This window comes from Ranitomeya imitator, chromosome 1 (assembly GCF_032444005.1).
Source record: "Ranitomeya imitator isolate aRanImi1 chromosome 1, aRanImi1.pri, whole genome shotgun sequence".
NCBI classification, from domain to species: domain Eukaryota; kingdom Metazoa; phylum Chordata; class Amphibia; order Anura; family Dendrobatidae; genus Ranitomeya; species Ranitomeya imitator.
The window spans coordinates 734,322,847-734,467,025 of NC_091282.1; the positions used below are offsets into that span (position 1 = coordinate 734,322,847).

A 144,179-nucleotide genomic window follows, 5' to 3' on the forward strand; every position below is an offset into this window, starting at 1 on the left:
GTCTTTCAGGGGGCAGATCCCGTACCCATAATCTATGGAGCTGCTCACATTCCCGTGTCTTTCAGGTCCAGACGTCGTACCCATGATCTATGGGGCTGTTCTCATTCCCGTGTCTTTCAGGTACAGACCTCGTACCCATAATCTATGGGGCTGTTCACATTCCCGTGTCTTTCAGGTCCAGACCTCGTACCCATAATCTATGGGGCTGTTCACATTCCCGTGTCTTTCAGGTACAGACCTCGTACCCATAATCTATGGGGCTGTTCACATTCCCGTGTCTTTCAGGTGCAGACCCCGTACCCATACTCTATGGGGCTGTTCACCCATCCGTGTATTTTTGCTGTCAGCCAAAATAAAAAGACATTGGATTTGTTTAAAATCCGATTTTAAAATTAAATTAAAATCACCGCTCCGCCTGAACATGTGCACATTACTTTGTCCGTGTTATTATCTGATGGCTTTTTATTCGCTGAATGACTGCACAGTTTATTGTAAGTCCGGCATTGCCTCATGCTGACAGGATTTGGTGTTTATTTCAGTGAAAGCTTTCCATTCCAGGATCTGATAATCTTGAGGTGAAACTACAACTCCTAGCAGTTTGTCTCTTCCTGTCAGACATGACAGGAGCTCTCTCATCTGAAGCATCTCAGCTCCATGACCCATTATTATAGCGACGCAATGACATCATCGGCCTCAGGCCGGCGCTCAGTGCTACATCCGGGCACCTAGACCAGGAATGGGCGGGAAAAGAAGTGGCCGATGACGTAGCCGGGAAGCGCTCGCGGCCGCAGATGCTCGCTCGCGTTGCGCGCGCACAGGACTGTGTGACAGAGGGAGAGCGAGAGGGGGGTGTTACGAGCTCAGTCCCAGGCTGACTCTCCCCGGCCGCCCGGCATTCTCCCCCCTCAGTGACATCTCATTCATAAACCCTTCTCCCTCTCCTTCATTCGCCGCCGCCGCTGCCTGTGCTCTGCTCCTTTCGTGTCCCCCGTGGGGGTTGGGGGGAAGGGGAATGACGAGACCGTCTGTTCGAGGCCGAAAGACGCTGCTGCTCATAACCACCACCACCGCCTGAGAGGCGGCCGCCTCTGCTCTCCGGTACCGCTGCTGCGGCTTCTTCTCCTCCGGCAGGTGAGTCTTATTTCCGACTGCGCAACAACAAGCGGGGGAGGGAAGGCGAGAGGGAGGCCGCACGGAGAGGCGCAGGCCGCGGCCTCCGCTCTGGGCGCTGAGCTGGGCCCGAGCCTCTCAGCAGTAGGCGGATAGCGAGCGAGTGCAAATCCCACTGCGCCACCGGCGGGAGCGGCGCTGTGATCCGAGCCGGGACATGTCAGGCGGATTAACCCCTCTCCGCCGCCCTCATCTCTACGCCCCCTCCTGTCACATTCCCCCTGTACTAGGGCATTGCCTAATGAGCCGCTCCGCTGTGACACCTGACAGCAGATACCCACCTGTAGTGACCTGTGTGCAGAGTACAGGCCAGCAGGGGTGACAGTACAGGCTGCCACCATGCCTGCACCTATGAGCACAACCACCAGCTGGGCATGTCAATATTGCCAAATAAAAAAATATATATATTTATATATTTTGTTCAGTTTTCTAGCAAAGTTGATGTGAATCAATTTGTTGGACTCAGTAATTTGTGGCCATCGGACGCTGGTCGTGATAGCATAATTAGCCTGCGTCACCCTGAACCTGCTAATAGAGAGCCACTGTAGCCGGTGGGTAAAAAATTCTCTGGGCTCCAGTCCAGTGGTCACAGGCTACCAAAGGGGCCGATGGACAAGGTACTGTGACCAACTCTAATTTATAAAGTTAACTAATATACCTGAAATGTAAACTAAAAAAAAAGCATATGGCGGCATATCCATAGATGTAGTCAGGGTTTTCGTTTAAATTATTTTTCAGGTTTGTTGTATTGTTGTTTTTTTTTTTTTTTTTGTTTTGTTTTTTTTTTCTGTAGGAAAAAAAGATTGTGACTACTTCTTTTGGCTGGGTGGGCTCCAAAAAAATATGTGCAGTCAACTATTTATTTCCCTACTAAAATGAAAGTTTACCATACTTTTTTTTTTTTTTGCCCTCTCCATACAAAAAATTCATTATCTTGCAGTGTTTTTTTTTCCAGGTAAAGAAAACAAAAAAATTTGATTTCCCCCCCCCCCCCCCCCCCTCAAGAAAATTCTCGTGTGTTTGTGCGTGGCCCACCCCTTCCCCCTCTCCCCCACTGTTACTTTAGCTGTAAGACTTATTGAGGCCAGTCTCAAATGTCCAGATTTTTCTGGTACGTGAAGAAATGGTCCCGGAGCTGTCCGTGTCCATACGTATGCTGTCCGTGTCCATACGTATGCTGTCCGTGTCCATACGTATGCTGTCCGTGTCCATACGTATGCTGTCCGTGTCCATTTTTTTTTTTAACATTTTTTTTTTCCATTTTAACCCTATGAATTAAAAAACGCACACGGATGGCATGTGTGCCGTACGTGTTTACACGCACCCATTGACTTTAATGGGTACTTGTGATCCGTGCGCTCCCACGAACACTGACATGTCTCTGTGTTTTGCACACAGACACACGGGCCGTGAAAACACACTGACATCTGCAGAGACACATTCATTGTAATCTGTCTACGTGTGTCAGTGTCTCCGGTACGTGAGGAAACTGTCACCACACGTACCGGAGCCACTGACGTGTGAAATCGGCCTGACACAAAGTCGTGGGTTACACTGTTCCCAAGGTCAGTAAATGCGGGTTGGACACTGCATACATCTGCAGTGTCCAACCTGCAGGGGCCATATGTTACAGCATAGTCGATGGGATTTCAAGAAAGCCCATGCCCACTATGCGTGCACCGATGCCCACCCGCAGAGACGCACAAGCAGCACTTCTTTCCAGACCACAGCATGTCAATTTATGTAGCGGAATATCCTCCGTACAATGTGTTGAGCGCTGTGATTCTGCATGGTTCAATGAACAGATGTGGAATCGCCTGCGTTTAAAAGCCAGCTGCGCTTCAGACGGAGCGGACATGTACTGCGTCCAAAGTGCTGCTGATTACTGACCGTGGGGACGTAGCCTACCAATTGTTTCACTATTAAAGGTGTTTTCCTGCTAACATAGTTCATTTTAAAATTTGATTTTAATCACTAGGTCTTGGAATAATAATACGTTATTGGGTGTTTAAAAAAAAAAAAAAGTTCCTCTGCTGAGAATCTGATACATGTGCCCATGCTGTGTACTGTGTAATGTCTGTTTAATCAAGCAGGAACGTGGTCTGATCATACCACAGCTCTTGGACAGTCGGGGATGCAAAAGAGGATACCGACAGGACATCATGGGATCTCATCTGGTTATTTTTGTGAGATAAAGCATTTCCCTGCATGTTTTTAAAATATATTTTACCTAAAACAAAAAAAATTATTTGTGATCCCGTGCTGTATTAATTGAATACTCTTTGCTTCCTCCCCTGCCGAGGAGCTGTGGTTTGATCAGACCACGTTTCTGCATGGTCAGACACAGACATTACACAGTACATAAAGTAGAAACTGGGAGCTAGAAAAAAAGCACAAATGGGGTCTTCTAAGAATAACAATTGTCAATCAAAATTCTGCTAACCTGATAAGGTGTGACACATAACCATGAATATGCATGAAAACAGCGGGCTGCAGATCCACTGGTCTTCCAACCGAGAGGGGGGAGGAGCCAAACGTGGTTTCAGCCCTGCTGGTAGGCAATGAAGATCCAAATGGAAGTATAATAAAGGATATTTTATTTCAGGTTTTTCTGTCAATGCATTTCAAAGTCATTCCAGTCTTCTTCCTCAGGGCACAAACCATATATATATTTGATAAACTGTTTGTGTCCTGAGGAAGAAGACTGGAATGACTTTGAAATGTGTTGACTGAAGAACCTGAAATAATAAATGATTTTTTTTATACTTCCATTTGGATCTTTATTGCCTACCAACAATTTGGCTCCTTTCATTTTTTTTTTCCATTTCGCTGTACATTACAGGGCGCACATGTATAAGATTATTTCAGCATAGGAACACTTTTTTTTATTTTTTTTAAGCACATCCAATTGTGGAAATCCTTCCAATATCTATTGACTAAAATGAACTTTGTTCCTGGGACAACCCCTTTAAGCGGCGGCTGCTGTCCGCCTAGTTTCATACAACTCGCTGTATGTGTCTGCGTATCAGTTGTGGCTAAATAGTCAGAATTGGTAGCACTACATAAAGTTGCAGTGTATCCCTAGCCTAAAATATAAAGAGGCCCGATTCACTATTTGTGATTTCTTTTTTTTTTTTTGCTATTCACTATTTGTGATTTCTTTTTTTTTTTTTTTGCATAACATTTTTCAAAATGGTGCACATGGTTAATTTTGTGCAAAATCAAAAATTTAGCTTTTGTTTAACCCCCCCCGTCCCCTTTTTTCCCCTTAGGCCATGTTCACACTATGCGGTTTTTACTGCGGAACAGCGGCGATTTTGCCGCTGCGGGTCCGCAGCTGTTTTCCATGCAGGGTACAGTACAATGTTACCCTATGGAAAACAGAAACCGCAGTGCACATGATGCGGAAAAACCCGAAAAAAACCGCGCTGAATTGCTGCGGAAAAAAAGGACCATGTCACTTCTTTGTGCAGAATCGCAGCGATTCTGCACCCATAGAAGTGCATTGATCCGCTTACTTCCCGCATGGGGCTGTGCACACCATGCGGGAAGTAATGCGGATAATGTGCGGGTTATACCCGGGGTGGAGGAGAGGAGACTCTCCTCCAGGCCCCGGGAACCATATTTGTATTAAAAAAAAAAAAAGAATTAAAATAAAAAATCATGGTATACTCACCCTCTGAAGTCTCAAGCCTGCACGCGGCCGTCCGGTCTCAGGTTTGCTATGCGACCAGGACCTTCGGTGACGTCGCGGTCACATGACCGTGACGTCACCGAAGGTCCTGGTTGCACAGCATCTTTGGAACCGGACCGCCGCCTGCAGCGCCGAGGAGATCGGGACGTCAGAGGGTGAGTATACCATGATTTTATTATTTTTAACATTACTATTGATGCTGCATATTGCTGCATATGTAGCATCAATAGTAGGGGTAAATCCCGCAGCGGAACCCGAAAGACAAACCGCGATAAATCTGCAGGGATAACCGCAGCGGGTTTGCCCTGCAGATTTATCAAATCCGCTGCGGGAGAACCCGCAGAATAAAAAGCAACGTGTGAATGTGGCCTAACATTTGTGCAAAAATCTGATGTGTATAAAACAAACAAAACACATTGGCTAGAGACTTGAATACATTTTCACAAAATTGTTTGCAACTTTGAAGTCGCAATTGATGAATCAGTCTCACGCATCTGGAAAACAAACTCACAATGGTGAATCATAAAAAACAAAACAAAAACAGGCGAATGCAAAGCAAACATCGCAAAAAAGGCAACTTTAAAAGTATTTGGCTCTTATCAAAAAGCAGGCTTAAATACAAAAGGTGGACCCTACCTCTTTTTATAGACACATTAGAAAAGTGTAGTGCAAAGATCTGCTCTTAATGGTGCATTTAATTGATAAGTGTATGAAATGCTTGGTGCCAAAATAATTGTGCAGTTAAAATTTTGCATATGTAATGCTGCATTTATTTAGCGGCTGGTTACCAGACTACATGTTACTGACCATGTCCTGGAGGTTCCAATGATGTAGTATTGGGCTGTGTTCATATTAATTTTTTGGAGCGATGTCATAAAAAAATTTCTTAAGTTACTTTGCAAACAGTTGGAATAACTAGTAATTTATTTCAGTGTTGATCCACTGTTAATTACATGTTCAGTTTGATTTTTTTTTTTTCTTCTTTTTTTCCACTAGGAATTTTTCAAAACCTGAAGTGGATATGACTCCTAGGGGGAGTGTTCACACTGAGGTCCCGATTTAACAAAGCTTTAACACCAGAAAACTGGTGTAAAGCTTTAATCATAGGCGTTTTGGCACAGCTCCGACAAAGTTGTTGGAGCTGGGGCATGGCTTGTCTTGAGACCAATGTCTCTCTGCTTATCGTTTGATTTATGAATCAGGTGCCTCACACTCCATTCCGCCCCCTGAAGATTGGCATGAAAAATGGGCTTTGCCAACAGTCTGTTTGGGAGGCCCTGAACAGCTAATTGTTAACGGAGATGTTCTCAGAGAACACAGGAGCACTCTGCTAAACGACTGTTTGGTCCACAGCCGTCTCAATCAGCCGAGGCCTCTTTTGACCGATAGTTATGACTTTTGCTATTACACGACCAACGATCACCATATGCTGCTGCTACATTTCAGAGTAATGCATGTGAATGGGGTCTCATTGTGAACCACAAGGTACCGCGACAAGCTAATCACAAAAAATCCATCTGGCGCTGACTCTTGGTGATTTGCTTCTCATGACGTTTATGACTCCATTCACTTGTATTATGCTGTCATGTAATATTGGTATACAGCAATCTTTGACCACATGCCCCATCTCCTTTTTCCGCATTGGTCAGTCATGTCTACAGGTATGCAATGAATTGGAACACAAAACTTTTCTCACTTTAACCAGCAGACAGGATGTTAAGAGCCCTGCTTGCCTCCCAGTGCGAAAGTGAATGGTGCCAGGTCATCCTTTTAAAAGTTACCACCTATTAGGGAAACTATGGGTCAGTCACCTGGGACTTTCACCATTAGCCTGAAAACTGGCCTTTGAAATGGCCTGTTGGGATGTAGCAGTGGTTACACATGTTTGACGTCACTATAAAAAAGTCTAGAGCACAACCTTTTCTGGCAGTTCGATAGAGAATGAACTGAGTAATTGAGAAACTTGTTCTATTGATCGCTGGATGTCCCACTAGTTGGACCTTTTTGCAATTTATTTACTTTTTGGGCTTGTGCAGACTACCTTATTTTCAGTTATTTTTACCTTATTTTACAATAATAATAATATTATTAGATTTTCTTCCCCTCACAGATCCAGTCTGAAGAAAAAAGTCATAAACAACCAGCTAAGATAAGGATATAATCAATTAAACAACTAAAAAAACACAATATCCTAAAAAAAATGTTTTATTAATAATATTTAAAAATCTCATTGATACTTAAATGTATGACTACCAACATCAAAAAAACACCTGAGTCCGAGTGGGGTAGGAAAAATTCAGCAGGCAATAGTAGCCAATGTATTCCTGACACAGTCCCTGTTAGTGGCCATATAGTAGCTCACGCCTACCTAACAGCGGAGGTTGGCACCCTAAAATTCGATGTGGCTCCACGTAGACTGTCCCTTCTTGCCCTACCGACTACCCACGCCCAGACCCCAACATCATATACACAAATTGACCTAGGTCACACTAACAAGTGAAAAAAAAGTGTAACAAAAACGACTAAAAACATAACCGTAAGATAGTGCTGCGTAAATGTCCACAAGAATGCATGTACCCCATGGGCTATATCAGAAATGATCTGAATATCAGTGGATAATTACTTGTATAGCCTATAGCGTAAATTGTAATTTTAGAAAAAACTATAAAGATAATGATCAAAAAATGACCCAAGGGTACAATAGAGCACAGATGTCCTATGCTCAAAAAAACTAAGAGGTCATAAAACAGATACCTCCAATATATATACTTGTCACTGTCTTCAGTTAATACGTAATGACCTGAAGGTCACCAAGGCAGGCCTATACACAGGACTTATAAAAAATAAACACAATGCTAGAAAAGAATGAAAAAAACTCAACAAAATGAAAAAAAGTTTGTCTCTGTTGGATACCTAGTGCAGTGTATCTCAAATCCAAAATAGCAGATGTAAGGACTCACTCAATAGGTGGTCATCTGTACACACCCTCACAGTCATATATGGAGAGCTTCAGATACACGAAGTAAAAAACTAACAATGATCAAAGAAAAAATAAAAAATGAAAAAAAATATATATATAGCAATGCTAGGTAGTGACCATTATATTTCACATAGTGCTGCACAAACCTTGATTATGGCCCTATAAGATGCTCCACAAATGTTATGGCCCCCCATATAGTGCTGCACAAATGTTATGCCCCCCCCCCCCCCCCATATAGTGCTGCACAAATGTTATGGCCCCCCCATATAGTGCTGCACAAATGTTATGGCCCCCCCCCATAGTGCTGCACAAATGTTATGGCCCCCCCATATAGTGCTGCACAAATGTTATGGCCCCCCCCATATAGTGCTGCACAAATGTTATGGCCCCCCCCCCATATAGTGCTGCACAAATGTTATGGCCCCCCCCATATAGTGCTGCACAAATGTTATGGCCCCCCCATATAGTGCTGCACAAATGTTATGGCCCCCCCATATAGTGCTGCACAAATGTTATGGCCCCCCCATATAGTGCTGTACAAATGTTATGGCCCCCCATATAGTGCTGGCCCCCCATATAGTGCTGCACAAACGTTATGGCTTCATAGATGCTCCATATAGACACTTGCCCCATTTGCTGCGATAAAAATAAATAAATCACATACTCACCTCTCCGTCGCTCAGGCCCCCGACACTTTCAATAGTTACCTGCTCCTTGTTCCGATGCGGCTCCGTCTTCTGCACTGATGTTCAGCAGAGTGCGCGTACTAACTACGCCACCGCGCCCTCTGACCTGAGCGTCACTGCAGAAGACAGAGCGACGCCCGGAACAAGGAAAGGTGACTATCGCGCAGCGCTCCCCCTCCCCGTATACTCACCTGGTCCTGGCGCCGTGCAGTCCCTGGCTTCCCTGACGCCGCAGCTTCATCCTGTACTGAGCGGTCACCGTTACAGCTCATTACAGTAATGAATATGCGGCTCCACCTCTATCGGAGGTGGAGCCGCATATTCATTACTGTAATGAGTGGTACCATGTGACCGCTCAGTACAGGAAGAATCTGCTGCTGCCGGGGAAGCCAGGGACCACGCCAGGAGTAGGTGAGTATAATTTCACAGCCCCCGCTCCCCCTCCCCTGCTGACCCCTGCGAATGACTCGAGTAAAAGCCGAGAGGGGGACTTTCAGCCAAAATAAGTGGGCTGAAAATCTCTGCTTATACTGGAGTACATACGGTATGTATATATTTTTTTCCCCTAACGAAGGGGGTGACAAAGAAGGATTTGAATTTACTTTTTTATTTTTTTTATTTTTTTTTTTATTTTGATCACTATGATGGGGTCTAGCACATTGGTCAAAAGGAACCAATAGAAAAGATTTCCTATTGTTGCCAGATATCATCCTGCAGATTTTGCTGGGCACCACCATTTTTGTTCCTGGAAGATGACGCAGATGTTCAGGTCACAGATCAGGAGGGCTCGGGATGGCGAAGGTACCATGTGGTTTGGGGGACCCAATTTCTCTCATCTCTGATATGCTAGATCATGTCAGAGGAGAGCAAAATTAATTTTAAATCTGACTTTTTTTTTTTTTTGAACACTTTATTTGGTGAATAACAGCGATCACATGATGGGACTGTAAAAATCAGCCCTGATCATGTTCTCGGTGTCGGCTACCCCTGAGATTTTCCGACTCTGGGGATGGGCACAATACCCTTATTTCTCAGCGCCGTTAAAAAGTGGCGCTGAGGAAAAAGTACCCTTAACTGCTTCTGTTAAAGGCGACAACTTTAATTACTTTTTAGGAAGATTCAGCTGTACTAGCTTCTTAATTAAACAGATTTAAGTGTCATTTTATACACTTTTAAAAAAGAAAATTGCATGAATTAATTGTGCCAAATTTATTAACCCCGACCTTTGACGCATACGCTGCGTCATGAAAGTCGGTGCCATTCCGACCCATGACGCAGCATATGCGTCATGGAAAGATCGCGTCCCTGCAGGCCGGGTGAAAGGGTTAACTCCCATTTCACCCGATCTGCAGGGACAGGGGGAGTGGTAGTTTAGCCCAGGGGGGGTGGCTTCACCCCCTCGTGGCTACGATCGCTCTGATTGGCAGTTTCACTTTCAACAGCCAATCAGAGCGATTTGTAATATTTCACCTAAAAAAATGGTGAAATATTACAATCCAGCCATGGCCGATGCTGCAATATCATTGGCCATGGCTGGACACACTAATGTGCACCCACCCCACCCCTCCGATCGCCCCCCCCAGCCTCGATCTGTGGTCCGCTCCCCTCGGTCCTGTGCTCCGCTCCCCCGTCCTCCTGCCCGCTCCCCCCGTGCTCCAATCAAACCCCCCCGCACTCCGATCCCACCCCCGCACAGCGATTTCCCCCCCCCCGTGCTCCGATCCACCCGCCCGCACAGCGATCCCCCACTCCATGCTCCAATCCACCCCCTCGTGTTCCGATCCACCCTCCGTGCTCCGACGCCCCCCCCCCCCCCCCCGTGCCCTGATCTCCCCCCCCCCCCCCTTATACTTACCTGGCCTCCCGGGGACCGTCCGTCTTCTTTCCTGGGCGCCGCCATCTTCCAAAATGGCGGGCGCATGTGCAGTGCGCCCGCCGAATCTGCCGGCCGGCAGATTCGTTCCAGAGTGAATTTTGATCACTGAGATAGGTTATATCTCAGTGATCAAAAAAAAAAAAAAAAGTTAATGACCCCCCCCCCCCCTTGTCACCCCCATAGGTAGGGACAATAAAAAAAATATATATATATTTTTTTAGGGGTAGGGTTAGGGGTTGGGTTAGGGGTTGGGTTAGGAATGTGCAAACATATTCTGGTCCTCTGCGGATTTTTCCGCTGCGGATTTGATAAATCCGCAGTGCTAAACCGCTGCGGATTTATGGCGGATTTACCATGTTTTTTTTCTGCGCATTTCAATGCGGTTTTACAACAGCGATTTTCTATTTGAGCAGTTGTAAAACCGCTGCGGAATCCGCAGAAAGAAGTGACATGCTGCGGAATGTAAACCGCTGCGTTTCCGTGCAGTTTTTCTGCAGCATGTGTACAGCGATTTTTGTTTTCCGTAGGTTTGCATTGAACTGTAAACTCATGGGAAACTGCTGCGGATCCGCAGCGTTTTCCGCAGCGTGTGCACATACCTTTAGAATTAGGCTATGTGCACGCGGTGCGGATTTGGCTGCGGATCCGCAGCAGAGTTCCATCAGGTTTACAGTACCACGTAAACATATGGAAAGCCAAATCCGCTGTGCCCATGGTGCGGAAAATACCGCGCGGGAACGCTGCGTTGTATTTTCCACAGCATGTCAATTCTTTGTGCGGATTCCGCAGCGTTTTACACCTGTTCCTCAATAGGAATCCGCAGGTGAAATCCGGACAAAAAACACTGGCAATCCGCGGTAAATCCGCAGGTAAAACGCAGTGCCTTTTACCCGCGGATTTTTCAAAAATGGTGCTGAAAAATCTCATACGAATCCGCAACGTTGGCACATAGCCTTAGGCCTAGGGTTGGGTTGGAATTAGGGTTGTGGTTAGGGGTGTGTTGGGGTTAGGGTTGTGGTTACGGGTGTGTTGGGGTTAGGGTTGTGATTAGGGTTACGGCTACAGTTGGGATAAGGGTTAGGGGTGTGTTGGAGTTAGAATTGAGGGGTTTCCACTGTTTAGGCACATCAGGGGGTCTCCAAACGCAACATGGCGCCACCATTGATTCCAGCCAATCTTGTATTCAAAAAGTCAAATGGTGCTCCCTCACTTCCGAGCCCCGACGTGCACCCAAACAGTGGTTTACCCCCACATATGGGGTACCAGCATACTCAGGACAAACTGCGCAACAATTACTGGGGTCCAATTTCTCCTGTTACCCTTGTGAAAATAAAGAAATGCTTGCTAAAACATCATTTTTGAGGAAAGAAAAATGATTTTTTATTTTCACGGCTCTGCGTTGTAAACGTCTGTGAAGCACTTGGGGGTTCAAAGTGCTCACCACATATCTAGATAAGTTCCTTGGGGGGTCTCGTTTTTAAAATGGGGTCACTTGTGGGGGGTTTCTACTGTTTAGGCACACCAGGGGCTCTGCAAACGCAATGTGACGCCCGCAGACCATTCCATCAAAGTCTGCATTTCAAAAGTCACTACTTCCCTTCTGAGCCCCGACGTGTGCCCAAACAGTGGTTTACCCCCACACATGGGGTATCAGCGTACTCAGGAGAAACTGGACAACAAGTATTGGGGTCAAATTTCTCCTGTTACCCTTGGGAAAATTAAAAAATTCTGGGCTAAATAATTATTTTTGAGGAAAGAAAACGTATTTATTATTTTCACGGCTCTGCATTATAAACTTCTATGAAGCACTTGGGGGTTCAAAGTGCTCACCACACATCTAGATAAGTTCCTTTCGGGGTCTAGTTTCCAAAATGGGGTCACTTGTGGGGGGTTTCTACTGTTAAGCCACATCAGGGGCTCTGCAAACGCAACGTGACGCCCACAAAGCATTCCATCAAAGTCTGCATTTCAAAATGTCACTACTTCACTTCCGAGCCCCGGCATGTGCCCAAACAGTGGTTTACCCCCAAATATGGGGTATCAGCGTACTCAGGAGAAACTGGACAACAACTTTTGGGGTCAAATTTCTCCTGTTACCCTTTGTAAAATAAAAAATTGCAGGCTAAAAGATCATTTTTGAGAAAATAATTTTTTTTTTTTATTTTCATGGCTCTGCGTTATAAACTTCTGTGAAGCACTTGGGGGTTCAAAGTCCTCACCACACATCTAGATTAGTTCCTTTGGGGGTCTAGGTTCCAAAATGGGGTCATTTCTGGGGGATCTCCAATGTTTAGGCACACAGGGGCTCTCCAAACGTGACATGGTGTCCGCTAATGATTGGAGCTAATTTTCCATTTAAAAAGCCAAATGGCGTGCCATCCCTTCCGAGCCCTGCCGTGCGCCCAAACAGTGGTTTACCCCCACATATGGGGTATCAGCGTACTCAGGACAAACTGGACAACAATATTTGGGGTCCAATTTCTCCTATTATCCTTGGCAAAATAGGAAATTCCAGGCTAAAAAATCATTTTTGAGGAAAGAAAAATTATTTTTTATTTTCATGGCTCTGCGTTATAAACTTCTGTGAAGCACCTGGGGGTTTAAAGTGCTCAATATGCATCTAGATAAGTTCCTTGGGGGGGGTCTAGTTTCCAAAATGGGGTCACTTGTGGGGGAGCTCCAATGCATAGGCACACAGGGGCTCTCCAAACGCGACATGGTGTCCGCTAACAATTGGAGCTAATTTTCCATTCAAAAAGTCAAATGGCGCGCCTTCCCTTCCGAGCCCTGCCGTGTGCCCAAACAGTGGTTTACCCCCACATGAGGTATCGGCGTACTCGGGAGAAATTGCCCAACAAATTTTATGATCCATTTTATCCTACTGCCCATGTGAAAATGAAAAAATTGAGGCGAAAAGAATTTTTTTGTGAAAAAAAAAGGTACTTTTTCATTTTTACGGATCAATTTGTGAAGCACCTGGGGGTTCAAAGTGCTCACTATGCAACTAGATAAGTTCCTTGGGGCGTCTAGTTTCCAAAATGGGGTCACTTGTGGGGGAGCTCCAATTTTTAGGCACACGGGGGCTCTCCAAACGTGACATGGTGTCCGCTAAAGAGTGCAGCCAATTTTTGATTCAAAAAGTCAAATGGCGCTCCTTCGCTTCCAAGCCCTGCCGTGCGCCCAAACAGTGGTTTACCCCCACATATGAGGTATCAGCGTACTCAGGACAAATTGGACAACAACTTTCGTGGTTCAGTTTCTCCTTTTACCATTGGGAAAATAAAAAAATTGTTGCTAAAAGATAATTTTTGTGACTAAAAAGTTAAATGTTCATTTTTTCCTTCCATGTTGCTTCTGCTGCTGTGAAGCACCTGAAGGGTTAATAAACTTCTTGAATGTGGTTTTGAGCAACTTGAGGGGTGCAGTTTTTAGAATGGTGTCACTTTGGGGTATTTTCAGCCATATAGACCCCTCAAACTGACTTCAAATGTGAGGTGGTCCCTAAAAAAAATGGTTTTGTAAATTTCGTTGTAAAAATGACAAATCGCTGGTCAAATTTTAACCCTTATAACTTCCTAACAAAAAAAAATTTTGTTTCCAAAATTGTGCTGATGTAAAGTAAACATGTGGGAAATGTTATTTATTAACTATTTTGTGTCACATATCTCTCTGGTTTAACAGAATAAAAATTCAAAATGTGAAAATTGCGAAATTTTCAAAATTTTCGCCAAATTTCCGTTTTTATCACAAATAAACGCAGAATTTATTGACCTAAATTGACCACTAACATGAAGCCCAATATGTCACAAAAAAACAATCTCAGAACCGCTAGGATCCGTTGAAGCGTTCCTGAGTTATTACCTCATAAAGGGACACTGGTCAGAATTGCAAAAAAACGGCAAGGTCTTTAAGGTCAAAATAGGCTGGGTCATGAAGGGGTTAAAGGGGAGCTGTCATCAAGTTTTTGCCACTCCATCTGAGAGCCACATGAGATAGAGGCAGCAAGTAACACTACAGTTAGCAGCCCAGTAAGTGACACATCGCTGCACTCGCATTCAGCCATACATCTCTTAAAGGGAACCTGTCACCCCCAAAATTGAAGTTGCGCTAAGCCCACCAGCATCAAGGGCCTATCTACAGCATTCTGTAATGCTGTAGATAAGCCCCCAATGTATCCTGAAAGATGAGAAAAAGAGGTTATATTATACTCACCCAGGGGCAGTCCCGCTGCGGTTCGGTCGAATGGGTAACGTGGTCCGGGGCCTCCCATCTTCATACGATGACGTCCTCTTGTCTTCCTGCTTTGGCGCAGGCGTACTTTGTCTGCCCTGTTGAGGGCAGAGCAAAGTACTGCAGTGCGCAGGCATCGGGCCATTCGCTCCTGTAATTTCTGAATAAGATTTATAGATAATCCTATTTGTGTCCTGCTGTGGACATCCCTCTGTTAAGGCCCCTTCACATTAAGCGACGCTGCAGCGATACCGACAACGATCCGGATCGCTGCAGCGTCGCTGTTTGGTCGCTGGAGAGCTGTCACACAGACCGCTCTCCAGCGACCAACGATGCCGGTAACCAGGGTAAACATCGGGTAACTAAGCGCAGGGCCGCGTTTAGTAACCCGATGTTTACCCTGGTTACCTTCCTAAAAGTAAAAAAAACAAACAGTACATACTTACCTAACGCTGTCTGTCCTCCAGCGCTGTGCTCTGCACTCCTCCTGTACTGTCTGTGTGAGCACAGCGGCCGGAAAGCAGAGCGGTGACGTCACAGCCAGTACAGGAGGAGTGCAGAGCACAGCGCCGGGGACAGACAGCGGTAGGTAAGTATGTACTGTTTGTTTTTTTTACTTTTAGGATGGTAACCAGGGTAAACATCGGGTTACTAAGCGCGGCCCTGCGCTTGGTTACCCCATGTTTACCCTGGTTACCAGTGAAGACATCGCTGGATCGGTGTCACACACGCCGATCCAGCGATGTCCACGGGAGATCCAGCGACCAAATAAAGTTTTGGACTTTCTTCAGCGACCAACGATCTCCCAGCAGGGGCCTGATCGTTGGTCGCTGTCACACATAACGATTTTATTAACGATATCGTTGCTACGTCACAAAAAACAACGATATCGTTAACAATATCGTTGTGTGAAGGTACCTTTAGCCAGAGGGTAGAACTGCTGCAGTGAGAGGCACAAGCTCATGTTATTACATGGTTGCCTATTCATTTGACTTTTTACTGCAAATACTACGTTAATATCCCAGGGGCAAACCCGGGACAATCAGTTGATCTGTACTTAGTGTTGTCAAAAGCATATTGAATTTGGTTACATTCCCCTCTGGGGAATTGCATAAGCAGTAACTCCCTGTTATAAAATATTGAAATTCCAGGCAGTGGAACAGTATGAATTCCTATTGTTTGGTAGGCTGGGAAGACTGACAATACAGGCTCCTTTTTAGATTAGTGTGCATTAATAATGTATTCCCTTGCAAACTTGCTATATCTATACAATAGTTTACGGTGCTGTTTTTTTCACCCATGCTATTGGCAAGGAGGACCGATTTTGAATCGGGAAGTCCTTAGAAACGTCAACGTGTGACAGATTATTTTCCCGATCTGGGAAAAATTTGCATGTATTATATGCATATTTGCTTGTGGATTTTCCATAAATGTCACCTTTTGCTCTAAGTGTTATCCACAATAAAAAATCTGCATTACAAAATAGACATGCTGCAAATGTGAAATCCACAACTCATTTCAGTTTTTCAGTTCATTTTGGAAGTGTGGAGATGAGATATAAAATCTCCTGTACTTTGCCACTATTCTAAACGTTTGTGGCATGACCACTTGTGTGGATTCCCTATCCAGATTTGCATCTGCTTTGTGTGAACATACACACAATGCTGAAACATTGTATTGAAACACATTAAAAAATATAACGTTGACTGTCGACTTGAGCCAGTGTGTTGGTTACCAAGGTTTATAATACATTTAGTCTCACGTTTCCAATTGTATTAAAAGTTGTTACGGTTTGTAAACCAAACTGCCTGTTTCCAATAAGTTGCGTGGGGTTCAAAGTAGCAATAGGAAAATTAACGCTTGTAATTTTATTTGGGGTTTAAGTTAAAATCTATCATATGAGGCAGACAAACTGCTGATACAGGCCCTGCATAATGGTGGTGTTTATGTATATAACAATAATCCCCTAATAGAATTAAAATTAACATTTATAAAATACAAATAAGTTTATGAAGTTGAATTCTCCAAAAGTATTTAATAGCAAACTTTCAGTGTGGGACGGAGGGGGGACTTTTCAGTAGTGTGCATGCTTGACCACCTCTCCATTCCTTATTATGCATGCCATTGAAAGGAATCCGTCAGTAGGATCGACCCTCCTAAAGGTACCGTCACACATAGCGACGCTGCAGCGATACCGACAACGATCCGGATCGCTGCAGCGTCGCTGTTTGGTCGCTGGAGAGCTGTCACACAGACAGCTCTCCAGCGACCAACGATCCCGAGGTCCCCGGTAACCAGGGTAAACATCGGGTAACTAAGCGCAGGGCCGCGCTTAGTAACCCGATGTTTACCCTGGTTACCATCCTAAAAAGTAAAAAAACAAACGCTACATACTTACCTATCGCTGTCTGTCCTCGGCGCTCTGCTTCTCTGGTCTGGCTGTGAGCGCCGGGCAGCCAGAAAGCAGAGCGGTGACGTCACCGCTCTGCTTTCCGGCTGACCGACGCTCACAGCCAGAGCAGGAGGAGAGCAGAGCACAGCGCTGGAGGACAGACGGCTGTAGGTAAGTATGTACTGTTTGTTTTTTTACTTTTTAGGATGGTAACCAGGGTAAACATCGGGTTACTAAGCGCGGCCCTGCGCTTAGTTACCCGATGTTTACCCTGGTTACCAGCGAAGACATCGCTGAATCGGTGTCACACACGCCGATTCAGCGATGTCTACGGGGAGTCCAGCGACGAAATAAAGTTCTGGACTTTCTTCCCCGACCAGCGATCTCCCAGCAGGGGCCTGATCGCTGCTGCCTGTCACACTGGACGATATCGCTAGCGAGGACGCTGCAACGTCACGGATCGCTAGCGATATCGTCTAGTGTGACAGTACCTTAAGTCATCTGTATGGTCATAGGAAACTGAATAAATGACACCTTGGTACCTGTGATCTAATGCCAAAAACATCCAAATTTTCGTAATATGTAACTGAACTCCTCGTGTTCTCTCCCTCTACTAACCTACCTTTGCCTGACATTGCCATCTCCGTGTGCGGTTCCACCATTACTCCAAAGCAACATGCCCGCTGCCTTGGGGTCATCCTTGATTCTGACCTTTCATTCACCCCCTACATCCGATCATTGGCTCGCTCTTCTTACCTGCATCTCAAAAACATTTCTAGAATTCGCCCTTTTCTTACTTTCGACTCTGCAAAAACTTTTACTGTTTCACTTATTCATTCTCGTCTGGACTATTGTAACTCTCTACTAATCAGCCTCCCTCTTGCAAAACTCTCCCCGCTCCAATCTGTCCTGAATGCTGCAGCCAGGATCATATTCCTCACCAACCGTTACACCGATGCCTCTACCCTGTGCCAGTCATTACACTGGCTACCCATCCACTCCAGAATCCAGTACAAAACTACTACCCTTATCCACAAAGCACTCCATGGCTCAGCACCACCCTACATCTCCTCCCTGGTATCGGTCTACCACCCTACCCGTGCCCTCCGCTCCGCTAATTACCTCAGGTTAGCATCCTCAATAATCAGAACCTCCCACTCCCGTCTCCAAGACTTTACACGTGCTGCGCCGATTCTTTGGAATTCACTACCTAGGTTAATACGATTAATCCCCAATCCCCACAGTTTTAAGCGTACCCTAAAAACTCATTTGTTCAGACTGGCCTACCGCCTCAATGCATTAACCTAACGATCCCTGTGTGGCCTATTTAAAAAAAAAATAAAAAAGGGTTCCTCGCATCATGTTCTCATACACTTTATGCAGTATTAGCCCTCTGTGTCTGTACTGCTACATACTCAGGCAGATAACTGGTTCATGCAGCTTTACATGAACACCTGAGCCTTACACTATGGCTGGTCCAAATAACTAAAGCAATTGTTACCATCCACCTCTCGTGTCTCCCCTTTTCCTCATAGTTTGTAAGCTTGCAGCAGGGCCCTCACGCCTCCTGGTATCTGTATTGAACTATATTTCTGTTATGCTGTAATGTCTATTGTCTGTACAATTCCCGTCTATAATTTGTAAAGCGCTGCGGAATATGTTGGCGCTATATAAATAAAAATTATTATTATTATTATAATACATGATGTTCCAAATTATTATGCAAATTGAATTTAAGTGTCATAAAGATTTAATTGTCTTGTTTTTCAAATAAACTCGTGGATGGTATTGTCTCAGGGCTCACTGGGTCACTGAAATCTATCTTAAACACATGTGATAATTAGTTTTCCAGGTGATCCTAATCAAAGGAAAACTACCGTACTTAAAAATGATGTTCCACATTATTAAGCAGGCCACAGGTTTCAAGCAATATGGGAAATAAAAAGGATCTCTGCTGCTAAAAAGCGTTAAAGTGCAATGCCTTGGACAAGGTATGAAAACATTAGACATTTCACGAAAACTTAAGAGTGATCATCGTATTGTGAAGAGATTTGTGACTGAAACAGAGCACAGACAGAGTTCATGCTGGTAAAGGCATAATGAGGAAGGTTTCTGCCAAATTCATTGGATTAAGAGAGCAGCTGCCAAAATGCCATTACAAAGCAGCAAACAGTCATTTGAAGCTGCTGGTGCCTCTGTAGTCCATCGAACCTCAAGGTGTAGGATCCTTCAAAGGCTTGCTGTGGTGCATAAACCTACTATTCGGCCACCCCTAAACAGTGTTCATGAGCAGAAACGGTTGCAGTGGGCCCAGACATACATGAAGACTAATTTTCAGTCTTGTTTACTGATGAGTGTCGAGCAATCCTGAATGGTGTAGTGGATGGGTGCTGGATGGCCACCATGTCCCAACAAGGCTGCGACGTCAGCAAGGAGGTGGAGTCATGTTTTGGGCCAGAATCATGGGGGAACAGCTGGTAGGGCCCTTTAAGGTTACTTTGCAAAGTATACTGAGTTTGACTGACACCTTTCTTCCATGGTATAAAAAGCAAAAAGGTGCCTTCAGGAGCAAAATCATCTTCATGCATGACAATGCACCATCTCCTGCTGCAAAGAATACCTCTGAGTCATTGGCTGCTATGGGCATAAAAGGAGATAAACTCATGGTGTGGCCACCATCTTCCCCTGACCTCAACGCTATAGAAAACCTTTGGAGTAAGTATCAGCAAGCAAAATATCTGAGGGTAGGAGGCAGTTCACATCAAAACAGCGGCTCTGGGAGGCTATTCTGACTTCATGCAAAGAAATACAAGCAGAAACTCTCCAAAAACTCACAAGTTCAATGGATGCAAGAATTGTGAAGGTGATATCAAAGAAGGGGTCCTATGATAATATGTAACTTGGCCTGTTAGGATGTTTTGGAGTTAAATAGCTTTTTTGTTCAGGGAATGTGACCTCCTAATGCTGCAAATTCCACAAATGAGCAATTTCAGTTCTTTAAAGGGAACCTGTCACCCCCAAGATCGAAGATGAGCTAAGCCCACCAGCATCAGGGGCTTATCTACAGCATTCTGTAATGCAGTAGATAAGCCCCCGATGTATCCTGAAAGATGAGAAAAAGGTTAATTACTCACGCGGGCGGTCCGGTCCCATGGGTGTCGCGGTCCTGTCCGGGACCTCCCATCTTCTTACGATGATGTCCTCTTGTCTTCACGCTGCGGCTCCGGCGCAGGCGTACTTTGTCTGCCCTGTTGAGGGCAGAGCAAAGTACTGCAGTGCGCAGGCGCCGGGAAAGGTCAGAGAGGCCTGGCACCTGTGCACTGCAGTACTTTGCTCTGCCCTCAACAGGGCAGACAAAGCACGCCTGCGCCAGAGTCGCAGCGTGAAGACAAGAAGAGGACGTCATCTGATGAAGATGGGAGGAACCGGACCAGAGCAGGACTGCCCCTGTGTGAGTATAATCTAACCTCTTTTTCTCATCTTTCAGGACACATCGGGGGCTTATCTACAGTGTTCCAGAATGCTGTAGATAAGCCCCTGATGCTGGTGGGCTTAGCTCATCTTCGATTTTGGGGGTGACAGGTTCCCTTTAAAACATATCAAATGTTTAGAAATTTTACTGTGCCTAATAATTTGGAACAGTGCATTTTGAGTTTTTATTCATTTTGGAGATTATACTGTTATCATTGGGAGGTTTCTTCAATAAAATTCGATGTATACTCTAATGGGTGATGACTTTTATTAGACTGACTGTTATTTGCACCTACCATTTAGGAAAATTCGAGAAAATATCATTTGCATAATAATTTGGAACATGGTGTAAACTGTTAAGATCCATGGGTGAGACATGGATCTCCCTGAGAATCTGCCTCCACAACTTATAACTGAGGAGGTGTTACCGGTGTGAGACATGTAACTAACACACAGGACAGTAGAACTAAACTTTCTCATTACAAACTTGTTTGCAACTCACAGCCCTGCAGTGCGAAGAGAGCAGAGAGCGGCCATTACATGTCACACTGGTAATGCCTCCTTTCATCCTACTATATAATTGTCTAAGGGTCACTTCCGTCTGTCTTTCTGTCACGGATATTCATTGGTTGCGGCCTCTGTCTGTCATGGAATCCAAGTCGCTGATTGGTCGTGGCAAAAGGCCCACTACCATTGCCACGACCAATCAGCGACGGCCACAGTCCGGCTGCAATATGGCCGCTCTTTCCTCCCCGCAGTCAGTGCCCGCTCCATACTCCCCTCCAGTCATCCAGTCAGTCCTCACACAGGGTTAATGCCAGCCTTACCGGAGCGTGGTGTAACGCACTCCGGTTACGCAGCAATTAACCATGTGTGAACAAGTTTTTACTATTGATGCTGCGTATGCAGCATCAATAGTAAAACGATCTAATGTTACAAATAATAATAATAATAGAAACGTTATTCTCACCCTCCGATGTCGCGTCCTGTCCGCCGGCAGGTTCCGGTGCTAAGGATGCTATGGGAGAAGGACCTGCCATGACGTCACGGTCATGTGACCGCGACATCATCACAGGTCCTGTGCGAGAAGGACCTGCCATGACGTCACGGTCATGTGACCGCGACGTCATCACAGGTCCTGCGTGCCTGCACGAGAAGAACCTGCCATGACGTCACGGTCATATGATTGCGACGTCATCACAGGTCCTGCGCTCATAGTCATACCAACCCTGGGACCGGAAGCTGCCACGTGCACCATACACAAGAGCCAGGACTAAGGTGAGTATATGTTTATTTTTTATTTTATGTCACTGGCCAATATGCTACATTACTGGGCAATATACTACGTGGACATGCATATTCTAGAATACCCGATGCGTTAGAATCGGGCCACCATCTAGTATAACATAAGCTCTGGAGGCAGTTTCTCTGGGAGAGCTATGTCTGGCTCATTTACATATAAGAAAAAAAATGAAGATGTCTGTGGAATAGAACATCGAATTGTAGATATCAAGGTATCATTTTATTCAGCTTTCTACGACCTGTATGCATGTATAGATGGCTTAGGAGGGCTGGTCCAATGGACTTGTGCCCTTTAACATCAGCATGAAAACAAAGCTGTGAACAGTAAAGCTGGGTGTACTTGCCGTGGATCATCTGCACATGTCAGTGGCAAATCAAAAATTTTGAAATGAAAATGATCCAGCTCATTGAGCTGTGAATAGGCTTTTATTCACACAAGGTGCATGGCGGAGGACAAAATCCACAATACAGCTAGACAAAATGCGACATAAACGCGTTGCGGCTGACGGCCAACTCTTCATTGACATCCATGCTTCAAATATTTGCAAGATGTCTTACAGTGAGCTGGATCAGTCAAAAATGCCAGGACTGCATGACTCCTGATGAGACCAGGACCATCTACATAACTTTTCCCCATGCCTGTTCTCATGAATCTACAAGTAATTGGCTGTGTACACGATTTTATGCTGCAAAAGACCATTTTAAAAGGGGCACCTTTAGAAACCATTGTGATGTTTGTGATAAACTGGTGACAGGCTGCCTTCAAACACAAGTCGTCTCACTCCACAACTGTCTATAGCTTGTTTTCTGTATTGTTGTATTTCATATCTAAGGTTGGAGTATAAAACTGTAGATGACGGGCCAAGTTATTTCAAGCTGCTTAGAAGTATGCTTGATATTTTAGCAGAGGTTAGTCTACAAGTTGCATTATTCAGATTAATTTTTGTTTTTACTTCTGTGTAGAAGAAAATAAAGCATTGATGATGCATCTGTAAAAAAAACAAAGCCTATAAATACCACTTGGGCCATGTTCACATGCTGTGTTTTTGCTGCGCTTTTTTTTTTGTGCAGGCAAAACTTGCTCGAAACTGCTACAAAAAAAACAGGTTTTGCAGTGTTTTTTTCCTTTATTTGGGTCATTCCAATTAAAGTGATCCAAATCTGAATATTTTTTTTACCTGGCATCTTAGGATATTTTCTTTGGTGTTTTTTGAAGTGATGCTTTAGTGCATTAAAAATAAGCTTTATTTATTTATTTTTTATCTACTATTATTTTTTTTTATAGATTTCTAAAGTTTTGAGAGAACCTGAATTTTGGACTTGTATGAGTTTACATTTATCATATGTCTCGGGATAGAATTAGGATAGAGATGGGAGAGGCATTTTTTTTTTTTTTGCAGAGAATTGTACAGGCTTTAATTTGATATGTCAAAAGACTTGATTTTTTTTTTTTTTTTTTTTAGTAGTCAAATTCTAAATTTTGGTGGGCGATTTCGGGAAAAACTGTTAAATTTTTCAACATGCATATGTTACATTTGTTCAAAGATTCAAGTTGAGATCTCCGTAGGATCATATTTCGAAGCGTGATTTTCTAACTAGTCTCATCCTAATGATCATATGTTTAATGCTAAATTATAAATCAATATTTTAACACCTTTTTAACTATAACAAACGTAACAATTTTTTTTAATTACGTCACTAGACCTGTCCTTCAAAGTTTTTAAAAAGGAAAGCACAGTAGTTAAATCATCAAGCTATAAAATAAAACAATGTGAACTTCTCTTAAACAATTAATAGTAAGTCTTTTACACTGAGCTTTTATCATCAATTTGTCCCTTCTACTGGGTGAAATATAATCTTGTCCGCAATCTTATTAGCAGTGGCCGTTTCCTTGTGTCTGGGTATGTTATGGGGATTTGCTCCATTTGAGTTGTATCTAATTTTTGTTTACTTTTAAAATGTCTGTTTTTCTTGCACAGGAAAGATACATATCTTGGTATACCGTATATACTCGAGTATAAGCCGACCCGAGTATAAGCCGACCCCCGTAATTTTGCCACAAAAAACTGGGAAAACTTATTGACTCGAGTATAAGCCTAGGGTAGAAAATGCAGCATTTACCGGTGAATTTCAAAAATAAAAATAGATGCTCCATACCGTTCATTATTGCCCCATAGATGCTCCATATACAACTGTGCTATATAGAATGCTCTGCACCGTTGATTATGGCCCCATAGATGCTCCTTATAATGCTGTGCCATATATGCTCTGCACCTTTGATTATGGCCCCATAGATGCTCCTTATAAAGCCGTGCCATATATGCTCTGCACCTTTATGGCCCCATAGGTGCTCCTTATAATGCTGTGCCCCATATATGCTCTGCACCTTTATGGCCCCATAGGTGCTCCTTAGAATGCTGCTGGTGCTGCCATAAAAAAAAAAAAAAAATCACATACTCACCTCTCTTCTCAGGACGCCGGCGCTTTCAATAATTACCTGCTCCTCTGCGGCTCCGTCTCCAGCACTGACACTCAGCAGAGGGCGCGCACTGACTACGTCACAGCGCCCTCTAACCTGAGCGTCATTGCTAGAGGACGCTGCAGACGGAGCCGGAGCGAGGAGCAGGTAAATATAGCGCTGCGCTCCCCTTACCTGCTGCGGCGCGGTCCCTGCAGTCCCTGGCTTCTCCGCCGCTGCAGCTTCTTCCTGTAATTGAGCGGTCACATGGCACCGATCATTTACAGCAATGAATATGCGGCTCCTCCCCTATGGGGGTGGAGCTGCCTATTAATTTCTGTAATGAGCGGTGCCATGTGACCGCTCAGTGCAGGAAGAATCTGCAGCGCCGGAGAAGCCAGGGACTGCAGGGACCGCGCTGGGAGCAGGTAAGTATGATTACACAGCCCCCGCTCCCCCTCCCCTGCTGACACCCGGGTATATGACTCGAGTATAAGCCGAGAGGGGGACTTTCAGCCCCAAAAAATGGGCTGAAAATCTCGGCTTATACTCGAGTATATACGGTATATATCTACTTGAAATAGCAAAAAAGAAAAAAAGCCAGCTCACCGAGTAGCCACCGCAGGAGCACGGAACCCAACGCTGATCCACGTGGTCATCATATGGATGAAAAAAAAATAAAAAATTGTTCCAGCTCCAAATAGTAAAATCCAAATTCCAAACTTTATTTAGCCAATGTAAAAACGACGGTGGACATATGCTCTACATGTGCATATCAGGACACGAGCGACGCGTTTCGATCCTACACGGATCTTTATCAAAGCTTTGATAAAGATCCGTGTAGGATCGAAACGCGTCGCTCGTGTCCTGATATGCACATGTAGAGCATATGTCCACCGTTGTTTTTACATTGGCTAAATAAAGTTTGGAATTTGGATTTTACTATTTGGAGCTGGAACGATATTTTTTTAATTTTTTTTTTTTCCTCCATATATATCTACTTATCCAGTAGATAGAAAATATTTAGAATTGAGAGTCCTCAGTGGTTGATACCTTTTTAATAGCTAATTGAAAAGATGGTAACACATTGCAAGCTTTCGAGACAACTCAGATCTCTTCATCAGGCATAGAGTAAAAGAAATTCTGGAGAATCACATTTATACACAACAAAGCAGAAGCATCCACAAAGGACACTAATTGGCCAGAAAGTGCAGAAAAGTCACTTCTGCTTTTTCACTGTCCTCTTTGGAGACATTAGCCAGCCAGCAGTGCCAATTGTATTTACAGGTCACATAACCAGTTGTCATCCATTGCCAATCTTCTGCCACCTTCAATCACTTCATGGACTTCACCGTAGTTGCTCAATGAAAAAATACTTGTTTAATTATTTTTTCTCTACATGTAATGAAAGTGTGGTATTGCTGAGGTCTTAGGCTAGGTTCACATTGCGTTAGGGCAATCCGTCTAGCGCATAGCGCTAGCAGATTGCGTTAACGCAATGTCTTTATAGGGGTCGCGTTTGTAGTTCCCGCTAGTGCAGATCCCTGGAAAATGGCATGCGCTAGTGATGCGCTACAGAGAAAAATCACATTGCTGTCAATGGGTGCGCTAACGGACCCGTTGCACGGCGTTAATTGCAAATTGCCTCTTCAGAGAAACAAAGGACTTGAACTCTATAGCGCCACCTATTGGAAGTAGCGATCCTACAAGTCGCAATGAACCTTTTAACGAGTCTTGCAATATGACTAAGGATAAGAGCCAAATCAGTATCTCAATTTGCAGACACCGTGTTTCAGGCTGTTGGCCCTCGTCAGTGCAAAGCTGGAAAGTTGATTAGGCTGATTAGGAAAATCAAACCGATGTGTGGTATTGCTGAGTCTATTTGATGGGTTCTGCTTCCAGAAATCGATGTTTTAACAAACTCTCCTCTTCTTCGTAGTCCTGCTTTGTACAGTACATGAACTGGATATTAAGAATATTTTTTTCCTCACTCCAGTTGAAAAGTTGGGTGGATGTTAAGATTTGGTCTGAATATGTCCTCTAAAGGCAAGCTTGGGCTGCAACGCACTTCACTGTGCCTCCTAAATCATCATACACCTTTGCTATGAGCTGTGGTAAAAAGTTCCATTCAGCTTCCACTCCAAAATCTTTTTTGACATACATTTATAAAGTTTTTACCTATTTGTAAATTGTGCAGAAGAGCCATCCAAGAGGTAGTAAACCTTGCTGAAACTTTGTGGGATGTCAGGTTTTTATCACTGAAAATCAAAATATATATATATTTCAAAATTGGAATAGCATCCAGTATTACCACAATTGTCGTGCAGCGCTTTCCAAACCAATGTTCAAATGGCTTCCAATAATGAGAGTAAAAAAGGAAAACCGCACAAAAAAATGAAAAAAAAAAAAAGGGCTTTAATGCCTGAACGGCATGGCAACGTTTCAGATATGGTATCCTTTCTCAAGCAGTGAACATACAAGTAAGGTGAGTATATATAGAAAAAGATCATTAACAATATTTAGCCCTTTCGGACATCAATACAATTACAATCAATAGTCCGAAAAAATGCAAAAAGTGCCATTATAGTAAATCTATTCAAATCCAACTTAAGTTTTTATATACTACCAAAAGAAGAAATGTGTGGTTCTCTATGCTGGGGTTATGCTATAGTGCTATTTCTGCCAATATAAATCTGCGCAGACATGGACCATTATGTGTTGTGTCCTGGTAAGGATGTCATATATATGCGCAATAACTAGTAGCAAAAAAACGCTGGGTGTTTGTGCAGACTAAGGCTGTGTTCACACGTTGCTGTTTTTTCGCGGTTTTTCCCGATAAAAACGCTATAAAACTGCATACAATAAGCATCCCATCATTTAGAATGAATTCCGCATGCTTTGTGCACATGATGCGTTTTTTTTCCGCGAAAAAAACGCATCGCGGAAAAAACGCAGCATGTTCATTAATTTTCCGGTTTTTGTTGCGGATTTCCCACTCCAAAATGCATTGGGAAGTGTCCGGACAAAACCGCGTCAAAATCGCGGCAAAAACGCATGCGGTTTTCTTGCGGATTTCTTGCAGAAAATGTCCGGAATTCTCAGGAATTTTCTGCAAGAAATCCTGAACGTGTGCACATAGCCTAATAGCGATGTGAGCTTGCCCCTCTCATAATGGTTTATGCACCTTAACCAATATGACGCTGTCGCCTTCCGCATACTAGTGCGCAAATGCGGACCATAATGCTTTAGGTCTTTAAGCAGACGTCAGTCATGTGCTTTAGCGTTAGGAGGACGCTGAAGATACGACACATGTTAGACTGGAATTGTAAGTGTGCGATCATTTTGTTTCACAAGTTTGGGACACCTGAGTTGATTTGTTTGATCATTTAGTAAATTTTAATCACTATCACTTTGCACTGTATGGCATTTATATATGAAACATGTATTTGAATAGATTTACTATAATGGCACTTTTTGCACGTTTTCGGACTATTGATTGTATTGATGTCCGAAAGGGAAGGATACCATATCCAAAACGTTGCCACGCCGTTCATGCATTAAAGCCCATTTATTTTTCATTTTTCATTTTTTTGTGATAGATATATATATATATATATATATATATATATATATATATATATATATATATATATATATATATATATATATACTTTTTTTTTTTTTTTTTAAACAAATGAGCAGCTATTGAATCATGAAGTTAGCAGTCAGATATGAGAAATACACTTTTTTGTATTGTATTTGACTGACTGAAACATAGCCGGCTTATTACTATTCAACTGAGCAGATGACAGACCGGACGATGCACTAATTGTACAGGACTTTGGAGGAGACACTGCACAAGGGAGCCAACGCCAGGACCAGCCCCTGAAAGGAGCGTCACTGATTACTTTGTTTCAGGGCAGCAAACAAAGTAAGGTGCTTGTCGGGATGTATTAGCTCCTTCCCATTCGATGACTATTTGTTTTAGGGCAGAAAGAGAAGTGACAGCAGATAACAGTTTGAGTATCCCATCATGCACGAAGGATTCTCAAATGAATCGTCATAGGAAGTGTGTAATATAAACAGAACCCCAAGTTGCGGTATAGAGTGAATGGCGGGAAATTTTACCATGACTTGTACTACCAAAGTTATTAGTTTTTAAAGATTAGTTTAAATTTTACTTTTGGGTTTTGGATTAACCCTTTAACGCCTTCTCGATCTGACACGCCACGTAGGCGTTAAAAAAGTCAGTGCCAATCCGACCTGTGACGCCTATGTGGCGTCATGGCAATATCGCGTTCCTGCAGATCGGGTGAAACTAAAATTTCACCTGACCTGCAGGGACAGGGGGAGTGGTACTTCAGCCCGGGGGCTGCAATATCATTGGTCATGGCTGGAGACCGCGACCTGCCACCGACTGACAGCGCCGATCTGCTGCCGCCTGACAGCCGCTGTCAGTCTTTTCTCCCCTACATCCTGCTCTCCGCGCCCCCCTCCCCCCCCACACCGCTATCCGATCTCACCCCCACATACTTAGAGTCCCGGTGTCCCTCCTGGTCTCCGTCCATCTTCAGCGATGGGCGCCTCCATCTTCCAAAATGGTGGCCGTCAGATTAATTCCAGGCACGTTTTGATCATTGTGATAGGTTCTATCACTATTTCAAAGAGGGGGAAAAAAAAAAAACTCCCAAGTAAATGTGGCGCTAAGCACCTACGGATTTTTTGAATTCATCCACTTCAAGTGAAAAATGTTAAAAAATTCATTTATTTTCTCAAAATAAATAAAATATATTTGTAAATTTTTTTTTTTTTTTTAAACAGTACAACGCGTTTCGGCTGCTATTTTTACAGTGCAGCCTTCATCAGGTAGTAAAAAAACAAAAAGAACAAACAATACAATAAGCACTATAAAATGATTTTATAGTGCTTATTGTATTGTTTGTTACTTTTGTTTTTTTACTACCTGATGAAGGCTGCACTGTAAAAATAGCAGCCGAAACGCGTTGTACTGATTTAAAAAAAAAAAAAAAAAAAAAATTTACAAATATATTTTATTTTTTTATTTTGAGAAAATAAATGAATTTTTTAACATTTTTCACTTGAAGTGGATGAATTCAAAAAATCCGTAGGTGCTTAGCGCCACATTTACTTGGAGTTTTTTTTCTCTTTGAAATGTATGGTAGTGTAGGACCCATCAGAGGGATATCACCTTGCCGTGGTTGATGGGCACACATGAATTGGGCCAATTTATGCGCTAAGAATCTTCATTTTATCTATAACTGTAAGTTTTATGAAAAAAATTTTTTTGAAAAATATTTTTGGGAAGTATAATTCATATTGAATATTTGTCTGTTTTCACATGGCCTAGATTCATGTACATGTGCTGCTGTGTTCTTCTATCGAGAGAGATTTTTTTTTTTTTGATTTTCAAAGTTTGGAAAAAGTGCAAATGTCGGTGTTGCCTGCCTTTTACATTTCTGCTCATAACTCAGGCTAGAAAAAAGATAGAGAAACCAAATAAACACCATTCTACTCAGAACTATACAGGCTTTCACCACATATGTCACAAGAGTATCTTGGCTAATATTTTACCCATGCAAACGCAAGATTTTAAAACTCATTTCCGAAAAAACATTTAATTTCTAAATTTCAAAAATTGCACATGTGCCTGCTATGCTCCTAGCCACATCTGTACCTCCCCGGGACTTTACAATGGGCAGCGGATGCGTTGAAAAACTGCATCCGCTGCCCACGTTGTGACGAATTTTCACAACGTCCATCAGTATGTCGCACCGACGCTTAGCGACGGCCCCATACCGACGGAAGTGTGAAAGAAGCCTTAGAAGCAGGAGAGGACAGAGGAGAAAGCTTTGTTGGGGCTCAACCTGAGAATGGACAGGGGTAGATGGTGAATGCAGAGCAGATGACAGGCCCGCAGCTCGGGCCTCCAGAGGCCATATTCACACCAAATCTTAACACCCAGGCAACTTTTTAAATGGAGTGAGAAAAACATTCTTAGGGTATGTTCACACGTTCCTGATTTCCATCCTTTTTTTTCAGGACTGTTTTTTAAAAAACTGCAGCTCTTGGCAGAAAACGCAGGTCCTTTTTTGATGTGTTTTTTGATGTGTTTTTTGATGTGTTTTTTGATGTGTTTTTTGATGCGTTTTTTGATGCGTTTTTTGATCCTTTTATGCAGTTTTCTATGCAGTCTGTGTGTTTTCTAGGAAGTTTTTTAGGGGAATGGCTGAAAATACCCTAACCCTGCCCCTAACCCTGCCCCTAACCCTGCCCCTAACCCTGCCCCTAACCCTACCCCTAACCCTACCCCTAACCCTACCCCTAGTTCTTACCCCAACCTTAGTGGAAAAAAAAATATATATATTTTTTTTATTGTCCCTACCTATGGGGGTGACAAAGGGGGGGGGTGTCATTTACTATTTTTTTTTATTTTGATCACTGAGATAGATTATATCTCAGTGATCAAAATGCACTTTGGAACGAATCTGCCGGCCATTTTGCAAGATGGCGGCGCCCAGGGAGAAGACGGCCGGACGGACACCGGGACGCCGGGTAAGTATAAGGGGGGGAGATTAGGGCACGGGGGGGGGGGGGGGGCATCGGAGCACTGGGGGGTGGGGGGCATCGGAGCACGGGGCGGTGGGATTGGAGCACGGAGGGGCGGGATCGGAGCACGGGGGGCAGCCACACTCCGCCCACGCACTTCCGCCCGCTTCCCCGCACTTCCTGCTGCAGCGGTTCTGCACCACAAACCGCAGTAAAACCCGCAGATATTTTTTTCATCTGCGGGTTTTACTGCGGGTTTGACCTCACAATGGAGGTCAATGGGTGCAGAACCGCTGCGGCTCCGAAAAAAGAAGTGACATGGTACTTCTTTTTTCCCGCAGCTATTCAGCGCGGCTTTTTTTTTTAAATTTTCCGCATTGTGGGCACAGCAGTTCCTGTTTTCCATAGGGTATAATGTAATGTACCCTGCATGGAAAACAGCTGCGGACCCGCAGCGGGAAAATCGCGGCAATTCCGCATGAAAAAAAGGATCGTGTGAACATGGCCTTAACATCCAGGTCATGTATTGTACAAACACCGGTTACAGGAAGCAGAACCCATCACAGGAACTCGGCAATACCACACTGTCATTCCATGGAGTGAAACAGAAATAAAAACAAGGATTTTATCCTTGTTTTTTTTCATTCGGCAAAGACAGTTAAGTCCATGAAGTGGCAGAAGTCGGCACAAGATTGGCAGTGGATGGCATAACTGGTTATGTGACCTGTGAATATGATCGTCACTGGTGGCGGCTACTGGACTCTCCAAAGATTGTGAAGATGAAGAAGTGACTTTTCTGCACCTTCTGGTCCAGCTCTGTCCTTTGTGTATCCAAGAAAATCAGACATTTTAAAAGTTACAAAAATCAGATATTCCGGTGTGCTATGAGCGCCGACCACAGGGTGGCGCTCACAGCTACCGGGGATTAGTAACCATTGACGTCTCAAGGACCTCTATGGTTACTATACCGAAGCATCGCTGACCCCCGATCATGTGATGGGGGTCAGCGATGCGCTCATTTCCGTCCGGAAGCGCCGGTTTAATGCCGCTGTCAGCATTTGACAGCGGCATTTAACTAGTTAATAGCGGCGGGTGAATCGCGATTTCACCCGCCACTATTGCAGGCACATGTCAGTTGTTCAAAACAGCTGACATGTCCCGGCTTTGATGCGGGCTCACCGCCGGAGCCCGCATCAAAGCGGGGGTTCTGACCTCGGACGTACTATCCCGTCCGAGGTCAGAAAGGGGTTAATCTTGTTTTCAACATTTTTTAATTAGGATGAGACTGTATTTAGAAAATCACAATTGATATGATCACCTTTTTTTCTTTTGGCTTGTTCAATGCATTCAAGTTGAAAATGCTGAGCAAGTTGTGTTGAGTTAAGATGGATTTATTCTGGCACTTCGGTATTTGTTTTTTGTGTTTCTTTATTGTTGCATATAAATGTTGAATTCAATAAGTTGTAATTTGAAAAGAAAAAAGGAAGAAACTCAAACATAAAATCAAATGATTCAAGGCTTAAAAAAAAAATTTGATAGGTCCCAAGTTGAAACCCTGTACAAATATAAACAAGAACACAAGTAACACACATGCATGTTTTCACAATTTTAAAACATACGTTTTTTTCACAATTGTGCATCAAAATTTTGAATTTGATTTCTCCAAAACAAAATATAAAGAAACTTGTCTTGTGACATATCAAATGAAAGCCTTTACCGTTCTGAGAAAAATGTTGCCTCACCCACCTCTTTATCTTAAAAGGAACCTGTCACCCCGTTTTTTCAGATTGAGATATGAATACTGTTAAATAGGGCCTGCGCTGTGCGTTACTATAGTGTATGTAGTGTACCCTGATTCCCCACCTATGCTGAGAAATACATTACCAAAGTCGCCGTTTTCGCCTGTCAATCAGGCTGGTCTGGTCAGGTGGGCGTGGTGACATCGCTCTTTTCTTCCCCAGCTTTCCGTTGGTGGCGTAGTGGTGTGTGTTGTGAATTCTGTGGCTGAATTCACTTCTGTGGTCACAAGTGGTATTGCAGTCTCTGGGCTTCCTCCCTCAGGTGTTTTGGTGAGCTCGTTGGCTGCCTTGCTATTTAGCTCCACCTGAGTCTGTCTTCCTTGCTCCTTGTCAATGTTCCAGTGTTGGATCTGAGCTACTGCATCTTTCCTTGGGCCTGCTGCTCTGCTAGATAAGTGCTTCTAGTTTGTTTTCTGTTTTTTCTGTCCAGCTTGCTATTAACTTTTGCTGGAAGCTCTGAGAAGCAAAGGAGTGCACCGCCGTGCTGTTAGTTCGGCACGGTGGGTCTTTTTGCCCCTTTGCGTGGTTTTCGTTTTAGGGTTTTTTGTAGACTGCATAGTTCTCTTTGCTATCCTCGCTCTGTCTAGAATATCGGGCCTCACTTTGCTGAATCTATTTCATTCCTACGTTTGTCTTTTCATCTTGCTAACAGTCATTATATGTGGGGGGCTGCCTATTCCTTTGGGGTATTTCTCTGAGGTAAGTCAGGCTTGTATTTCTATCTTCAGGCTAGTCAGCTCCTCAGGCGGTGTCGAGTTGCATAGGTAGTGATAGGCGCAATCCACTGCTGCTTATAGTTGTGTGAGGATAGATCAGGTACTGCAGTCTACAGAGATTCCACGTCTCAGAGCTCGTCCTATTGTTTTGGGTTATTGCCATATCACTGTATGTGCGCTGATTGCTGCACGCTGTGTTGCCTGATTGCCAGCCATAACAGTACAAGGAGCCACACCAATGATTCCCAATAGAGGGAAAAAAGAAATCCTGACAGCATTTTTTTTTCTTAGCTCTGTCTTCAGTCTTTTTTTTCCCCTAGACATTAGAGTGCTTCAGGACACAGCTGTGGACATGGATATTCAGGCTCTGTGCTCCTCAATGGATAATCTCGTTGTAAATGTACAAAAGATTCAAGATACTATTGATCAGAAATCGATGCTAGAACCAAGAATTCCGATTCCTGATTTGTTTTTTGGTGACAGAACTAAGTTCCTGAGCTTCAGAAATAATTGTAAGCTATTTTTGGCCTTGAAACCTCATTCTTCTGGTAATCCTATTCAACAGGTTTTGATTATTATTTCTTTTTTGCGCGGCGACCCACAGGACTGGGCGTTTTCTCTTGCACCAGGAGATTCTGCATTGAGTAATGTTGATGCATTTTTCCAGGCGCTGGGATTGCTTTACGATGAGCCTAATTCAGTGGATCAGGCTGAGAAAAATCTGCTGGCTTTATGCCAGGGTCAGGATGATGTAGAAGTATATTGTCAGAAATTTAGGAAATGGTCAGTACTCACTCTGTGGAATGAATCTGCACTAGCGGCTTTGTTCAGAAAGGGTCTCTCTGAAGCTCTTAAGGATGTAATGGTGGGATTTCCTATGCCTGCTGGTTTGAATGAGTCTATGTCCTTGGCCATTCAGATCGGTCGTCGCTTGCGCGAGCGTAAATCTGTGCACCATCTGGCGGTATTGTCTGAGAGTAAACCTGAGCCTATGCAGTGCGACAGGACTATGACTAAAGTAGAACGGCAAGAACACAGACGTCTGAACAGACTGTGTTTCTATTGTGGTGATTCTACTCATGCTATTTCTAATTGTCCTAAACGCACTAGGCGGTTCGATAGCTCTGCCGTTATTGGTACTGTACAGTCCAAATTCCTTTTGTCCATTACCTTAATGTGCTCTTTGTCATCGTATTCTGTCATGGCGTTTGTGGATTCAGGCGCTGCCCTGAATCTGATGGATTTGGATTATGCTAAACGTTGTGGATTTTTCTTGGAGCCTTTGCGGTGTCCTATTCCGTTGAGAGGAATTGATGCTACACCTTTGGCCAAGAATAAGCCTCAGTACTGGGCCCAGCTGACCATGTGCATTGCTCCTGCACATCAGGAAGTTATTCGCTTTCTGGTACTGCATAATTTGCATGATGTGGTCGTGTTGGGGTTGCCATGGCTACAAACCCATAATCCAGTATTGGATTGGAACTCTATGTCGGTAACCAGCTGGGGTTGTCAGGGAGTACATGGTGATGTTCCATTTTTGTCTATTTCGTCATCCATTCCTTCTGACATCCCAGAGTTCTTGTCGGACTTTCAGGATGTATTTGAAGAGTCCAAGTCTGATGCCCTACCTCCGCATAGGAATTGTGATTGTGCTATCGATTTGATTCCTGGTAGTAAATTCCCTAAGGGTCGTTTATTTAATTTGTCCGTACCTGAACACACCGCTATGCGCAGTTATGTGAAGGAGTCCCTGGAGAAGGGACATATTCGCCCATCGTCGTCACCATTGGGAGCAGGGTTCTTTTTTGTAGCCAAGAAGGATGGTTCGCTAAGACCGTGTATTGATTACCGCCTTCTTAATAAGATCACTGTTAAGTTTCAGTATCCCTTGCCATTGATTTCTGACTTGTTTGCTCGGATTAAGGGGGCTAGTTGGTTTACTAAGATTGATCTTCGTGGTGCGTATAATCTGGTGAGAATCAGGCAGGGAGATGAATGGAAAACGGCATTTAATACGCCCGAGGGTCATTTTGAGTATCTGGTGATGCCGTTTGGACTTGCCAATGCTCCATCTGTTTTTCAGTCTTTTATGCATGACATTTTCCGTGAGTATCTGGATAAATTCTTGATTGTTTACTTGGATGACATTTTGATCTTCTCAGATGATTGGGAGTCTCATGTGAAGCAAGTCAGAATGGTTTTCCAGGTACTGCGTGCTAATTCCTTGTTCGTGAAGGGATCAAAGTGTCTCTTCGGTGTGCAGAAAGTTTCATTTTTGGGGTTCATCTTTTCCCCTTCTACTATCGAGATGGATCCGGTTAAGGTTCAGGCCATCCAGGATTGGACTCAGCCGACATCTCTAAAAAGTCTGCAGAAATTCCTGGGCTTTGCTAATTTTTATCGTCGCTTCATCTGTAATTTTTCTAGCATTGCCAGACCATTGACCGATTTGACCAAGAAGGGTGCTGATTTGGTTAATTGGTCTTCTGCTGCCGTGGAAGCTTTTCAGGAGTTGAAGCGTCGTTTTTGCTGTGCCCCTGTGTTGTGTCAACCTGATGTTTCTCTTCCGTTCCAGGTCGAGGTTGATGCTTCTGAGATTGGTGCAGGGGCGGTTTTGTCACAGAGAGGTTCTGGTTGCTCAGTGTTCAAACCATGTGCTTTCTTTTCCAGGAAATTTTCTGCTGCTGAGCGTAATTATGATGTGGGCAACCGAGAGTTGCTGGCCATGAAGTGGGCATTCGAGGAGTGGCGTCATTGGCTTGAGGGTGCTAAGCATCGCGTGGTGGTTTTGACTGATCATAAGAACCTTACTTATCTTGAGTCTGCCAAGCGCTTGAATCCTAGACAGGCCCGTTGGTCGTTATTTTTTGCTCGTTTTGATTTTGTGATTTCATACCTTCCGGGCTCTAAAAATGTGAAGGCGGATGCTCTGTCTAGGAGTTTTGTGCCCGACTCTCCGGGGTTATCTGAGCCGGCGAGTATCCTCAAGGAAGGAGTCATTGTGTCTGCCATCTCCCCTGATTTGCGGAGAGTGTTGCAGAAATTTCAGGCTAATAAACCTGATCGTTGTCCGGCCGAGAAACTGTTCGTCCCTGATAGGTGGACTAGTAAAGTTATCTCTGAACTTCATTGTTCGGTGCTGGCCGGTCATCCAGGAATCTTTGGTACCAGGGAGTTGGTTGCTAGATCCTTCTGGTGGCCATCTCTGTCGCGGGATGTGCGTGCTTTTGTGCAGTCCTGTGGAATTTGTGCTAGGGCTAAGCCCTGCTGTTCACGTGCCAGTGGGTTGCTTTTGCCCTTGCCGGTCCCGAAGAGGCCTTGGACACATATTTCGATGGATTTCATTTCTGACCTTCCCGTTTCTCAAAAAATGTCGGTCATTTGGGTGGTCTGTGATCGCTTTTCTAAAATGGTCCATCTGGTGCCCTTGGTTAAATTGCCTTCCTCCTCTGATTTGGTGCCTTTGTTCTTCCAGCATGTGGTTCGTTTACATGGCATTCCTGAGAATATTGTTTCTGACAGAGGTTCCCAGTTTGTCTCGAGGTTCTGGCGAGCCTTTTGTGGTAGGATGGGCATTGACCTATCTTTCTCCTCGGCCTTCCATCCTCAGACTAATGGCCAGACCGAACGAACCAATCAGACCTTGGAAACATATCTGAGATGTTTTGTTTCCGCTGACCAGGATGATTGGGTGTCATTTTTGCCGTTGGCTGAGTTCGCCCTTAATAATCGGGCCAGCTCGGCTACCTTGGTCTCTCCATTTTTCTGCAATTCTGGGTTCCATCCTCGTTTCTCTTCAGGACAGGTTGAGTCTTCGGACTGTCCTGGTGTGGATTCTGTGGTGGACAGGTTGCAGCAGATCTGGACTCAGGTAGTGGACAATTTGACCTTGTCCCAGGAGAAGGCTCAGCTTTTCGCTAATCGCAGACGCCGTGTGGGACCCCGACTTCGTGTTGGGGATCTGGTTTGGTTATCTTCTCGTCATATTCCTATGAAGGTTTCCTCTCCTAAATTTAAACCTCGTTTTATTGGTCCGTATAGGATTTCTGAGATTCTCAATCCGGTGTCTTTTCGTCTGATCCTCCCAGACTCCTTTTCCATACATAATGTATTCCATAGGTCGTTGTTGAGGAGATACGTGGCACCTATGGTTCCATCTGTGGAGCCTCCTGCCCCTGTTTTGGTGGAGGGGGAATTGGAGTATATTGTGGAGAAGATTTTGGATTCTCGTGTCTCTAGACGGAAACTCCAGTATCTGGTCAAATGGAAGGGTTATGCTCAGGAAGATAATTCCTGGGTTTTTGCCTCTGATGTCCATGCCCCAGATCTTGTTCGTGCCTTTCATGTGGCTCATCCTGGTCGGCCTGGGGGTTCTGGTGAGGGTTCGGTGACCCCTCCTCAAGGGGGGGGTACTGTTGTGAATTCTGTGGCTGAATTCACTTCTGTGGTCACAAGTGGTATTGCAGTCTCTGGGCTTCCTCCCTCAGGTGTTTTGGTGAGCTCGTTGGCTGCCTTGCTATTTAGCTCCACCTGAGTCTGTCTTCCTTGCTCCTTGTCAATGTTCCAGTGTTGGATCTGAGCTACTGCATCTTTCCTTGGGCCTGCTGCTCTGCTAGATAAGTGCTTCTAGTTTGTTTTCTGTTTTTTCTGTCCAGCTTGCTATTAACTTTTGCTGGAAGCTCTGAGAAGCAAAGGAGTGCACCGCCGTGCTGTTAGTTCGGCACGGTGGGTCTTTTTGCCCCTTTGCGTGGTTTTCGTTTTAGGGTTTTTTGTAGACTGCATAGTTCTCTTTGCTATCCTCGCTCTGTCTAGAATATCGGGCCTCACTTTGCTGAATCTATTTCATTCCTACGTTTGTCTTTTCATCTTGCTAACAGTCATTATATGTGGGGGGCTGCCTATTCCTTTGGGGTATTTCTCTGAGGTAAGTCAGGCTTGTATTTCTATCTTCAGGCTAGTCAGCTCCTCAGGCGGTGTCGAGTTGCATAGGTAGTGATAGGCGCAATCCACTGCTGCTTATAGTTGTGTGAGGATAGATCAGGTACTGCAGTCTACAGAGATTCCACGTCTCAGAGCTCGTCCTATTGTTTTGGGTTATTGCCATATCACTGTATGTGCGCTGATTGCTGCACGCTGTGTTGCCTGATTGCCAGCCATAACAGGTGTGCGCATGTCCAATTTCCGAATTCCCTGCGCGCACGTGAAGAAACAGCGCGCGATCTGCGCTGTAATCCCTTGCATCGGTGGGGGCGGCCATCTTCCTGGGGCCGCGCGTGCGCAGATGGAGTGCTCTGCTGCACGGGGCTTCAGGAAAATGGCCGCGGGATGCCGCGCGTGCGCAGAAGAGATCGCGGCGGCCATTTTCCCAAAGCCGAGTTTGCATCTCGGCTTTGGGAAAATGGCCGCCGCGATCTCTTCTGCGCACGCGCGGCATCCCGCGGCCATTTTCCTGAAGCCCCGTGCAGCAGAGCACTCCATCTGCGCACGCGCGGCCCCAGGAAGATGGCCGCCCCCACCGATGCAAGGGATTACAGCGCAGATCGCGCGCTGTTTCTTCACGTGCGCGCAGGGAATTCGGAAATTGGACATGCGCACACCACTACGCCACCAACGGAAAGCTGGGGAAGAAAAGAGCGATGTCACCACGCCCACCTGACCAGACCAGACCAGCCTGATTGACAGGCGAAAACGGCGACTTTGGTAATGTATTTCTCAGCATAGGTGGAGAATCAGGGTACACTACATACACTATAGTAACGCACAGCGCAGGCCCTATTTAACAGTATTTATATCTCAATCTGAAAAAACGGGGTGACAGGTTCCCTTTAATTCTAGCCCGAGATATGATAATGTAAAGGCATACCAGGCCAAAATCCGTGCGTTTTCAAAACTTTAGAAGTCTGTAAAAAATTAACTGATCAAGAAAAAAATTCAAAACTTTTCATTTCTAATTAACTAAAGTTTTTCTTAAAAAAAAAAACAAAAAATAAAAAAAAATCTAAAGTCAGGTAAAAAAAAATCATATTTGGATCACTTGATATGGAATGACCAAAATAGCAAAGTGCCCCCCTGTATCACTCCCATAAGTAGGGAAAATAATGAAATAAAGAAAATATAGTTTCGTTTTTCCACTAAGGTTGCAATTAGGGTTAGAATTAGGCTATGTGCACATGGTGCGGATTGGCCGCTGCGGATTCGTGGCAGTTTTCCATCACGTTTACAGTACCATGTAAACCTATAGAAAACCAAATCCGCTGTGCCCATGGTGCGGAAAATACTGTGCGGAAACGCAGCGTTTTACACCTGCCCCTCAATAGGAATCCACAGATAAAATCCGCACAAAAAACACTGGAAATCCGCGCTAAATCCGCAAGTAAAACACAGTGCCTTTTACCTGCGGATTTTTCAAAAACCGTGTGGAAAAATCCGCGCACGAATTCGCAACATGGGCACATAGCCTTAGGGTTAGGGTTGGAACTAGAGTTAGGGTTGGAATGAGGGTTAAGATTAGTGTTAGGGGTGTGTTGGGGTTAGGGTTAGGCTTGTGGGATTAGTGTTGGGGTTAGGGTTGTGATTACGGTTATGGTTAGATTTGGGGTTAGGGGTATGGGGGGTTAGTGTTGGAGTTAGAATTGAGGGGTTTCCACTGTTTAGGCACATCAGGGGGTCTCCAATAGCGACATGGCGCCACCATTGATTCCAGCCAATCTTGCATTCAAAAAGTCAAATGGTGCTCCATCCCTTCTGAGCCCCGACGTGCGCCCAAACAGTGGTTTACCCAACATATGGGGCATAAGTGTACTCAGGAAAAATTGTTCAACTTTGGGGGAATAATTTCTCCTGTTACCTTTGGAAAAATAAAAAAATGGGGGCTAAAAATTTATTTTTGTAGAGAAAAAAAATGATTTTTTATTTTCACGGCTCTGCGTTCTGTGAAGCACTTGGGGGTTCAAAGTGCTCACCACACATCTAGATAAGTTCCTTGGGGGGTCTAGTTTCCAAAATGGGGTCACTTGTGGGGGGGTTTCTACTGTTTAGGCACATCAGGGGCTTCGCAAACTCAACGTGACGCCCTCAGACCATTCTATCAATGTCTGCATTTCAAAACGTCACTACTTCCCTTCCGAGCCCCGACGTGTGCCCAAACAGTGGTTTACCCCCACATATGGGGTATCCGCGTACTCAGAACAAACTAAACAACAACTATTAGGGTTCAGTTTCTCCTTTTACCCTTGTGAAAATATAAAATTGCGGGCTAAAACATAATTTTTGAGGATAGAGAAATGATTTTTTATTTTCATGGCTCTGCGTTATAAACTTCTGTGAAGCACCTGGGGGGTTCAAAGTGCTCAGTATGCATCTAGCTAAGTTCCTTGGGGGTGTCTAGTTTGCAAAATGGGGTCACTTGTGGGGGAGCTCCAATGTTTAGGCCCACAGGGGCTCTCCAAACACGACATAGTGTCCGCTATTGGAGCTAATTTTTCATTCAAAAAGTCAAATGGCGCTCCTTCACTCCCGAGCCTTGCTGTGTGCCCAAACAGTGGTTTACCGCCATATGTGAGGTATCAGTGCACTCAGGAGAAATTGCCCAACAAACTTTAGGATCCATTTTATCCTGTTACCCACGTGAAAACGAAAAAATGAGGCTAAAATTTTTTTTTGTGGAAAACAAAAAAAGTACTTTTTCATTTTTGCGGATCAATTTGTGAAGCACCTTGGGGTTCAAAGTGCTCACTATGCATCTAGATAAGTTCTTTGGGGGGTAGGGGGGGGGTTTCTAGTTTCCAAAATGGGGTCACTTGTGGCGGAGCTCCAATCTTTAGGCACACAGGGGCTCTCCAATCGCGACATGGTGTCCTCTGGAGATTGGAGCCAATTTTTTCCCGTCTCCCATGACAGCACACCTGAGAGAGGGATCCGCCCAGTCGGGACAGGAAACCTACTGAAATAAAAGGGCGGTACCTCTCCCTCGCTTCAGTTGGGGTTCCTGTCCTGATGGGAACCCTTGTGCTGGAATCACGGCGGTATTTTTATTTTTTGATTGTTGATTGAAGATCCACTTACCCACTCCCGTCCCGGTACTGGAAGCGCAGGCAGGATGCCTGTATGCCGGCCTTCGGGATGCTGGTAGCGCCGTCCGCAGATCCTCCGGGCTCTTGCGCACGTGCGGGCGTTGGTCCAGCGCAGTCCTGACTCTGGGGGCCATTCTGCGTCTGCCACGCCGCTCTCTTCCCCTCTGCTGGGCGACTTCCGGACGCGCGGCTGGCGTTCAGCGCAAGGCACGCTGGGAATGGGCGTGCCTGCGTGACGTCAGAGAGGCGCGCTGGATCCAAGATGGCAGCGCCCATGGAATGAAACGCCGGTAACGTTACACACTTCCCGGCGGTGTACAGGAGGGGGAGAGGAGCGAAATGGTTACTGGAAGAGGCGGGGAGCACTGTGGAAGACCCCTTATTAGGGGGGTGGCTGCACAGAACGTCGCTCATCTTCATACAAGATTCCAGAGATGGAGGATCGTATGGAGCAGCAGCAGCAAGAGCCCTTATCAGATGATGCACCGGCTCACCAACGTGCTAAGAAGAATAGCCGCTCGAGTGGAAGGAGCGGCAATCGTCCTAGTCGGACATCTCAGGACTCTTCAGCCTCCAGGAGGAACGTTCCCCGTGCTCCTAGTCCGCCTCGGAATCCGGTACCCTTTATGGTCAGCGGGTGGTGAGTGATTAATGTGAATGTCACCCTGGTGGTAGTGGGCTACATTTTCTGTTTACTTGGCAGGCGCCGAGGAAGGCTAGCTCCAAGTCAAGGAATAAGGAATGTGCCCTCTGAAGAGTTCCGTTGGCAGTCCAGTGGCAGAAAAGTCTGTGTAGATTGCATCCAAAAGACTATCCAGGAAGAGACCCCTGACTTTGCCTCTAGTCTTAGAGCAATAATTAGGGCAGAAGTACAAGGCTCTGTAAAAGCAGCCCTTAAGAAAAAAGGTAGTAAAAACCCAGAACCAATTTCGGTTTCCGAGGTTTCTCTTTCTGACGAGGAATGTCAGGAGGAACCATTATCTCCCTGCTCCTCTTCCTCTAAATCCTCTGGCTCCTCTTCCGATAGTGATGTTGGAGGCCGTCCGTGCTTTCTAACCGAGAACACGGACAAACTAGTAAAAGCCGTTAGAGCTTCAATGGGCCTAAAAGATGAGAAAGCGGCCAAGTCCCTGGAGGACATAATGTTTGGGGTCTAGAGGAGAAGAGAAAGCGCACCTTTCCAGTTATTCCCAGGGTAAAGGCCCTTATATAAAAGGAATGGAGGAAGCCGGAGAAATCGGGTAATCTACCCTCGGCTTCTAAAAGACGTTACCCCTTTGAGGAGAGAGATTCGGAAACATGGGATAAAGTTCCGAAAATAGATGGTGCGGTAGCTAGATCGTCTAAAAAGTTATCCCTTCCCTTAAGACTCTGGTGTGTTAAGGGATCCCTTGGATAAAAAAGCGGATGGATTCCTAAGGCACACCTGGGAAGCGACCTCAGGGGGGTTAAAACCAGCAATCACAGGGACCTGTGTCTCTCGCTCCCTTATCGTCTGGCTGCAGCAGATAGAAGAGCAACTGAAATCTAAAGCCCCAAGGGATGAAATTTTAACAAATGTAACCTTGGCTAAAGGAGCAGCTGCCTTTATAGCAGATTCTTCGGCAGACTCCATAAGGCTGGCGGCTAGAGCGGCAAGTTTATCCAACGCGGCTAGACGTGCTCTCTGGTTGAAGGGGTGCCCGGGCGATTCACCTTCAAAAAATACTTTGTTCTATACTATGTGATGGCCATTTCCGCTTTGGTCAAAAATTAGAAGATATTTTGGAGAAAGCAGGAGATAGAAAAAAGGGATTTCCTCGCTTTCCTGTGGACTTTAGAAGGCCTTATTTTCGGAGGGGCAAATTTAGTAGGGGCCGCCCCCCGGGAGACAGAAGGAATTGGGACTCCAGAGACAGGAAGGGATCTGGATATGTTTAAAGGTCCCTCTACATCGGCAAAAAAGCCCTCCCAATGACGCCAGGCCGGAGGTGGGGGGGAAGGCTTTCATCTTTTTTCCCAGCCTGGGTAGACATCTCCCCCAGTAATTGGACTCTGAAGGTCATCAAAGACAGTCTAAAAATAGATTTTGTTTTTCCACTGCGACAAACTTTTGTTTTAACGCCCCAAAGAAAAACCCCGGAGGAGCAGCTAGCCTTGGAAGCAGAGGTATTGGAACTGGTATCAAAACGAGTTCTGGTAGAGGTCCCGGGGGAAGAGCTGGGAAAAGGTTTTTACTCCCCTCTTTTTTTTTTTTTTTTAATACAAAAACCGGACGGGTCACTGAGAACCATTGTCAATTTAAAAAATCTAAACCAGTCAGTAGTAAACTGCTCCTTCAAAATGAAGTCTGTGAATACAGCAATAAAACTCTTGTTCCCAGGTTGCTTCATGGCAGCCATAGACTTAAAGGACGCCTACTACCACGTCCCAATACATCGGGGCTATCAAAAGTTCCTAAGGGTAGCAGTTTATGTCCAAGGTTGTCTCAGGCACCATCAATACGCTGCCCTCCCATTCGGCCTGTCTATAGCGCCAAGAATATTCACCAAGCTGATGTCAGAGGTCATGTCCTTCCTTCGCTCTCAGAACGTGGTTATAGTTCCGTATCTGGACGACTTCCTTATAATAGGGAACTCCGCAGCACATTGCCGGGCACAAATAAAAGAAGTCATGTCAACGCTAGAGCGGTTAGGGTGGAAAATAAATCTCACCAAGTCGAGGTTGACGCCAGAGCTAGTTCAGTCCTTTCTGGGTTTAGTTCTGGACTCCAGGCGTCAGCTTTGTCTCCTACCAGAAAACAAGCTGGTCAAAATTCAAAATCTTGTGGAGTCAGCAATTCATCACCCTGTAATGACGTTGAGAAAGGCAATGTCCCTGTTGGGTTCTCTAGCGTCCTGTATACCCGCAGTAAGATGGGCACAGTTCCATCTAAGACAGTTACAGTGGGAGGTCCTGTCAGCACAAAAGTGGTTAAAAGGGCATTTAGAAGGGAAGCTATGCCTTTCATTAGAGGTAACGGATTCCCTAAAATGGTGAGTCGTAAGAGATCATTTGGCGTCGGGAGTCCAGTGGATAACTCCGATAGAGCAGACCATCACCACAGACGCAAGCGGTACAGGATGGGTGGGCTTATTTAGGGACTCTCTCAGTTCTGGGATCCTGGTCCCAACTAGAATCACAACAGGCGTCAAATTTGAGAGTTATGGGCTGTAGAGAGAGCTGTGAAACATTTCCTTCCCATCCTTCAGGGTCACCATACCAGGGTCATGTCAGACAATCTTGCAGTGGTTGCGTATATCAACCACCAAGGGGGGACGAGATCCCCTTCCCTGATGAATTCAGAGTTTGTCCTCCTACAGCTAGCGGAGCGCCACCTACTATCCCTCTCTGCTCTCCACATAAAGGGAGTCGAGAATATGAAAGCAGATTACCCAAGTCACAAGACACTGAGACAAGGAGAGTGGTCTTTGAATCCCCAAGTGTTTCAACAGATAGTGCCGGCTTGGGGCTTACCTGCAATAGATTTATTTGCCACCCTAAACAACAGGTAAGTAGAGTTTCTGTTCATTAGACCTGAGAAAGAAACCCTTCGCGGTGGATGCTCTTCAAATACAATGGAAGTTCAGTCTCGCGTATGTGTTTCTACCGATAGCGATGATTCCGACAGTGGTAAGGAAGATCAGAATGGAGCAGGCGAGAGTAATTTTGATTGCTCCATTTTGGCCAAAAAGACCTTGGTTCTCCCTCCTGAGACAAATGTCAGTAACCGATCCATGGATTCTGCCAGAAATTCCGGACCTGCTTACTCAGGGTCCAATATGCCACTCTCAAGTGAAGGGCTTCCATCTTGCAGCCTGAAATTTGAGAGGGCATTATTGAGTAGGCGGGGGTTTTCGCCAGGGTTGGTCTCCACCTTGTTGAAAAGTAGAAAGCCAGTAACATCGAAGATATATGGTAGAACATGGAAAAAGTTTCTGGATTTTTCAGGGCAACCTTTGGGGGACAAGGCTCCTGTAGGTACTATTCTAGAGTTTGTACAGGCGGGTTTACAACTAGGGTTGGCAACTAATACGCTCAAAGTACAAGTGTCGGCATTAGGAGCCTTGTATAATTGTAATCTGGCCTCCAATAGATGGGTGTCCGCTTTATAAAATCCTGTAGTAGGTCTAGACCAGTAATAATTCAGAGGGTTCCTCCTTGGGATTTAAATCTGGTGTTAGAGGCTCTGACTAGTGATCCATTTGAACCTTTGCAGGAATCATCGATAAAAATACTCACTCTTAAAACAGTACTTCTGATAGCGTTAACATCAGCCCGTAGGGTGAGTGACTTGCAAGCCCTGTCTATCTCCCCTCCTTACACACAGATATTTGATGACAGAGTAGTACTCAGACCAGATCCGGCATATCTGCCGAAAGTGGTACTTAAGTTCCATAGAAGCCAGGAAATTGTGTTACCCTCTTTTTGTGATAATCCCAAGAACCCAGGGGAAGAGAAATTTCATACACTGGATGTAAGAAGAGCTATTTTGCAGTACATATCTTTGACTAGTCAGTGGAGGAAAGATCAGTCCTTATTTGTAGCTTTCCAGGGTAGTAGGAAGGGATATGGGGTATCCAAGGGTACTATTGCTAGGTGGATTAGGGAGGCCATTTCCTTATCCTATGCTTCTCGTGGTGCCCCGATCCCTGAAGGCATCAAGGCTCACTCCACCAGAGCTGTGGCTACTTCCTGGGCAGAAAAAGCAGAGGTATCGATAGATCAAATTTGTAAGGCCGCTACCTGGTCCTCACAGCCTACCTTCTTTAGACACTACCGACTAGATCTATCCTCTTCAACTGACCTTACCTTTGGTAGAAGTGTGCTACAAGCGGTGGTCCCTCCCTAAGGTGTCTTTCTCCAAAAATCTCTCAGGTGTGCTGTCATGGGAGATGGGAAAACACCAAGGTTACTTACTGGTAGCCGGTTTTTCCGGAGCCCATGACAGCACCTGTATATTCCCTCCCTTCTTTTTTCACCCTTTTGGTGCGCACTTTTTTAGCTGGGTGTTATTTGTTATTATAATGTGGTGGTAGATTGCCATGTGTACTAACCAAGGGGGCCTCCCATGCTCTGAAAACCAACTGAAGCGAGGGAGAGGTACCGCCCTTCTATTTCAGTAGGTTTCCTGTCCCGACTGGGCGGATCCCTCTCTCAGGTGTGCTGTCATGGGCTCTGGAAAAACCGGCTACCAGTAAGTAACCTTGGTGTTTCATTCAAAAAGTCAAATGGCGCTTCTTCCCTTCCGAGCCCTGTCGTGTGCCCAAGCAGTGGTTTTCCCCCATATATGGGGTATTGGCGTACTCACAACAAATTGTACAACAGCTTTCGGGGTCCAGTTTCTCCTTTTACCCTTGGGAAAATTAAAAAAATTTGTTGCTAAAAGATAATTTTTGTGACTAAAAAGTTAAATGTTCATTTTTTTTTCCTTCCATGTTGCTTCTGCTGCTGTGAAATACCTGAAGGGTTAATAAACTTCTTGAATGTGGGTTTGAGTACCTTGAGGGGTGCAGTTTTTAGAATGTCACTTTTTGGTATTTTCAGCCATACAGACCTCTCAAACTGACTTCAAATGTAAGCTGGTCCCTAAAAAAAAAAAAAAAAAAAAAAGATTTTGTAAATTTCGTTGTAAAAATGAGAAATCGCTGATCAAATTTTAACCCTTATAACTTCTTACAAAAAAAAATTTTGTTTCCAAAATTGTGCTGACGTAAAGTAGACATGTGGGAAATGTTATTTATTAACTATTTTGTGTCACATAACTCTCTCGTTTAACAGAATAAAAATTCAAAATTTGAAAATTGCGAAATTTTCAAAATTTTAGCCAAATTTCCATTTTTTTCACAAATAAACGCAAAAATTATTGACCTAAATTTACCACTAACATGAAGCCCAATATGGGCTGTCTGGCAGGCGTGTTTTCTTCCAACGCCGCTCTGTGACCCTGGATGCTTGTCAAAGTTTTTGGACATGAGTTTTCTTACTGTTCACTTTCATACAGTTTTCTTGCCGTGTATAATTCATCTCACTTCATCACTATTGTAAAAACCTTTGACTGTATGCACTGTAGATTTATCTAATTTCCGTGGTTTAAGATCAGGACAAGTAATGACTTTTTTTTCTTCTTTTATTTAGAAAATATGGACCCTAAACTTTCTGACCAGGCTGAACAGATCGGAATTTTAGATTTTCTAATTGACACGGTTTATATAGTTATATTTTTTTTAAATTATACCTGCGAGATTCCTAGTTGAATTTTGGTACAGGTGTGGCTAGGAGCATAGGAGGCACATGTGGATTTTTAATTTTATATCAGTTTTCTGGAAATTCTTTTCAGAATTTTGCGTTTGAGTCTGTATAGGTAAAATATTAACAAAGATATTTTTGTGTCAGCTCAGGTGAACGCCTGTACACTTCTGAGTGTAATGTTGGTTTTTCTGTTTCTCTAACTTGGTTCTGGCCTAAGTTATGAGGAGAAACACAAAGGCAGAAACACAAATTCTCTTTTTTTTTTCTCTCCAAAACTTTGAAAATTGGTAATTTATAGATTTTTATTCACGTTTTTGCATTCTTTAACACTATTAACAGAGAACAAAATCTCGAAAGAATTACAAATATAGAGGAAAAAATAATTTATTCACTTGACATGGAATGACCCTTTTTTCATTGTGTCTTGTGCATGCTGAAAAAAGTATAGTGCCCCCCAAAAATTAAGATTCAAATTCCTTAAAGTTTTTGCATCAAAAACACAGGAAAAACTGATGCTTGCTGGTTTTGCTGTGGGTTTGCACTTGCCCATTGTTTCCTATGGGTGAAAAAAATGCAGTAAATATACAAGGAAAAAAACCACTGAAAGTGACATGCAGCAGTTTTCTCAAAAAAGTCCGGAAAATCAAACCAATGTGTGTGTGCTTGAGATTTCTGAAATATCCTAGACTTTGCTGGTGCTGTAAAACACAGCTTAAAATTTGCCTTAACCCCTTTATGACCGGATGTGTATTTGTTCTTACGTTTTTGTTTTTCGCTCCTGTTCTTCCCAGAGCCATTTTTTTTCCAGTTAATATGGTCATGTGAGGGCTTGTTTTTTTTTCAGGGCGAGTTGTAGTTTTGAACAACACCATTGGTTTTAACATATCGTGTACTGGAAACGGGGAAAAAATTAAGTGTAGAGAAATTGCAAAAAAGTGCAAATCCACAATTTTTTGTTTTGCATTTTTACTATGTGCACTAAACTAAGAAAAACATTAGACTACTATGTGCACTAAACTAAGAAAAACATTAGACTCGAACAAAGACGACCCAGGAAAACATACTCAGAAGGGAGGTAAGAACATTTCTAAAACAATCCACAGTGAGGAGATTGGAACAAAACAAAATCCTCTAAACTGCATGCTCGCAAACGCCAGAAGCCTGACAAACAAGATGGAAGAACTAGAAGCAGAAATATCTACAGGTAACTTTGACATAGTGGGAATAACCGAGACATGGTTAGATGAAAGCTATGACTGGGCAGTTAACTTACAGGGTTACAGTCTGTTTAGAAAGGATCGTAAAAATCGGAGAGGAGGAGGGGTTTGTCTCTATGTAAAGTCTTGTCTAAAGTCCACTTTAAGGGAGGATATTAGCGAAGGGAATGAGGATGTCGAGTCCATATGGGTTGAAATTCATGGAGGGAAAAATGGTAACAAAATTCTCATTGGGGTCTGTTACAAACCCCCAAATATAACAGAAAGCATGGAAAGTCTACTTCTAAAGCAGATAGATGAAGCTGCAACCCATAATGAGGTCCTGGTTATGGGGGACTTTAACTACCCGGATATTAACTGGGAAACAGAAACCTGTGAAACCCATAAAGGCAACAGGTTTCTGCTAATAACCAAGAAAAATTATCTTTCACAATTGGTGCAGAATCCAACCAGAGGAGCAGCACTTTTAGACCTAATACTATCTAATAGACCTGACAGAATAACAAATCTGCAGGTGGTTGGGCATTTAGGAAATAGCGACCACAATATTGTGCAGTTTCACCTGTCTTTCACTAGGGGGACTTGTCAGGGAGTCACAAAAACATTGAACTTTAGGAAGGCAAAGTTTGAACAGCTTAGAGATGCCCTTAATCTGGTAGACTGGGACAATATCCTCAGAAATGAGAATACAGATAATAAATGGGAAATGTTTAAGAACATCCTAAATAGGCAGTGTAAGCGGTTTATACCTTGTGGGAATAAAAGGACTAGAAATAGGAAAAACCCAATGTGGCTAAACAAAGAAGTAAGACAGGCAATTAACAGTAAAAAGAAAGCATTTGCACTACTAAAGCAGGATGGCACCATTGAAGCTCTAAAAAACTATAGGGAGAAAAATACTTTATCTAAAAAACTAATTAAAGCTGCCAAAAAGGAAACAGAGAAGCACATTGCTAAGGAGAGTAAAACTAATCCCAAACTGTTCTTCAACTATATCAATAGTAAAAGAATAAAAACTGAAAATGTAGGCCCCTTAAAAAATAGTGAGGAAAGAATGGTTGTAGATGACGAGGAAAAAGCTAACATATTAAACACCTTCTTCTCCACGGTATTCACGGTGGAAAATGAAATGCTAGGTGAAATCCCAAGAAACAATGAAAACCCTATATTAAGGGTCACCAATCTAACCCAAGAAGAGGTGCGAAATCGGCTAAATAAGATTAAAATAGATAAATCTCCGGGTCCGGATGGCATACACCCACGAGTACTAAGAGAACTAAGTAATGTAATAGATAAACCATTATTTCTTATTTTTAGTGACTCTATAGCGACAGGGTCTGTTCCGCAGGACTGGCGCATAGCAAATGTGGTGCCAATATTCAAAAAGGGCTCTAAAAGTGAACCTGGAAATTATAGGCCAGTAAGTCTAACCTCTATTGTTGGTAAAATATTTGAAGGGTTTCTGAGGGATGTTATTCTGGATTATCTCAATGAGAATAACTGTTTAACTCCATATCAGCATGGGTTTATGAGAAATCGCTCCTGTCAAACCAATCTAATTAGTTTTTATGAAGAGGTAAGCTATAGACTGGACCACGGTGAGTCATTGGACGTGGTATATCTCGATTTTTCCAAAGCGTTTGATACCGTGCCGCACAAGAGGTTGGTACACAAAATGAGAATGCTTGGTCTGGGGGAAAATGTGTGTAAATGGGTTAGTAACTGGCTTAGTGATAGAAAGCAGAGGGTGGTTATAAATGGTATAGTCTCTAACTGGGTCGCTGTGACCAGTGGGGTACCGCAGGGGTCAGTATTGGGACCTGTTCTCTTCAACATATTCATTAATGATCTGGTAGAAGGTTTACACAGTAAAATATCGATATTTGCAGATGATACAAAACTATGTAAAGCAGTTAATACAAGAGAAGATAGTATTCTGCTACAGATGGATCTGGATAAGTTGGAAACTTGGGCTGAAAGGTGGCAGATGAGGTTTAACAATGATAAATGTAAGGTTATACACATGGGAAGAGGGAATCAATATCACCATTACACACTGAACGGGAAACCACTGGGTAAATCTGACAGGGAGAAGGACTTGGGGATCCTAGTTAATGATAAACTTACCTGGAGCAGCCAGTGCCAGGCAGCAGCTGCCAAGGCAAACAGGATCATGGGGTGCATTAAAAGAGGTCTGGATACACATGATGAGAGCATTATACTGCCTCTGTACAAATCCCTAGTTAGACCGCACATGGAGTACTGTGTCCAGTTTTGGGCACCGGTGCTCAGGAAGGATATAATGGAACTAGAGAGAGTACAAAGGAGGGCAACAAAATTAATAAAGGGGATGGTAGAACTACAATACCCAGATAGATTAGCGAAATTAGGATTATTTAGTCTAGAAAAAAGACGACTGAGGGGCGATCTAATAACCATGTATAAGTATATAAGGGGACAATACAAATATCTCGCTGAGGATCTGTTTATACCAAGGAAGGTGACGGGCACAAGGGGGCATTCTTTGCGTCTGGAGGAGAGAAGGTTTTTCCACCAACATAGAAGAGGATTCTTTACTGTTAGGGCAGTGAGAATCTGGAATTGCTTGCCTGAGGAGGTGGTGATGGCGAACTCAGTCGAGGGGTTCAAGAGAGGCCTGGATGTCTTCCTGGAGCAGAACAATATTGTATCATACAATTATTAGGTTCTGTAGAAGGACGTAGATCTGGGTATTTATTATGATGGAATATAGGCTGAACTGGATGGACAAATGTCTTTTTTCGGCCTTACTAACTATGTTACTATGTTACTAAATACTAAAATTGCCATTATGATTCTTCAGGTCATTACGATTTCACAGACACCAAATGTCTAGGTCCTTTTTTAAGTGGTGAAAACTAATGTTTTTTTTTAAATTGCTCCTTTTTCCGACACCTGTAGCTTCTCCACTTTTTTGAGATCTCGGGTTGGGTGAGGGCTTATTTTTTGCATGATGTTTTTAAAGATACCATACTGGTGCAGAAACGAACTCTTGATCACCCGTTATTGCATTTTAATGCAGTGTTGCAGCAACCAAAAAAACGTAATTCTGGCATTTTGACTTTTTTTTTCTTGTTGCACTGTTTAGCGATCAGGTTAAATCTTTTTTATTTTGATTGGACGATTCTGAACGCGGCGATACCAAATATGTGTAGGTTTGATTTTTTTTTTTGTTTTTTTTTTTTAATGGGGCAAAAGGGGGTGATTTGAACTTTATAATATTGAGCCATAAAAATAAAAAAACTGATTTTTTTTTTTCCACACGTTTTTAGCAGAAAAATATCACATTTTCATAAGGGTAACAGAAGAAATTGCACCATACAATACCCAATATGAGGGGAAAAAAAAATAAATGTTTGGGCACATGACAGGGCTCGGAAGGGAATGAGCGTCATTTGACTTTTTGAATGTTAACATTTGCTAATGATTCCAGGAAATTTATGTCCCATTTGGAGAGCCCCTGATGTGCCTAAACAGTGAAAACCCCCAAAGCGACCACATTTTGGAAACTAGACCTATTGATGAACCCGTTCTACGTCCGGGTGGCGAGCATTTATATTGGTATATGGTCTCCATCCTGGTATGTGCTGCTCCATCCTGCGTCCCCATCCTGTCGTGCTGCACCCATCCTGTGTCCCCATCCTGTCATGTGCTGCACCCATCCTGCATCCCCAATCCTGCGTCCCCATCCTGTCATGTGCTGCACCCATCCTGAGTCCCCCATCCTGTCATGTGCTGCACCCATCCTGCGTCCCCATCCTGTCATGTGCTGCACCCATCCTGCGTCCCCATCCTGTCATGTGCTGCATCCATCCTGCGTCCCCATCCTGGTATGTGCTGTCCCCATCCTGTCATGTGCTGCACCCATCCTGCGTCCCCATCCTGGTATGTGCTGCACCCATCCTGCGTCCCCATCCTGTCATGTGCTGCACCCATCCTGCGTCCCCATCCTGTCATGTGCTGCACCCATCCTGCGTCCCCATCCTGTCATGTGCTGCCCCATCCTGCGTCCCCATCCTGTCATGTGCTGCCCCCATCCTGCATCCCCATCCTGTCATGTGCTGCACCCATCCTGCGTCCCCATCCTGGTATGTGCTGCTCCCATCCTGTCATGTGCTGCACCCATCCTGCGTCCCCATCCTGGTATGTGCTGCTCCCATCTTGTCATGTGCTGCACCCATCCTGCATCCCCATCCTGCGTCCCCATCCTGTCATGTGCTGCACCCATCCTGTGTCCCCATCCTGTCATGTGCTGCACCCATCTTGCATCCCCATCCTGGTATGTGCTGTCCCCATCCTATCATGTGCTGCACCCATCCTGCGTCCCCATCCTGGTATGTGCTGCACCCATCTTGCATCCCCATCCTGCGTCCCCATCCTGTCATGTGCTGCACCCATCTTGTGTCCCCATCCTGGTATGTGCTGTCCCCATCCTATCATGTGCTGCACCCATCCTGCGTCCCCATCCTGGTATGTGCTGCACCCATCCTGCATCCCCATCCTGCGTCCCCATCCTGTCATGTGCTGCACCCATCCTGCGTCCCCATCCTGGTATGTGCTGCACCCATCCGGGGGCCTGAGCAGGAGGAGACACCAGCGCGCTGTGGGGGTCAGGTGCCGGTATCGCCGCCAGCTCAGGCCCCCCAGCACTTACTATATTCACCTGTCCTGCGTTCCACCGCTGGGCGCCGCCATCTTCCCGGTCTCCTGGCTGTGACTGGTCAGTCAGAGGGCGGCGCCGGCGCGCATTAAGCGCATCATCGCGCCCTCTGAACTGAAGGTCACAGGCCGAAGACCGGGAAGATGGCGGCGCTCAGCGGTGGAACGGGACAGGTGAATATGGCCGATACTCACCCTCCTGGCGGTCCCTGCTTCTCTGTTGGAGATCGCATACCGCGATCTCCCGGGAGCGTCACTCTGTGAGGCCCAGACTGCGCCGGCGCTTGCGCCAGCGCAGTCTATAAAGGCTTCGGACAGAGTGACGCTCCCAGCGTTATATATGTATATATATTAGATTGTGGCCCGATTCTAACGCATCGGGTATTCTAGAATATGCATGTCCCCGTAGTATATGGACAATGATGATTCCAGAATTCGCGGCAGACTGTGCCCGTCGCTGATTGGTCGAGGCAACCTTTATGACATCATCGTCGCCATGGCAACCATTGTCATCTACGTCGATACTGTGCCCGTCGCTGAATCAGAAACGTGAGATGTCTACGTTCTTTATGACATCATCGTCGCTGTGCCCGTTGCTGATTGGTCGAGGCCTGGCGGCCTCGACCAATCAGACGCGGGATTTCTACGTCGATGCTGTGCCGGTCTCTGATTGGTCGAGGCCTGGCGGCCTCGACCAATCAGAGAGCCGGGATTTCCAAGACAGACAGACAGACGGAAAAACCCTTAGACAATTATATATATATATACTAGATTGTGGCCCGATTCTAACGCATAGGGTATTCTAGAATATGCATGTCCCTGTAATATATGGACAATGATGATTCCAGAATTCGCGGCAGACTGTGCCCGTCGCTGATTGGTCGAGGCAACCTTTATGACATCATTGTCGCCATGGCAACCATTATGACATCATCGTCGCTGTGCCCGTTGCTGATTGGTCGAGGCCTAGCGGCCTCGACCAATCAGAGACGTGGGATTTCTACGTCGATGCTGTGCCGGTCTCTGATTGGTCGAAGCCGCCAGGCCTCGACCAATCAGAGAGCCGGGATTTCACAGACAGACAGACACAGACAGACAGACACAGACAGACAGACACAGACAGACAGACACAGACAGACAGACACAGACAGACAGACACAGACAGACAGACACAGACAGACAGACACAGACAGACAGACACAGACAGACAGACACAGACAGACAGACACAGACAGACAGACACAGACAGACAGACACAGACAGACAGACACAGACAGACAGACACAGACAGACAGACACAGACAGACAGACACAGACAGACAGACACAGACAGACAGACACAGACAGACAGACACAGACAGACAGACACAGACAGACAGACACAGACAGACAGACACAGACAGACAGACACAGACAGACAGACACAGACAGACAGACACAGACAGACAGACACAGACAGACAGACACAGACAGACAGACACAGACAGACAGACACAGACAGACAGACACAGACAGACAGACACAGACAGACAGACACAGACAGACAGACACAGACAGACAGACACAGACAGACAGACACAGACAGACAGACACAGACAGACAGACACAGACAGACAGACACACAGACAGAAAAACCCTTAGACAAATATATATATATATATATATATATATATATATATATACTAGATTGTGGCCCGATTCTAACGCATCGGGTATTCTAGAATATACATGTCCCCGTAGTATATGGCCAATGATGATTTGTGCATATTTGTGTATGGTTGTCTGTTGTGCGACCTTTATGACATCATTGTCGCCATGGCAACCATTATGACATCATCGTCGTTGTGCCCGTTGCTGATTGGTCGAGGCCTGGCGGCCTCGACCAATCAGACGCGGGATATCTACGTCCTTTATGACATCGTCGCTGTGCTCGTCGCTGATTGGTCGAGGCCTGGCGGCCTCGACCAATCAGACGCAGGATTTCTACGTCGATGCTGTGCCGGTCTCTGATTGGTTGAGGCCTGGCGGCCTCGACCAATCAGAGAGCCGGGACTTCCCGGACGGACGGAAAAACCCTTAGACAATTATATATATATATATAGATAGATAGATATAGATATAGATATAGATAGATATAGATATATGTAGATATAGATATATATATATATAATATACATTTTATATATAAATATATATTTTATATATATTTTTTAGATGGTGGCCCGATTCTAATGCATCAGGTATTCTAGAATATGCATGTCCACGTCGTATATTGCCGAGCCGCGTAGTATACAGCACCGAGCCACGTAGTATGCACCATATCCCTGTTAAAAAAAAAAAAATATCGAAGCAGCCGATTACCGATGGTCCTCGCGCGCGCTCCGGTCTGAAGAGTGCATTGTGGTTTCTCGAGATGATGACGTAGCTGTCCCGCTACGTCATCTCGCGAGATCGCAGCATGGACCGATTACCGGCGTCAAGCACTGACTGCAGGGAGGAAGGAGCTGCCGTTTTCTTCCGGACTGTGCCTGTTGCTGATTGGTCGTGGCAAATCAGCGACTTGGATTTCCATAACAGAGGCCGCGACGAATGAATATCTGAGACAGACAGACAGAAGTGACCCTTAGACAATTATATAGTATATAATCGCGCCGCTCCATCTTCCCGTCCTCTGGCACTGACTGTTCAGGTCAGAGGGCGCGATGACGCATATAGTGTGCGCGCCGCCCTCTGCCTGATCAGTCAGTGCGTAGACGCCGGGACGGGACGCTGAGGAGCTGCAAGCAAGAGAGGTGAGTATGGCATTTTTTTTTTTATTGCAGCAGCAGCAGCAGTGGCACAGCTTTATACGGAGCATCTATGGGGCAAGAATGAACGGTGCAGAGAACTATATGGCACAGTTATGGGGCAAGAATGAACGGTGCAGAGCACTATATGGCACAGTTATGGGGCAAGAATGAACGGTGCAGAGCACTATATGGCACAGCTATGGGGCAAGAATGAACGGTGCAGAGCACTATTTGGCACAGCTATGGGGCAATAATGAACGGTGCAGAGCACTATATGGCACAGCTATGGGGCAATAATGAACGGTGCAGAGCACTATATGGCACAGCTATGGGGCAATAAAGAACGGTGCAGAGCACTATATGGCACAGCTATGGGGCAAGAATGAACGGTATGGAGCATCTATTTTTATTTTTGAAATTCACCGGTAGCTGCTGCATTTTCCACCCTAGGCTTATACTCGAGTCAATAAGTTTTCCCAGTTTCTTGTGGCAAAATTAGGGGGGTCGGCTTATACTCGAGTATAAACGGTATATTTTGGGTTTTTTTTTTTTTACAACAAACGGAGGTCCCTTTTTTTTTTTTTTTTTCTTCTGAGTGTCAATTACCCTACTGTAATCGGGAAAACATTTTTCAGGCACAGCGAAAAGCTCAGAAGGCAAAGAGCGCCAGATTTTGCGGTTATGGTTTGCAGGTGCCATGACCCAGTGGGAGAGCCCATGAGTTGGCAGAGCAGCAGACCCCCCCCATAAGTGACCCAATTTTACAAACTACACCTCTCAATGAATTCATCTAGGGGTGTAGTGATCTCATTGACACCATGGGTGTGTCAGAATTTTTTTACCATTGGGCAGTGAAGAAAAAATAACTACATTTTTTTTTTTACCACCAAAATTTAATTTTGTTTTAGCCACAGATTTTACATTTTCACCAAAGAAGTGGGTAAAAATGGCACCAAAATTTGTCCAACTATTTCTACTGAACGTGGCAATACCCCATATGTGGCTGTACAGTACTACTTGGCCTTACGGAGAGATTCGGGAGGAACGAAGTGCTATTTGCCTCCTGGAGTGCAGATTTTCCTAGAACAGTTTGCGGACTCCACATGCAGAGCCCCTAATTGCTAGAAGAGCAGAATCTTTTCCCCTTCTCAAGTGACCCCATTATGGAAATTACACCCCTTGTGGAATTTATCTACAGGTGTAGTGTCGAATTTGATTCCATGTGTATTTTCCAGAAACAAGCATCAATGAATGTTGGCGAGTGAAATTTGCAAACTGCCTCTGTAGTGACTGGTACGCTCCCTGTAGTGACTGGTACACGTGCTGTAGTCACCAGTATGTTATGCCCAGCCCGTGCTTCTGGAGGCATGCGCCCATAAGTTAGGTGGGCTCTCATCGCTTCAGAAATGCCAAACATTTGTACACTATATATGGTTTAGGTACACTGTGGTCTCAGAAGAGAGGGAGGGGGCATTTGGATTTGGGAGCGCAGAATTTGCCGCACTTCTTTTGGAGGGTTACGGAGCCATTTCTTTTCTAGAGCCTTTTTACAACCAGTAACATGGAAGCCCCCTCTATTTCAGATGATAGACTTTAGTGAGGGCTTGCATTTTTTTTTTTTTGTGGATTGAGTCGAAGCTTTTATGATAAACATTTTACAAAACGTTTGGGATGACATTTATCTGGAGCTCTACGCTGAGCACTTACTTTGGGTTTTCCATCTAAATGAGTGGTGTGATTCAGATGAAAGGGATCCATTGTTGATAAGGCAGTTTTTTTCGGGTCAGTACTATTACAGCGCTACGTCATTTATATCTTTTTTTTTTGTTTGTTTTTGCTTGTTTTGGTGCTTTTACACAATAAAAATATTTTTACAGAAAAAAATTATTTTTGCATCGCCTTATTCTGAGAGCTATAACTTTATTTTTCTGCTGATGGAACTGTATTATGGCTTGTTTTTTGCGGGACAGGATGATTATTTCAGCGGTACTATGTTTATTTATGTCTGTCTTTTTGATCGCATTTTATTCCACTTTTTGTTTGGCTGTATGATGATAAAGCATTGCTTTTAGGCTACTTTCACACTGGCGTTTTTTGCAATACGTCGCAATGCGTCGTTTATGGCAAAAAATGCATCCTGCAAAGTTGTTGGCAGGATGCGTTTTTGCCCCATAGATTAACATTAGCGTTGCATTGCCACACGTAGCAACCGTCGTGCGACGGTTGCGCCATGTTGTGGCGGACCGCCGGGGGCAAAAAACGTTAAATGTAACGTTTTTTGCTGCCGACGGACCGCTTTTTCCGACCGCGCATGCGCGGCCGGAACTCCGCCCCCACCTCCCCGCACCTCACAATGGGGCAGCGGATGCATCGGAGAAATGCACCTGCTGCACTCGTTGTGCGGCGCATCAAACGCTAGCGTCGGAATCTCGGCCCGACGCATTGCGACGGGCAGATTCCGACGCTAGTGTGAAAGTAGCCTTAGGCCATGTTCACACAGTGCGTTTTTTACCGCGGAACCGCGGCGGTTTTGCCGCTGCGGTTCCGCAGCTGTTTTCCATGCAGGGTACAGTACACTGTACCCTATGGAAAACAGGACACACTGTGCACATGGTCCGGAAATTGTAAAAAAAAAGCCGCGCTGAATAGCTCCCGGAAAAAAGAAGGAGCATGTCAATTCTTCTTCCTGAACCGCAGCGGTTCTGCACCCATAGACCTCCATTGTGAGGTCAAAATCGCAGTAAAACCCGCAGATCAAAAATATATCTGCGGGTTTTACTGCGATTTGATGTGCAGAACCGCTGCAGCAGGAAGTGCGGGGGAGCGGGCGGAAGTGCGTGGGCGGAGTGTGGCTGCCCCCCCGTGCTCCGATCCCGCCCCCCCGTGCTCCGATGCCCCCCCCCGTGCTCCGATGCCCCCCCCCAGTGCTCCGATGCCCCCCCCGTGCCATAATCTCCCCCCCTTATACTTACCCGGCGTCCCGGTGTCCGTCCGGCCGTCTTCTCCCTGGGCGCCGCCATCTTGCAAAATGGCGGGCGCATGCGCAGTGCGCCCGCCGAATCTGCCGGCCGGCAGATTCGCTCCAAAGTGCATTTTGATCACTGAGATATAACCTATCTCAGTGATCAAAATAAAAAAATAGTAAATGACACCCCCCCCACTTTGTCACCCCCATTGGTAGGGACAATAAAAAAATTAAGAATTTTTTTTTTTTTTTTTTCACTAAGGTTAGAATAGGGTTAGGGGTAGGGTTAGGGGTAGGGTTAGGGGTAGGGTTAGGGGTAGGGTTAGGGGTAGGGTTAGGGTTAGGGTTAGGGGTAGGGTTAGGGGTAGGGGTAGGGGTAGGGTTAGGGTTAGGGGTAGGGTTAGGGTATTTTCAGCCATTTTAGCCCTAAAAAGCTTCCTAGGAAACACACAGTAAAAAAAAGGATAAAAAAACGCATCAAAAAACGCATCAAAAACGCATCAAAAAAGGACAAAAAAAGGACCTGCGTTTTCTGCCAAGAGCTGCAGTTTTTTAAAAAAACTGTCCTGAAAAAAAAAGGATGGAAATCCTGAACGTGTGAACATACCCTTAGCCTTTTATTTTTTAGGGGTCAGTTTTATAGGTCGGGTCGTTGTGGACGCGATGATACCAAATGTGTACTTTTATATTTATTTGTAGATACAATATCTTTTTATTTATTTTTTTACTTTTGCAGGCTGATTGCTTGTATAGCATGGGGATGCAGCAGCATCCTTGTGCTGTACAAACTGTTAGCTCTGCACTGATAGTTGCTGATCATGACTGTATCGGGTCACCATGGCAACGATCGGGACCCAACGTCACACTGCGTGGTCTCCGATCCAAAGGCAGAGTGGCTAGCTCCCGGATTGCTTCCATCACTTTCGATCCCAGCATTTCCATTTCAGGGGTTAAAGTGTCGGGAGGGGTGTGTGCCCGCAACTGGCAGTTATTGCCGGGTGTCAGCTGACAGCCCGTGGGCGATCGCGAGGACGTAATAATCCGTCCTGGGTCAAATGGGCCCAGGGCACAATCACGGATTATTACGTCCGATGTCAGAAAGGGGTTAAAGGGAACCTGTCAGCAGGATTTTGCACAGCTGTTATACTGATTACAATATCTTGGTTGATGAAATCCGTGTTGTGGTTGTTCAATGTTTATTCAGTTTTTAGATATTGATTTGCTCGTGCCTCGGGGCGGCCTGGAGGGGGGTATCTTTGTGCGGCTTTGCTTAGCTATTCATAATGAAGGTCATCTGTCCCCTAGTTTACATAATGATATATAAGCACTATATGGCACACCTTTCTATGGTGTGCCATATGGTGTTCTATATATAGATATATATCTATCTATATCTATCTATATATATATATATATATCTAAGGGTCACTTCCGTCTGTCTTTCTGTCACAGATATTCATTGGTCGCAGCCTCTGTCTGTCATGGAAATCCAAGTTGCTGATTGGTTGTGGCAAAACGCCCACGACCATTGCCACGACCAATCAGCGACGGGCACAGTCCGGCGGAAAAATGGCTGCTCCTTCCTCCCCGCCGTCAGTGCCCGCTCCATACACCCCTCCAGTCAGCCCTCACACAGGGTAAATGGCAGCGTTAATGGACCGCGTTATGCCGCGGTGTAACGCACTCCATTAACGCTGCTATTAACCCTGTGTGACCAACTTTTTTACTATTGATACTGCGTATGCAGCATCAATAGTAAAAAGATCTAATGTTACAAATAATATTAAAAAAAAAAAGGTTATTCTCACCCTCCGACGTGCACCCTCTCCTCGGCAGTGCAAGCGGCAGGTTCCGGTGGCAAGGATGATATGCTAGAAGGACCTTCCATGGTGTCAAGGTCATGTGACCGCTACGTCATCACAGGTCCTGCGCTCATACCAACCCTGGGAGCTGCCGCGTGCACCGTACGCAAGCACTAGGACTACAAGGGGCCCTCGGTACGTGAGTATATGTTTATTTTTTAGTTTAAGGTTTTTTTTTTTTTAACCTGTTACATACGAGGCTGGGCAATATACTACGTGACTGACCAATATACTATGTGACTGGGCAATATACTACGTGGCTCTGTGCTGTATACTATGTGGCTGGGCAATATAGTACATGGCTGGGCAATATACTACATTGACATGCATATTCTAGAATACCCATGCGTTAGAATCGGGACACCATTTAGTATGTATTTATGTATATATGTACTGGGGAAAAAAACCTTCTGTAGGCGGCAGCCATGACAGCTACGCTGTAACTTAATCGCATATGTCATGTCCATATAATTATTATGGTTGAGGTTATCCTGATAGTTTTTTTTTTTTTTTTTTAAATATCAGGATAACCTCAACCATAATTATATGCACATATAACACATGCGAAGGATTGTTTTTTATTTTTTATAAATATTTGAAAATGGCTCCCACCACGCCTACACAGTAGCAGCTATCCGGTATATAGAGGTGCTACTGCATCGGTGGCGTCATCTTGGAGGCGCAATAGCAACTATCGAATCACTTCCATAAACCGATAACTGCTACTGTGGAGGCATGGCGTGTGCCATTTTCAAGGTTTTTTTTTTTCTTTCTTTAACCCCTTAGTGACAGAGCCAATTTGGTACTTAATGACCGAGCCAATTTTTACAATTCTGACCACTGTCACTTTGAGGTTATAACTCTGGAACACTGTAACAGATCCCGCTGATGCAGAGTTTGTTTTTTTTCGTGACATATTGTACTTCATGTTAGTGGTAACATTTCCTCCATATTACTTGTGATTATTTATGAAAAAACGGAAATATGGCGAAAATTTTTAAAATTTTGCAATTTTTAAACTTTGTATTTTTATGCCCTTAAATCAGAGATATGTCACAAAAAATAGTTACCGTATATACTCGGGTATAAGCCGAGATTTTCAGCCCAAATTTTTGGGCTGAAAGTCCCCTCTCGGCTTATACTTGAGTCATTTTCGGCGGGTGAGGGGGAGAGAGGACTGTCATATACTCACCTAATTCCGGCGCTCCTGTCGCTGTCCCTACCTGTCCCATGGTCTCTGGGTGCCGCAGCTCTTCCTCTGTTCAGCGGTCACGTGGGACCGCTCATTAAAGCAATGAATATGGACTCCACTCCCATAGGGGTGGAGCCGCATATTCATTCCTGTAATGAGCGGTCCCACGTGACCGCTTACTACAGGAAGAAGCTGCGGGCGCCGGAGACCATCTGTCCGGGAGAAGCTGCCAGGGACCACGCCGGAGCAGGTGAGTATTTCAGTGTCACCTGTCCGCGTTCCACCCGCCGGGCTCCGCTCCGTCTTCCCGTCCTCTTGCTGTGACTGTTCAGGTCAGAGGGCATGATGACGTATTAGTGTGCGCGCCGCCCTCTGCCTGAACAGTCAGTGCGGAGAGACGGGACGCTGAGGGGCAGCAAGCAAGGAGAGGTGAGTATGTCTTTTTTTTTTTTATTGCAGCATTACATGTGGCACCGCTATATATGGATCATCTTATGGGGCAATAATGAAATGTATGGAGCATTCTATATGGCACAGCTATATATGGAGCATCTATGGGGCAATAATGAAATGTATGGAGCATTCTATGGCACAGCTTTATATGGAGCATCTATGGGGCAATAATGAATTGTATGGAGCATTCTATATGGCACAGTTTTAAATAAAGCATCTTATGGGGCCATAATGAACTGTATGCAGCATTACATTTGGCATATTTTTCTATGGAGCTTCTTATGGGCACATCATCAACTGTATGGAGCATTATATGGGCCCATCATCAACTGTATGGAGCATTATATGGGCCCATCATCAACTGTATGGAGCATTATATGGGCCCACCATCAACTGTATGGAGCATTATATGGGCCCATGATGAACTTTATGGAGCATTATATTTTTGAAATTTACCAGTAGCCGCTGTATTTTCTACCCTAGGCTTATACTCGAGTCATTAAGCTTTTCCAGTGTTCTGTGGCAAAATTAGGGGGGTCGGCTTATACTCGGGTCGGCTTATACTAGAGTATATACGGTAACAAATAACCTTTCCCACATGTCTACTTTAAATCAGCACAATTTTGGAACCACAATTTTTTTTTTGTAAGGGAGTTATAAGGGTTAAAAGTTGACCAGCAATTTCTCATTTTTACACCATTTTTTTTTTTTTTAGGGACCACATCACATTTGAAGTTATTTTGAGAGGTCTATATGATGGAAAATAACCAAGTGTGACACCATTCTAAAAACTGCACCCCTCAAGGTGCTCAAAACCACATTCAAGAAGTTTATTAACCTTTTACGTGCTTCACAGGAACTGAAACAATGTGGAAGGAAAACATGAACATTTAACTTTTTTTTTGCAAACATTTTACTTCAGAACCATTTTTTTTTATTTTCACAGGTGTAAAAACAGAAATTTAACCATAAATTTTGTTGTGCAATTTCTCCTGAATACGCTGAAACCCCATATGTGGGGGTAAACCACTGTATGGGCGCACGGCAGAGCTTGGAAGAGAAGGAGTGCCGTTTAACTTTTTCAATGCAGAATTGGCTGTAATTGAGATCTGATGCCATGTCAAGTTTAGAGAGCCCCTGATGTGCCTAAACAGTGGAAACGCTCCACAAGTAACACCATTTTGGAAACTAGACCCCTTAACCCCTTTCTGACCTCGGACGGGATAGTACGTCCGAGGTCCGATCCCCTGCTTTGATGCAGGGCTCCGCGGTGAGCCCACATCAAAGCCGGGACATGTCAGCTGTTTTGAACAGCTGACATATGCCCGTAAAAGGCGCGGGCAGAATCGCGATCTGCCCGCACCTATTAACTAGTTAAATGCCGCTGTCAAACGCAGACAGCGGCATTTAACTACCGCTTCCGGCCAGGCGGCCGGAAATGACGTTATCACCGACCCCGTCACATGATCGGGGGTCGGCGATGCGTCAGGATGGTAACCATAGAGGTCCCAGAGACCTCTATGATTACTGATCACCGGTGGTTGTGAGCGCCACCCTGTGGTCGGCGCTCACAGCACACCTCCATTTCTGCTACATAGCAGCGATCAGCAGATCGCTGCTATGTAGCAGAGGTGATCGAGTTGTGCCTGCTTGGCTATTAAAGCATGGCAAAAGTAAAAAAAAAGTGAAAAAAATAAATATAAAAGTTTAAATCACCCCCCTTTCGCCCCAATCAAAATAAATCAATAAAAAAAAAAAAAATCAAATCTACACATTTGGTATCGCCGCGCTCAGAATCGCTCGATCTATCCATTAAAAAAAGCATTAACCTGATCGCTAAACGGTGTAGCGAGAAAAAAAAAATCGAAACGCCAGAATTACGTTTTTTAGGTCGCTGCGACATTGCATTAAAATGCAATAACGGGCAATCAAAAGAACGTATCTGCACCAAAATGCTATCATGAAAAACGTCATCTCGGCACGCAAAACATAAACCCTCAACCGACCCCAGATCACGAAAAATGGAGACACTACGAGTATCGGAAAATGGCGCAATTTTGTTTTTTTTTTTATAGCAAAGTTTGGAATTTTTTTTCACCACTTAGATAAAAAATAACCTAGTCTTGTTAGGTGTCTATGATTCTCCAGGTCAGTACGAGTTCATAATGTCAGGTCAGTTTTAGCATTTAGTGAACCTAGCAAAAAAGCCAAACAAAAAACAAGTGTGGGATTGCACTTTTTTTTGCAATTTCACCGCACTTGGAATTTTCCCCCCGTTTTCTAGTACACGACATGCTAAAACCAATGATGTCGTTCAAAAGTACAACTCGTCCCGCAAAAAATAAGCCCTCACATGGCCAAATTGACGGAAAAATAAAAAAGTTATGGCTCTGGGAAGGAGGGGAGTGAAAAACGAACACGGAAAAACGAAAAATCCCAAGGTCATGAAGGGGTTAAGGAACTTATCTAGATGTGTGGTGAGCACTTTAAACCCCCATGTGCTTCACAGAAGTTTATAAAGTAGAGCCGTGAAAATAAAAAATAGCATTTGTTTACACAAAAATGATCTTTTTGCCTACAAATTCTTATTTTTACAAGGGTAACAGGAGAAATTGGACCACAAAAGTTGTTGTGCAATTACGCCTGAATACGTCGATACCCCATATGTGGGGGTAAACCACTGTTTGGGCGCACCGCAGAGCTTCGAAGAGAAGGAGTGCCGTTTTACTTTTTCAATGTAGAATTGGCTGGAATTGAGATCAGATGCCATGTCGCGTTTGGAGAGCCCCTGATGTGCTTAAACAGTAGAAACCCCCCACAAGTGACTCCATTTTGGAATCTAGACCCCCCCCAAAGAGCATATCTAGATGTGTGGTGAGCACTATGAACCCCCAACTGCTTCACAGAAATTTATAATATAGAGCCATGAAAATAAAAAAATCATATTTTTTTTCCACAAAAATGATCTTTTCACCCCCAAATTTTTACTTTCACAAGGGTAACAGGAGAAATTGGACCCCAAAATTTATTGTGCAATTTATGCTGAGTAGGCTGATACCCCATATGTGGGGGGAACTACTGTTTGGGCGCACGGAAGAGAAGGAGCGCCGTTTTGGAATGCAGACTTTGATAGAATGGTTTGCGGGCGTTATGTTGCATTTGCAGAGCCCCTGATGTACCTAAAAAGTAGAAACCCCCCACAAGTGACCCCATTTTGGAAGCTAGACCCCCTAAGGAACTTATCTAGATGTGTGGTGAGAACTTTGAATGCCCAAGTGCTTCACAGAAGTTTATAATGCAGAGTCGTGAAAATAAAAAATATTTTTTTTCCACAAAAAAGATTTTAGGCCCCCAAGTTTATTTTCACAAGGGTAACAGGAGAAATTGGACCCCAAAAGTTGTTTGCCAATTTATCCCGAGTACGCTGATGCCCCATATGTGGGGGTAAACCACTGTTTGGGCGCATGGCAGAGCTCAGAAGGGAGGGAGCACCATTTGACTTTTTGAGAGCAAAATTGGCTGTCTGGTTTGGAGACCCCCTGATGTACCTAAACAGTGGAAACCCTTCCAATTCTAACTCCAACCCTAACCCCAACACGCCCCTAATCCCAACCCGATCCATATTCCTAATCACAACCCTTACGTTAATCTTAACCCTGACCATAACCCTTATCAAAACCCTAAATCCAACACACCCCTAATCCTAATCTCAACCCTAACCTCAAACCTAACCCTAATCCCAAACCTAACCCTAATCCCAAGCGTAACCCTAATGCCAACCCTAATCCAAACCCTAACCCCAATCCCAACTCTAACCCTAACTTCAGCCGCAACCCTAGCCCTAACTTTAGCCCCAACCCTAGCCCTAAGGCTACTTTCACACTTGCGTCGTGTGGCATCCGTCTCAATCCATCGTTTTGGACAAAAAACGGATACTGCAAATGTGCCCGCAGGATGCGTTTTTTACCCATAGACTTGCATTGCCGACGGATCGCGATACATGGCCACACGTCGCGTCCATCGAGCACTAGATCTGTTGTGTTTTGGCAGACCGTCGTAAAAAAAAAAAAATGTTCAATGTAACTTTTTTTTGTACGTCACGTCCGCCATTTCTGACCGCACATGCGTGGCTGTAACTCCACCCCCTCCTCCCCAGGACATAGACTGGGCAGCGGATTAGTTGAATAACTGCATCCGCTGCCCACGTTGTGCACAATTTTCACAACGTACGTCGGGCCAACGCATTGCGACGACCCCGTACCGACGCAAGTGTGAAAGAAGCCTAGCCCTAACCCTAAATTTAGCCCCAGCCCTAACCCTAAATTTAGCCCCAACTTCTCTAGCTGCCGGCTGGCAGATCATGGCGGGCGCACTGCGCATGCGCCCACCATTTTCTTAACGGAGGAAGAAGCCGGCGGCCAGGAGGGGATGCAGGAGGACCCAGGGACACCGGTAAGTATAACAGTGTCCCCGAATCCCCCTATTTCTCTGTCCTCTGATGTGCAATCATCTCAGACGACAGAGAATGACACATAGCTTTTTCTCTTACCCCATGATGGCACCACGGAGAGAGAGGGATCCGCCCTCAGGGACAGGAAACCCACAGGTTAAAAAAGGCGGGACCTTTCCTCCACCTCAGTTCGGTTTCCTGTCACTGACGGGGAACTCACAGCTTACCAGATTCCAGGGACCATCGGGCTGAGTACAGGCAGCGGGGGGCCCTGCCACGGTCACGGGTGGATATCCTCCCTGAAGACACATTCCGGGGTCGGCGGACCTCGTGGGTATGTGTGGAGGGGAGGCAGTGAAAAGGACCAAGTCTGCCTCTCCACTTCCCTTTCTAAATAAGCAGCCGGTAATAGGTAGCAGCGGCTACCTGGAGTAACTCCGCCGGTCTAAAGGGCTCATAGGAGGAGGTGACGCCAGTCACCGACAGGAGGGCTAATACAGGGTGCAGTGGCTGCTGCGGCAGCTCTCCGTCCCTTCTGTGAGCCAGCAGCCAGTGGAGCGCGCGCGAGGCCCGGCGTTACTGCGCAGGCGCGGGGGTCACTTCCGGGGCGGCGCAGGGTACCTCTGGGTAAACCGGATGTTACCTTGCGCCGCACTATGAGGATAAAACCGGTGGGAAATATGGATACCGCTGCTCAAATAACACCACTATGAGTGGAATAGAGCAGTCGGTGGAAGAAATTCCACAGACCCCTGTAAGAAAAGACCCGAAAGAGCGCTGTTCTTCTGAGAGAAAGGCCTATACAGCGCAGCAGTTCAGGATCCCAACGCAGCAGAGGCTCCGAGGGATCCAGGAGGAAAACGGTGGTCCAAATGGAGGGAGGCGTCCCCAAGACCAGAACCGGTATCTTCCTCACGATAGGAGGGTAAGTGACCTCCGTGAAAGTGTATATTCTAATAGGGGTTTATTGTTTTCTTAGGGAAAGAAATGCCAGACGAAAACTAAGCATAGTGTGCCCGCTTTGCTCGGTAGATTTGCCAGATACATGGGTCAAAAAGCTCTGTGCTTTATGCATAGAGAACACCATTAGTGAGGAGACTCCGAAATTCACGTCTGAGCTTAAAGACTTAATTAAAACCAAAGTGGCAGACGCACTAAAAAGCGTAAAAAGCCGTAAGAGGAAACGTAAAGAAAAAACCCCAGATTATAGTTCCAGCGAGGAAGATAGCACGCATGATGGTTCGGATAGCTCTACAGCCTCAGCGTCTTCCTCCGCATCTTCAGAAAGCGGCTGCAACTGTTTCCCAATTGAAGAAACGGATGCGTTGGTAAAAATGGTTAGGGCAACCATGGGTCTGGCGGACACTCGTTCTAAAAAATCTGTGCAAGATCTTATGTTTAGTGGCCAGGAACAAAAGAAACAGTGTTTCCATTAAACGAAAAAATACAGGCCCTAATAAAGGAGTGGAAAAGGCCGGATAAAAAAGTATTGTTAACCCCTAAAAGGAAATACCAATTGGATGACCTAGCCTGTGCCTCATGGGGAAAGGCGCCAAAATTAGATGTCGCTATTGCAAAGGCTTCTAAAAAATTCGCCCTGCCCTTTGAGGATATGGGAACCCTCAAGGATCCTATGGATAAGAGGGCCGACGTCTTCTTAAAAGGGTCCTGGGAAGCCGCCAGTGGGGGATTGAAACCCGGTATAGCTGCTACATGCACAGCTAGAGCGCTGATGGTTTGGTTGGATCACCTAGAAACTCAATTAAAAAATAAAACCCCAAGAGAGTCTATATTGGACTCCGTGTCAGCTATGAGAGGGGCGGCGGCATATTTAGCAGATGCTTCCATAGACTCGGTAAGGCTGACAGCAAGATCAGCTTCATTCTCAAATGCAGCCAGGAGAGCACTATGGCTGAAGTGCTGGCCGGGTGACTTGCAAACTAAAGCTAAGCTATGTTCCATACCGTGCGAAGGTGAATTTTTGTTCGGACCCACCCTAGACGATGTCCTCGAGAAAGCGGTAGCAGATGCTTCCATAGACTCGGTAAGGCTGACAGCAAGATCAGCTTCATTCTCAAATGCAGCCAGGAGAGCACTATGGCTGAAGTGCTGGCCGGGTGACTTGCAAACTAAAGCTAAGCTATGTTCCTTACCGTGTGATGGTGAATTTTTGTTCGGACCCACCCTAGACGATGTCCTCGAGAAAGCGGTAGATAAAAAGAAAGCCTTTCCAGGATTTCCAAATCAATCCTATAGGCGGCCATTTCGAGGGAGGAGATTCATGCAAAGGCGCCCCCCCAAAAAAACAAAAAAAGGGGTGGGAAGACAAAAAATTCAAAAGAGGAGGTTTCATGTTCAACAAACCGGATAATAAAAAACAGCCACAATGAGGGTGCGCCCCAGGTAGGAGGGAGACTGACCTACTTTCTTCAAACCTGGGAAAAAATTTCTGGAAGTACTTGGACTTTAAACATAATAAAGACGGGCCTAGAGCTAATGTTTTACACAAGACCACACAATCAATTTGTGGTAACACCACAAAGGAAGTCGGAGGTCGAGCAACTGAGCATCCAGAAAGGAGTCCTCAGTCTTCTGGAAAAGAAAGTTGTACAGGAAGTTCCACAACAGGAAGAGACAACGGGGTTCTATTCTCCGCTCTTTCTTCGAACGAAGCCAGACGGAACTTTCAGGGTAATAATAAATTTGAGGCAATTGAACAAATACCTGGTGATAGAGAAATTCAAAATGGAAACAATAAAATCATGTCGGATCCCTTCTCCCGTCTTGTTTCATGACTGTTATAGACCTAAAAGACGCATATTATCATGTGCCAATCATCCGGATTTCCAAAAATACCTGAGTGGCGGTGATGATACACGGGAAACTAAAACATTACCAATACAGAGCACTTCCGTTTGGTCTAGCCATTGCCCCAAGGGTGTTTACAAAATTAATGGCGGAAGTAATGGCCCACCTAAGGGAACAAGATGTATTGATCGTCCCTTATCTGGACGACCTCCTAGTGATGGGCAGATCCCCTCTACAATGCAGTCAGCAACTAGACAGAGTGATGTTAGCCCTATCAAATCTAGGATGGTTATTGAACCTGGAAAAATCCAGGCTTATCCCATCACAAGTGCAACAGTACTTAGGGATAATAATAGTTTCAACAAAACAAGAATGTCGTCTGCTGGAAACAAAAGTATCCTACATGATACGTCTAGTGGACCATTTGAGTCTCACTCTGCGGGTCACTTTAAGGAGAGTCATGTCCATACTGGGGTCAATGACAGTTTGCATCCGAGCAGTTCAGTGGGCTCAGAGCCACTCGAGAGATCTCCAGTGGGAGATACTAGAGGCGGAATCCCACGCAGGAGGAAATCTAGAGAAGCAATTAAAAATATCCTCTCGGACAAAAGCTTCGCTAGCTTGGTGGATTGATCCGTCCAATCTCAGGAGAGGGGTTCCATGGGTGTGGCCGGTTTCAGTAATCCTGACCACAGACGCAAGCCTTTGGGGGTGGGGAACCCACCTAAACGGTCAGATTGCCCAAGGTCCATGGTCAAGGGAAGAGAAGGCCCTTGCTTTCAAACATGAAAGAGCTTTTAGCAGTACAGTACGCCATCAATCACTTTTTAACATCCCTTTGTTCCCATCACGTGAGAGTACTGACAGACAACAGGGTGGTAGTGGCGTATTTAAATCATCAGGGGGGGACGAGGTCTCAATCCCTAATGAAAGTAACAAATTCCATCCTGTCACGAGCAGAAGCCAACCTGTCCTCCCTGACAGCCCTTCACATCAAAGGGTTTAGAAAATCAGACTGCAGATTTTTTGAGCAGAACACAATTAAAACAGGAGGAATGGGAGTTAAACACAGAAATATTCAACCGCATAGTGGATCAATGGGGGGCCCCGGATATAGATTTATTCGCAAACAATCAAAACCGGAAAATGAAGGCCTTTTGCTCACTAGATCCACGGGGGAGTCCAGTGGCTCTAGACGCGTTGCTAATTCCCTGGAGTTTCCAACTAGCTTATGCTTTTCCTCCGATAGCTCTAATTCCCTTAGTCTTGAAAAAAAACAGGGAGTACAGAGCCAAAGTGATGATAGCCTCGTTCTGGCCGAAAAGAATATGGTTCCCATGGCTACGCCTAATGTCCATAGCGGATCCGTGGGTTCTCCCAGATATCCCAGACCTTCTGCACCAAGGGCTGGTAAATCACCCACAAATAAAAAGTTTACATATGACGGCCTGGCTTTTGAAAGGGAACTTTTAACAAAAAGGGGGTTTTCTTCAAATTTAATTTCAACCCTACTAGCCAGTAGAAAACCAATAACTACCAAGGCGTACGGCAAAGTCTGGAAAAAGTTCGTCTCCAGTTCGGGGGTTAGCCTATCAGAAGAAATCCCAATTCAGGAAGTTCTAGAATTTCTACAAAAAGGATTAGAGAAAGGCTTGGCAACAAACACTCTGAAAGTTCAGATTGCAGCATTAGGTGCCCTTTATAACCAGGATTTGGCGGGGAATCACTGGGTAAAAAGGTTCATTAAAGCATCAACTAGGTCCAGACCAGTTATACATCTCACTGCACCTCCATGGGATCTGAACCTAGTCCTTTTGGCACTAACTAAAGCACCTTTCGAACCCTTATCTCAGGCTTCCTTAAAAATATCATTTCTGAAAACCTGTTTGTTGGTGGCCCTAACTTCAGCTCGCAGAATTGGTGATCTGCAGGCCTTGTCAGCTAACCCACCTCTAACCCAAATATTAGAGGACAAGAGTGGTCCTTAGAACTGACCCATCATACCTCCCCAAAGTGGCATCAAAATTCCACAGATCCCAGGAGATAGCTTTACCATCCTTTTGCCCAAATCCTAAAAACAGAAAAGAGGAAGTTCTCCACACACTAGATGTGAAGAGATGCCTAACACACTATCTATCAGCTACAAGGGAGTGTAGGAAAGGGTCCAAATAAGGGTCACAAAGCATCGAAAGCCACGTTAGCGAGATGGGTAAAAGATGCCATCACGATGTCATATACCTCATCCGGGGAACAAGTTCCAGACACAATTAAGGCCCATTCAACCAGGTCGGTGGCAACTTCTTGGGCAGAACGTGGTGGAGCATCGATTGATCAGATATGTAGGGCAGCCACTTGGTCTTCCCCCTCTATATTCTTCAAGCACTACCAGCTTGACCTATCTACCTCCTCAGACTTAACTTTTGGTAGAAGAGTTCTTGAGGCAGTAGTCCCACCCTAAATACTCATTCTTTGAAATTCTGTCCGTGGTGCCGTCATGGGGTAAGAGAATATCGTAGTTACTTACCGATAACGATATTTCTCTGATCCCATGACGGCACCCGTACATTCCCTCCCTTCACGTGTGGATGTTCACACTACCAATGCTTTAAGTCACGCGGTGTCGCAAAGAAAAAAAAAAAGTGTATGTATGTATGTATGTATATATATATATATATATATTATATTTTCTTGTGTATAAATAACCAATTAAGTTACAGCAGAAATTCCTTACAAGGCTCTGTAAACCAAACTGAGGTGGAGGAGAGGTCCCGCCTTTTTTAACCTGTGGGTTTCCTGTCCCTGAGGGCGGAGCCTTCTCTCTCTCCGTGGTGCCGTCATGGGATCAGAGAAATACAGTTATCGGTAAGTAACTACGATATTTTTTTTCTTTTTTTTTTGCGGCCATCGGTAAACAGTTAATTACCGGCGATCGCAAAACATCATGTTCTTTGGGGTCTCGGCTACCCCTGGCAGCCGAAACCCCAAAGATCTTCCGGGTGCCGGCCGGCGGGCGCAGTGCGCCTGCCATTTTTTTTTGGCCGAACAAGATGGTGGCGCCCATCGGGAGACAGGTGAGTATTGGGGACTCCATTTCTCTGTCCTCTGATGTGTGATCACATCAGAGGACAGAGAAATTAAATAAGAAATCGCGTTGTTTTGTGTTTTTTGCGACCGCTGGTAAACGGTTAATTACCGGCGATCACAACCCGGGGGTCGGTAAAAAAAAACAACAACCCCGAATCATGTTCTCTGGGGTCTCTGCTACCCCCGTCAACTGAGACCCCAGAGAAAACCCGACTCTGGGGGGGGCGCTATTCACTTTTTCCACAGCGCCGTTAATTAACGGCGCTGTGGTTTATGTACCCTTTACTGCTGCTGTTTAACCCTGCTGTTCTGTTGGTCAAAAATGACCGACTTTGAACTTCAATATTCTTTAAAATATTCAAGCTGCGGCTCTGAAACCCGTGGCCGACCGACCCATCCTCATTTAAGTCAATCAAGCACAAGTTTCAGAACCGCATCTTGAACACCCCCAAAAATACCAAAGTTCAAAATAGGTCTCCCCAGACCGAACAGAACAGCAGGGTTAAAGGCGTATCGGCGGTTAAGGGGTTAAATATCAAGATCACCTCAACCATAATAATATGCACATTACACGTGATTATGCTGCAGCGCAGGTGTCACAGCTTGTGCCTGCCTAAGGTTTTTTTTGTTATTTTTAGTCTGAATATATAATCATTATGTAAACTGGGGGGCAGGTCAGTGAAGGATTAGTGATTATAATATAATAAAACGTGGCACTGAACTTTGGAAATGCGATGAAAAGATTTTAATGTGATCCACAAGTAAGTAGAACAGAAATGTTTCGGTCTACCACTGACCTTCCTCAGTGTACTGACTTCTTAGGAACAAAATAGTGGAGTAGATGTTGTATGTGGAGGCTTGTGGCGGTTCTGCTATGGGTATTGTGGTGAAATGTGTATGTATGTGTGTATATATCTATATATCTATTAATATATATACACACATATACACATACTAGATGGTGGCCCGATTCTAACTTATCGGATATTCTAGAATATGCAAGTCACGTAGTATATTGCACAGCCCACGTAGTATATTGCCCAGCCACGTAGTATATTGCTCAGCCACGTATGTAACAGGTTAAAAAAGACTTAAAATAAAAAATAAACATATACTCGCCTTCCGAGGGCCCCTGGTGCTTGTGTGCGGTGCACGCGGCAGCTTCCGGCCCCAGGGTTGGTATTGAGCGCAGGACCTGTGATGATGTCGCGGTCACATGACCGTGACGTCATGGCAGGTCCTTTTCGCATAGCATCTTTGGCACCGGAACCTGCCGCTTGCACTGCCGAGGAGAGGGCGCACGTCGGAGGGTGAGAATAACCTTTTTTATTATTTGTAACATTAGATATTTTTACTATTGATGCTGCATTCGCAGCATCAATAGTAAAAATTTGGTCACACAGGGTTAATAGCGGCGGTAACGGAGTGAGATACCCGCGGCATAACGCGGTCCATTACCACTGGCATTAACCCTGTGTGAGCGGTGACTGGAGGGGAGTATGGAGCGGACGCTGACTGCGGGGAGTATGGAGCGGGCGCTAGGCACTGACTGCAGGGGAGTAGGGAGGGACTAATCGGACTGTGGCCGTCGCTGATTTGTCGCGGCAGCCATGACAGGCAGCTGGCGAGACCAATCAGCAACTTGCATTTCCATGACGGACAGAGGCCGCAACCAATGAATATCCGAGCCAGACAGAAAGGCAGACAGAAGTGACCCTTAGACAATTATATAGTAGATGTTTGTAGTGACATGTCTAGGGTTATATGTGTGACTAGTGATAATGTAACATCTGTCCTGAAGGCAAGTCGCACCTAGGTGTTAATAGGTACATCCTTGGGACTAGTAGAAATTGTCTCCATATCTCACCAGGAGGTCTAGCTAGGGCCAAGAAGAAAGGGAACATTTGGCACCTCCTAGGTCTTGGAGGGGAGATGCTAATTGTGGCCTGAGGTTATCTATTCCTGAGAACCTTTTCACAAATGTCTCAAGAGAAAATAATATATGCATTAGTAGCGTGGCCGTGGCAAATCAAAAAGCCAGCAATTATGATATTAACCTAAGGGGCCGGTCTAGAAACCTGACCTCCAGACCAAAGTTATAAATTTAGGCTGCAGACAGAGAATTGTGTTCACATGATGGGGGAAGCCTGAGAAGCTGGTGTGATCCAATCTACATTCTTCCTACCCTCAGGGAGCAGAAAGCAACTACCAGTTAGATAATTTCTGTAAGTTTCTCCTGTTTATTTTGATACTGTTTTTCATAAGTTGTATGTCTTTTTATTATCATATTTTTATACCTTTTTCTTATTGTAAGCATTGAACCTTTTGTTATTAAAGTATAGAACTTTAACAAGTTGAACCATGAATGTTCTAAAATAATCCATAGCCTAAGGTGTGTGAGCCTTATGAGTGGTGGACATTATTAGTTCCGGGACTCATCGACCCGTGTATTCGATGAGTGGTGGCAGCGTTTATGAGCAGGTGTGTGGCCTGGGTCGGTGTGTGATTTATGCTCCCATTACAGCATAGGACAGAGGTTGAATGCTGGACTGAGTGGGGAGATAGATTAACCCTTGCAGGCACAACCCCAAGTTGCGTGTGAGAGCGGGCACGTGACGAATAAGTGACCACGGAGAAGGGATCCGTGACAGGTATAGTTACCTAAACTTAATGATGATTGGTATGTAAATATCCAGAGTGATAAGGTTCTGTGACCTATCTTATAGGGGCTTTTGCACTGAATTTAATTGCAAGATCCGGTCTCAAGCGGTTATCCTGATTATGGTGGCAGTGGGATGAACGCCCGGAGAGCCCGATGTCTGAACCTTATCACTCTGGATATTTACATACCAATCATCAAATTAAGTTTAGGTAACTATACCCATAGCAGGATCGCCACCCTGCACATACGACATCTATCTACTCCACTACTTTGTTCCTAAGCAGTCCGTACACTGAGGAAGGTCAGTGATAGACCAAAACGTTTGTTGTACTACTTGTGGATCACATTAAAATCTTTTCACCGCATTACCTTTCAGCAGTCTACATTATGAATAGCTAATCAGAAACACACACCCTGCCACGGGGATATCGTTATCTCAAAACTGAAAATAAAGATTAAGCAACCACACGAAGGATTTCATCAACCAAGGTGTCATTTTAAACCACATAACGGCGCCAACCTGACACTGTGTTTAGGTTACTGTGCACAATCCTTCTGACTGGTTCCCTTTAAGAAGCAGTGTTGCTTCTCGTGTTTCCATCCTGCCAGCTGCAAAAATCAAATCCTGATGGAAATTTCCCTCTGATCCTCAGGAGTTTCTGTAAACTAATGGTCATTCAACCTCTAGTTTACAGTCTTTCTGTAAAACAGGACATGAGTCTTATGTAAGTTTTTCTTTATAAAAGTCTGAAGCTTGGTTTTGGTAATAAAAAAATAAAATAAAAATAAGTTACAATTTGTTGTGTTAATAAAAAAAAAAAAAAAAAAAATTAAAATACTGCTAAATTAGAAAGCTAAAAATTGACAACTGGTTATATAACTTCTAGAAACCAGCAAGCAGTGACAGCACTTGGGTGACTAATATGCTTGACACCCGTTACATTGTGGTTCCCAGTGTATGAATCTGCATTTTCATGGTCTTCTTGGTGACAAGCCTGCTGTCACCCTCAAGCTATAATTGACGTCTAATCTGGAGCGGAGAAACGCCGAATTCTTTTGCATCTATTGACTAATCAAATATATACATTAGTAAAAATTGGCATGATATGCATACTGTGCATAATATGTGATAGAATTGTGCTTGATATGTTGATAACTTTTTTTATAACTATATTGCAGTGAACAATATGGATATTGAACTTTTTTTCTTTTTTCCTTTTCTAATTTTCTTTGCTTTTGCAGAACTACATAAAATTGAAAGACAATGGGGGCGTTTTTAGACAAGCCAAAGATGGAAAAACACAATGCTCAAGGGCACGGAAATGGATTGCGTTATGGGCTAAGCAGCATGCAAGGTTGGCGGGTTGAAATGGAAGATGCACATACAGCCGTTATTGGCTTGCCAAACGGACTTGATGGGTGGTCTTTCTTTGCTGTGTATGATGGTCATGCTGGTTCCCAGGTTGCCAAATACTGCTGTGAGCATTTGCTTGATCACATTACAAGCAACCAAGACTTCAAAGGGACTGATGGACAGCTGTCTGTGGAAAGTGTAAAAAGTGGAATCAGAACAGGTTTTCTTCAGATTGATGAACACATGAGAGTTATTTCTGAGAAGAAACATGGTGCTGATAGAAGTGGATCGACAGCTGTGGGTGTTATGCTCTCGCCACATCACATTTATTTTATCAACTGTGGAGACTCCAGAGGCTTGCTTTGTAGAAGCAAGAAGGTTCATTTCTTTACACAGGATCACAAACCAAGTAATCCCCTTGAAAAGGAGCGTATTCAGAATGCTGGTGGTTCTGTAATGATTCAACGTGTAAATGGGTCTCTTGCGGTATCAAGGGCTCTAGGTGACTTTGACTACAAATGTGTCCACGGAAAAGGCCCTACAGAGCAGCTTGTTTCACCCGAGCCCGAAGTTTATGAAATTGAGCGATCAGAAGAAGATGACCAGTTCATAATTCTTGCCTGTGATGGCATATGGGATGTCATGGGAAATGAAGAGTTATGCGATTTTGTAAGATCACGACTTGAAGTTACTGATGACCTTGAAAAAGTATGCAATGAAATAGTTGACACCTGCTTGTACAAGGTATTGTATGTAAACATGGTTCCCTGTCACGTTTGGTAATGTGATATTTGTATGCTTATGTAATGTTTTATTAAAAATGAGTTTCCTTACCATATGCAAGTGCAAATAAAAGCGTTCAATTTCCAACGTATGAAAAATGCCCCTAACCAGAAATAGTATTAAAGCCAAAATTTTATTCCAGTGCTGTCACTTTTCTTTCCTGCTTGCTGCAGCCAATCGCTGGCCTCAGTTGTTTGTCACCAGGCCACTGAGGCTATGGGCTGCAGCAGTCACATGGGTTAAACAGTAACACATCTGCATTGTATGTGTTTTTTTTTTTTTTTCCTTTTTCAAAAACCTTAAGTAGACATTTTTCCATAATCGCAGCTTAGCTACTTGTTGAGTAGGTGATAAATGTATGATTGCTTAATGACCTGACTCCGTGTACATGGAGCACGAGTCCTGCTACTTGATTCAAAGTTTATAACACTGACGGAGATAGCAGACCACAGCCTGTATATCTGTAAACAGAAGTGTTTTTTTTTGTTTTTAAGATGCTCCAGCTTTACCTTTCACTCACTAATATTTTTTTGTGCTCAATTGTGGACCTAGACACATCACACATATTTAAAAAAACAAACAAACACTGCAAGCAGCATATGGTGATCTGGCTCAATGCTGGGAGATATGGGCAGAGCAATGTTTTTCCTGTTCACAAGGACTGTAGCAGTGCTTTCCTCTACTACTAGTAGTAACTGTAGCAGCTTTTTGCAGTGCTACCTCTGCTGTCTGGAAGCTGCATGCAAGCAAACTATTATTGGCTGTGGCATCTAGCTTCCTGCTCTTCCATTGATCTTCAGTAACAGATTGATGTTGCAGCTTTGAGTATATTTTTTGCAAAGCACAAGTAATTAAATGTGACAAATTTTTGCTGGGAAGAATGGAGCCTGATGCAGTCAGTTTGCTGCAGGGGAGGGGCAAAGACCACCCTTCTGCATAATGTACATAGGGCTTTTAGGGAACGAAGTATGCATAAGGCCTCATTCACATGTCAGCATTTTATCAGGATTCGTATGCCAAAAACAGGAGTTTCTCCAAAGCAGGTGTTAAACTTTTAAATTAGTTTTTCTGTGTTCCTTGTCTTGGCACACAAACACTGATGTGTGAATGAATCTCATTACAGCAGTTAAGCTCTATTTTGTAAACTACATCTTTGCCTTATGTCCTATACATTTGTCTGCATACAAAACAGGGATACTGTACCACACTCAAAGGCTGCTGTTGTGGCTAGAAGAAGAATGTCCGAAAGAATATCTGTTAAATCCCTGCCTCCTAAATTCAAATCTAAACCATTTTTAGAATTAACTTAAAGGGAACCTGTCACCCCGTTTTTTGAGATTGAGATATAAATACTGTTAAATAGGGCCTGCGCTGTGTGTTACTATAGTGTATGTAGTGTACCCCGATTCCCCACCTATGCTGAGAAATAACTTACGGGCCGCGGCCATTTTCCTGAAGCCCCGTGCAGCAGAGCACTCGATCTGCGCACGCGCGGCCCCAGGAAGATGGCCGCCCCCACCGACGACAGGGATGACAGCGCAGATCGCGCGCTGCTTGTTCACGTGCCCACAGTGGATTAGTCACCAACATGCGGACACCACTACGCCACCAACGTAAAGCTGAGGAAGAACCAGCGCTGTGAACACGCCCTCCCGACCTGACCAGCCTGATTGACAGGCGAAAACGGCGACTTTGGTAAGTTATTTCTCAGCATAGGTGGGGAATCGGGGTACACTACATACACTATAGTAACACACAGCGCAGGCCCTATTTAACAGTATTTATATCTCAATCTCAAAAAACGGGGTGACAGGTTCCCTTTAAAGTGGCTGACCGCTGTCTCTCCAAAGTCTTCCCATCATCAGAAACACTAAGCTGAGCGTTCCTGTGTTTGCTATGAGTGCCAGACTCCTCTGGCAGCAGATTATCCAAATTCAACAGGCCTGATCTTTCTCTGCCCCCTACATCATTTAATGACCGGTTATTAAATATTTTTTTTTTGTGTATGGAGCCCTAACACTAGAAGACACTACAGACACGGAGCCATCAGAGATTTTGACCGGTGGATGGTTTAAGTTGTGAACTGTATCCAACAGCGAGTCTTGTATTGCAGAAGACAAACCATCCAAAATTAAAGGGGTCATCCGCTACTAGGACACCCCCTTCTTAAACTAAATGTTAGGGCATGTTAGGTTAGGCTATGGGTTGAACTAGATGGACTTAAAGTCTTCCTTCAACCTTAATAACTATGTTACTAATAACTATGTTACTATGTAAATGTTCGGCCCTGACAAAATAAACCTATACTCCCTCCGTACTGGCTCCATTCCAGTGGTGTCAGAAACTCGCGGTACCGTGGCTGTGATGTGGTGAAATGACACGTGATGGCCGGCGCCCCATTAGTGCTGGGCGTCACTGTCTCTGCCTTCGGACAAACTGAACATGAAGGGAAATCCAGGCTACAGCTGATCCCCGCCTTCCGCTTCATGTTCATTTGAACAGGAAGTGGAGAGTGATGCTAGCGCTGATTGGTCATCACCTGTCATTCCACCGCATCACTGCCCTGGGACTGTGTACAAAAAAATGCAAATATGAAAATTGTCTATAGAAGGTAGACAACTTCTTTTGAAATTAGAATAGGTTTCTGAACATGGTCTTCTATGAGATGCTGAAACAGCATGCTTGTGATGAGCACAAATGGTGTCATGTCTAGCGGAGTAGGACCGTACTCATACAGTCAAACCAAAATTAAAGTTACTAAATTACTACAGATGCAGTTAAGGATAAATGATGATTTGTTTCTCTCATTGAAAGCTGTCTGACTAATGTTTTTCTCTCCTTCTAGGGAAGCAGAGACAACATGAGTGTCATACTGATCTGTTTTCCAAGTGCTCCAAAAGTATCACCCGAGGCAGTGAAAAGAGAAGCAGAATTGGACAAGTACCTGGAAAGCAGAGTAGAAGGTGGATCATTTAACCAAAATTAGTAACCTAATGAATAGTATTTGTTAAATTTGCCTTCAAGTGCCATGTAAACGTGGCAGTCAGTTCACTCCAATGTATATGATATGAGCTGTGTCTATTGACACCTTTCTTAAATTTTTTCACATTTTGACTATTTCCTAGAAAAACAGGCATATTTGTCAGGGAAGGGTCCAAATCCAAAGATGCATAGTAGTTTGTATAAAACAATCACTTTTCTTATGTGACTTACAAATCAGTAGTGTGGGTAAAAACTCTGTTTTAGTATTTAATTCTGTACAGAAAATTTGTTAATCGACTTGATTTTTTTAAATTTGCATTGCTGATTGGGACTTTCAAAACATGTAGCATTATGGCATCCTTAAATGTCTGTAGCTTGGCAAACATTTTATAATTGCAGTGTGAAATTCCTACTCTTAGCAAATGACATCTAGATGTAGTTTTACAGACTGACAGAAGCATGTCATAGAAAGTAGTATTTTCTTGTATGGTTTGTTAGTATGAATTTGCACTCCGTTTCAGTGATCAAACCTCATGTTCTGATAGAGCCACTATGTGTGCGTGTGGGTACTCATAATTATTCACCATGCCAAAGATGCTCATTGTCATCTCCCACAACAGAAAACTTATCACTTTACTCTGTCATTAATTGGATCACTAACATGGCAATTTAAGTCTATAGCACAATCTTCAATCAACAGGACCAGATAGGCTCTGTGGCAGACACCCGTCGCAGCCTCGCAACAATTTTTTTTTTTTTAATATATATAAAAAAAATAAATAAGGGCAGCCATATTGGGACACCTCAATGTAAAACTGGTCAATCCCCTCCCCCCCCCCCCTTCCCTCCTCCTCCCCATGCTGATTATTCAACACTGTGCTCAGTTTCAGGTGTTTTCCTGGACTTAGTTTTAGAAAGAATGTGCCTGTTTGCTGCTTACCAACCTGTTGTAACTAGTGCTGATCTCTGCTGGCAGAGTGGTCAGACTAGTGATCCTGCTGACCTTTCAGCGGCTTCAGAACTGCGGGGAGCTTTAAGAGCTGCTTGAAGTCGGCAGTCATGCCCTGTCGTCAGCAGTCTGGAAGAAGAGCTACTCTGTTGACTTGGAGCAACTGAATCGCTGGGTAAGCCCTGGGTAAAATGTGGAGGTAGGTAGCGACTACCTGCCTTAGTTTCTAGGCCCATAGTGTAAAAATGTGTATAAACCCTTTTATATATTTAGTGGGGCATACACATTAAATGGCTGTCCTGGAAGCTATCTCTCCTGACTCCAACATACACTTTGGTTGGCAGAGCCCTCCTGTATTCTCTGGACAGTTTCTGCCAAAATTTTTTTACCCTACGAGCAAAAGGACTGGGCAATGGAATTTCACCTGCCCGACCCTTATCCTGGCATAATCAGTTGCTGCAGTGACTCTGCCCATACACTTTGGGTAGTTGGCCGGTCTGTTTCAAACAGCTTAAATATTGTCTAAAGACCCCTCTAAACTTTTTAGAAAGTCTGAACCAGCGGATCGTTTAATCATCTAATGTATACTGAGGGTCTTTGGAGGATATATTTGTTTTGCTGATATTTTGGCAATATTGTAAGTGCAGAGGGCATGTAGGTGAGGTGCACTAATTTAGTTTCTTAGTGGTTTGTGTTTTTTTTTTTTTGTTATGCTGCAATAGGATTTTTTTTCCCTCACATTGCAAAAACTAAAATTATCAAATAATCTTGTCTCCTGAAATGACATTAGTTATTTACCTTTGCAAAAGTACACACATAATCATAAATATATTGTTTTGCTGTCATCCTCGTATGTCAGAAAATAGTTAGATTATTAATCATTCTGTGAAAGTTGTAAAAATTAAATCCAAGTCAGTGACTTGCTTATTTTTTTTTCTCTTCCCATTCATTGCCTATATATATTGAGGGGAAAAAAAGTTATGTCCACTTGAATAATATACACCTGGAATTGTGAATTTTATGTGACCCAGGCAATAGTCTGCACACAGTCTACGTTTTGACCAATTTTCTAAGACTTCTGAGATTGACAACGTATGAAGCAGCGGTGCTATGCTGCGCTGCCATTAAAGTGTCCTTGATGAAAGACCTTTAGTCAAAGCGACTGAGTATAACTGCACACTATATTGCTGGATCAAATTAAATTCACAACTCAAGTTACATTGCCTTTTTCTTTCGGTTCTGGGCTTTCTCACTGAAGTTATGACTGGACCGTTTCCCCCCCCCCCCCTTGTTTGATCCTAACAGATCAGCATTGTTGGCTTCTTGCCTGATATTACAAATAGAATGTAGCCACAAATGGAAGCCACTGTAGCGTGTGATGTCATGCTGGTGACATCAGCAGAAGATAAATGCCTGCAACAGCCTAGGCTAAAGAAGGTGGTAGACTTGTTCTCACATCTCTTGTGAGAGGATATGTTATGCAGGGGAGTATAGGCACAGTACAGATAGTATAGTCCCTTTATTTTATATAATTTAAAGTAAAATCAAATAACATTGGTTCTAGCTAATAAGTTCAGCAGAAGCCTTGCCTATAGGAGCAAGTGGCCTTATTCTCCAGCATTTCCCTATTGCTCCCTTTTGCTCTAGTTTAAAGGGGTTGTCTGTGACTTTAATATTGATGGCCTCTGCTTAGGATAGGTCATCAGTGTCTGAACAGTGCGGTTGCAACACCTGGCAGCCCCTGCCAAAGATCCATTCCCAGTGTCTGGCAGCCAGAGCTGCACAGCTCCATTGATGGAATAGTGGCTGGGTACTGCACATCCACCCACTATTGATTTGAATAAGGGACCGATATACAGTACCGACGGCGGGCACTATACAGTTGACGGATCGTACTGCGCAGCTCGAGCCAACACACTGGTACTGTCTGATCTCCTAAGAATAGGCCACCAATTGTAATATCCTGGACAAACCCTTTACGCTTATATGGCATTGAAACATTCAGAACTTAAAGGGTTATTCTCACATTGTCACGTATAGCTCAGTGGCTTAAAATAGTTCACATGCAACCAATTTGCAGAAAGTGTTTGCTTCTCTACAGTATATCAACAAAACCTGCATGTCAGAGGCTTTTGCAAATGGATTAGTCTTGTAGCTCTTAAAATGACAGGTCGCACATGCTCATTAGATGTTTGCTATTCTATAGTGTGTATCATTTTCTTACTTTGCATGGAGATGGCACATGTGTGATTGCACCGTCATCTGGATGGATCTGGGCACTGTGCATCCGCTTCTGTTAAAGGAGGAACAGCTACTCTCCTGACTGTTTTTTTGCTGTGTGATTGACACAGCTGAGTATGTACAGAATTACCAGCCACTAAACATCGTGTTTTTTCTCATTAAAACCATGAATTATTTTTGTCCATATTTGCATAATGGACACCTCCTACAGCTAAATATAACTGGGCCCGTTATCTATACTGTCTTGAAGAGAAACTGTCATTGTTAACCACAGCAACCATTTGATGCTCTCAGCTTTATATATTTAATTTTTAAATACACATCTGGTAAAATAAAAGCTAGACTGAGGTTTACAACAAGGAGAGGATTAATTAGTGGAATTGATCAATAACGCAGATGAAGGATCAGAATCCTTTACACCTAGTGGTAGTGACAGACAAGAATTGCATGTATTGCTGTGTTAGAAACAATGCAAAGTGAAATGTCTTGTCTCTGCTCCAGAGGCCACTAGCCGATCACAGAACAGCTAGAGTGGTAAGTGGTTTTCGCTTATGCATGGGCAGTGCAGGAAGCCTGGAGAAGCAGGGTGGATATGAGGAAACGTAGCTGGTGCTGGTCACGTGGGCAGCACACGGAGCTGAGAGTTATGGAGGAGCTGGAGCCAGTAAAGATCTAAGAAATGAACACAAATGTTTTAAGGATTTGGTGGGTTACTTTAGTATTACAAGGTGTTGGGGGGAAAAATAACAGATTCTTGAATAACTCTTTTTAAGCAGTGAGGTGTATAAAGCAGTTGCTTTGTCCTCTGAAGCATGAACCTACTATTGAAAAGCGTGCAATGCTAGTAATACCCTAGCTATTGGATATGTGCTTTGTTGGATTGACGAACCCTTGGCCACCCTATGTCACTTCCTGCCTTCTCCAAATCTCATGGATGTGCTGTTCCCTGTACTCCATGGCTGTACCTGGAGAGTATTAGGCAATTCTTGTTGGTAGTGATGGAGTGGCCAGTAATGTCAAGCATTTAAGGATGGCTGCACTGCATTTGTGGCTTTCATTAGTCATTGGACATAACACACATTTCTCTAGTAACCCCCCACGACAGCACACCTGGAGGATGTTACCCCTTTCCTAAAAGGGACAGGAAATGACAAGAGGTTAAATAACCCCTCCCTCATCCTCCCCTCAGTGTTTTTTCCTGTAATAAGGGCAGAAAAACTCAAGGTGATCCTAGTGGCTCCACTTTGGCCCAAAAGAGGTTGGTTTGGGGCCCTCATCAGTCTAAAGATAGATGGGCCAATAGCACTTCCACCGGTCAAAGACCTTCTCTACCAGGGGCCAATACTGCATCCAGATCCCGAGAGGCTACACCTAAATGCCTGGCTTCTGAATTCTCAATTCTGAGAACTAGAGGACTATCAAAGAGGGTAATTGAAACATTACAAAAAAGTCGCAAAACGGTTACTAATTATATTTACCAAAAGATCTGGAAGACGTTCATCACGTGGTGTGCTCCTGAGCAACCTAACCCAGATAAACCAAACCTAGCCAAGATCCTGGATTTTCTACAAGATGGGCTGGAGAAGGGTTTCAGACCCAGCACCCTCAAGGTACAAGTGGCAGCCTTGAGCTCTTATTTTGACCAGTCTTTAGCCAACCATAGATGGGTAAGAAGATTCATGACGGCGGCATCCCGCATATCTCCAAGACCCATAAATATAGTTCCATCCTGGGACCTGAATATAGTCCTGAAAGGACTTACACTGCCACTATTTGAACCCTTATCTTCCATAACCATGGATAAACTCGCTTGGAAAACCACCTTCCTGGTAGCTATAACAACAGCCAGAAGAGTGGGTGAACTACAAGCCCTGTCAATCAATGAGCCCTATATGAAGATTCTTCAGGACAGGCTTATCCTACGATTAGACCCATCCTTTCTCCCAAAGGTCGTCTCCGATTTCCACAAATCGCATGATATAATTCTTCCATCATTCTATCAAGAACCAAAGAATGAGGAAGAGGAACATTTCCATACTTTGGATGTTCGAAGAATGGTACTCTATTATCTTCATGCATCAGAGAAGATTAGAAAGGATCAAAATCTGTTTATTCATCTTCTCGGCCAGAATAAAGGGAAGAAGACTTCCAGATCCACAATTGCAAATTGGATCAAAAGAGCAATCCTGGAGGCTTATCAAATTCAAGGCCTTCCACCACCAGAAAAGCTCACAGCCCATTCTACTAGAGCAACAGCTGTCTCCTGGGCCGAGAAAGCCAGTGCTTCCATCGAGCAAATATGCAGAGCGGCTACGTGGTCCTCGGTCCATACGTTCTCCAAACATTACGGGCTTGACCTGATGTCAAAAGAAGACTTGGCCTTCGGAGAAAAAGTCCTTAGTGCTGTAGTCCCTCCCTAAAAATTACTCTTGGGTACTGCTCCAGGTGTGCTGTCGTGGGGGGTTACTAGAGAAAATAGAATTATTCTTACCGTTAATTCGGTTTCTAGTAACCCACCACGACAGCAGGAGTAATCCCTCCCTTTGCTTAATATACGTTCTGAAAAGAATAAATATAATTTGAAGCATTCATTCTCCTGTGGTCCTTTATAATAACACTGAGGGGAGGATGAGGGAGGGGTTATTTAACCTCTTGTCATTTCCTGTCCCTATTAGGAAAGGGGTAACATCCTCCAGGTGTGCTGTCGTGGTGGGTTACTAGAAACCGAATTAACGGTAAGAATAATTCTATTTTTTTTTTAATGCAGAATGCAGTTAGTTATTAAAAAGCATATCTGGTTCCGTCTAGTTAAATAAAAAAAAAAATGTAGTTTGGGTGATGGGTGGGCATTCTTTTGATGACTGACAAGATTGTGTAGCTAACTTTTATAGGGGTTCCTCTGGGAATTTAATTTTTAAATGAAATCTGTTTAAATTTTATCGGTATTTAAAGGGGTTGTCCAGGGCTTGAATATTATACCAGCCTAAACATTACATGGTTTTTAATGTGTTTTTTTAGCATGCTTTTAACAAACTAAAGTACAGTACCACTGTTTTTGTTTTGTTTTTCTTCTTCATACTTTCGTCCCCATTATAGGTATCACTAATGTATGTTTTCTGTGTGCTAAAAATACTTGCCGGTTGCCGTCTTGTGGTGGTCCCAGCACTGCTCTTGTCGTATTCTGCACCACATGACCCGAGCTTGGACTGTCTGGACTACTACAGTGTGCTGATCAGACGGGTCGTCACTTCTCAGAATAGGTCTGAGACTGAGGCCACATTCACACGTTCTGTATTGCTCACCCAGTCCTGGTTTTGGCTTACAAATACTGAAGTGATGATGTGTTTCTATTCTACTTTTCCTCTGATTCTTCCAATCCTGGTTTTGGCTTACTAAAACTGATGTAACATACTGACCAAATGCTGAATGTGTGAACGTGGCCCAAGAGTGAGGCTTTCATAGGTTTTCAAAGACTCAAAGCAGTTTCTACCAGCAAATTAAAGCTGTAGTCACAAGCTAATGATTAGAGACTGTAGTGACACAACATTAGATGACTGACACCGGTAAGTATTTTGCTATACACAGTAACTATACGTTACTGATATCTGCCTGGTGAATCTTGGACGGGGGACACTAACATAAATCTTGCAGCATTTTTGTCTTTTTTTTTTTTTTTCTCCCCTCAAAAAAAACTAAACCTGCTCTAGGTAGGTGTGATTATGCCCCTCTTCCTTTTTAGGCATCTTCCCATAGACAAAGTGAGCATGCACTCAGCATCATTATACAGACAGATGAAAATCTTATCATACTACAATCAAATACATTTCCCAAAGTCTCATCCACACCCCCCTGGATTTGAGATCCTCAGTGTGTTCATTTTACTATAGATCACAGGGTGAAATACTCAGCAACACTTCTGCAACAAAATCTGCCTGGTGAACTGACTCAGTTTTCATCCAGCTGTGTTGTTCTTATGACCAAATCAAAGCGACATTCTTTCCTCTGGTTATTCAATCCGGTTGATCACTTGTATTTCCTTTTTTATTTTATTTTTAAAGCACATGGAGCACTTTTTTTTTTACCCAAATGTGGGCTAGATTGTCCAGATGGAGTTGAGTAGGAGGCTACAACATATGGTAGCATACGGTAGTCGGCAGGACAATTATCAAGTTTGTCCCCTTACAATCCTGTATTGTTCAAGGGTCCTGTTCTATTGGTCCTGATGTAAGATTGAGAATATCTTTTAAAACGTGACTACGCTATTCACAATTCTGACCTCGTCTGGTGCGTGTTACTGGTAAGATCTTGGCACATTCACAAAGCGTAGCCACAGGTCCAAATTGACACAATAATAGCCGTTGTATCCTTTAGGTCACTGTTTGCTTGGCATGTAATAGATTTTATTTTATTGTACAGGAAAGCGTAGCACACAACCTTTTTTTTTTTTTTTTTTTTGCTAACATCTTAGAAGGTATAAAAAGTGATGCAATGTAACCAATGCCATAAAAAAAATCACCTTCCCTCCCCCATTTATAAAAGACTAATTTAGCCTAAAAGGAAACAATAATGGTGTTTAATACTATGCTCCTAAATCTACAGCATGAAATAAAAATTAATTGCAGATAAGGTTGAAAAGCTTTTAATTTTAGGTGTGGGGGTGTAAAATGATCTTGTGTGTTGGTTACTCTAATTTGCTCCTTTTATTGGCTTCTTTTTTGTTTTGTCACCTGTATCATGCAGTATGTATAGCTTACTAATCTAATTAATGTACATGTTTAGTGGAGACTGTTACCTGTAATCCTCTGCCCGGATGTTATTGTCTACAAATCATACTCTTTTTATTTTTGTATATTTAATTTCAGCAATAGAAACCTTTGTAGAATCAATTTAGATGTTACCTTTACACAATAAAATAATTTGGCAAAACAAATCTGATATCTTTGCATTTTATTTAGAACCAAACCATTATTGTGTAAAAATGTTTCATTTTTGCATTTTTTTTCATCTTTTTTTTGTTTTGTTTGAGCATTTGTGTGTGTATGTACTAAAAGACAATTTTACATGTATGTTTAAAACTGCATACTGCTTCAGACAAGGAATATGTGTAGCTTGAATCTTTCATTTCCTAATATTTTATTTGACAAAAGGCATCTTAATCTGTCACAAGATACCGCATTCCCGTGCATGATTGTAATGGTTAGTTGTACTTTTACGATGGTTACGTTTGAACAGCACTTACAAAACAAGTACTTCTAATTCCTAGAGATCATAAAGAAGCAGGGTGAAGAAGGTGTACCAGACTTAGTCCATGTGATGCGTACATTAGCCACTGAGACCATCCCCAACCTCCCACCTGGAGGAGAATTGGCAAGCAAGTGAGTTATCCTCAGCATTTTTGTGTCTGTACAATATATGTAGGAAATAACTATGCCACAATTTTGTAAATAAGTTTAGATGAGTCGTCCTTTTTACAACCTGAAATAATTATAAAGAGGTTTCCTAGACTTAAGTCATAGATTGATATGGTAGTCTACCCCTACCCATCATGCTGATGGAGTTGATCATATATTTTGTGATGCCTGTTTGCAAGGTTACCATCTAATGCCACATTTATTTTATTTTGCTACCATAAAAATGTTGCTATTCAGAAATTTCCTCTTCTAGAGACCGGTGTTGAGCTGATTTGCCAGCCAGTCTTTCTGTAGAGAATCTGTTGTATTGCATGGAGACAAAAGTTGTTTTTTTTTCCCCGTATATTACTCAAAGCTGAACACACAACAGTTAAAAATAATTAGGCTTTATCATATGAACAGTAATGGGTAGGAATTTTCCCATAGCATGGTAATAAACTTATTAGCATAAATTGTGGCATAGATTTGTGTAGCATGCTCAGTTTTGTGTGCTAAGAAATATATTGCCCACTTTTTAGCTTTCATTTTGTGTTTCTTTGTGTGTGTGTATATGTATGTATGTGTGTATGTATGTATATATATATATATATGTATGTATATGTATATATATATATATGTATGTATGTATGTATGTATATATATATATATATATATATATATATATATATATATATATATATATATATATATATGTATATATTACAGACCAAAAGTTTGGACATATCTTCTCATTTAAACATTTTTCTGTATTTTCATGCCTATGAAAATTGTACATACACACTGAAGGCATCAAAACTATGAATTAACACATGTGGAATTATATACTTAACAGATAAGTGTGAACTGAAAATGTCTTATATTCTAGGTTCTTCAAAGTAGCCACCTTTTGCTTTGATGACTGCTTTGCACACTCTTGGCATTCTCTTGATGAGCTTCAAGAGGTAGTCACCGGGAATGGTCTTCCAACAATCTTGAAGGAGTTCCCAGAGATGCTTAGCACTTGTTGGCCCTTTTGCCTTCACTCTGCGGTCCAGCTCACCCCAAACCATCTCGATTGTGTTCAGGTCTGGTGACTGAGGAGGCCAGGTCATCTGGCGTAGCACCCCATCACTCTCCTTCTTGGTCAAATAGCCCTTACACAGCCTGGAGATGTGTTTGGGGTCATTGTCCTGTTTACAAATAAATGCTGGTCCAACTAAACGCAAACCGGATGGAATAGCATGCCGCTGCAAGATGCTGGGGTGGCCATGATGGTTCAGTATGCCTTCAATTTTGAATAAATCCCCAACAGTGTCACCAGCAAAGCACCCCCACACCATCACACCTCCTCCTCCATGCTTCACAGTGGGAACCAGGCATGTAGAGTCCATCTGTTCACTTTTTCTGCGTCACACAAAGACACAGTGGCTGGAACCAAAGATATTAAATTTGGACTCATCAGACCAAAGCACCACAGATTTCCACTGGTCTAATGTCCATTCCTTGTGTTCTTTAGCTCAAACAAGTCAACTGCTTGCTGCCTGTCCTTAGCAGTGGTTTCCTAGCAGCTATTTTACCATGAAGGTCTGCTGCACAAAGTCTCCTCTTAACAGTTGTTGTAGAGATGTGTCTGCTGCTAGAACTCTGTGTGGCATTCACCTGGTCTCTAATCTGAGCTGCTGTTAACCTGTGATTTCTGAGGCTGGTGACTCGGATAAACTTATCCTCAGAAGCAGAGGTGACTCTCGGTCTTCCTTTCCTGGGGCGGTCCTCATGTGAGCCAGTTTCTTTGTAGCGCTTGATGGTTTTTGCCACTGCACTTGGGGATACTTTCAAAATTTTCCCAATTTTTCAGACTGACTGACCTTCATTTCTTAAAGTAATGATGGCCACTCGTTTTTCTTTACTTAGCTGCTTTTTTCTTGCCATAATACAAATTCTAACAGTCTATTCAGTAGGACTATCCGCTGTGTATCCACCATACTTCTGCACAACACAAATGATGGTCCTAACCCCATTTATAAGGCAAGAAATCCCACTTATTAAACCTGACAGGGCACACCTGCGAAGTGAAAACCATTCCCGGTGACTACCTCTTGAAGCTCATCAAGAGAATGACAAGAATGTGCAAACCAGTCATCAAAGCAAAAGGTGGCTACTTTGAAGAACCTAGAATATAAGACATAATTTCAGTTGGTTCACGCTTTTTGTTAAGTATATAATTTCACATGTGTTAATTCATAGTTTTGATGCCTTCAGTGTGAATGTACAATTTTCATAGTCATGAAAATACAGAAAAAACTTTAAATGAGATGTGTCCAAACTTTTGGTCTGTACTGTAATATATATATACTAGATTGTGGCCCGATTCTAACGCATCGGGTATTCTAGAATATGCATGTCCCCGTAGTATATGGACAATGATGATTCCAGAATTCGCGGCACACTGTGCCTGTCGCTGATTGGTCGAGGCAACCTTTGACATCATCGTCGCCATGGCAACCATTGACATCTACGCCGATACTGTGCCCGTCGCTGAATCAGAAAAGTGAGATGTCTACGTCCTTTATGACATCATCGTCGCTGTGCCCGTTGCTGATTGGTCGAGGCCTGGCGGCCTCGACCAATCATAGAGCCGGGATTTCCTGGACAGACAGACAGAAAGACAGACAGACAGACGGAAAAACCCTTAGACAATTATATATATAGATATTGTATATATGTGTATATATGTGTATGTATATATGTATATATATGTATATGTATTTGCTAGCTAGCTATGGCTTTCCCCTCAAAACAATTATTTCCTTCACATATATGCTGCATAGATCCATGTAGTATGCATTTTTCTCCCCTCTATTATCACCTTGATGTTTTACCAGGGACTACATTTTGCTGGTAGTGTTTGTTTGACTGCTTCAATTGTTTTCTAAGAGTATGTGTAAAAGATGTTGAAGGTGGAAAAAAAACCTTTCATCCTAGGCTTTTGACTTGTTTCCACCGTTTTATTATATACCATAAATTTTATAGATGAAACAGACTTCCTTTACAGGTTTTAAAGCAAAAGACGCACACTGTCCATGACGAGCCTTTAACCCCTTCCCGACCTGTGACACAGCGTGTCATGAAAGTCGGTGCCAATCCGACCTGTGACGCATATGCTGTGTCACAGAATGATCGCGTCCCTGCAGATCCGGTGAAAGGGTTAACTCCCATTTCACCCGATCTGCAGGGACAGGGGGAGTGGTAGTTTAGCTTCACCCCCCCCTTCCCTTACCCCCCCCCTTCGTGGCTACGATCGCTCTGATTGGCTGTTAAAAGTGAAACTGCCAATAAGAGCGATTTGTAATATTTCACCTATTATAACTGGTGAAATATTACAATCCAGCCATGGCCGATGCTGCAATATCATCGGCCATGGCTGGAAACATTGATGTGCCCCCACCCCACCGATTGCCCCCCCAGCCCTCCGATCTGTCCTTTACACTGCTCCGCTCCCCTCCGTCCTCCTGTCCGCTCCCCCCCGTGCTCTTGTCCGCTCACCCCCGTGCTCCAATCACCCCCCGTGCTCCAACCACCCCCCTGCAGTCCGATCCACCCCCCCTGCAGTCCGATCCACCCCCACTGCAGTCCGATTCACCCCCGATGCTCCAATGCACCCCCCCGTGCTCCGATCCACCCCCCCGTGCTCCGATTCACCCCCCCATGCTCTGATCCACCCCCCGTGCTCCCCCCCCCCACCCCATCATACTTACCGAGCCTCCCGTGGTCCGTCCGTCTTCTTTCCTGGGCGCCGCCATCTTCCAAAATGGCGGGCGCATGCGCAGTGCGCCCGCCGAATCTGCCGGCCGGCAGATTCGTTTCAAGTGCATTTAGGTTTTATCGCAGTGATCAAAATAAAAAAAATACTGAATGACCCTCCCCTTTGTCACCCCCATAGGTAGGGACAATAATAAAATAAAGATTTTTTTTTTCTTCCACTAAGGTTGGGGTAAGAACTAGGGTTAGGGGTAGGGGTAGGGTTAGGGTTAGGGTTTCGGTATGTGCACACGTATTCTGGTTCTCTGCGGATTTTTCCGCTGCGGATTTGATAAATCCGCAGTGCTAAACTGCGGATTTATGGCAGATATACCGCAGTTTTTCTGCGCATTTCACTGCAGTTTTACAACTGCGATTTTCTTTTGGAGCAGTTGTAAAACCGCTGTGGAATCCGCAGAAAGAAGCGACATGCTGCGGAATGTAAACCGCTGCGTTTCCGTGCAGTTTTTCTGCAGCATGTGTACAGAGATTTTTGTTTTCCATAGGTTTACATTGAACTGTAAACTCATGGTAAACTGCTGCGGATCCGCAGCGTTTTCCGCAGTGTGTGCACATACCTTTAGAATTAGGCCATGTGCACATGGTGCAGATTTGGCTGCAGATCCGCAGCAGTGTTCCATCAGGTTTACAGTACCAAGTATACCTATGGAAAACCAAATCCGCTGTGCCCATGGTGTGGAAAATACCACGCGGAAACGCTGCGTTGTATTTTCCGCAGCATGTCAATTCTTTGTGCGGATTCCACGGCGTTTTACACCTGTTCCTCAATAGGAATCCGCAGGTGAAATCCGCACAAAAAACACTGGAAATCCACGGTAAATCCGCAGGTAAAACGCAGTGCCTTTTACCCGCGGATTTTTCAAAAATGATGCTGAAAAATCTCACACGAATCCGCAACGTGGGCACATAGCCTTAGGGTTAGGGTTGGAATTAGGGTTGTGGTTAGGGTTGTGTTGCGGTTAGGGTTGTGATTAGGGTTATGGCTACAGTTGGGATTAGGGTTAGGGGTGTGGGGGGTTAGTGTTGGAGTTAGAATTGAGGGGTTTCCACTGTTTAGGCACATCAGGGGTCTCCAAACGCAACATGGCGCCACCATTGATTCCAGCCAATCTTGTATTCAAAAAGTCAAATGGTGCTCCCTCACTTCCGAGCCCCGACGTGTGCCCAAACAGTGGTTTACCCCCACATATGGGGTACCAGCATACTCAGGACAAACTGCGCAACAATTACTGGGGTCCAATTTCTCCTGTTACCCTTGTGAAAATAAAAAAATGCTTGCTAAAACATCATTTTTGAGGAAAGAAAAATGATTTTTTATTTTCACGGCTCTGCGTTGTAAACGTCTGTGAAGCACTTGGGGGTTCACAGTGCTCACCACATATCTAGATAAGTTCCTTGGGGGGTCTAGTTTCTAAAATGGGGTCACTTGTGGGGGGTTTGTACTATTTAGGCACACCAGGGGCCCTGCAAACGCAACGTGACACCCGCAGACCATTCCATCAAAGTCTGCATTTCAAAACGTCACTACTTCACTTCTGCGCCCCGACATGTGCCCAAACAGTAGTTTACCCCCACATATGGGGTATCACCGTACTCAGGAGAAGCTGGACAACAACTTTTGGGGACAAATTTCTCCTGTTACCCTTGGGAAAATAAAAAATTGCAGGCTAAAAGATCATTTTTGAGAAAATAATTTTTTATTTTATTTTCATGGCTCTGCGTTATAAACTTCTGTGAAGCACTTGGGGGTTCAAAGTCCTCACCACACATCTAGATTAGTTCCTTTGGGGGTCTAGTTTCCAAAATGGGGTCATTTGTGGGGGAGCTCCAATGTTTAGGCACACATGGGCTCTCCAAACGCGACATGGTGTCCGCTAACGATGGAGATAATTTTTCATTCAAAAAGTCAAATGGCGCTCCTTCCCTTCCGAGCCGTGTGCCCAAACAGTGGTTTACCCCCACATATGAGGTATCGTCGTACTCGGGAGAAATTGCCCAACAAATTTTAGGATCCATTTTATCCTATTGCCCATGTGAAAATGAAAAAATTGAGGCGAAAATAATTTTTTTGTGAAAAAAAGTACTTTTTCATTTTTACGGATCAATTTGTGAAGCACTTGGGGGTTCAAAGTGCTCACCACACATCTAGATAAGTTCCTTTCGGGGTCTAGTTTCCAAAATGGGGTCACTTGTGGGGGGTTTCTACTGTTTAGCCACATCAAGGGCTCTGCAAACGCAACGTGACGCCCGCAGAGCATTCCATCAAAGTCTGCATTTCAAAACGTCACTACTTCACTTCCGAACCCCAGCATGTGCCTAAACAGTGGTTTACCCCCACATATGAGGTATCAGCGTACTCAGGACAAATTGGACAACAACTTTCGTGGTTCAGTTTCTCCTTTTACCATTGTGAAATCAAAAAAATTGTTGCTAAAAGATAATTTTTGTGACTAAAAAGTTAAATGTTCATTTTTTCTTTCCATGTTGCTTCTGCTGCTGTGAAGCACCTGAAGGGTTAATAAACTTCTTGAATGTGGTTTTGTGCACCTTGAGGGGTGCAGTTTTTAAAATGGTGTCACTTTTGGGAATTTTCAGCCATATGGACCCCGTAAACTGACTTCAAATGTGAGGTGGTCCCTAAAAAAAAATGGTTTTGTAAATTTCGTTGTAAAAATGAGAAATCGCTTGTCAAATTTTAACCCTTATAACTTCCTAGCAAAAAAAAAATTGTTTCCAAAATTGTGCTGATGTAAAGTATACATGTGGGAAATGTTATTTATTAACTATTTTGTGTCACATAACTCTCTGGTTTAACAGAATAAAAATTCAAAATGTGAAAATTGCGAAATTTTCAAAATTTTCGCCAAATTTCCGTTTTTATCACAAATAAACGCATAATTTATTGACCTAAATTTACCACTAACATGAAGCCCAATATGTCACGAAAAAACAATCTCAGAACCGCTAGGATACGTTGAAGCGTTCCTGAGTTATTACCTCATAAAGGGACACTGGTCAGAATTGCAAAAAACGGCCAGGTCATTAAGGTCAAAATAGGCTGGGTCATGAAGGGGTTAAGCTACACACAACTTTTAAAAAATCTTGTAATATTTTTGTCTTAATGTCTCCTAATAAAAGACATGGCTGCACATCTTAAAGTACATAATGCAGTAATTCTTTTCTGCATTTTAATTTTTCTTTACTTAAATGGGAATTACCCCCCACCCTCAGGATGAATATGACCTACTAGTATGGGCATACAGGTAATAGAAATGTTAGAGGCATACAGGTAGGACTAATTAATGGTCTAGGTGTCGAGGAATGTTTACATTCTTTCTGTATACTGATTTCTCCCAGGGTTTGAGGTGTGCGATGCCTTGAATAAATCCCTGCCTCCTGTCTTCATTATAACATTACTCCCCTCCTATGCACGTCAGTTTTGACATTGGAAGCCTGTGCCTGTGTCTTGCACTCTCTCTCCACCATACTTACCTTTTTCCTCCCTTCTATGGGCACTGCATTAAGAGATCTTCTGCGCAGTCATCGGCGACTTCCGCTACAGTGACCATCGGCGTGTGCGCCGATCAGCTGCTCTCCCCACTTCCTCCTTGCATAGTCATCGCTATGTACACACAGTTTCTTGCGATGACTGTGCAGGGAGGAAGTGAGGAGAGCTTGTTATCGTCGTGCATACCATCCTTGAATGCAGTGCTCATAGAATGGAGGGGGATTTATGAGGGAGTGCAGGGCGCAGGCGTGCGATTCCGGCTCCATAAATGACGTTCATGGGAGGGGGCTAATAATAAAATAAAGACAGGAGGCAGGGATTTCTTCCAGGCACCGCACGCCTCGGAGCCTGGAAGAGATAATTTCCGAACAACAAGACCGTTAGAGGGCTACAGGTAGGGCTAGTCTAACATTTCTATTACCTGTATGCCCTTATTAACCCCTTTCTGACCTCGGACGGGATAGTACGTCCGAGGTCAGATCCCCTGCTTTGATGCGGGCACTTTTTTTTAAGGTTTTGTCCTTTTTTTTCCCCTGCCCCTATTTTGGGGTTGTGTGGTTTCTGTTGGCTTCAGCATTTATATTTATACCTTGATGTGCTTCTGCGGCGCAATATTGTTATTTATGTGTAGCATGCGGTATGTCTGTCATTTGTGCAGCCATTATTTATCTATATATCTTTGAACGGGGTCAGATGGGGGAGTTGTTTTGGTATCTTTTGTATTTTAATTGTTTTTAACTATTGTGTCACCAATAAAGTTGTTCGTTTTTTTATACTAATTATGGGTGGTGTGCAGAATCTTCTTTAGTGGCTTCTTTTCTCCTGTTTGAGTCATATTGATGTCAGCCACTTATTTTTGCACCCCCGCTGTCTATTGGATTTATGCTTATACAGTGTAGTGCGCCAGCTATTTTGGTATATCACATTCCGATGTCTGTCACGTCCCCCGCCGTCCGCTTCCCTGCACTGACGCTCAGCGCCAGCCGTAAAGCAGAGCACAGCGGTGACGTCACCGCTGTGCTCTGCTTTACGGCCCGCACTGACAGTCAGTGCGGGAAGCTGACGGCGGGGGACGTGACAGACATCGGAATGTGAGTATGTACTTTTGTTTTGTTTTTTAACTTTTACAATGGTAACCAGGATAAATATCGGGTTACTAAGTGCGGCCCTGCGTCATAAACTGTAGTGAATCACTTAAGGGTTCAAAGTTCTCATAACACATCTAGATAAGTTCCTTGGGGGGTCTAGTTTCCAATATGGGGTCACTTATGGGGGGTTTCTACTGTTCAGGTACATCAGGGGCTCTGCAAATGCAATGTGACGCCCGCAGACCATTCCATCTAAGTCTGCATTCCAAACTGTGCTCCTTCCCTTCCGAGCTCTGCCATGCGCCCAAACAGTGATTTTTTTCCCCCTTCCCCACATATGGGGTATCGACTTACTCAGGATAAATTGGACAACAACTTTTGGGGTCCAATTTCTCCTGTTACCCTTGGGAAAATACAAAACTGGAGGTAAAAATCATTTTTGTGGAAAAAAAACAAGATTTTTTATTTTCACGGCTTTGTGTTATAACTTGTAGTGAAACACTTGGGGGTTCAACGTTCTTACAACACATCTAGATAAGTTCCTTGGGGGGGGGGGTCTAGTTTCCAAGATGGGGTCACTTATGGGGTGTTAACACTGTTTAGGCACATCAGGGGCTCTCCAAAAGCGACATGGCGTCCTTGCTCAATTCCAGCCAATTTTGCATTGAAAAGTCAAACGGCGCTCCTTCCCTTCTGAGCTATACCATGCCCCAAAACAGTGGTTTACCCCCATATATTGGGTATCAGCATATTCAAAACAAATTGCACAATAACATTTGGGGTCCAATTTCTTCTGTTACCCTTGGGAAAATAAACACAAATTGGGGGCAAAAGATAATTTTAGTGAAAAAAAGATTTTATTTTTACGGCTCTGCATTATAAACTTCTGTGAAGCACTTTGGGAGTCAAAGTGCTCACCACACATCTGGATAAATTCCTTAGGGGATCTACTTTCCGAAATGGTGTCACTTGTGGGGGGGGGTTCAACGTTAAGGCACATCAGGGGCTCTCCTAAGGCTACTTTCACACTAGCGTCGTACGACACGTCGCAATGCGTCGTTTTGCAGAAAAAAAACGCATCCTGCAAAGTTGTTTGCAGGATGCATTTTTTCTCAATAGGCTTGTATTTGCGACTCATTGCCACATGTCGCAACCGTCGTGCGACAGTTGCGTCGTGTTGTGGCGGATCGTCGGCACCAAAAAACGTTGCATGTAACGTTTTTTGGTGCGTTGTGTCCGCCATTTCCGACTGCGCATGCGCGGCCGGAGCTCACAATGGGCAGCGGATGCGTTGTAAAATTGCATCCGCTGCCCCCGTTGTGCTGCGCTTTCACAGCATGCGTCGGTACGTCGCCACAACGCATTGCGTTGTGCGTCGTACGACGCTAGTGTGAAAGTAGCCTAACATGACATGGCGTTTTATCTCAATTCCAGCCAATTTTGCATTGAAAAGTCAAACGGCGCTCCTTCCCTTCCAAGCTCTGCCATGCCACAAAACAGTGGTTTACCCCCATATATTGGGTATCGGCATACTCAGGAGAAATTGGACCCCAAAAGTTGTTGTGCAATTTGTTTGTTACCCTTGGTAAAATAAAACAAATTGGATATGAAGTAAATTGTTTAAAAAAAAAAAAAATATTAACTTTTTTCACAAACATTCCAAAAATTCTTGTGAAGCACCTGAAGGGTTAATAAACTTCTTGAATGTGGTTTTGTGCACCTTGAGGGGTGCAGTTTTTAGAATTGTTACTTTTGGGCATTTTCCATCATATAGACCCCTCAAAGTGACTTCAAATGTGATGTGGTCCCTAAAAAAAAAAAATAAAAAAAAAAAATGGTGTTGTAAAAATGAGAAATTGCTGTTCAACTTTTAACCGTTAAAACTTCCCAACAAAAAAAAATTTTGGTGCCAAAATTGTGCTGATGTAAAGAAAACATGTGGGAAATGTTATTTATTAAGACTTTTGTGCGGCATATCTCTTTGATTTATGGGCATGAAAATTCAAAGTTGGAAAATTGCGAAATTTTAAAACTTTTCACCAAATCTCCGTTTTTTTTTTTCACAGACGCAAGTAATATCGAGGAAATGTTAGGGTCATTCCATATCAAGTGATCCAAAAATGAATATTTTTTTTACCTGACGTCTTTATAGATTTTTCTATTTTTAGTTTTTATGAAGTAAGGTACAACTTTAGTTAATTACAAATTAAAAGTTTTGAATTTTTTTTTCTTCATCAGATAATTTTTTACAGACTTCTAAAGTTGCGAAAAAGAGCGAATTTTGGCCTGGTATGGCTTTATATTTATCATATCTTGGGTTAAAATTAAGATACAAAGGTGGGAAAGGCATCATTTTTCTCAGAACGGTAACGGCTTTCATTTGATATGTCACAAGACTGTTTCTTAACATTTTGTTTTTGAGAAATCAAATTAATTATTTTGATGCGCAGTTGTGAAAAAGTGTTTTAAAATGGTGAAAAAATGCATGTTAGTTACTTGTGTTCTTGTTTATATTTGTACAGGGATTCAACTTGGGACCTATCAAATTTGTATTTTTTTTTTCTTAAAGGGAGGGTGCCGTGATTTTAGTTTTTGTATTAATAATTATTGATTATATAATCAATTACTTTTAATACAAATGTAAATGTAGTACTTTAATACTTTTTTATTTATTCATTTTTACTTTTGCCACTGGAGGCCGCCATTTTCATTAGTGTGGGTGTAAGTGTCTGGGCACGACACTTGCACACCTCACTTACGGCAGCCATGGGCATAGGAGCCAACAGTCGGGCTCCGACCGCTCCTCCTGCCTCTCAGCTGTGACTTGGGCACGCCCACTGGGCTGCTACGTCACAGCTGTGAGAGGAGATCGCGGCCATTTAGTTTTTTTCCTCTGTCATCGCACACACAGTTCAGTGTGTGCGATCATAGCAGGAGCTGCCAGGGAGAAGCTGCTGCTGGGAAGAGAGGTTCGGGGTGAGTATCTGCAGCCAGGAGCTGTGATTGCAGCCTGTACTTAGTATTACAGCACAGGCTGCAATCACTGCTCACTGCTGACCTGTTCAGAGCAGAGCAGGGAGATCGTCACACTGCTCTGCCCTGAACATGATTCAGCACTTCCTGGGAGAGGACTGAAGGTAAGTACAGAGTTTTTATTTTCTTATGCATCTACCACTGCTACCTGTCCCTATATACCACTGCTACCTGCCCCTATATACCACTGCTACCTGCCCCTATATACCACCGCTACCTGCCTCTGTATACCACCGCTACCTGCCTCTGTATACCACCGCTACCTGCCTCTGTATACCACCGCTACCTGCCTCTGTATACCACCGCTACCTGCCTCTGTATACCACCGCTACCTGCCTCTGTATACCACCGCTACCTGCCTCTGTATACCACCGCTACCTGCCTCTGTATACCACCGCTACCTGCCTCTGTATACCACCGCTACCTGCCTCTGTATACCACCGCTACCTGCCTCTGTATACCACCGCTACCTGCCTCTGTATACCACCGCTACCTGCCTCTGTATACCACCGCTACCTGCCTCTGTATAGCACCGCTACCTGCCTCTGTATAGCACCGCTACCTGCCTCTGTATAGCACCGCTACCTGCCTCTGTATAGCACCGCTACCTGCCTCTGTATAGCACCGCTACCTGCCTCTGTATAGCACCGCTACCTGCCTCTGTATAGCACCGCTACCTGCCTCTGTATAGCACCGCTACCTGCCTCTTTATAGCACCGCTACCTGCCTCTGTATACCATCTACCACTGCTGCCTGCCTCTATATACCATCTACCACTGCTGCCTGCCTCTATATACCATCTACCACTGCTACCTCTGTCCTGTGTAGCTAATCTAGTCTTGTGTAGCTAATCCTGTCCTGTGTACAGTATCACACAAGATAGGATTAGATACACGGCGCAGCACACTATCACACAGGACAGGATTAGATACACGGCTTAGCAGTCAGTATCTAATCCTCTCCTATGCACTCCTCTCCCCCCTGCGTGTCTTTCCCCATTGTGGTTTATTATTTTTGTTGTGGGAGATGAGGGAGTCGAGGATTATGCGTTCGGTATGGTATAAAAAAGATTAATAAAGGACTTTATTCTGGCCGATTCTTTATTTACAATACATGTGAGATCTATGTGGCGGCATTATGGGTGATCTATATGGCGGTATTATGTGAGAAGCATATGGTGGTATGTGAGAACACTGGCGGTATTATGTGTGATCTATATGGCGGTATGTGAGAACACTGGCGGTATTATGTGTGATCTATATGGCGGTATGTGAGAACACTGGCGGTATTATGTGTGATCTATATGGTGATATTATGTGAGAACTGTATGACAGTATTGTGTGATCTATTTGATAGTATTGTGTGTGATCTATATGGCGGTATTATGTGAGAACACTATGGCAGTATTATCTTCAGAAAGCGGACCCATTCTATGGTGGTTCTGGCTGAGCACCTGCACGCGGGTCTGGGGTAATAGAGGGGGCAGCGTGACCTCCAGTTAGGTGTAGTCAGGGGAAGGCTGGTGAGGCAGCTGAAGAGAGGGGTCTCATTTTTATCGTTACTATATGGCTACATTTCCTTCCCAGCGTCACCCCGTTCTTCGCCTGTCACCTCGCTTTCACACATTGCTAGGACAGGATGGAGAAGACAGGATCTGAGGAGGGGAATGGGGTCTGCATGCAAAGTCTGGATCAGAACAGGCCATCAATCCACAGAAATGTTTCCTGGATTTCTGTGAAGCAGACGGTCCATCCATGTGTATAAAAGACAGCGCTCTATGTACAATCCCTGGCTGCTCCGCGCACCAAACAGGGGGCCCCCCCATAGACCTGCACACTGCTCTCCTGAAATACTCTGTGCTGCTGTCACCCTGCTTCCTCCACCACATATCTCCCAGAATCCTTGCTGCCTGCCATCCTCGGTGACTGTCTACTTGTCAGTATAAGGCTGCCTTCACACTATCATTATTTGGTCAGTATTTTACATCAGTATTTATAAGCCAAAACCAGGAGTGGGTGATAAATGCAGACGTGGTGCATATGTTTCTATTATACTTTTCCTCTATTTGTTCCACTCCTGGTTTTGGCTTACAAATACTGAGGTAAAATACTGACCAAATACTGCTAGTGTGACGGCAGCCATACTCTGCAGTCACCAACAAAATGGCTGCTCACTGGGTTCCTGAATATCATCCTCTCTAATCCCTTAGCAAACACCCAGGAGGGGAGGAGAGGAGTGACATCACACACGTCAGTAGACTCCGCCCATAATTACTGCAGTGCAGTAATGTGAGCTATTTGTACACTAGGTTTTTCTGAAATTTCAGCAGCTGCTCCCCCTAGTGTTGAAAAGTGGAAATTCCAAAACTTTTCAAATAATTTTTCATATTTTACTAAATTATAAACAAATGATAATATTTTTTAAGAAAATGTAATCATTAATTCTTTACATTTTTACAATTTCTGAAAAAAATTTTTTTTTTTGATGGCACCTTCCCTTTAAGCCTTGAATCATCTGATTTTATGTTTGTGTGAGTTTATTCCTTTTTTCTTTTCAAAATACAATGTATTGAACTCAACATTTATATGTAACAATAAAGAAACACAAACAAATCCCGAAGTGCCAGAATAAATCCATCTTAGGCTATGTGCACACGTTCAGGATTTCTCGCAGAAAAAACGGACATTTTCTGCAAGAAATTCGCAAGAAAACCGCATGCGTTTTTGCCGCGGTTTTTCCGGACACTTCCCAATGCATTTTGTAGTGGGAAATCCACAAAAAAAAACGCAAAATTAATGAACATGCTGCGGTTTTTTCGCGGAAAAAAACGCATCATGTGCACAAAACATGCAAAATTCATTCTAAATGATGGGATGCTTATTGTATGCGTTTTTTTGCAGTTTTATAGCGTTTTTATCGGGGGGAAACGCGAAAAAAAGGCAACGTGTGCACACAGCCTTAATCATCATAACACAACTTGCTCAGCGTTTTCATCCTGAATACATTGAACAAAGAAAAAAGGTGATCATATCCTCAAGTGTGAGTTTCTAAGTGGTCTCATCCTAATTATGTTAAAAAGAAGATTAAAAGAACCAATATTTTTACCACCTATTTATACATGTAACAATTCATCACTTAAACATGTCTTTTATGAAGTGTTTAAGAAGAATAGTACAGTAGTTAAATCCTCGTTCTATAAAATATGAACTAATGAAACAATAGTTCATTTTTACACTGGCCTTTTATCATCAATTTGTCCCTTCTAGTGGGTGAAATGTAATCTGGTCTATAAGCGCTTACTAGCAATGGCCATTTCCTTTTCTGTCAGAATGTATGTGCGGCCGGTCATGGAGTTGGGCTCCACCTGAGTTAATATCTGATTTTTGTTAACTTTTAAAATGTCTGGTTTTCTTGGATACACAAAGGATGGCGCTGGGCCAGAAGGATGCAAAAAAGTCATTTCTGCTTCTTCATTTTCACAATTTTTGGAGAGTACAGTAGCCAGCCACCAGTGCCTCATATTCACAGGTCACATAACCAGTTATGTCATCCATTGCCAATCTTGTGCTGCCTTCTGCCACTTCATCCACTTCACTGTCTTTGCTGAATGAAAAAATCCTTGTTTTTATTTCTGTTTCACTACATGGGATGACAGTGCGGTATTGCTGAGTCCCTTTGATGCGTTCTGCTTCCTGTAACCAATGCTTTAACAAACTCTTCTCCTTTTCGTAGGCCTGGTTTGCACAATACATGAACTAGATGTTAAGAATAGTTTTCTCACTCCATTTGAAAAGTTGCATGGGTGTTAAGATTTGGTCTGAATATGGCCTCTGGAGGCTAGCCCGGGCTGCAAGGCGTTTCACGGTGCCTCCTAAACCATCACATACACCTTTGCCATGAGCAGTGGCAAAAAAGTGCCATTCAGCTTCCACTCCAAAGTCTTTCTTGTGATGGCATACAGTTATAAAGTTTTTCCTGTTTTTATACTGTACAGAAGAGCCATCCGAGAAGTAGTAGACCTTGCTCAAACTTGGTAGGATGTCTGTTTTTATCACTGAAATCAATTTTTTTTGGAACAAATGAACAGCTATTGAATCATGAAGTAAGCACTCATATATCATAACTACACTTTTATACTTTATTTCTCCATTCTCATTGTAATAGATCGCAAAAGGGTGCAGTTCATTGTTCCAGTGAAATGCCTGCCTCATCCTGAACAACAAAGGAATAGTTCTCTGAAAAGTCTAAGCTTATTACTGCCTCGTTCTGTTTCATGCTTTCTTTGAGGTGATTGTAATAGTCACTGTTGGCGAGCTATAAATGAGTGTTTCTTAAGGACTATCAGCTGTTCACAAAAACATTCTACAAAAAGTTCTGCACTTTTAAAAATTGTGTCAAAAGTACATCTGTCAACAGATATCCACTGTTTAGAAGTTATATTATCTACCATAGCCTCTTCAAAATAATGTAATATTTTTTTCTTTGAGAGCCAATACTGAAGGACATTTTTTGCAAATTTTGAGGTAACAACTCCAACTCTTTTCTGGACACAATATTTGAGACAGACATACTTTGTAATCGCCAAGGTTGGACTCGCCAATCTGAATATCTTTCAGCTTACCCCTTCAATTATGAGCTTAGTGTTATGGTGTATTGTACATACGCATACTGAGTGTGTACCACTACCACCAGCCAGGACACAATTCTTCGGTCGCAGGTCAGCAAATTTTGAAAAATCCTATTTTGACAGAAGTGAAATTTTTTTTCTTTAAAAAGTTCATAGGTTTCTTTCAAATTGCTAAGAACCAGCCTCTTCTGGACAGGAGTTTTCTTACCGTTCACTTTTATAGACACAATCTTTCTTGCTAGGCATAATTCGGCTCACTTCATCACTATTGTAAAAATCTTTCACTTTACCCACTATAGCTTCATCTAATGTTTTGCCTGGTTTAGGATCAGGACAAGACATGAAACCTTTTTGTTCAACTAGAGATTTGGCTTTTCTAGCCATTCTATTGCTAACGTTAAATTCATTTTCTATTCTTTTGCATGTCCAACTCTTCGGTAGTGTAGTCAGTATCATGAACTGTTCACTTCTGCCGTGGGTGGATTTAAATTTATCTTTCAGCCGCAGAATGATTTCTGAATCGGTGTCATTTTTTCCTTCACCTTCTCCCGTTTCACCTGCCAGCTCAAGGGTCAATTTTTTTGTAACTTTTTCAAAAAATTTTTTGGCAATAACCTGGATAATGGATTCATTTTTTTTGTAATGGGTGATTCTTCAATGTTAGAAAGTGATTTATTCAAATACTCTACTGTCAAATCAGGATTTTTAAAATCCTCTGTGTTGGAAGTTACAGGTTCTTCCAAATTTTCTGCCTGCAGAGAATTTTTCTCTTTTACAAGTTGCTTTCTACAACTGTCACAAACTTTCATGCCTGCATTGATTGATGGATTTATATGAAACATCCAATCTTGTATCGGCCTAAGATTTTCGCTTGTGTCCAGTTTTTTTTTTCAAAAGGATTGCAACAGCATACCGTATATTATAAAATGCTGTTCTTTGAGAAGTAGCAGCCATTGCTGTGAGAAAAATAGTTAATATTATGTAAGGAAGATGGGTAATAAACATTTACAGTACACTTGAGATCTAACTGTTACTATAAATTGAGTATAGGGCTAATGCACACATAGCTTTTTCTGTCTGCGGATAAACGCTGCGGTTTTGGCACACTTTCCTACCGAGTTTTCACCATATCTGCATTAGTCTTTTTAATCGCTAGTGAAAACGATGGCAGCTTTTTATATAAATGGTGATGTGTTTTATTGCAGATCAAAAAGTAGTGCAAGCAGTGATTTACTCAGTGTTTCAAAAAACACTGCATGTTTAACCCCATTGAAATCAATGGGGGGCATTTTTCTGAACGATGATCACTCAGAATAGTGCTGTGTGTGTATTAGCCCTTAATAAGAAAAGTATTAAACTATTAATATAAGTTTACTCAAACTTTAAACACACTCACCAATATTGTAGCACACAGACTCCCTTGATGCCTGTGTAGAGACTATTGTTTGTCGGGAAAAAAACGTGGCAAAATCGCGGCTAAAACGCATGCGATTTTCTTGCGGATTTCTTGCAGAAAATGTCCGATTTAACATAATAAAAAATGCAGTAATATCTAAAAAATCATGGATTATTTGGTAAATCAAGACCCCACACTTCTAGACCACATCCTGAACAGATCTGAATTCCAGATTTTGGAATTGACACTGTATAGTTTAATTTTTTAAAATATGATCTCATCATGATCCCAACTTGAGTTTTGGTTCAGATGTGGCTAGGAGCATAGCAGGTACTTGTGCAGTTTTTGAAATTTCTAAATTAAACGTTTTTTTCAGAAATGCGTTTTAAACTTTTGCATTCGCATGGGTAAAATATTAATAAAGATACTCTTTTGACATATCTGGTCAAAGCCTGTACAGTTCTGGGTAGACTGGTGTTTATTTTGTTTCTCTACCTTTTTTTCTAGCCTGAGTTATGAGGAGAAATGTTAAGGCAGGCAAAGCCGAAATTCGCACTTTTTCTGAACTTTGAAAATCAGTAAAAAATAAATAAAAATCTCGAATTTTTTTTTTCCCTTCACATTTTACATTCTCTGACACTATTACCAAATAACAAAATCTCAAAAGAATTAAAAATGTAGAGGTAAAAATCATTGGTTCACTTGACATGGAATGACCTGTTACCACTAACATGAAGTACAATATGTCACGAGAAAACAATGTCAGAATAACCGGGATCCGTTAAAGCGTTCCAGAGTTATAACCTCATAAAGGGACAGTGGTCAGAATTGTAAAAATTGGCCCGGTCGTTAATGTTCAAACCACCCTTGGGGGTTAAGCACATCAGGGGCTCTCCAAATGCGACATGGCGTCCGCTCATGATTCCAGACGATTTTGTGTTCAAAACATGCTCATTCTCTTCCAAGCCCTGCCGTGCGCCAAAAGAGGGGTCTTCCTCCACACATGGGGTAACTGTGTACTCAGGAGAAATGGCACAGCAAATATTGTGGTTCATTTTCTCCTGATACCCTTGAGAGAATAAAAAAAAAACTGTGTCCGAAGTAAAATTTTTGGGGAAAAAGTTTTTTTTTTCCTTCCACATTGCTTCAATTCTTGTGAAGCACCTGAAGGTTTAATAAACTTCTTGAATGTGGTTTTAAACACAGGTGTGCAATTTTTAGAATGGTGTCACTTTTGGGTATTTTCTGTCATACAGGCCCCCAAAGTCACTTCAGATGTGATGTGGTCCTTAAAAAATGGTTTTGTAAATTTTGTTGTAACAATGAGAAATCGCTGGTCAACTTTTAACCCTTATAACTTTCTAGCAAAAAAAATAATTTAAAAAATTGTGCAGATGTGAAGTAGACATGTGGAAAATGTTATTACTTACTTTGTGTAACATGACGCTCTGATTTAGGGGCATAAAAATTACAAGTTTAAAAATTGTGAAATTTTCAAAATTTTTGCAAAATTAACATTTTTTTTTTAACAAACACGAAATTTTGAAGACATTTTACCACGATCATAAAGTACAATGTCAGGAAAAAGACGTTTCAGACTCGGTGGGAACCTTTGAAGTGTTCCAGAGTTATAACTACATAAAGTGACAGTGGTAAGACTTCAAAATTAAGTCCTGGTCATCTACAAAATGGCTTGGTCCTTAACGGGTTAAAACTGATGACATGTAAGACATAATTAACAATTCCCATCAAAAATATTTAATAGGGCAGTAGTATAAAAAGAAAAAATTCTAAATTCCTACTAAATTACTTGGGGTAGGCTGGATGGGACTGTAAGGGTATGTTCCCAAGGTCAGGAATGGCTCAGTATCTGCTCAGGATTTGACGCAGATGAAATCTGCATCTAAGGTCACTGGCAGGTCACCTGCATTTTTTGTGTTTTTTCCGCATGCCTTCTTGATGTGTTTTTTCCATTGCATGTGTGGGTTTTTTGTCACTTGAAATAAAGCGAATTGAAAGTTGGCTTCTGGGAAGGGAAAAATAAGTGATTTCCTGTTTGCAGAAGTATTGGGGTATGTTTCCATGGTCAGTAAATGCTGCGTCCAACCCTTAGCGGCCCGATGTTACAGCATAGTGGATGGGATTTCAAGAAATCCCATGCCCACTATGCGTGCACCGACGCCCGCGGATCACCCGCGGAGACTGACATGCCAAGCGTCTTTCCAGACCGCAGCATGTCTATGTAGTGGAGACGCTCAGTCTCCGCTGCATAAATTACTCATTCACTATCATTAGATGCTCTAAAACTGCAATATCTTCCTAATCACTTGCGTATTAAGTGCAGGAACGCAGCTTACTACGCATGTGAACTAATTTACATAATAGTGAATCTTTTGACACATCCGGACATTCACAACACAGGAAATGGAGTAAAGCACGGGAGCCCCCTCTTTAATAAATAATAAATAAAAAAATGGAGTGGGGGCCCTCTATATTTGTTAACCAGCCAGAGTAAAGCAGACTACTGGGACTGGTATTTCAGGCTACTAAGGAGCCAATATCCATGAAACTTACCAGCCTAATAATACCGGGCCGCAGCAGTCTTCTTACCTTGGATGGTTAGATGGGTAGTGTGGCGAGCACTCTTGCTGAAATCCAAGGTGCTGGTGAAGTGGGATGGCAATCCCCGTATAGAGTAATGTTCAGTCACCGCACACTCTTTATAGATGCTTGTGAAGACTTATTCATATAGTTGCTGTTGCAGCCTGCAATCCAAGGCGCAGGTGTGGCGGACCTACCCAGGACCCAGGTGTCCTTTTGGAAGCAGGATATCCTTTACACCGTTCAGTGAACTTTGCCAACAGCTACTATTTGAATAAGATCCTATGAGGATCAAAATGTTATGTTCTTGTCGCCTCACCATTTTCTCTATCCCTGCACCTGTTCCTGCATCCACATCTGTATAATAGTCTTCAAAAGCATCTATCAAGAGTTTGCTGTGATAGAGTAATGTTTAATCTTGGATTGTTTGCAAAAATAGTGGAATCCCTTCCAAAAAAAAAAAAAAAACGCGTGGGATCCCCCTAAGGCTATGTGCACACGTAGTCTGGGTCCACTGCGGATTTTTCCGCAGCGGATTCCAGCAGATTTGATAAATCCGCAGTGGAAAACCGCTGGGGATTTACCGCGGTTTCCACTGCAGATTTACAACTGTGGTTTTCCATAAGGGCAGTTGTAAATCCGCTGCGGAAAACTCACAGAGTGACATGCTGCGGATTGTAAACCGCTGCGTTTCCGCGTGGTTTTTTCCGCAGCATGTGCACAGCTGTTTTTTTTTCCCCCCATACGTTTACATTGAACTGCAGCAAAATCCGCATCGTGTGCACATAGCCCTATATTTGTTAACCAGCCAAGGAAAACGGACAGCTGCAGCCTGGTATTCTTTGGTCTGCGGCAGTCACCTGCACTGCAGGTCTCTCGATCAGCTGACCATGAGAACTGGGCAAGTGACTGGAGATATCCCCAGCTGTCACGTGCTAGGCAGTTTGGCAGTTCTCGCGGTCAGCTCAGCACATCGCGAGAACGGCAGTGGATGCGAAGTTTCGGCTGTGTCACAAGGTAAGACATTATTTAAATTACTTCACATGCGTAGTAATTAATGTCCTTAATATGCATGTGACTATAAAGAGAATGCGGTTTTACCGCTTGTAGTGATACTCTATGGGTAATTTACGCTGCGGAGGCTGAGCGTCTCTGCAACATAAATTGACATACTGCGGTTTGGAAAGACGCACCACAAAACCGTTTGCCAGGGGAGTCTCGGAAAACATAGTGTAACATCTAATCTGTAACATCTGGCCACTGCGGATGTATGCAATATCAGCCATAATCCTAGTTGTGGACCATATTTAAATACATAGTAATCCTTTATACAACCTGGTGGTGGGATGCAGCTAAACCTCAGCGCATGTTTTGCTTCGGCTTCTACCCCTAGAGCAAGTGGTAGTAGAGCATGTAAATAACAGGGTACTTGGCTAATGCAATTTTGATCAGCAAACCATAAAAGCCATCCCACCACGACAAGGTGTACCCTAACCCAGTGTTTATCAACTCCAGTCCTCAAGACCCCACAACAGGTCATGTTTTCAGGATTTCCTTAGTATTGCACAAGCGATGGAATTAATGCTTGAGCAGGTGATGAAATTATCACCTGTGCAATACTAAGGAAATCCTGAAAACATGACCTGTTGTGGGGTCTTGAGGACCGGAGTTGAGAAACACTGCCCTAACCTGTCTTTAGTGTTTACACCTTACCATGTGTCAAACTAATGTGAATAAGGGCAGAGCAGGACAGGGTCTCAACTGAGACACCCATTCATGGGAAGCTATAGAAATGAAATACTTTGCTCAGAAAGCATTGTGGATTGAAGCGGAGAAGTTCACACAGAACATTTTGTATGTATGTTCTACCGGAGCATGAACAAGACAGTTAAAACATCACTTTCAGCATGGTGTTTATGCAAGCAAAATAACAAAATGAAGTATAATAATAATAATAATAATAATTTTTATTTATATAGCGCCAACATATTCCGCAGCGCTTTACAAATTATAGACGGGAATTGTACAGACAATAGACATTACAGCATAACAGAAATATAGTTCAATACAGATACCAGGAGGCGTGAGGGCCCTGCTCGCAAGCTTACAAACTATGAGGAAAAGGGGAGACACGAGAGGTGGATGGTAACAATTGCTTTAGTTATTCAGACCAGCCATAGTGTAAGGCTCAGGTGTTCATGTAAAGCTGCATGAACCAGTTATCTGCCTAAGTATGTAGCAGTACAGACACAGAGGGCTAATACTTAATAAAGTGTATGAGAACATGATGCGAGGAACTTTTTTTTTTTTTTTTTAATAAATAGGCCACACAGGGATCGTTAGGTTAATGCATTGAGGCGGTAGGCCAGTCTGAACAAATGAGTTTTTAGGGTACGCTTAAAACTGTGGGGATTGGGGATTAATCGTATTAACCTAGGTAGTGAATTCCAAAGAATCGGCGCAGCACGTGTAAAGTCTTGGAGACGGGAGTGGGAGGTTCTGATTATTGAGGATCTTCCAAACATTCAGAAGTTTGCAATACTGGGAGGATAATTATGAACACAAGTTTAGTTACTCCTTAAATTACTGCATTCTTGATGAACTAACCTCCCTTATATAAGGAGTCTTCAATGTTTTCAGTATTTTTGTGGTTATTAATTTTTCACCATTTGGTTTAGGCGGAGTGTGATTGAAGCTGTGTACAACAAGCTGAACCCCTATAGAAATGATGACACTGTAAGTATATGAATTAATCTTTTTTTTTTTTTCCCATCAAGTTGTGAAAAATTGTCCTATGCACAAACAACTTTCCAGTGGATTGATGTGCAATGAATTTGTGTAATGTGCACCAACTGTACATAACTAAACAGGAGATGGCATCTTGGATCTCAGTGCTACTATACATAAAGTGAGCTTGCAAAGTAGAATTGGGCTTTTTTTTTTCATGACTCCAGTCTGGGTCTCCCATCGAAGTCCTCTGCTTCAGATGTGCTCCTGACTAAGCCATTGTCTTCAGTAAAGGCAAGGGAGTCCAAAATGTCAACATTGAACTGTTTGACCTTAGACTAAACTACACGAGGTGTCACATCCTAAACCATACCCCTCTTAAAAGCCATGCTCACTTGTCAGACAAGGTAGTGTATAAAACTTGAAAAATATGGTGCAAGTCATAAGTCCATGTGTGTGTTTGTTCTTTTTGGTGCAATTTTAAACCAGACTTTTTGCACATTAAAGCTTGATCAAAATGTCCAACTTTCTACAGCTACTCTACAAGGTAACAGACTACAAATATATACAGTAATTGCTATCTGTCCTGTAGTAGTTGATGAGCTGCAGAGTTTGTGTTAACAGGTGCTGTAGACAAAAGTTTAGATCAAGAAAATTGCTTGTGAGGGTGAACATAGGCATTAAATGTTTTAGATAAAACTGCTTTTAAACTTCTAAAATAATTTTCTAACCGTATTTTTTTTTTTTTTTCCTCCCCTTTTTCATCTCAAGGATTCTGCATCAGCTGATGACATGTGGTAAATGTATCCGTTTAGCAATGGAGTTTACATTCATCCTCAATGAACATACAGCCCAACCTCAGTGATCCTTCTTAGCGTCCATCCTTAACCTTTATTTCCCCCCTCCCCCCAATTTTAAGAAGGGAATATGATGTGGGTGAGCTTGGTGAAAAATAAAACTCCCATCAGTACAAATAAACCCGAATATTGTACTGTGTTCTGAATATCCTTTCTTTCTCTACACATATATAATTTTTTTTTGTTTTGTAAAAAAAAATTAGAATTTTCTGTTAATGTACTTTCAGACAATACATGTTGTAAATCAGACTCCAGCAAATTTTGTTGTATGATTTTTTTTTTTTTTTGTAAAGTGCAATTGTCCTTGTACAAAATTTGTCATATTTAATTATGGACTGCAAATTTCTCTAAAAGTTACAGGAGGTCTAGCTTGTTATGTGATGCAACCAGTTATCTAACCCTCTATGTTCATGTGGTGGTTTTAGATTGGGTAAAAAAGAGCGAGGGAAGAGAAGAGAAAAAAAAAGCAGCAACATAACCAGCTGGGTGTCCCCTTTGAGATTGTTTATAGACTTGTAACTTTAGTGTACAGTATTTTTCAGGATGAAGATCAGCCTTCCATTCTGACAGCTTCTGATTTTTATTTTTTTTTTTTTCTCCGACCCAAACCCCCTCCCCCCCCCCGACTCGGGCCTTTTTGATTATAAGGATTGTTCCTCCTTTTTGATATTAAAAATGTGACTGAAATGGCAGTCTTTTATGAACAAATATGTACCCAAGATTTAAACATTCAGATCCATTAACAAGTAATCAGTTGTGTGTGTTGATTTTTTTTTTTTTTTTTTTTTTAATTATAAATAACTACACTGGCTGGGTCTGTTGCTGCTACAAGAGTTTTGAATTCCATTTTATCAATAAAGCTTGATTTGACAAACACAATCATTAACGAGTAATGTCTCGTGTGCTATTCATATCGAGGAGAAAAAATAAGTTCATAATATAGCAAAAAATAAAAGAATGTACATTTTGCAGCTTTTCTATATGTTAAGGGTGTTTCAAGCAACAATGTTTTTGTCCTGAGCTCTACCTGTGGTAAAAAATAATTAAGTACTGACCTTAGGGTACCGTCACACTATACGATTTACCTACGATCACGACCAGCGATATGACCTGGCCGTGATCGTAGGTAAATCGTAGTGTGGTCGCTGGGGAGCTGTCACACAGACAGCTCTCCAGCGACCAACGATGCCGAGGTCCCTGGGTAACCAGGGTAAACATCGGGTAACTAAGCGCAGGACCGCGCTTAGTTACCCGATGTTTACCCTGGTTACAGGCGTTAAACTAAAAAAAAAAAAACAGCACATACTTACATTCTGGTGTCCGTCAGGTCCCTTGCAGTCTGCTTCCCGCACTCAGTGACTGCCGGCCGTAAAGTGAAAGTGAAAGCACAGCCGCTGTGCTCTGCTTTCACTTTACGGCCGGCAGTCACAGTGCGGGAAGCAGACGGCAAGGGACCTGACGGACACCAGAATGTAAGTATGTGCTGTTTTTTTTTTTTTAGTTTAACGCTTGTAACCAGGGTAAACATCGGGTAACTAAGCGCGGTCCTGCGCTTAGTTACCCGATGTTTACCCTGGTTACAAGCGAACGCATCGCTGGATCGCATCGCTAGATCTCTAGATCGGTGTCACACACACCGATCTAGCGATGACAGCGGGAGATCCAGCGATGAAAGAAAGTTCTAAACGATCTGCTACGACGTACGATTCTCAGCAGGATCCCTGATCGCTGCTGCGTGTCAGACACAGCGATATCGTAACGATATCGCTGGAACGTCACGAATCGTACCGTCGTAGCGATCGAAATGTTATAGTGTGACGGTACCCTTACTTTTCACCTAACCAGCTCTCTTGATAAGGAAAGCTAGAGCATTTGTGATGAGATGCAGCATGTTGATGTCTAATTACTGCTTTTGTACCACCCAATAAGGCAAGCAAACTTAGCCCACATAAATCAAGAAATGGAGCTGCAGATTTGTGCACCTTATGTTCGTACAAGGTTTCTGATATTTGGATTTATTTTTGTTTTTGCCCTTAACTTTTTACGTTAGAGCGCAGAGAAAACAAAACTTTTTCTAGATTGCATGGGTCACTCAGAACCCATGTGGCCATGGTATGAATGGATTACATTATTATTAATGGTATAGTGACACTTGACATCTTTTTAGACAGTGTTGTCACTGATAGACCTAATAAGGTGCTTTGGAATCAGGCTTCAAGTCGATGACCACTTGTTTTGCACTAGGTTGTCATCTGATCGTCCTCATGGGTATTGGACTGCCTTTTTTAAGAAATATTGCAAAGTATGGTCATTGCAGCCATAACCATGTAAAGGCTCATTTATGATACTGGGAAGCGGTCTAGCTCCACAACCACCAGTGTATTTCTGCAGATGCAACATGTACGGTAAATTGGTTGCCTAGATAAGTCAAGGAATTTATTTCCCTGTAGTTGTGGCTTTGCATTGCTCCTCTATATTTTTTATCTGAATTTTTAGTTTTTGTAACAATGTTTCTGTATTGACATCCTTACCCCATCATAGAGGTGCTGAAACTTGTCTGATTTTCCATTTTGTTTCGTTCTGCAAGCATGAATGAAGAACAGACACATGTATTAAAAATGTGTTTTTTGCAGGGTTCACCAGACAGTTCTTATATTTAATTTTTGAATAAAGACTGCAAATTGTTCCTTTGTTGTACAGTGAAAAATGCTGTTGTAACCATAATTTTACTTTTAGTGATTTATGTGCATGTGATCACAAGGATAACAGCTCTGAATAATGTTTGATTTCACTAGTAAATTATTTTTTCCTAGATTCATGAACTAGTGCCATTTTTATTTTGTGCTTTAAAAGTATCCAATTACATTTCCTCATCAAAGGGCACAACATCCAACAAGTCACTGGCAATTTGCATGATCGATATATACTTGCAGGGGTTGTCCACTATTGGACAAACTGTGCCTAATCACTACAGGGTCCCAGAAAGTCTGCTTTTCAATTGCAATGTTGGCACTGCTCTTCCTGGTGGGTCACATGGCATTCACATATGCTTCGATCCTGTCTCATTAATGTTCTATCAGAGCAGATGTCCGCTTTGACAAAATAGTAAAGCTTGCAGCCTATTGACAGTAGCTGATTGGCTGTGGCGATAATGTTACACAAAAAAATAACGTGACCTGCCAAGATGAGCAGCGCCAGCATCTCTGGAAGGTGCTGCTGTGGGAGGAGAGTAGATTATTTTCTCTGAGGCCCTGGAAAGATTAATCCGGGGTTGTCCATTAGTGGACAACCTCCTTTAAAGGAAATCAGCCAGCAAGTCTTTTTTTTCTATGTAATATGAGAGTACCATGATGTATAGGCAGAGATCTTGATTCCAGCGATGTCACTAACTAGACTGCTTGGTGCAATTTTGATAGAATCCCAGCTTTCTCTGCTACATATGTAGGAGAGCTCAGAATGCTGAGCTGTGTATAACCACATCCACAACCCTGGTTGGCAGTTTCCTTTGTACAAAGTCATTAAGCTGCCAATCGGTGGTGGGGGCAGGGTTACACTCAGCTGGACTGGCTTGCATGGGACACCTAGTCCTGTAGTGATTGATAATCTCATGCCGATAAAACACTGTGTTGAAACTTCTGCAAGCAGCTGAACAAGTGACATCCCTGCGATCAATCCATCTAACCTGTGTGAAGTTGGCACCCCATGTTCTCAAAAGATGAATAAAAATACACCATTCGTTTGTGCTGCGTTTGTGCTGGTTTGTGCCGCAAAAATGAACGTTTGTGCCGCTTTGGTTCCAGAGATATTGCGCGTTATATTTTTATGAAGCTCCACCCACTTTCCACCCCATGTTCTTAAATTTTAAAAATGAATACACCATTCGTTTGTCCTGCATTTGTGCTGGTTTGTGCTGCAAAAATAAACGTTTGCACCGCTTTGGTTTCCGAGATATTGTGCGCTCAATTTGCTGAAACTCCGCCCACTTTCCACCCCATGTTCTTAAATTTTAAAAATGAATACACCATTCGTTTGTGCTGCGTTTGTGCTGGTTTGTGCTGCAAAAATAAACGTTTGCACCGCTTTGGTTTCCGAGATATTGTGCGCTCAATTTGCTGAAACTCCGCCCACTTTCCACCCCATGTTCTTAAATTTTAAAAATGAATACACCATTCGTTTGTGCTGCGTTTGTGCTGGTTTGTGCTGCTTTGGTTTTTGAAATCTCGCACTGAGTTTGTGCCTCAAATCACTGTAACTGATATATGGATAAAGGGAGATAAAAAGAAATGAAAAACACCGGCTAGCCATAGCAATTTTATAATAAAAAAAAAATGTATAAATTGTTCCTTACTAGACCCCATACTTCATTTTGATTTCCTGCTTGTGATGCCCCTCCCCCACACACTGTAACTTGGGGAAAGGCCTAAGCAAATGTATGCCTAACAATTTGACTACTAGCTGAGAGACTCCCAGGGTAAATCATGTGTACTTACTTATTTGAACTGAAAATGTGCTAAACTGTCTTGGTAGATTTCTGCAAAGCTATTACCTGAGCAAAGAAACTTTAGTTCAATCATGGAGTTGTACTTTTATCTGTCTACAACAGTATTTCCCAAGCAGGGTGCCTGCAGGTGTTGCAAAACTACAACTCCCAGCATGACCGGACAGTCAAAGGCTGTCCGGGTATGCTGGGGGGTTGTAGTTCTCCAACACAACAAGTTGTTTGTAATTACAGTAAGGGTACCGTCACACAGTGCAATTTTGATCGCTACGACGGCACGATTCGTGACGCTCCAGCATCGTAACAATATCGCTCCAGCGTCGTAGACTGCTGTCACACTTTGCAATGTACGACGCTGGAGCGATAATTTCATGACGTATGTGCGATGTAGAAGCCGTTGGTTACTATGCGCACATCGTATACGATATATGTTACACCATGCGATCATGCCGCCACAGCGGGACACTAGACGACGAAAGAAAGTTTCAAACGATCCGCTACGACGTACGATTCTCAGCAGGGTCCCTGATCGCAGGAGCGTGTCACACACTACGATATCGTACCTATATCGCTCGAACGTCACGAATCGTGCCGTCGTAGCGATCAAAATTGCACTGTGTGACGGTACCCTAATGCTTTAGCCCATTAAAAGAGTACTCTGCTGCAAAACTTATCCCCTATCCCACCCCCAGGGGGGGGAGGGGTTGGGTTTGGTACTGACCACTGGGCCCCCTGCAATCTCAGTGCTCCCCTGCATGGAGCAATCACCGCTGTGTGCAGAGTGACTGCCAACCACAGGGCTTTGCTGTGGCAGGCACGCCCCCACCATTTATTACTATGGGAGAGGCAGAGATACACAATACACTTTTCATTTGTAAAAGTAGAGAGAAGTGAGCGTGCTAAGAATAGGATTATTTAATCTCAGTACAGTGATCCCTCAACACATACAATGGCCCCAACATACGATCATTTCAACATATGAAGGACTCTGTTGAATGCAGCATCACCTGCTGCTCCAGTATGGTTTTAACATACGATGATTCACCTGGAACTAATTACCATTGTATGTTGAGGGACCACTGTATCTTAACTATTAAAAATTATGTAATCAATTATTTTCCATATAATACACTGCATGTAAAACTAAAAAAAACATTTTTTGTTTTGATCAGATGCCCAGGAAGCCAGCCTGTGACTATGATGACATTATAAATGTCATCTGTTCTTCACATGAAAAAATTATTACAGGACAGGCAATAGCATTCCCCTCAGAAAAAGTATGGGTAGACTTGTGTCAAAAATTAAATAACAAAATTTCACCAAAAAACCTTTACACGTTTGTAAAGACAAATCGGCACAATGTATGGGAAGCCCTTGGTCTGTACAAAGATGTTACAAATATCCCAAAACAACCTTCCAACAGTGAGAGCTCAGAAGGAACAGAGAGTCATTCATCAGTTCAGTGCTATGACATTCAGTTTGAGTTCAGTCTTTCTTTTCAGAGCTGGATCAAAATTTGGCCTGAAAAAGTAATTTACAATGACAAATCTATGTATGCTGATAAAAGAGAATACACAATCTTAAAACCTGGTACATGGACTCGCATATTGAATGAGGAGATCTGGAAAAATATCAAGTCATCGTGCACACTTAAATTCAGGAGGGCAAAGGTTTATCCAAATGTTGTATCTAACTACATAGATATAACAGGGTGCTGCACAGAGTGTGATGCACAACTATCCATAAAAGTTGAAGAAATACCAGAGATTGCTAAGCCAGTAGTGCTTAAGTGTATGATCTGCAATATTGATGACAGTCTCCACACAGGAAAATCAAAACGTAAATTATCAGGAGATTTAAGAAAAAGGTTGTCAAAAGAACTCTGGGAAGGACGAAAACAAGCACATGTATGGCGAGCAGCTGAGGCTTATAAAGTTATGGATGTTGGTGACCCTGAGCCTAGCCATCTACCAAATCTAGCAACGTTAAGAAAAGCCAAGCAAGAGATTGGCGAAAGAGAGTTAATGCACAAGGACCCAATTCTTTCATTACATCTCCTGAAATACAGTGTTCCTCAGACTGGAAGCATACACAACATTGGTCTAGATAAAAATTTTTGCCATTACTGGACCCCGTCTCAGATGCAAGTGTACCAAATAAAGTCAAAGAACTTGGGTTCCTATGTAAGTTTTGATGCAACAGGTTCAGTAGTGAGAAAACTAAAAAGACCTGTTGGCATTTCTGGACACATCTTTTTGTACCAAGGGGTTTTGTGTTCGAGTGGAGATCATATCCCAGTAGTGCAGATGCTTTCTGAGAGCCATACTATTAATTCTATAGCGCAATGGCTGACAGAATGGAAACAAGCAGGTGCTACTGTTCCAAAGGAAGCAGTTTGTGATTTCTCCCTCGCTTTGCTTGGAGCTCTAGTTAAGGCTTTCACTCCTTACCCCGACTTGAAGACATATATAAATCAGTGCTTTGGAGTGTTGACCAGGAATGTTGCATCAAAACTACCACCATGCTTTATTAGAATTGATGTTGCGCACTGTATCAAGCTTATTAGCCGATGGGAATGTCTGAGGCAAGCTGGAAACAGAGTAAGGGAATTCTATCTCAGAGCAATGGCACAACTTCTACAGTCTACATCACTTGATGATGCGAGAGAACTCATTCATTCAATTTCAGTTGTTGCTTTTAGTGAATCAGAAGGGAATGATGACAGAGGCACACCAGTTTTATCAGAGACTAGCAAAGTTCAACTGAAGAGACTGATTGCAGAGGGACGTGTTTTACCCACTGTCACTGAAGATGACTATGGAGTAGAGATGAAAGAACAAGAGGATGAGCCAATTCAACCATGCCAAACAGACCTGAAAATATGGGCAACAGAAATTTGTGAAAGGAGTAAGATGCTTGCAGCAAATCATGGTGACCGAGACAATTTACATTTCCTTCCAGAACTTGTTCCAAATCTTTTAAGAATGGCATGTTACCTTCCACTTTGGACAGCCATAATGGTTCCACACTTTAAAAGTGTGAACATGACAGCAAGTTCTGCAAATGTTGAGGCTGAATTTAAGAACATAAAAAATGGACTCTTTAAACATGAATGTCTCCCTATTAGAACCGACCGATTTGTATTTCGTCACCTTGAATTTATGGAAGGCAAAATGAGACTTTCCTCAGTTCCCATAAAGAAAACCGAAAGCAGTGAAAATATGAGCCAAGACAATGGGCAAAAAAACAGCAACTGTGAGGAGGATTCACAAGTTCACATAAAATTGGGTGATGAAAGTAGCTTGCAGGAGCAGCCTGTTGAAAACTGGAAAGGTCTCAGTAGTCCTCCAAAAAAGAGATTGTCCTACCTCACCCCATGTTCCGAGTTGCTGCACATGGACACAAAATTTAACCGAAAAAAAAAGGTGAGCATTTTGAAAAATGGTAACCATCTAGCTAAAAAACCAATACAAGTAAACAAAAAGCTTATAAGTATCATTAATACCTGTGCATTTGATTCATTTTGCCAGTGTCTTTGTTGTGCATTCTGGGACAGTGGATTATTTTGCAATTATGTCAACAAAGAGAACACCATTGAAATTTTTGAATTGGTGCAGACAATTGTGACAAAGGGAGTTGGAAAGGAAGTTTATACAATGAGGGCTAAAATACTGTCTGGAATATTTGAATATGTTCAGCTGAAGTCAGGTGTGAGGCAGGTCAATGCTGAATGTAATGTTGCACACATAATCTCAATGACAATGAGACAGGTACCAAGCGTAATAATTAAAACACAGTGTTCTTCTGTGTACTGCAATAGAAATATAGCTAATTCAAGAGCAATCCCTCTTCTGCCAATCAATATACATATTTTAGAAACTAATGGACTTAGTAAACTTCAGCTAGCATTGGAAGATGGGCTACACCTAAATGTTTCAAAATGTCTAAAGCCATTAAAGTCACCTCAAGAGTGTCCAGATGGCTTGAAAATTCAGGATGCATCTTCATTGCAATATTAATAATAATTAATAATTAATATTATATTAATAATAATAATATATAAATAAAATTATTATTATTATTATTATTATTATTCATTGAAATTCCTTTGCAGTGGTTCGGTCACGCACAGCTGCACCACTGGACAAGTACTTTGTATTGAAATAAGTGCAGAAACACAGTATACACTGTCCGAAATACCTGTGAACATACATCTGGACAGTCATTCATTTGTGCTACGAGGGGTTGTTGCCTTCATTCCAGGAACTGGCAATATGTCTCTTGGTCATTATGTTGCCTATTGTAGAAGAAAATTTAATGGCTGGGAGAAATATGATGACCTGTGTGACTTTATTACAACAGCCTCTGCAAAAACCAAGATACAACCCCATGTTGTGATATTTACAAAGGAGGAGTGAATATGTGGAGAATCTGTCTCATCATGAGTCCCGTGGCAAGTCACAGGCTGCAAGATTGTTGTGGAAAGTTTAAAAGTATCCTGGCACCAAAGTGTTAGTAGTGCTTTCCTCTAAGGTTGTTTTGGTGCTTAAAGTGTATGTTTAAAGTAACCTAAAATATGCCTTACCAATATTTTTTTATTCTGTTAACATTTTGTTAATGTGGATTTCCCATTATGATTAAACCGTTTCATGGTTCTTTAAACAGTGCTGCTGTCTACAAAGTTTCATCTGTTATTGGTAATTCCATTTTTATCTGTGTTTGATTTGCAAAGATTTATTAAGCTCTGAAGGTCCTGTTTAGTTGGACAGCTCTATTAAAATAACAATACTTTTGTTTTGAGCCAGACACAAAATCATGGTCTACCACGGTTTTGAGTCCAGCAAGAAAACCGCATATGGAGCAAAAATGAGCCAACTAGAGTCACTTGCGGACCCCCGCCAGATCATAGAAATGAATGGAGCGTATGCCCAGTATGCCCAAATGTAATGTTAACCCAGCCATATTCACACTGCAATCCAAAGCCATCACACACAAAGTGGTGATGTCTACGGTCATTGCATATTTATGCAAAGATTTTCATAGAAGATGACAGTCACTTTACATAAACTGGCCAACGTCAAAAGTAATCACAATCTTTTTTTTACCTGGAATTCTTTTTATAGTGCAACGTAATTTGGCTAAACAATGTTTGCTAGGTATAATGGGCTTCAGGGCTGGTGCAAGGGTTTTTGCCACCCTAGGTGAAAGCTAATTTTGCTGCCCCCTTGACCCCGCCCATTGGCTCCACCCATTAACACGCCCTGCCTTACTACTGGGGTGAAAATAAATGAATGACTACAACCAATGGCACTCGTGCTTAGCTGTAGAGGTTATAAATCCAGGAGTAACCTGACCTTGTTCCTCAGTGATGGTGCAAACTCTTTACTAGTCTGCGGTTCCCTCCAGGGTGAATGGTCTGGTGTCACGAATATGGTGGAAGCCGAAACTATCCCCACTCAATAGGTGAGAGTGTCAACTAATGCTGCTCAGGCAGTAACCTCGACTCTGCATAATGAAATGTAAACAGACATTAGCCCCCACAGAATGCCGACCCCTGGCTTATGACATCACTATGACATCGCTGGAGGTAGCAGAGATGTATATACAGACATTAGCCCCCACAGAATGCCGACCCCTGGATTATGACATCACTATGACATCGCTGGAGGTAGCAGATATGTATATAGACATTAGCCCCCACAGAATGCCGACCCCTGGCTTATGACATCACTATGACATCGCTGGAGGTAGCAGAGATGTATATACAGACATTAGCCCCCACAGAATGCCGACCCCTGGCTTATGACATCACTATGACATCGCTGGAGGTAGCAGAGATGTATATACAGACATTAGCCCCCACAGAATGCCGACCCCTGGCTTATGGCATCACTATGACATCGCTGGAGGTAGCAGAGATGTATATACAGACATTAGCCCCCACAGAATGCCGACCCCTGGCTTATGGCATCACTATGACATCGCTGGAGGTAGCAGAGATGTATATACAGACATTAGCCCCCACAGAATGCCGACCCCTGGCTTATGACATCACTATGACATCTCTGGAGGTAGCAGAGATGTATATACAGACATTAGCCCCCACAGAATGCCGACCCCTGGCTTATGACATCACTATGACATCGCTGGAGGTAGCAGAGATGTATATACAGACATTAGCCCCCACAGAATGCCGACCCTTGGCTTATGACATCACTATGACATCGCTGGAGGCGGAGTTACAACTCAGGTAGCAGAGATGTACATACAGACATTAGCCCCCACAGAATGCCGACCCCTGGCTTATGACATCACTATGACATCGCTGGAGGCGGAGTTACAACTCGGGTAGCAGAGATGTACATACAGACATTACCTCCTCTGCCAGGTATAACCTCTTCCCATCACTGACCAGTCACGGTGTATGAAGTATTAACCCTGTGTATGTCATAATAAACCATGTATGCTACTGTAATCCCTTAATGCTAAATTAACTTCTCTGATGACCACTATGTTTTTTGATGCAACTAAAATGGGGCATTAGCAAAGCTAGCACTCAATGTCTCAGGAACCAAAGCAACACAAACATTGATTTTTGCGGCACAAAACAGCACAAACGAATGGTGTATTCATTTTTAAAATTTAAGAACATGGGGTGGAAAGTGGGTGGAGTTTCAGCAAATTGAGCGCACAATATCTCGGACACCAAAGCGGTGCAAACGTTTATTTTTGCAGCACAAACCAGCACAAACGCAGCACAAACGAATGGTGTATTCATTTTTAAAATTTAAGAACATGGGGTGGAAAGTGGGCGGAGTTTCAGCAAATTGAGCGCACAATATCTCGGAAACCAAAGCGGTGCAAACGTTTATTTTTGCAGCACAAACCAGCACAAACGCAGCACAAACGAATGGTGTATTCATTTTTAAAATTTAAGAACATGGGGTGGAAAGTGGGCGGAGTTTCAGCAAATTGAGCGCACAACATCTCGGAAACCAAAGCAGTGCAAACGTTTATTTTTGCAGCACAAACGCAGCACAAACGAATGGTGTATTCATTTTTAAAATTTAAGAACATGGGGTGGAAAGTGGGCGGAGTTTCAGCAAATTGAGCGCACAATATCTAGGAAACCAAAGCGGTGCAAACGTTTATTTTTGCAGCACAAACCAGCACAAACGCAGCACAAACGAATGGTGTATTCATTTTTAAAATTTAAGAACATGGGGTGGAAAGTGGGCGGAGTTTCAGCAAATTGAGCGCACAATATCTCGGAAACCAAAGCGGTGCAAACGTTTATTTTTGCAGCACATACCAGCACAAACGCAGCACAAACGAATGGTGTATTCATTTTTAAAATTTAGATAGAGATAGAGACAGGTAGAGGGCACCACCAAATGCGTATGACTAGGCAATAATACACTGGGGCTCACCAAGGACTTGACAAACTACAGCGAAACCAAGAAAAAGAAAAAAAGATCATGTCCATAGAAATGGGAGCACCTCAGACAAAAATCAAAAAATACAAAGTTCTTTATTAATCAGTATGACTATATACCACACACAAAAAAACAGAATTAAAAACATTCGTCTATCTTGCTTTAGTTCATATCACAGTACCATATGGCATGGTTGTCTCTAATTTTTTGACCCTTTTATCTTTCTATTTTTATATGTGCCCCTATTTTCTTGGCCTCTTTTTTTTTTTTTTTTTGTATCTATCAATGGTCTACTACCTACTAGTTCTCTCCAGGGTTGTTGATTCATATGACTCTTAGACATTATAGGAATATAGATACTGTACATTATACAAGTTGGACACGGTTTTCCTAAGGTTGATGGTCTATGCATCCTTGGGACACCGAAAACTTAAAAATAATAAAAACTTCGCGTTTATGCTTGATAGATATCACACTGCCTTATAGTACTTATTGTATATTTCCCTCTCCTCCAAAACCTTATGTATATTTGTGCAGCTGTGCTGCACTAGTTGGTTTCGTACAAGGGTTTGGTGTGCCCTTATTTTCGTTGCTGATTTTCACATTATCCAGTCTGTGTGATACCTGTGGGGTGTGTTTATCTCATCCCACGAGTATGTGGTTGAAGTATGTATCTGAATTCAGATGAGTGTGGTGGTTTGTGGTTATGATGTGTATGTGCCATATTCATTGTTCCCTTGCACCCTCTCACTTATTTCTAGATCTATTAACATTATTGTTATCTTTAGTTTGAGGATGCCCAGCGTGTTTCTTCCACTGCGGGTTCACTGCGGTAGATACGGCATCTGTTTGGGAGTTTCTCCTTGATAGGTGGGCGTTTCTGTTGCAGCGCTCCCAATTCATACTGTTTACATAGGAACCGGGTCGCTAGGGACTCACAATAGACGCGCGAGTGCACAGGTTTATCGTGCACAGTGCGCATGCGCCGGCGCCGTTTGTTCGCGCAACTTTATTAGTCAGATGCCATGGTCCTGGACTTACAAGATGGCCGCGGCCTCCTCGCTCCATGTGTGCCTCTCGCTAGCGTCACATTCTGTTACAGGTGAATACCTTTTATGTCATTATGATTTAGTTTAAATTCGTGTGTTTCGTCCTACACAGTATGCTATTCTTTTCCCTGAGGAAGCCGCCACAGCTGCGGCGATACGCGTGGGTTGCACCCCACAGCCCTTTTCTCCCTCTCTCCCATACCTCTCCCTCTTTAATTTGCATATGATTTGGTCGTCCACACGCAGATGGACCTGTTTTCAGGCGTGGGTATTCTATTTGTATTCTTGCCATACTTTGATATATGTGTGACTGCCATGTCCGGCATGCTTATTACTCTTGTGGATTGAGTTCCCTCTTATCACAGCTGCCTAGACCTGGTTGTTACGCATCGGTCAGCACATTATTATTGTCCTTTTAGGGCTGTATGGTACTGTGATATCAGTAGTCCGCTGCGTGTGTATACTTTGTACCGCTCCATTTGAGGTTGAGAGTTCTGCTATATATATATTTTTATATTTTCTCATATAGTGCATGTTAATATATCATCTTGTTTGGGATTATTGCATTTGTTTATGCCTATATATCTCTGTCTGTTGGGAGGGGATTGGGTTGTGGGTTGTCATTTTCCCTATACTAGGATATGACTGCTGTGTTTTTTGGTGTTGTATTTTTAAATGTTTTTAATTCTGTTTTTTTGTGTGTGGTATATAGTCATACTGATTAATAAAGAACTTTGTATTTTTTGATTTTTGTCTGAGGTGCTCCCATTTCTATGGACATGATCTTTTTTTCTTTTTCTTGGTTTCGCTGCATTTTTAAAATTTAAGAACATGGGGTGGAAAGTGGGCGGAGTTTCAGCAAATTGAGCGCACAATATCTCGGAAACCAAAGTGGTGCAAACGTTTATTTTTGCAGCACAAACCAGCACAAACGCAGCACAAACGAATGGTGTATTCATTTTTAAAATTTAAGAACATGGGGTGGAAAGTGGGCGGAGTTTCAGCAAATTGAGCGCACAATATCTCGGAAACCAAAGCGGTGCAAACCAGCACAAACGCAGCACAAACGAATGGTGTATTCATTTTTAAAATTTAAGAACATGGGGTGGAAAGTGGGCGGAGTTTCAGCAAATTGAGCGCACAATATCTCGGAAACCAAAGCGGTGCAAATGTTTATTTTTGCAGCACAAACCAGCACAAACGCAGCACAAACGAATGGTGTATTCATTTTTAAAATTTAAGAACATGGGGTGGAAAGTGGGCGGAGTTTCAGCAAATTGAGCGCACAATATCTCGGAAACCAAAGCGGTGCAAACGTTTATTTTTGCAGCACAAACCAGCACAAACGCAGCACAAACGAATGGTGTATTCATTTTTAAAATTTAAGAACATGGGGTGGAAAGTGGGCGGAGTTTCAGCAAATTGAGCGCACAATATCTCGGAAACCAAAGCGGTGCAAACGTTTATTTTTGCAGCACAAACCAGCACAAACGCAGCACAAACGAATGGTGTATTCATTTTTAAAATTTAAGAACATGGGGTGGAAAGTGGGCGGAGTTTCAGCAAATTGAGCGCACAATATCTCGGAAACCAAAGCGGTGCAAACGTTTATTTTTGCAGCACAAACGAATGGTGTATTCATTTTTAAAATTTAAGAACATGGGGTGGAAAGTGGGTGGAGCTTCATAAAAATATAACGCGCAATATCTCTGGAACCAAAGCGGCACAAACGTTCATTTTTGCGGCACAAACCAGCACAAACGCAGCACAAACGAATGGTGTATTTTTATTCATCTTTTGAGAACATGGGGTGCCAACTTCACACAGGTATCCATCTACCCCTACATCATGTTGTGTTCAGATTAAATGGCTATAACCTGCTGACAGACTCCCTTTAAGGTTGAAATATAGCATATAAAATGTAGTTTTGACTAGTATAAAGTGTACAGAATTTAATCTGCAATAATCACAGGTTGCATCGATGTCACTTTATGGGGATAAAACCCTATATTTCACTGATTCACTGTAGGCTCCTCATGGTGTATTCAAACGTATGTTTTTTGCAAACGCTGAAGTGATGCCAGAACGCTTCTTTTTGTTTCTAGCATTGGGTACACTGGTCCACAAATTACATTAAAGACACAAAAGACAATTGCCTATTTTTATTGATTTTTATCGACTTTAGACCTGTGCACCTCTTCATAACTTTTGTCCAGCACGGGCATGTGCAATTGGTTGGACAGTCATAATAATTTAAAGCTTGACTCACACTTGTATGAGTTGCCAAAGGTGGTGCATTTCATATAGTTTTCAGTCTGCACAAGGATTAATCCCATTAATTAAAACTATAACCCCTTTGGGGTTTATCTGCTGGCTTTCCGGCACAGAATCTGCAGGAATAGGTAACATGGTACTTTTTATAAAAAATGTAGCTTTTTTTTTCCCCTTTGACCCCCTCTTTTCCTACCCCACTAGAAACTATAGCATTTATCTTTTAGGCTAAACGCATGTCTGTAAATTGGTCTAAAATTGAAAAATTTCCAAAATGAAACTATACCAGAGTTGCCATTTACTTTTTACTGTGGTTTTCCCAGATGCAGGTTTACTTAAAAAAATAAATTAAAATAAAATCTATGACACCACAAAAAATTGCTGCTGCATGTTACTGGGCTGTTCAGCAACGTAAATGCTCCATACATCTTCCTGACATCACGACTTTATTTTTCACACTCTGGCACTATTTATTTTTGTTCAGACAGGCATTACAGGTCCTAGATTGTTGGACCTGTAGTAAGATGTTTCTATGCTACTTTTAATTGATTGTAGTTGTGTTTTCAAGGTATTCCTACTGTAAAATGGTGGTGTCACTCATATGATGGCTACATTCATTTATAGTCCTGCTGATTCCCTACTAAACGGTTCACCAAATGCTTATATTTGCAAGCAGGTTTCTTTCAGAAATTTTTAAAAAATTTAAATTCACATTTTTGTGATGCGTGTTGCTTGAGAATATATACCGTAGAAGCTGAGATTTTAAACCCATTTTTTAGGCTAAAAGTGCCCCTCTCGACTTACTTGAGTCATTGTCCCAGGGGGTCGGTGGGGGAGGGAGAGCGGCAGGAGTGGCGGCTGTCACATCATACTCTCCCGCTCCTGGCAAGATCTCTGCACTTCTCTGATGGTCTTTGGCCCCTGCAGCTCTTCCTGTGTTTAGCGGTCACGTGGTATCACTCGTTAAAGTCATGAATATGGACGTGACTCCACTCCCATAGGCGTGGAGCGCATATTCATTACTTTAATGAGCAGTACCATGTGACCGCTGAACACAGGAAGAGCTGCAGGCGCCAGAGACCTGAGAAGCATATACAGCGCCAGGATGGGGGGAGTATGACTGGGAGGGTGAGCCATGCAATATTCACCTGTCCCCGTTCCACCGCCTGTCTGTCTTCCGCGTCTTCTGGCTTTGACGTTCAGGTTAGAGCATGCGATGACGTGGTTAGTGTGCACCCTCTGCCTGAACAGTAACTGCAGACACCTGGAAGACACAGCAGCTCGCGGTGGTGGAACGGGGACAGGTGAATATAGCAAGTGTCGGGAGCCTGAGCCAGCGGTGACTCCAGCACCTGATCCCATAGCGTGGCGGTGTTCCTGCCTACTGAGGACCCCGACACTCGGCACCCAGCGATGAGAGGTTGAGTATGTAATTTTTTATTTATTTTTTTTAGCAGCAGCAGCATACGGGGCATATTATGCTATGGAGCCATCAACCTTTATGGAGCAGCATTTGGGGCATGATATGCTATGGAGTATCTTATGGGGCCATCAACCTTTATGTAGCAGCATATGGGGTATATTATTCTATTGAGCATCTTATGGGGCCCATCATGAATTTTATGGAGCATTATATGGGGCTCCTGATTCAAAATGGGCATTCAAAAGTACTTAACCTGATGTCTCAATTAATTTTACTTTTATTGGTAGTGATGCAAAAAGGAAACGGCACACCACTGTCTGTGAGTAAGGAGCTGTTCTCTTTAGCCAAAGATGGCGATGTTTCGGTTCAATGCAGCGCACCTTTTTCAAGACTGCTTGAAAAAGGTGCGCTGCATTGAACCAAAACGTCACCAACGTGGGCTAAATAAAACCGCTCCTTACTCACAGACAGTGGTGTGCTGTTTCCTTTTTGGATCACTGTATGCAAGGTTTGGTATATGCCTATGGAAGCTTTATTGCACCTGAATTCTGTACTGAATGTGCAACTGTTTTTCTATTGCTTACTTTTATTGGTAACTATTTTTATTTTTGAAATTTAGCAGTAGCTGCTGCATTTCCCACCCTAGGCTTATATATCGAGTCAATAAGTTTCCCAGCTTTTTGTGGCAAAATTAGGGGTCTTGGCTTATACTCGGGTCGACTTATACTCTATTATATACGGTGTGTGTGTGTGTTTAGGGAACATAAACAGAATATAACTCCCAAGTAAATCAAACTTCTGTGAAATCAAACTGTCCACTTCGGAAGCAACACTTTGACAATCAATTTCACATGCTGTGTAAATGGAATAGACAACAGATGGAAATTATTGGCAATTATCAAGACCCTCAATAAAGGAGTGGTTCTGCAGGTGGGGACCACAGACCACATCTCTGTACCAATGCTTTCTGGCTGATAATTTGGTCACTTTTGAATGTTGGTTGTGCTTTCACACTCATGGTAGCATGAGACGAACTCTACAACCCACACAAGTGGCTCAGGTAGTGCAGCTCATCCAGGATGGCACATCAATGCAAGCTGTGGCAAGGTTTGCTGTGTCTGTCAGCGTAGTGTGCAGAGGCTGAAGGCGCTACCTGGAGACGTGGAGGGGGCAGTAGGAGGATAACAACCCAGCAGCAAGACCGCTACCTCAGCCTTTGTGCAAGGAGGAGCACTACCAGAGCCCTGCAAAGTGACCTCCAGCAGGCCACAAATGTGCATGTGTCTGCACAAACGGTTAGAAACCACCTCCATGAGGATGCAACACCGTGCAGGATGCTTGGCACAGAACACCAGGATTGGCAAATTCGCCACTGGTGCCCTTAGCTTTTCACAGATGAAAGCAGGTTCAAACTGAGCACATGTGACAGACGTAACAGAGTCTGGAGAGCGATCTGCTGCCTGCAACATCCTTCAACATGACTGGTTTGGCAGTGGGTCAGCAATGGTGTTGGGTGGCATTTCTTTGGAGGGCCACACAGCCCTCAATGTGCTCGTAAGAGGTAGCCTGACTGCCATTAGGTACCGAGATGAGATCCTCAGACTCCTTGTGAGACCATATGCTAGTGCGGTTGGCCCTGGGTTAATGCCAGACCTCATGTGGCTGGAGTGTGTTAGCAGTTCCTGCAAAATGAAGGCATTGAAGCTATGGACTGGCCAGCCTGTTCCCCAGACCTGAATCCGATTGAACACATCTTGGACATAATGTCTCGCACCATCCACCAACGTCACGTTGCACCACAGACTGTCCAGCAGTTGGCAGATGCTTTAGTCCAAGAGATCCCTCCGGAGACCATCCACCGCCTCATCAGGAGCATGCCCAGGCGCTGTAGGGAGGTCATACAGGCACGTGGAGGCCACACACACTACTGAGCATCATTTCCTTGTCTTGAGGCATTTCCACTGAAGTTGGATCAGCCTGCAGCTTCATTTTCCACTTTGATTTTGAGCATCATTCAAACTCCAGACTTCCATGGGATATTAGTTGTGATTTACGTTGATAATATTTAGGTTTTATTGTTCTCAACACAATTCACTATGTAATGAATAAAGATTTACAACTGGAAACGATCCCACTCCAACGAGCACTTCATCACATTCAAACAGTCCCTCCCTACTTTCAAGACCACACTCGCTACAGCAAAACAAACCTACTTCTCATCTCTCATATCATCCCTGTCTCAAAACCCTAAACAGTTATTCAAAACCTTCAATTCTCTCCTCCGTCCCCCAGCACCTCCTCCCTCCCCACTCATCTCAGCTGAAGACTTTGCCACATTTTTCAAGCAGAAGAGAGAACATCAGAGACCGTTTTAGTGAACAACCCCTAGAGCCCTTCCTCCCAACTACCCAGCCGTCCACCTCCAAAACCAACTTCTCCACCATTCGGGTATGTGCACACGTTGCGGTTTTTGCTGCGGATCCGCAGCGGTTTTAACGCTGCGGATCCGCAGCAGTTTTCCATGTGGTGTACAGTACAGTGTTAACCTATAGAAAACAAAAACCGCTGTGCACATGCTGCGGAAAAAAAGGCGCGGAAACGCAGTTTATTTTCCGCAGCATGTCAATTCTTTGTGCAGAATCCGCAGTGGTTTGGCACCTGCTCCATGTTAAAAATCCGCAGGTGTCTAAAACCGCACAAAAAACCGCGATAAATCCGCAGTACTTTTTGCACTGCGGATTTAATCAAATCCGCTGCGGAAAATTCCGCAACGGAATCCGCAGCGTGTGCACATGGCCTTACAGAAGATCGACTCTCCACTCTCAAGATCGCATCTCACCACCTGTGCAGTTGACCTGATCCCATCCCAATTCATCCCAAACCTCGCCAGTGTCTTCATCCCAACCCTAACCCATCTCTTCAACCTATCACAAACAACTGGTGTTTTCTCAAGCTTTAAATATGCCTCAATCACACCTATCCTCAAAAAGCCCTCTTTTGACCCATCCTCCGTATCTAGCGATCGCCCTATATCACTTCTCCCCTATGCCTCAAAACTACTGGAACAACACGTCCATCTTGAACTGTCCTCTCATCTATCTTCCTGCTCACTCTTCGACCACTTACAATCAGGCTTTGGTCACACTACTCCACTGAAACTGCCTTAACTAAGGTCACCAATGACCTATTAACCGCCAAGAGCAAGCAACACTCTATCCTCCTCCTCCTGGACCTGTCACAGACTTGGCCCTATCCTGGAACTAGTCATGCCTAACCGACCGGACATTCAGCGTCTCCCACTCACACACCACCTCCTCACCTTGCCCCCTATCTGTTGGAGTCCTGCAAGGTTCAGTTCTAGGGCCCCTGCTCTTCTCCATCTACACCTTTGGCCTGGGACAGCTCATAGAATCTCACGGTTTTCAGTATCATCTCTATTCTGATGACACACAGATTTACATCTCTGGACCAGATATCACCACCCTACTAACCAGAATCCCTCAATGTATGTCCGCTATTTCATCCTTTTCCGCTAGATTTCTAAAACTTAGCATGGACAAAACAGAATTCATCATCTTTCCCCCATCTCACGCGACCCCCCACCCCCCAACGAACCTATCCATTATAGTAAACGGCTGCCCACTCTCCCCAGTCCCACAAGCTCGCTGTCTTGGGGTAATCCTTCACACTGATCTCTCCTTCAAACCACATATCCAAGCCCTTTCCACTTCCTGTCGCCTTCAACTCAAAAATATTTCACGGATCTACATTCCTTAGCCAAGAATCTGCAAAAATCCTAGTCCATGCCCTCATCATCTCCCGCCTCGACTACTGTAACCTCCTGCTCTGTGGCCTCCCCTCTAACTCTCGCACCCCTCCAATCTATTCTAAACTCTGCTGCCCGACTAATCCACCTGTCCCCCCGCTATTCCCCGGCCTCTCCCATCTGTCAATCCCTTCACTGGCTTCCCATTACCCAGAGACTCCAGTACAAAAGCCTAACCATGACATACAAAGCCATCCACAACCTGTCTCCTCCCTACATCTGTGACCTCGTCTTGGTACTTTCCTGCACGCAACCTATCCTCGCAAGATCTTCTACTCTACTTCCCTCTTATCTCCTCTTCCCACAATCGCATACAAGATTTCTCTCGCGCATCACCCCTACTCTGTAACGCTCTACCACAACATATCAGTCTCTCACCTACCATCGAAACCTTCAAAAAGAACCTGAAGACATACCTCTTCCAGCAAGCCTACAACCTGCAGTATCCACTGATCGACCAAACCACTGCACGACCAGCTCTATCCTCACCTACTGTATCCTCACTCATCCCTTGTAGATTGTGAGCCCTCGCGGGCAGGGTCCTCTCTCCTCCTGTACCAGTTGTGACTTGTATTGTTTAAGATTATTGTACTTGTTTTTATTATGTATAGCCCTCCTCACATGTAAAGTGCCATAGAATAAATGGCGCTATAATAATAAATAATAATTCAGTGATATCTGGGATGTGGTATTTTAGTGTTCCCTTTATATTTTTTGAGCAGTGTGTGTATATATATATATGTGTATATACACTATGTTCCAAATTATTATGCAGATGACATTTTTCTCGGATTTTTTTAAATGGTAGGTGCAAATAAGTCAGTCTAATAAAAGTCATCACCCGTTAGAGTATACATCGAATTTTATTGAATAAACCTCCCAATGATAACAGTATAATCTCCAAAATGAATAAAAACTCAAAATGCACTGTTCCAAATTATTAGGCACAGTAGAATTTCTAAACATTTGATATATTTTAAAGAACTGAAAATGCTCATTTGTGGAATTTGCAGCATTAGGAGGTTACATTCACTGAACAAAAAAGCTATTTAACTCCAAAACATCCAAACAGGCCAAGTTACATTACATAGGACCCCTTCTTTGATATCACCTTCACAATTCTGGCATTCTTGAGTTTTTGGAGAGTTTCTGCTTGTATGTCTTTGCATGAAGTCAGAATAGCTTCCCAGAGCTGCTGTTTTGATGTGAGCTGCCTCCCACCCTCATAGATCTTGTGCTGGATGATACTCCAAAGGTTTTCTATAGCGTTGAGGTCAGGGGAAGATGGTGGCCACACCATGAGTTTATCTCCTTTTATGCCCATAGCAGCCAATGACTCAGAGGGGTAATTCCATGTCAAGTGGACCAGTGGTCCCCACTCGACCTTCTCCGATTTTGCTGAAAATTTATAAGGATGTTTGAAAAGAGGTTCTGTAAATTTTTAGGGCCAGATCTCAAATACATTGGGCACTGTTGACCTTTCACTGGAGGTTCCACCAAGCCTGCGGCTTCAGCTTAGTGGATTTTGCAAACATTGGCACATAGCCATTAGAGTTCTATACTGGCTATGATGCTGAAATTTGGCATACTAGCTCAACTTTTGGTGCTAAATACGATAAAATTATTACCGGCTATGACCAAACAATATTTCGGCCGCAATTTTGTGTCAAAGTAGCTTGAAAAACGCGTTGCATAAAATTTATGCCGAACTTTGCCCATATATAACTCAAGACCAAAAACCAATAGTAACTGGTGCTTTGCCCTGTACACCAAACATATACATGACTTTGCATTGCTGCAATATCACGGTCAAAGCATATGTATTTGTGGAAATATTCACACCCACATATGATGAAAAACTTAAAAAACCCGAATTTTACCTATTTTTAGGTCAAATTTCTCAAAAAGGGTACCCCTAAAATATATTAATTCTTATATCATTAGAAAGAGCACATTTTTCTCTACAAGGATCATTGTTTGTTTGTTTTTTTGAGTCTCTCAGTTTAAGAAATGAAAAATGCCACTGAACATGGTGTTATTTATTAATTCGCAATGAATGGTAACTACACTATTCAAACCCTTGCATTGGTCCATGGTGGTTATACCACAGCCAATTCCCTAAGAATTGGTATTATAATCCTATTAAGAATTGTAATAATGCTGTCTTTCGAGAATTGGCAGCCCCATCGCCTAGGAGCCATGGCCGATAGCCGTGCAACGCGAGCCTTGGGCGGTCTCTTTATCGCAGGTTCCGAAGCCTGAGGGTGGGTGTCTTTGCCTAGGATCCCAAGCCTAATATTGGGTATCTTTTGTTGGTTCCCAAGCCATAATGTTCAGTTTAAGTGGTCTGGAATTGTTGCTGAATTTGCAACATAATCGGTTCAGAGAAGCTGTATTGTCCGCCCATTGCAATAATTCCAGCACCAGTTGCAACAGCAATGATTGACTGCTCGGGAATTCAGCATGTATCATTTCTCACAGGCCAGTGAAAGAAGCTTGTAAACCGAAAGAAAAGATAATGAAGCAAATGGCATTGGATAAACACGGTAACTCTAAAATTCTCATACAATAACAATGTGACAATGCACAAAATCCATGCCAGACTGGGGAAGTAAATAAATTCAAACTCTTTATTAGAAAAACATACTAGAAAATATACAGAAAAGACAGCAATGACGGCTAAGAAAATGACAGTCAAAGGATCAGCGCATAAGATGGTATAGACTGCGCTGGAAGGTAGCACATATATCCCTGCTGCATGACCCGCAACACCAGTAACACAGGTGTCATCTGTGAGCTAAATAATAGTGGGAGCTCCTATACAATAGTAGGTAGCTACACTGGCACTGACCGACACTTCATTTCATTCAGCAACAATTCCAGACCACTTAGACTGAACAATTCTCGAAAGACAGCATTATTACAATTTTTCATTTCTTAAACTGAGAGACTCCAAAAAAAACAAACAATGATCCTTGTAGAGAAAAATGTGCTCTTTCTAGTGATATCAGAATTAATATATTTTAGGGGTACCCTTTTTGAGAAATTTGACCTAAAAATAGGTAAAATTCGGGTTTTTTAAGTTTTTCATCATATGTGGGTGTGAATATTTCCACAAATACATATGCTTTGACCGTGATATTGCAGCAATGCAAAGTCATGTAGATGTTTGGTGTACAGGGCAAAGCACCAGTTACTATTGGTTTTTGGTCTTGAGTTATATATGGGCAAAGTTCGGCATAAATTTTATGTAATGCGTTTTTCAAGCTACTTTGACACAAAATTGCGGCCGAAATATTGTTTTGTCATAGCCGGTAATAATTTTATCGTATTTAGCACCAAAAGTTGAGCTAGTATGCCAAATTTCAGCATCATAGCCAGTATAGAACTCTAATGGCTATGTGCCAAAGTTTGCAAAATCCACTTAGCTGAAGCCGCAGGCTTGGTGGAACCTCCAGTGAAAGGTCAACAGTGCCCAATGTATTTGAGATCTGGCCCTAAAAATTTACAGAACCTCTTTTCAAACATACATGTACATCCTTATAAATTTTCAGCAAAATCGGAGGTCGAGTGGGGACGATTTTTAAAACTGGTCCACTTGATGTGGAATGACCCAGAGGTATTCTTTGCAGCATGAGATGGTGCGTTGTCATGCATGAAGATGTTTTTGCTCCTGAAGGCATGTTTCTGCTTTCAGACCATGGAAGAAAGTTGTCAGTCAGAAACGCTATTTACTTTACAGAGATCATTTTCACATCTTCAGGAACCTTAAAGGGCCCCACCAGCTGTTTCCCCAAAACATGATTTCTCCACCTCCTTGCTGACGTCGTAGCCTTGTGCGACATGGTGGCCATCCACTACTCCATCCATCTGGACCGTCCAGGGTTGCTCGACACTCATCAGTAAACATGACTGTTTGAAAATTAGTCTTAATGTATGTCTGGGCCCACTGCAACCGTTTCTGCTCATGAGCCCTGTTTAGGGGTGGTCGAATAGTAGGTTTATGCACCACAGCAAGCCTTTGAAGGATCCTACACCTTGAGGTTCAAGGGACTCCAGAGGCATCAGCAGCTTCAAATATCTGTTTGCTGCTTTGTAATGTTATTTTGGCAGCTGCTCTCTTAATCCAATGAATTTGGCAGAAACCTTCCTCATTATGCCTTTATCTGCATGAACTCTGTGCTCTGTTTCAGTCACAAATCTCTTCACAGTACGATGATCACAAAGTTTTTGTGAAGTATCTAATTTTTTCATACCTTGTCCAAGGCATTTAAACTATTTAACGCTTTTCAGCAGCAGAGAGATCCTTTTTATTTCTCATATTGCTTGAAACCTGTGGCCTGCTTAATAATGTGGAACATCATTTTTAAGTAGTTTTCCTTTAATTAGAATCACATGGAAAACTAATTATCACATGTGTTTAAGATTGATTTCAGTTATCTATTGAGCCCTGAGACACAATACCATCCACGAGTTTATTTGAAAAACAATTAAATCTTTGACACTTAAATTCAATTTGCATAATAATTTGGAACACAGTGAATATATGTGTGTGTGTGTATATATATATATATATATATATATATATATATATATATCCTCACATGTAAAGCGCCATGGATTACATGGCGCTATAATAATAAATAATAATAATATATTGTAGCTTGTGCACGCAATGTAATAACTAAGCAAAAAAAATAAAAAATTACATCTTCACTACTTGTGTCCTGCTGCAAGCACAGTAAAGCATAGCAATGTTTGAAAAATCAGATAATTTAAAGGATGATGTAAATGTCTTCACAATACTATGAACAAAAGTTGTCTTGGTTTTGGAGCCTTCATAATTTTGCCTTTAGAAACTTATCTGTAACAAAATCATGTTGATTCTCGCAGCAAAAATTACTGTTGTTCTTCCAAAGTATTAGACGTATGTGGTAAGGAGTCAATTTGTTGCATTCAGCAATTTCACTTTAAAAACCAACACTTTTTTAGAATAGATCCTTATTCTGGGGAATAATGTAGAATATCCAGCATGTCATAGAGACGTGTGGCCATATTAATACATTATACAAGGTCATGTCTGATCTCAGAGCCCTTCTTTTTCCATGAAGTCAACGTGCACTGATCAATATATATATTTTTTTAAAATAGTGTTTTTTGTTTTGATTTTTTTTTAATTTTTCAAGTTTTTAAACAATGAAAAGTTAAAGGGAAGGGGAAGAAGACTAGAACAAAAACAATTGTCACCTTACTGATAAGACAGTGAAAATATTTCTCTTTGGATGTCATTCCAATCAATACATTTGTATTGTACTTAAAGTACATGTTCAAGCCTAATCTGTGTCTCATTAACTTGACACTACTCCTGACTCATCAATCCATGAAGCCCATAGTTGTTTGAATTTATGAATGGTACCGCTTTTCTTATACACCCTTTTTCCATGTTTAGAAAACAGCTTATTTTATTATTGTATTCCTTTCTTGTTTCTATACCCTGCTCATTTGTCTGAATGTCTTCCACATACCCGAGTATACAAACTAGAAGGGTGGTTTCCAAAACTACCTTAAAGAAAACCTGTCAGCAGGATTGTGCTGAGTAACCTACTGTGTTAGGTTGGCGCCATTATACTGATTACAATGATACCTTGGTTGATGAAATATGCCTTGTGGTTGTTTATTTTTAGTTTTGTTAATGACTGCTGACAGGTCACTGATCCCTCACTGACCTGCTTCCTAATTTGCATAATGAATATCTGTACATACTGAGAAAAAAAAAAAACACCCCTGCGCTGTAGCATAATTCCATGTTTAATTTCGCAGTAATAAATGTGGTTGCGGTTATTCAGATACAAAAATAAATCAACTTTAAAATTACACCCGCTGTGCCTGCGCAATAGCAGCTATCGTTGTGTATATAGGTGATCCGATAGCTATGATGTGGGCGGCGCCATCTTGCTGGAGAAGAAAGAAAAAATTTCCTCCTCCAAGATGGTGCCGCCTGTGCAGTACTGCTACGCAGGCGCTGGTGGCGGCCTCTTGCAGGAGGAACTTATTTTTTCTTCTCCAGCAAGATTGTGCCGTATCGATCGGATCACCTATATACACCGATAGCTGCTACTGCGCAGGCACAGCGGGCGCCATTTTAAAATAACCTGAATCACATCTATTTTTGGGGCATTAAGCATGCGATTATGCTGAAGCGCAGGGGCCACGTTTGGCGCCTGCCTGCAGAAGGTTTTTTTTTTCCCTTCCGTATGTACAGATATTCATTATGTAAACTAAGGGGCAGCAGTCTTCATTATGAATAGCTAATCAATTGTGGAAAATGAGAACAACCAACACCAAACAACTTAAAGCATATGTTTTCAAGCTTACTCGGTGGACCAGCAGTGTACGGCTTGCAAATTACCAGGTGCAACACCTGAAACGATCAGCATCATACAAAATCCAGGCCAAGGAGGAAAACATTGGTGGCACTCTGATTCCTGGACCCGTTGAAGCGTGTGATCGCGAAACGGCCATCGTCCTCCACTGCACCTGCATCCATGTACTACTTGCATTGAATAAATAAAAGATTGTTTTACTGCATCACGGAGTGCCATCTATTTTTTCCTCATTGGCCTGGACTGAATAGCTAAAGGTACCGTCACACATAACGATATCGTTAACGATATCGTTGCTTTTTGTGACGTTGCAACGATATCGTTAAGGAAATCGTTATGTGTGACAGCGACCAACGATCAGGCCCCTGCTGGGAGATCGTTGGTCGCTGAGGAAAGTCCAGCACTTTATTTCATCGCTGGATCTCCCGCTGACATCGCTGGATCGGCGTGTGTGACGCCGATCCAGCGATGTCTTCACTGGTAACCAGGGTAAACATCGGGATACTAAGCGCAGGGCCGCGCTTAGTAACCCGATGTTTACCCTGGTTACCAGCGTAAACGTTAAAAAAACAAACACTACATACTTACCTTCAGCTGTCTGTCCCCGGCGCTCTGCTTATCTGCACTCCTCCTGCATCCTGTGTCAGCGCCGGCCAGCCGGAAAGCCGGACCTATAACGAGCCTGGGTGAATGGGATCCTTGTCTTGCTTAAGTATCACCATTATAATGGCTTCCTGCATAGACTTGGGCAACGAATGCGATTTATGGCTCCCTGGAACATATTCAAAAGATTAGGTAACCATATAACCTCCATATTTTTTTTTATACAAATTGGTAAGTATACCTTCAGTACCCGTAGATGTATTATTTGCCATTTCTGCTACAGCTTCCTCAACCAAGATATTTCTGAATTGCTGTCTAGATTAGGAATTACTTTTATGAAGGATGTTTGTGAATTAGCTACAGAAGCTGGTGCTTGTATGGTATATCACCGGTGCCAACTGATTATACAGGAGGTAAAACGGAAGAAAAAAAAGCCCTAAAGGATAGACCCAAAGAACAGGAAGGAAAAAATGATGATCTCAAGGTGTTCTCTCATCAGATATAGTATAAATAATATAATCACATCTCAATATAAACATATCCTCCCAGATATTAACTTTTTTCCGACACTGGGCGTAATAGTATGCCTATGTCGGAGTCACCCTGTTTGGTGCAGGCTCCGGCGCTGTGCCCGCATCTTTCCGGGCACATGACAGCTGACATGCCTGGAATAGCCACGGGTGGAATCACAATCCACCCGTGGCTGTTAAACAGTTTGCTGCCGCTGTCAATCTCATCAATTATCAGAAGCGCATTGCTAACCCCGCTCATTGCGTGTGCGTAACAGAAAGATCAGAGTACTGCAGCTTCTAGTCTCCCATGGAAACTATTGAAGTATGCAAAAAGTAAACAAAAAATATATTTAACCCCTTCACGACCGCCGATACGCCTTTTAACGGCTGCAGTTAAGGGTACTTATTCTTCAGCGCCGCTTTTTAACGGTGCTAAAAACTAAGTGTATAGTGTACCCCATTGTTGGAAAATCTCCGGAGAACATGATTCGGGTCTGTTTTTACCATCTCTGTCATGTGATCACCGTTATTCACTGAATAACGATCACAAAAAGTCTGATTTTTCCATTAACCCCTTTACCCCCGAGGGTGGTTTGCACGTTAATGACCGGGCCAATTTTTACAATTCTGACCACTGTCCATTTATGAGGTTATAACTCTGGAACGCTTCAACGGATCCCAGTGATTCTGACATTGTTTTCTCGTGACATATTGTACTTCATGATAGTAGTAAAAATTCTTTGATAGTACCTGTGTTTATTTGTGAAAAAAACGGAAATTTGGCGAAAATTATGAAAATTTCGCAATTTTCCAACTTTGAATTTTTATGCAATTAAATCACAGAGATATGTCACACAAAATACTTAATAAGTAATATTTCCCACATGTCTACTTTACATCAGCACAATTTTGGAACAAAATTTTTTGTTAGGGAGTTATAAGGGTTAAAAGTTGACCAGCAATTTCTCATTTTTACAACACCATTTTTTTTTAGGGACCACATCTCATTTGAAGTCATTTTGAGGGGTCTATATGATAGAAAATACCCAAGTGTGACACCATTCTAAAAACTGCACCCCTCATGGTGCTCAAAACCATATTCAAGAAGTTTATTAACCCTTCTGGTGCTTCACAGGAATTTTTGGAATGTTTAAATAAAAATGAACATTTAACTTTTTCACAAAAAATTTACTTCAGCTCCAAATTGTTTTATTTTACCAAGGGTAACAGGAGAAAATGGACCCCAAAAGTTGTTGTACAATTTGTCCTGAGTACACCGATACCCCATATGTGGGGGTAAACCACTGTTTGGGCGCATGGGAGAGCTCGGAAGGGAAGGAGCGCCGTTTAACTTTTCAATGCAAAATTGACAGGAATTGAGATGGGACGCCATGTTGCGTTTGGAGAGCCACTGATGTGCCTAAACATTGAAACCCCCCACAAGTGACACCATTTTGGAAAGTAGACCCCCTAAGGAACTTATCTAGAGGTGTGGTGAGCACTTTGACCCACCAAGTGCTTCACAGAAGTTTATAATGCAAAACCGTAAAAATAAAAAATCATATTTTTTCACAAAAATTATCTTTTCGCCCCCAATTTTTTATTTTCCCAAGGGTAAGAGAAGAAATTGGACCCCAAAAGTTGTTGTACAATTTGTCCTGAGTACGCTGATACCCCATATGTGGGGGGAACCACCGTTTGGGCGCATGGGAGGGCTCGGAAGGGAAGGAGTGCCATTTGGAATGCAGACTTAGATGGAATAGTCTGCAGGCGTCACATTGCGTTTGCAGAGCCCCTAATGTACCTAAACAGTAGAAACCCCCCACAAGTGACCCCATATTGGAAACTAGACCCCCCAGGGAACTCATCTAGATGTGTTGTGAGAACTTTGAACCCCCAAGTGTTTCACTACAGTTTATAACGCAGAGCCGTGAAAATAAAACTTTTTTTTCCCACAAAAATTATTTTTTAGCCCCCAGTTTTGTATTTTCCCAAAGGTAACAGGAGAAATTGGACCCCAAAAGTTGTTGTCCTATTTGTCCTGAGTACGCTGATACCCCATATGTTGGGGTAAGCCCCTGTTTGGGCACACGGGAGAGCTCGGAAGGGAAGGAGCACTGTTTTACTTTTTCAACGCAGAATTGGCTGGAATTGAGATCGGACGCCATGTCGTGTTTGGAGAGCCCTGATGTGCCTAAACAGTGGAAACCCCCCAATTATAACTGAAACCCTAATCCAAACACACCCCTAACCCTAATTCCAACAGTAACCCTAACCACACCTCTAACCCTGACACACCCCTAACCCTAATCCCAACCCTATTCCCAACTGTAAATGTAATCTAAACCCTAACTTTAGCCCCAACCCTAACTGTAGCCCCAACCCTAACCCTAGCCCTAACCCTAGCCCTAATGGGAAAATGGAAATAAATACATTTTTTTAATTTTTCCCTAACTAAGGGGGTGATGAAGGGGTGTTTGATTTACTTTTATAGCAAGTTTTTTAGCGGATTTTTATGATTGGCAGCCGTCACACACTGAAAGACGCTTTTTATTGCAAAAAATATTTTTTGCGTTACCACATTTTGAGATCGGACGCCATGTCGTGTTTGGAGAGCCCTGATGTGCCTAAACAGTGGAAACCCCCCAATTATAACTGAAACCCTAATCCAAACACATCCCTAACCCTAATCCCAACAGTAACCCTAACCACACCTCTAACCCTGACACACCCCTAACCCTAATCCCAACCCTATTCCCAACCGTAAATGTAATCTAAACCCTAACTGTAACTTTAGCCCCAACCCAAACTGTAGCCCTAGCCCTAACCCTAGCCCTAACCCTAATCCTAACCCTAGCCCTAACCCTAGCCCTAACCCTAGCCCTAACCCTAGCCCTAACCCTAGCCCTAAACCTAGCCCTAACCCTAGCCCTAACCCTAGCCCTAACTCTAACCCTAGC

General features: G+C 43.2%; 1 protein-coding gene across 1 annotated transcript; it reads left to right on the top strand.

Moving 5' to 3' along the window:
* Positions 1-728: 728 nt before the first annotated feature.
* On the top strand, positions 729-114,097 carry PPM1A (protein phosphatase, Mg2+/Mn2+ dependent 1A). The gene is made up of 6 exons (XM_069733574.1): positions 729-1,131; positions 77,106-77,961; positions 80,846-80,963; positions 89,436-89,547; positions 112,313-112,370; positions 113,133-114,097. Exons 2-6 carry the CDS (start codon positions 77,128-77,130, stop codon positions 113,160-113,162), a joined length of 1,152 nt encoding a protein of 383 aa, XP_069589675.1. The 5' UTR covers positions 729-1,131; positions 77,106-77,127; the 3' UTR covers positions 113,163-114,097.
* The last annotated feature ends 30,082 nt before the right edge of the window (positions 114,098-144,179 follow it).

Coding starts and splice junctions, on each gene's coding strand:
- PPM1A (XM_069733574.1), top strand. CDS start 77,128: ATGGGGGCGTTTTTAGACAAGCCAAAGATGGAAAAACACAATGCTCAA. Junction 80,964..89,435: donor CCTGGAAAGCAGAGTAGAAG/GTGGATCATTTA, acceptor TCTAATTCCTAG/AGATCATAAAGAAGCAGGGT. Junction 112,371..113,132: donor CCTATAGAAATGATGACACT/GTAAGTATATGA, acceptor TTTCATCTCAAG/GATTCTGCATCAGCTGATGA.